The sequence below is a fragment of the Rhinoderma darwinii genome, chromosome 3 (genome assembly GCF_050947455.1).
Source record: "Rhinoderma darwinii isolate aRhiDar2 chromosome 3, aRhiDar2.hap1, whole genome shotgun sequence".
NCBI lineage: Eukaryota > Metazoa > Chordata > Amphibia > Anura > Rhinodermatidae > Rhinoderma > Rhinoderma darwinii.
In genome coordinates, this window is record NC_134689.1 from 293203868 (window position 1) to 293313439 (window position 109572).

At 43.0% G+C, this 109572-nt stretch overlaps 1 protein-coding gene across 4 annotated transcripts; it reads left to right on the forward strand.

Annotated features, from left to right (window-relative positions):
* The first annotated feature begins 31175 nt into the window (after positions 1–31175).
* On the forward strand, positions 31176–102297 carry SH3GL3 (SH3 domain containing GRB2 like 3, endophilin A3). Of its 4 annotated transcripts, none has more exons than XM_075858069.1 (9): positions 31176–31378; positions 82061–82129; positions 84398–84470; positions 84763–84906; positions 85906–86039; positions 89986–90144; positions 98102–98205; positions 100107–100228; positions 101604–102297. In XM_075858069.1, exons 1-9 carry the CDS (start codon positions 31334–31336, stop codon positions 101807–101809), a joined length of 1056 nt encoding a protein of 351 aa, XP_075714184.1. In that variant the 5' UTR covers positions 31176–31333; the 3' UTR covers positions 101810–102297. The 4 variants fall into 4 exon arrangements, with proteins under 4 accessions (XP_075714184.1, XP_075714186.1, XP_075714187.1 ...); XM_075858072.1 differs by lacking the exon at positions 31176–31378 and adding an exon at positions 32201–32262; XM_075858070.1 differs by lacking the exon at positions 31176–31378 and adding an exon at positions 53927–54025.
* The last annotated feature ends 7275 nt before the right edge of the window (positions 102298–109572 follow it).

Genomic DNA, 109572 nt, shown 5'->3' on the forward strand with positions numbered 1-109572 from the left:
AATGACCTTGTATGGCCCTATAAACCGGGGAGAAAACTTCTTGGACGGGACATTAAGGCGCAAATTTTTTGACGATAGCCACACCAGATCCCCGACCACAAACAAGGGTTTAGCAGAATGTCTTCTATCTGCCTGAGTCTTTTGTATGCTCTGGGACTCCTCTAGGTTCTTCTGAACCTGGGCCCAGACTGTGCACAGTTCCCGATGAACGACATCTACCTCGGGATTGTTGGAACTACCAGGTGAAACGGAGGAGAACCGTGGATTAAACCCAAAATTACAGAAAAAGGGGGAGACCCCTGACGAGTTACTGACCCGGTTATTAAGGGAAAATTTGGCGAGGGGAATGAATGAGACCCAATCATATTGACAGTCAGAGATAAAGCACCTTAAATATTGTTCTAGAGACTGATTAGTCCTCTCAGTTTGGCCATTAGTTTCAGGATGGAAGGCAGAGGAGAAGGACAGATCAATCTCCAACTTTTTACAGAAGGCTCTCCAAAACAATGAAACAAATTGTACCCCTCTGTCAGAAACAATATTGACAGGGACCCCATGGAGACGCAGGATGTGTTTGACAAACAAGGTAGCTAACGTCTTAGCATTGGGTAGTTTCTTGAGGGGCACAAAGTGGCACATCTTACTGAAGCAGTCTACTACAACCCACACCACCGACTTGCCTTGAGATGGAGGCAAATTGTTGATGAAATCCATGGAGATATGGGTCCAAGGTCTCTGGGGAACGGGCAATGAACATAGTAAGCCCGCTGGTCGGGACCTGGGAGTCTTGGACCTAGCACAAACTTCACAAGCGGCGACGTAGGCCTTAACGTCTTTGAGCAACCCAGGCCACCAATAGTTTCTGGCAATGAGGTGCTTGATATCCAGGATGCCTGGATGGCCAGATAGTGCAGAGTCATGATTTTCCCTAAGTACCCTTAGCCGGAATTGCAGGGGAACAAACACCTTGTTCTCAGGAAGGTTCCCGGGAGCTGAACCTTGATCAGCTGCAATTTCAGAGACTAAATCAGAATCAATAGAGGAAATGATTATACCTGGAGGCAAAACACAAGCAGGATCTTCCTCCGAAGGAGGGCTGGCCATGAAGCTACGCGACAGTGCATCAGCCTTAATATATTTAGACCCTGCCCTATAGGTGACCAAAAAGTTGAATCTGGTAAAAAATAACGCCCATCGAGCTTGTCTCGGGTTTAGCCTCCGGGCAGATTCTAGGAAAACCAGATTCTTGTGGTCAGTAAGGACCATAACCTGGTGCCTAGCCCCCTCCAGGAAGTGGCGCCACTCTTCAAATGCCCATTTAATGGCTAAGAGTTCGTGGTTGCCAATATCATAGTTGCTCTCAGTGGGCAAAAACTTCCTGGAGACGTAGGCACAGGGGCGGAGATGGGTGAGGGACCTGGTACCCTGGGACAAGACAGCCCCCACTCCCACCTCGGACGCGTCAACCTCCACGATAAATGGCTCCATTTGGTTGGCTGAACCAGCACTGGGGCCGAGATAAAGCACTTCTTAAGGATCTCAAAAGCCTGGACAGTCTCAGGAGGCCAGTGGAGGAGATCAGCACCTTTGCGAGTGAGATCCGTAAGAGGCTTAGCGATGACCGAGAAGTTAGCAATAAATCTCCTGTAATAATTAGCGAACCCCAGGAAGCACTGTAACGCCTTCAGGGAGGAAGGTTGGACCCATTCTGCCACAGCCTGGACCTTGGCGGGGTCCATGCGGAATTCATGAGGAGTGAGGATTTAACCCAAAAACGGTATCTCCTGCACCCCAAACACACATTTTTCGGTCTTAGCAAACAGTTTGTTTTCCCGAAGGGCCTGGAGCACCTTCCTGACATGCTCAATGTGGGAGGACCAGTCCTTGGAAAACACAAGTATGTCATCAAGGTACACTACAAGAAATACCCCCAGTTAGTCTCTTAAAACCTAATTTATGAAATTCTGGAAGACCGCGGGAGCATTACACAACCCAAAGGGCATGACGAGGTATTCGAAATGACCTTCGGGCGTGTTAAACGCAGTCTTCCATTCATCCCCCTCTTTGATGCGGATAAGGTTATAAGCCCCCCGTAGATCAAACTTGGAGAACCATTGGGCCCCCTGAACCTGATTGAAGAGATCAGGAATCAAAGGAAGGGGATACTGGTTCCTTACAGTGACCTTATTCAAGTTTCAGTAGTCAATGCATGGCCTAAGACCACCATCCTTCTTCCCTACGAAGAAGAAGCCAGCACCTACCGGAGAAGTAGAGGGGCGAATGTAACCCTTGGCCAGGCATTCCTGGATATACTCTCTCATGGCTTCACGTTCGGGACAAGAGAGATTAAATATCCTACCCTTAGGGAGCTTAGCTCTTGGTACCAAATCAATTGCGCAATCATATTCTCTATGAGGTGGTAACACTTCGGAGGCCTCTTTAGAGAAAACATCAGCGAAGTCCTGAACAAACTCAGGTAGCGTGTTCACCTCCTCAGGGAGAGAAATAGAATTAACAGGAAAACATGACGTCATGCATTAATTACCCCATTTGGTAAGATCCCCAGTATTCCAGTCAAAAGTGGGATTATGCAACTGCAACCAGGGAAGGCCTAAAACCAAATCGGACAATAATCCCTGCATCACCAGTACAGAGCACTGCTCCAAATGCATGGAGCCCACAAGGAGTTCAAAAACAGGGGTATGCTGAGTAAAATAACCATTAGCAAGAGGAGTGGAGTCGATACCCACTACCGGGACAGGTTTAGGCAAATCAATCAATGGCATAGCTAGAGACAAAGCAAATTCCACAGACATAATATTAGCAGAAGACACTGAATCCATGAAGGCATTGCCGGTAGCAGACCTACCACCAAAAGAGACCTGAAAGGGAAGCAAGATTTTATTACGTTTCATATTTACTGGAAATACCTGTGCGCCCAAGTGACCTTCCCGATGGTCACTTAGGCGCGGAAGTTCTTCCGGCTGCTTATTCTTACGCCTAGGACAGTTGTTCACTTGATGCTTGTCATCCCCACAGTAGAAGCAGAGACCATTCTTCCTGCGGAACTCTCTACGTTGTTGGGGGGACACGGAGGCCCCGAGTTGCATAGGTACCTCCGAGTCTTCCATGGAAGAACGAAGCAACGGAACCTCGGGAGGCATCATGGGGGAGTCAGAGGAGAAAACACAAACACGTTCAAGTCGTCGTTCCCTGAGACGTCGGTCAAGTCGTACCGCTAAAGCCATAACCTGATCTAGGGAGTCAGAAGAGGGATAGCTAACTAGCAGGTCTTTCAGGGCGTTCGACAGACCCAATCTAAACTGGCACCTTAAGGCATGGTCATTCCACCGAGAAGCTACACACCACTTCCTAAAGTCAGAACAATACTCCTCAACAGGTCTCTGATGTAAGGTCACCAGCTGACTCTCGGCAAAGGCAGTCTTGTCAGTCTCGTCATAAATGAGCCCGAGAGCAGAAAAGAAAAGATCAACGGAGGAAAGTTCAGGGGCGTCAGGAGCCAAGGAGAAGGCCCATTCTTGGGGCCCGTCCTGGAGCCGGGACATAATTATACCCACCCGCTGGCTCTTAGAACCAGAGGAGTGGGGCTTTAAGCGAAAATAGAGCCTAAAACTCTCCCGAAAGGAGAAAAAAGTGTTCCGGTCCCCTGAGAACCGGTCAGGCAACTTGAGGTGGGGTTCAAGAGGTGAGGTGAGGGGCACTACCAGGGCAGCATCAGGCTTGTTGTCCCTCTGAGCCAGGGCCTGGACCTGTAGGGAGAGGCCCTGCATTTGCTGAGCCAGGGTCTCAAGGGGGTCCATAGTAGTGTCAGCGACTAGGGTAGACTAGGTATATGGGCTTGGGATTATGTAATGTCGGGGTAGGGGAAACAGACAAGTGAGCCCTAATCTACCCGCCACTCAGTCCCTGCCTACTTGCAACGACTCGCCCTAGGCGACGGGGTACAACTGGGCGACGGTCCCTACACTCAATAGGTGCACGACAGACAAACAGACAAGGGTACAAAGAGGCCAGGGAAATGGGGAAGTTGCCCACGGGAACACCGTGAGCAACAAGCGAGGTGAACGAGCCGAGTCAAACCAGGAGATGAGCGAGGTACAAAAACGCAGAGCAGAAGAGTGGTCAGAAAAGCCAGCCAAGGTCAATCACAAGCAGAGGATCAGTAGTTCAAGAAGCTGCAGCAGGGCCAGGAAACCAACAGAGAAGAATCACAAGCAAAAGAGGAACAGGAAAGGCAGGTATAAATAGACACAGGGCGGGAGCTAGCTCCGTCTGGCCAGGCTGTGATGGGCTCTCCCACTCCTAAGCCTGCCATCCTGGGTGGTGGAAGATGGAGTCAGTCTCACAGACATAGAAGCAGGTGCAGACTGATTACCTATGGGCGTCGACACAGAAGTTGTGTCTGGCAGATCCTTTACAGGATGCAGTCTGGTTTGGGGGTCTCTGTACTGGTACCTCTTACAGGTACATGGGTACTGGTGTGACATCTCTCTTGTCTTGTACTTTACACACAATATGCTGCTGCTAGATTGTGCCCTGCTCTCACCCCTTCTTGTTTGCCCTGCAGAGTCTTAGGGAGGCCTCTCAGGTTTCTTCTAGCAGTGGCGCATGCCGCAGGACTGGAAGTGAGGCAGTTGAAGAGTGGGACGCTGGTATAAAAATTATCCAGGTAGAGGTGGTAACCCAGGTCCAACAGTGGGTGCACCAAATCCCACATAATTTTTGCATTAACTCCCAGTAAGGGGGGGGGGGCATTATGGCGGTTGACTACTGGTGTCCTTCCCTTTATATATCCTAAATTTGTAGGTATACCCTGGTGCACTCTCGCACAGCTTATACATCTTCACGCCATACCTTGCCTTCTTACCCGGCAGGTACTCGCGGAATTGAACCCTCCAATCTACCAAGGACTCATCAATAGAAATACACTTCTCGGGGGTGAATGCTTGGGAAAACCGGGAATTGAAACGGTCTAATAGGGGTCTCCGTTTATACAAACGGTCAAAACTGCGGTCATCTCGGGATGGGCACGGTTCATTATCAGTATCATTTAAGAAGCGAAGTATTGCCTAATTTATTTATTTTTTTAGGTTCTAGTTCAGTTCTGAAGTTGCTTTGAGGGGCCCTTATATTAGAAACCCCTATGAAACACCCCATTTTAGAAACTAGACCCCTCAAAGTATTCACAACAGCATTTAGAAAGTTTATGAACCCTTTAGGTGTTTCACAGGAATTTAGAGCAAAGTAGAGGTTAAATTTACATTTTTTTTTTGTCAGAAAATCCTGACTGACTCCATCTTCCACCACTCAGGATGGCAGGCTTAGGAGTGGGAGAGCCTATCACAGCCTGGCCAGACGGAGCTAGCTCCCGCCCTCTGTCTATTTATACCTGCCTTTCCTGTTCCTCCTTTGCTTGTGCTTCTTCTCTGCTGGTTTCCTGGCCCTGCTGCAGCTTCTTGAACTACTGACCCTCTGCTTGTTATTGACCTTGGCTTTACTGACCACTCTTCTGTCTGCGTTTTGTACCTCGCTCATCTCCTGGTTTGACTCGGCTCGTTCACCTCGCTTGTTGCTCACGGTGTTCCCGTGGGCAACTTCCCCATTTCCCCGGCTTCTTTGTACCCTTGTCTGTCGTGCACCTATTGAGTGTAGGGACCTTCACCCAGTTGTACCCCGTCGCCTAGGGCGGGTCGGCGCAAGTAGGCAGGGACTGAGTGGCGGGTAGATTAGGGCTTACCTGTCTGTCTCCCTACCACATCATTACAAGCACCTAGTGGATTTTGAGGCCTCCTTTTTATTATGCACCATGTCCGGTTTGAAGAGGTCTTGTGGGGCCAAAACAGTGGAAAACCCCCAAAAGTGACCCCATTTTGGAAACTAGACCCCTTGAGGAATTCATTGTAGTTTTCTTGGGGTGCATGTGACTTTTTGATCAGTTTTTATTCTATTTTTAGTTGGCGTTGTGACTAAAAAACAGCAATTCTACTATTGTTTTTTATTCTATTTTTTTTACAGCTTGCACCGTGCACTATAAATTACATATTCACTTTATTCTGCGGGCCGATACGATTACGGCGGTACCAGATGTTTATAGTTTTTTTTATGTCTTATGGCGTTTGCACAATAAAATACGTTTTGTAAAAAATCATTCACTTTTTGTGTTATCATATACTAAGAGCCATAACGTTTTTATTTTTCCATCAAGAAAGCCGTGCGAGGACTTTTTTTGCGTAACGAACTGCAGTTTTGATCAGTACCATTTTTAGGTACATGCGACTTTTTGATCTCTTTTTATTCCATTTTTTGAGAGGTGAAGTGACCAAACAATTGTGATTCTGGTACGGTTTATTATTATTTACTTTTACGGCGTTCACCGCGCGGGATAAATAATGAAATAGTTTTGTAGGTCAGGCCGTTACGGATGCGGCGATACCAATTATGTATAGTTTATTTGTTCGTTTATATATTTTTATTAATAATAAAAGGACTGATAAGGGAAAAAGGGGGATTTTTACTTTTATTACTTGTAAATCTTTTATTTTCTTATTTTTACACATCTTTTTTTAACTTTTTTTTTACTTTATTACTTTGTCCCACTAGGGGACATGAGGGCAGGAGGCCCTGATCGCTAATCTAATACACTGCACTACATGCGTAGTGCAGTGTATTAGAACTGTCAGCTACTCACTGACAGCAAGCATAGTGGGTCCTGACTTCGTCAGGACCCACTAGGCTTCCGTCGATGGCAGAGCCGGACGCCATTGTTTGGTGTCCGGTTGCCATAGTCAACATCGCCAGCCGCTATCGCGTAGCAGCCTGGCGATTGTAGCTTAACCCCTAAAAAGCCGTGATCACTATTGAACATGGCTTTTCAGGGGTTAATCAGCGGGGACACAGCGATCGGTCCCCGCTGTAGGAGCTGCGGCAGCTGCTGTACAAGACAGCAGCTGTCACAGCTCCTGTATCTGTCGGGAGGACGGCCGAAATGGCCGTTACTCCTGCGACGTACTATTCCGTCGCTGAGCGCGAACGTATTGGTTAGCGCGACGGAATAGTACGTCGCTGAGCGCGAAGGGGTTAATGTTATCTTCATTGAAAAAAACTGTGCTTTTCTTGCAAAAATAAGGAAATTTCTAAGTCACCCTAAACTTTTGAACGGTAGGGTATATATATATATATATATATATAATCCCTTTCAGGACCCAGCCTGTTTTGACCTTCAGGACCCAGCCGATTTTTTCAAATCTGACATGTGTTACTTTGTGGTAATAACGTTGGAATGCTTTTACCTATCCAAGCGATTCTGAGATTGTTTTCTCGTGACATGTTGTACTTTATGTTAGTGAAAAAATGTTGTCGATAATTTTGGTATTTATTTCTGAAAAACACCACAATTTAGAAAAAATTAGCAAAAATTAGCATTTTTCTAAATTTAAACGTATCTGCTTGTAAAACAGATAGTAATACCACACAAAATAGTTACTAGTTAACATTTCCCATATGTCTACTTTATGTTTGCATCGTTTTTTGAACGTCCTTTTATTTTTCTAGGGCGTTACAAGGCTTAGAACTTTAGCAGCAATTTCTCTTATTTTAAAGAAAATTTCAAAAGGCTATTTTTTCAGGGACCAGTTCAGTCTGAGGTGGCTTTAAGGGCCTTATATATTAGAAAATCCCCAGAAGTCACCCCATTTTGAAAACTGCACCCCTCAAGGTATTCGAATCAGCATTCACAAAGTGTTTTAACCCTTTAGGCGTTTCACAGGAATTAAAGTAGAGGTGAAATTTACAAATTTTATTTTTTTTGCAGAAATTAATTTCTAATAAAAAAAAATTTGTACCACAGAAGGTTTTACCACAGAAATGCAACTCAATATTTATTGCCCAGATTCTGCAGTTTTTAGAAATATCCCACATGTGGCCCTAGTGTGATAATGGACTGAAGCATCGGCCTCAGAAGCAAAGGAGCACCCAGTGGAGTTTGGGCCTCCTTTTTTTTAGAATATATTTTAGGCACCTTGTCAGGTTTGAAGAGGTCTTGTGGTGCCAAAACAGTGGAAACACCCCAAAAGTTACCCCATTTTTGAAACTGCACCCCTCAAGGAATTTATCTAGGTGTATAATTAGCATTTTGACCGCACAGGTTTTTCGCTAAATTTATTAGAATTAGTCTGTAAAAATGAAAATCTACTTTTTTCTGAAAAAACATAGAAATTTTTAATATTTACAAGAAATAATAAAGAAAATGCACCCCAACATATGTAAAGCAATGTCTCCCGATTACGGTAATATCCCATATGTGGTAATAAACTGCTGATTGGAGCCACAGCAGGGCTCAGAAGGGAAGGAGCGCCATTTGGATTTTGGAGCACGGATTTTGCTGGATTGGTTTTCGGTGCCATGTCGCGTTTGCAACGCCATGGAGAGACCAAAACAGGGGAAACCCCCCAAAAGTGACCCCATTTTGGAAACGACACCTCTCAAGGAATTTATCTAGGGGTATAGTTAGCATTTTGACCACACAGGTTTTTTGCAGAATTTAGTGGAATTAGGCAGTGAAAATGAAAATCAACTTTTTTTCTGAAAAAGCATAGAAATTTTACATTTTTACATGGAATAAAGGAAAAAAAGAACCACAACATTTGTAAAGCATTTTCTCCTGATTACGGCAATACCCCATATGTGGTAATAAACTGCTGATTGGACCAATGGCAGCGCTCAGAAGGGAAGTAGCGCCATTTGGATTTTGGAGCACAGATTTTGATGGATTGTTTTTCGGTGCCATGCCGCCTTTGCAACGCGCTGGAGAGACCAAAACAGTGGAAGCCCCCCAAGTTACCCCATTTTGGAAACCCCCCTCAAGGAATTTTTCTAAGGGTATAGTGAGCATTTAGACTCCACGGGTCTTTTGCAGAATTTATTAGAATTAGGCGGAGAAAATTAATATCACAATTTTTTTCCACTAAAATGTTGAATTTTCTCATTTTCACAAGGGATAAAGGAGAAATAAACAACCAATTTTTATAAAGCTATTTCTCCCGGGTACGGAAATACCCCACATGGGGTCATACATTTTTTTCATTAGAAATTAATTAACCCTTTCAGGACTGATCCATTTTTTGCTTTCTTATTTTCGTTTTTCACTACCCGCCTTCCAAGAGCCATAACTTTTTTCTTTTTCCGTCAGTAGTTGCGGGAGGAATTGTAGTTTCTATTGATACCATTTAAAGTGCCATAAAAAGTACTGGGAAACTGAAAAAAAAAAATAGGAAAATATAGTAGTATAGGAAAAAAATCTGATTCCATTTTTTGGGGTTTTAGTTTTTACAGCTTTCGCCGTGCGGTAAAAACGAAAACGACAGCGATTTTGGCGGTTTAAATTATTTACGGTGTTCACCGTGCGAGTTAAATAATGGTATATTGTAATAGTTCGGCCTTTTACGGACGTAGCGATATCAATTCTGTTTCTTTTTTTACATTACTTTTGAAGAAAAATGGGAAAAGTTTTTTTTTTTCTCTCTCACTACTAATAACTTTAATTCTTCTACACATTTTATTAGTCCCCTTAGGGGACTTGTACCAGCGATACTAATGTATTGCAGTATATTGTTATTCTTACAGGCTTCTGTAACCGTACGATCGCTGTTCCTGTCCGTTAGTCCCGGGTGTCAGCTGTAATACACAGCTGACACCCGCAGCGTATGGAGCGGGCTCAGCACGTGAGCTGGCTCCATACATCCACCCCCGCACCATAACTTGCTATTAAGTCATAGTGCTCAAAGGGGTTAATGCACAGCGGATGGTGTGAATATTGCAATTTTCCACTGATATGCCATTTTAGTGCATAATATGTTGTGCCCTGTTTGTGCCACTGAAGACAAATACCTCATAAAACGTTAAGCGGGTTCTCCCAGGTATGGCGATGCTATATATATGGGCGCAAACTGCTGTTTGGGCACGCTGCAAGGCTCAGAATGGAGGGAGCGCCATTTTGTTTTTGGAGCGCAGATTTTGCTTGGTAGTTGTTCTGTTTTGGGTTTCGCTGGTATTTCAGTTTATAATGTGGGGGTATGTGCAATCTGTGCGGAGTACATCAGGGCGTAATAAGAGGGTATAAAAGTGCGGTAAATAAATAATAATTCATAGATGTGTGGCCGGTGTCGCACTGATAAATGGTGTCAGATGTTACCCGCTTTTAGAAAACACTGCACATTTTGCATCGCCATAATCTGAGAGCCAGAACTTCTTTCTTTTTTCACCACCGGAGCGGTGTGAGGGCTTATTTGTTGCGGGACAATCTGTACTTTTCATTGATACCATTTTGGGATACATGCGATTTTTTTGATCACTTTTTATTAAAGTTTTTTGCAAGCCGGGTGACCAAAAACAAGCAATTCTGACAATGTTTTTTAGTTTATTTTTTACGGCGTTCACCGTGCACTATAAATGACCATTATATTTTATTCTGCGGGTCCATACGATTACGGCGATACCATATGTATATAGGTTTTTTTTATGTTTTGCAGCGTTTGCACAATAAAATCTCTTTTTTATAAAATAATTTATTTTCTGTCACCATATTCTGAGAGCCGTAACTTTTTTATTTTTCAGTCAAAAAAGCGTGTAAGGGCTTGTTTTTTGCGGGACGGGTTGTAGTTTTTATCGGTATTATTTTCAGGTACATGCGACTTTTTGATCACTTTTTATTCTCTATTTTGGGAGGGGTGGTGACCAAAAAATAGCGATTCTGGTGTAGTTTTTTATTGATTTTTTTGGGGTGTTCATCGTGCGGGAAAAATAACATTATAGTTTTATAGTTGGGGTCGTTACGAACGCGGTGATACCAGATATGTGTACTTTTTTTAACGTGTTAATTTTTTTCCTATAATGAAAGGCTTATTATAGGAAAAAAATGAAGTGTTTGTTTATATAACTTATAACTTTTATTTTTACACTTTTTTAAAACATTTTTATTATCTTTTTTTTACTTTGTTCACTTGTCCCACTAGGGGACTACGAGACTTGCAGCTCTGATTGCTGCTGGAATACATTACACTACACATGTAGTGTAATGTATTCCAACTGTCATTGTGACGTGACTGTCACACTGACAGGAAGCCTCGGAGGACCGGCAGGAGGCTGCTCCTCCGAGGCTTCCGTACATCGCATCCCGGAGGTCATTGTCTGACCTCCGATTGCCGTGACAAGCATCGGTAGCCCCCACAATCACTTCGTGGGGGCTGCCGATGTGCTTCAAACCACTTAAATGCGGCGACGGCAATCCGTCGCCGCATTTATGGGGTTAATTGCCGAAATCAGCGGCAATGGTCCGCTGACCGGCAAGGCTGGAGTGTCAGCTGTCAGGGACAGCTGACCTCCCGGTTCCCGGACACTGTCCGTTAGGACAGTGTGCGCCGGGAACTACTCCGGAATAGTACGTCTGGATGCGGGAACTAACCCCTCTGCAGGACGTACTATTCCGGAGCAGCGCGGGAAGAGGTTATATATATATATATATTTATTTTTTTTTCCAAAAAACAGGCAGCACTCAAAAAGTTGTAGCAAAATTAGAAAAGGTTCTTTATTCCATCAATCCAATACAGCAACGTTTCAGCTCTTCAATAGAGCCTTTTTCAAGCTAGTGAATGCACACACAAACAGCATATATATAGGGGAAATACAATCAAGAGGGAGGTACTTGCATCACATGGCAATCCACCATGAAACCAAATATGCAGTGAATAATAAATGAGCAATCATAAAAAGAGTTAACAACAACACATGCAATGTTATGACCTGCCAGTGTGCAGGTTCCGATTCATAAGTGACACAATAATATTCTGTGAATCTTCGTGATTGTACATAATCGGTTACAGAAATCACCTGTGAAAATAATACATGATAATATGAGGAAAACACTCCCCATGATGTAATCGGCCATAGTGTTTCAAATACTGCCGCACTAATCACGGCCCCCCTCGTGCGCTACTGCGCATGTCCGGGAAGTACTATTACATTGCGCATGTCCGCGCATGTGCAGTCGCACCGACTACGTCAGGATCGCCATTTTTATTTTGGGAAAAGAAGATCCTGACGTAGTCGGTGCCACTGCGCATGCGCGGACATGCGCAATGTAATAGTACACTCCTGACATACTTTACTTCCCGGACATGCGCAGTAGCGCACGAGGGGTGCCGCAATTAGCGTGGCAGCATTTGAAAGACTATGGCCGATTACATCATGGGGAGTGTTTTCCTCATATTATCATGTATTATTTTCACAGGTGATTTCTGTAACCGATTATGTACAATCACGAAGATTCACAGAATATTATTGTGTCACTTATGAATCGGAACCTGCACACTGGCAGGTCATAACCATTGCATGTGTTGTTGTTAACTCTTTTTATGATTGCTCATTTATTATTCACTGCATGTTTGGTTTCATGGTGGATTGCCATGTGATGCAAGTACCTCCCTCTTGATTGTATTTCCCCTATATATATGCTGTTTGTGTGTGCATTCATAGCTATCTTTGATAATAGACCAATGTTTGTTCACTATCCTGGATACGTCACCACTTAATTCATTGTATTTGGAGATGAATGGGATACGTTTAGGTCTAGATTGTTTTAAGGTTTTAAGGAGTCTTTCCCTCGGTATATCACAAATCTTGTTTCTATGTGTTGATATTAATGATTTGGGATATCCTCTCTCCAAAAAATTGGAAGTTATGATATCCAATGATTTAGTCAGATCATCATGATCATCAGTAATCCGTTTTACCTTAATCATCTGGCTGTAAGGTAATGATCTAATCATATTTTTAGCTCTCATAGCTCAATAACGTATTGCGATCAATATCTTTCGTGTGTCATTTAGTTTTCAGAGTATTATTGCTAATCGTCACTGTTACATCTAAAAATTGAATGGACTCTGTAGAGTGTACCATGGTAAATTGAATGTCCCCATCCAAAGAGTTAAGAAATTGGTGAAACTCTTTTAATGAGGTTTCTGTGTCAGTCCAGATATATGTAATGCCACCACTTCAGAACATGTTGGAAGTGGTGGGATACATAGATAGACATGTTCTCCATCGTGTCCATAAAAATGTTGGCATAGGTTGGTGCCATGTTGGACTCCATGGCCGTCCCTTTAAGTTGAATATAATAATTGTCGTTAAACAAAAAATAATTTGATGTCAAAATGAGTTCAACAAGTGCCATAATAAATTCACAAGATGTAACACCATATTCAGAATCTAATAGTTTACGTCTCACAGCATCCAACCCTTTGTTGTGATTAATTGAAGTATAAAGTGATGTTATATCAAAAGAAACCAAAAAGGATCCTTCCGACAGGGTGACCATCCTTAGTTTTTGTAAAAAATCTGTGGTGTCCCTCTCATAAGATTTAGTATTGATCGCAAAGTCCCTTAGAACTTTGTCAACGAAGCTGGAGATATTATTCAACAGTGACCCTCTGCCAGACACTATGGTGCGGCCTGTTGGATTTAACAAATTTTTATGTATTTTAGGTAACAGATATAAACAAGGGATGATTGGATGTTCAATTACTAGAAATTTTTGTAGAGGTTGATCTATAATACCCTCTTCTACTGCTTGGGTAATCAATAATCTGATTTTCTTTTCAATGTCATGTCTAGGGTCTCCTTTTAACAACCTATAAACATTGGTGTCAAGTAGTTGTCTATTACATTCATTGAGATACAGGGCTGTATCCATAACCACAATCGCGCGACCTTTGTTCGCAGGTTTGATCGTAAGATCGTGGTTATGGATCAGCTCGTCAAGAGCTATGATTTCAGAGGAAGTCATGTTATGATGTTTAAAACATTCTTTATGTGTCTGAGTTCTCAATGTGTTTAAGTCCTTTTGAACCAATTCCCTAAATGTCTCTATGGCATGTGACATAATAGGGGGTTGGAACAAACTTTTGTTAGAAAGTCCCACTCCACCAAGCGATAATTTTGGGGGTGTGTCATGCTCCACCACATCTTTAGACTGTAAATTAAACCAGACCTTCAATTTAATTGCTCTAATAAACCTATACAGATCTAACTCCAATTGAAACCAATCAGTATGTTGATTCGGGCAGAAAGAGAGACCTTTTGATAGAGTCTGTAATTGTATATTGGACAGATTATATGTAGAAATATTTACCACTGTTTGGATGGTGTTTTCTTGTTGCTGTTGTTCGGTAGCCTTTGTCCTCTGTGATGTAACTGTTTCTGGAAGCGGGTTCTTCCTCCCTCTGTTTCTCCTACGTCCTTCTCGTCTATTGTTTTTCCTTTTGTAGTGTCCGGTATATTCAATTCTAAAACATTCTCCTGTTCACTTCTTTGTAAGTTCGTCCGGATCGGTCCCTGTGTACGTGTATCCCTGTTGAAATTTTGATCGCGTGGTTTCTTGTCATGTCTAGAAGATGTATTATTGTAGTCAAAAGAGTTATCCCATGTATAGACGCGTCCCGTCTGATAATCCAAATGATCGCGATGCCACTTCCTCTTTTTTGTTTCCTCAATGTCGGTTCTCACTTTACTCAAGGTTGTATGTAATTTTTCCATGTGTGAATTTAAGTCATCAGTAGATATAAAGGTCCTCAGGTGTACATTCCAAATGAGTAATCTTAATCTTTAGTGCAACGAGATTTCTTTGTAAAAAATGCATATTGAGTAGTATAGTATTCAACGCGTATTTACTTGCCAATTGCTCATATTTATTACGGAACTCCTCATGTTGCATATGCATCGTAGGTTTAAGTTGGGATCTCATGCCACGAGGGACCATATTGTTCCTATAATATTGGCCAAGTGTAAGTAAGTGAAGCTCAACATTGATCAACCGTTTTGATTCAAACTCCAGGTTCCGCTTAATATCCGGTATGGAAGGAACACTTAGGAATGAAAAATCACCCTACGCCCCACTTAAAATTCTCACAATGTCCTTTTCGGAAAAAATAGCAATGTTGGCTGCACACATAGCAACAGGTAATTCAACCTGTTCCATGCAGAAAAATTACTACAAATATTCAGCGTGGTGCCAGCTAGTCAGATCCAAATATAAAACAACAGAAAGAAGCAGCACTCACTAGGTATAGATGTATAGGTGCCAGGCAAGTTGTCCCGATCCAAAGACAGAGCAATATACAAAAGTAGAAATCTTGCAGAACTCCAAGTGTGAAAAAATGGTGGTTTTATTCAGCCAACAAACAGCGACGTTTGTCCAACAATAGGACCTTTATCAATCATAGTGACACACTAAGTAATAACAGTTTATGTTAGAGAAAATATGCATTTACATAATTAATATCATTAAAATACAAATAAAGTGCATAGTGCAAAAAATACATTGTATCCATGTGTTATACGGTATCAAATACAATCCAAAAATTGATACATAAAGTGCAAGTGCATATACATATGTTGTATTGTTGTTCATTATATATGTATATGTATATGCACTTGCACTTTATGTATTCATATTTTGATTGTATTTGATACTGTATAACACATGGATACACTGTATTTTTTGCACTATGCACTTTATTTGTATTTTAATTAGATTAATTATGTAAATGCACTGTTATTACTTTGTGTGTCACTATGCTTGCTAAACGTCCTATTGTTGGACAGAAACGTCGCTGTTTGTTGGCTGAATAAAACCACCATTCTTTCACACTTGGATTGCTGCAAGATTTCTACTTTTGTGTATGTATATATATATATATATATATATATATATATATATATATATATATATATATACACACACACACACACACACACACACACACTACTGTTCAAAAGTTTGGGGTCACCCAGACAATTTTGTGTTTTTCATGAAAACTCACACTTATATTTATCTAATGAGTTGAAAAATGACTAGGAAATATAGTCAAGACATTGACAAGGTTAGAAATAATGATTTTTATTTTAAATAATAGTTTTCTTCTTCAAACTTTGCTTTCGTCAAAGAATGCTCCATTTGCAGCAATTACAGCATTGCAGACCTTTGGCATTCTAGCTGTTAATTTGCTGGGGTAATCGGGAGAAATTTCACCCCATGCTTCCAGAAGCCCCTCCCACAAGTTGGATTGGCTTGATGGGCACTTCTTGCGTACCATACGGTCAAGCTGCTCCCACAACAGCTCTATGGGGTTGAGATCTGGTGACTGCGCTGGCCACTCCATTACAGATAGAATACCAGCTGCCTGCTTCTTCCCTAAATAGTTCTTGCATAATTTGGAGGTGTGCTTTGGATCATTGTCCTGTTGTAGGATGAAATTGGCTCCAATCCAGCGCTGTCCACAGGGTTTGGCATGGTGTTGCAAAATGGAGTGATAGCCTTCCTTATTCAAATCCCTTTTACCTTGTACAAATCTCCCACTTTACCAGCACCAAAGCAACCCCAGACCATCACATTACCTCCACCATGCTTGACAGATGGCGTCAGGCACTCTTCCAGCATCTTTTCAGTTGTTCTGCGTCTCACAAATGTTTTTCTGTGTGATCCAAACACCTCAAACTTCGATTCGTCTGTCCATAACACTTTTTTCCAATCTTCCTCTGTCCAATGTCTGTGTGCTTTTGCCCATATTAATCTTTTCCTTTTATTAGCCAGTCTCAGATATGGCTTTTTCTTTGCCACTCTGCCCTGAAGGCCAGCATCCCGGAGTCGCCTCTTCACTGTAGACGTTGACACTGGCGTTTTGCGGGTACTATTTAATGAAGCTGCCAGTTGAGGACCTGTGAGGCGTCTATTTCTCAAACTAGAGACTCTAATGTACTTGTCTTGTTGCTCAGTTGTGCAGCGGGGCCACCCACTTCTCTTTCTACTCTGGTTAGAGCCTGTTTGTGCTGTCCTCTGAAGGGAGTAGTACACAGCGTTGTAGGAAATCTTCAGTTTCTTGGCAATTTCTCGCATGGAATAGCCTTCATTCCTAAGAACAAGAATAGACTGTCGAGTTTCACATGAAAGCGCTCTTTTTCTAGCTATTTTGAGAGTTTAATCGAACCCACAAATGTAATGCTCCAGATTCTCAACTAGCTCAAAGGAAGGTCAGTTTTATAGCTCCTCTAAACAGCAAAACTGTTTACAGCGGTGCTAACATAATTGCACAAGGGTTTTCAAGTGTTTTCTAATCATCCATTAGCCTTCTAACACAGTTAGCAAACACAATGTACCATTAGAACACTGGAGTGATGGTTGCTGGAAATGGGCCTCTATGCACCTATGTAGATATTGCATTAAAAACCAGACATTTGCAGCTAGAATAGTCCTTTAGCACATTAACAATGTATAGAGTGTATTTCTGATTAATTTAATGTTATCTTCATTCAAAAAAACTGTGCTTTTCTTTCAAAAATAAGGAAATTTCTAAGTGACCCTAAACTTTTGAACGGTAGTGTATATATATATATATATATATATATATACACACAAAAAAATAAGGCAAAAGCGGCACTGTACAATGGAGATAGGTAAAGGCCCTTGAACACCGATCCGTTATCCGAAATGGATATCGGAGACAGCATATCTATAGCTATGACCTCTATAGCTGGATAGGATTAGATACTTGGCTCATCAGACAGCATTTCATATGATAGGGTAAGATTAAATACATTGCCTCAGCAGACAGTATCACACATGGTAGGCTTAGGGCATGTTCAGACGTGGCGGAATTCTGCAGACACTGTCCGCATCAATGCCGCACATAATCTGCGTTGCAGATTCCGTTGCGCCTTTATCTAAAATGTGAAGTAAAAGGCTGCGGATCAGTCGTTGCAAATTCAGGTGAAGAGTACATCCTGCTCTCTTTTAAAACATTCCATCTCAGGCTGGCTATAGACCTCGAAACACATAGGTCCAGCCAGAATGATGAAATATCATGTTCGTGAACGCAATCCGCAACGCAACAGATATAACATCTGCGGATTTCATTGCGTAATTTTGCAACTCCATTGAAGTCAATGGAGAAATTACGCCACAAGTACGCATCAAGTCCGCAACAGCCAGTGTATGCTGCGGACAGCCTATGGTCCGCAGCGGAGTTGTCCGCAACGTCTGCACGAAGATAACTAAAAAGGTGTGGAAACCAATGGACAGACTGTCTGCTGCGGATTTCCAGTGCGGACTGTCCACAGCGGAATTCCACAGCAATTCCACAACGTGTGAACGTGCCCTTAGATACATTGGCCCAGCAGACAGAATCACATGTAATAGGCTTAGATACAGGGCCCAAGCAGACAGTTTCACCTGTGATATGCTTGGATATATGGCCCCCTGCAGACAGTAACACACATGATAGGCTTGCTTGTCCGCAGCAGACAGTATGACATATGATAGGCTAGTTACAGGGCCCCAGCAGTCAGTATCCATATGCTTACCCTCCTCGCTCCTTAGTCAGCTCCTCTCCTTCCTGAGCCGGGTCCTCTTCGGGCGCAGTGCTGTATCCTGATGCCTTTCAGGCCCAACGAGGACCCAACTCAGAGGGGAGAGGACACGACTCAGGAACGAGGAGGATAAGTACATGGAGATGTTACTGTAGTAACAGGGGTCTGTGTAGTTTACTACATAGGCCCCAGTTACTACAGTAACTGTGGACAAACGTGGTGCAGGGGACCATGGCTCTCCTGGCTACAGGGCCCGGTCTCATATGCGACCGCTGCGACCCCTTTAGCTGTGTCGCTGTAAATCAGTCTAGCACAGTTTTGACAATTTACAGAAGGAACATTCAACCTATAGACTTTTTCAAAAGCACACAACAGGGTTGCCCCCCTCCCAATCTCTTTTTTAACATATCTTCACTATATAGAACATCCCCTAGTTGGACAGAAATTTTTTTTTGAAATAGTTATATAAAGTTTGATTTTTTTATAAATAATTACAGTAAAAATAAAATAAAACCACTTTTTTCTCCAAAAAGTGGTTTTATTTAGTAAAAGTGTAAAAAAAGAAATAAATAAGACATACGATTGTAATGATTCAAACAATAAAGTTAACACTTTAATTAAACCGTCGGGTGAACGAAGTAAAAAAAAAAACCCGAAAAAAACTATGCCAAAATTCATTTTTTTCTCCCATTACCCCCATAAAGAATAAAATAAAAGTTAATCAATAAGTCCTATTTACCTAAAAATACTACCAATGAAATCTACAACTTGTCCCGCAAAAATCAAGCTCACATGTGGCTACATCGATGGAAAAATAAAAAAAGTTACAGCTCTTGGAATGTGGCGATGCAAAAACAAGTAATTTTCTTTTTAAGGCTGGGTTCAGACAGAGTTTTTTGACGAGTTTTTTATGCGGAAACCGAGCCCCAAAACTCGTCAAAAACGGCCCAAAAATGCCTCCCATTGATTTCAATGGGAGGCGGAGGCGTCTTTTTCCCGCGAACTGTAAAACCGTCTTGCGGGACATGCCCTATCTACGGGCGTTTACTCCTCTGACCTCCCATTGACATCAATTGGAGGCAGAGAAAGCGTATTTTGCAGTTTTATGCCCGCGGCGCTCAAAGTCTGCGGGCGAAAAACGCAGCGAAAAACGGCGTGCAGGGAGAGGAACATCTGCCTCAAACTTCCAAACGTAATTTTGAGGCAGAATTTCCGCCTGCAAAAAAAGCAGTGTGAACCCAGCCAAAAAGGGTTTTTATTTTGCAAACGAAGGAAAACATACAAAACCTTTACATATTTGGCATCCCCCTAATCGTGCCGACCCATAGAATAAAGGTAACATGTTATTTATTCCGCATAGTGAACGGCGTAAATTTATAATGCGAAAATCAATGCTGGAATAGTTGCTTATTTTCAATTATTTTCTAAAATAAAGTTGATAAAAGTTAATCAATATATTATATGCACCCAAAAATGGTGCAATTGAAAAATACAATTCCCTTATACGGCTATGTTGCAGGAATAAAAAACAGTGAAAAAATGAAAAATAAGCCTTGGTCATTAACGTGCAAAAAGGCCTGGTCATTAAGGGGTTAAAAAAAACAATAAATATATATATATATATATATATATATACCATGTGATTTTATTTTATATACTGTATTTTCCGGACTATAAGTCTTGCTAAAAAGTCCATGCGTCTTATAGTCGGCAGTCAAGGTGTCACGACTGGTTCGTGGACCCACTGGGCCGTACCGTCTTGGCGGTATGGCAGCTGGCCAACAGGACGCAAGTAAATGTTTATAGTTCGTATAGGGTACCTGTGGCAGCTCAGATAGTAGCGAGGCAGGCTAGGCAGGAACTTGGCAGCAGGTGGACGTCAGGTGTGGAGAGGCAGGTCAGGCGTAGAAATACAGTACAGCACGGCTACAGCAAGCACGACACTAGATTCAGGATACAGGAACAGGAAACAGGAAACAGGAACAGGAAAACACTGGGAGCAGGAAACACTAGGGGGCCATTTGCAAGGCAGACTAGGGATACAACAACAAGGCTCAGGCGTGGGAGGATGGGGCTGGAACCTTCTTATAGCCCAGGGTGCTCTGGAGCAATTAGCTCAAATCACCAACATGCTTCTTAAGTCTGGACTGAGCTCGTGAGCGCACCCTGGTGGTCATAGTGGAGCAGGACAGCCGTATGTGCAGACATCTCTTGAGAGAAGGGCGTCGACTGAATGGAAGGAGTCGTGGTCAGCGACCACGGACGTTACAGTATCCCCCCTCTTACGCCCCCTCCTCTTGGGGCCAGAACGAGAGAGAAACTTCTTGATGAGGGTAGGAGCGTTGAGATTCTCCTCTGGCTCCCAGGACCTCTCTTCTGGACCAAACCCCTTCCAATCTACTAAATAAAATGTTCTTCCTCTTACTTTTTTAATGTCCAAGATCTCCTTAACCTCGAAGGTGTCTGAAGGGCCGCTTGAGGCAACAGCAGGGCTTGGAGTCTTGGTAAAGCGGTTCAGAACCACTGGCTTCAAGAGAGAAACATGGAAGGAGTTGGGGATCTTGAGGGTAGGAGGCAGCCGAAGCTTGTAGGCGACAGGGTTGATCTGCTGTAGGATCTCGAAAGGACCGAGGAACCTGGGAGCAAACTTGCATGACGGTACTCTTAGTCGAATGTTCCTGGAGGACAGCCAGACCTTTGTGCCAGGAAGAAACTGAGGTGGTTCTCTTCTCCTTGTGTCCGCCCTCCGTTTCATACGATCCACCGCCAGCAGGATGGAGGATCGAGTTTGCCGCCAAATTTGTAGAAAGTCCTTGAAGGCTGCGTCAGCAGCTGGTACCTTGGATGAATCAGGAACCGGGAGAGGTATTCGTGGGTGTTGGCCAAGGACTATGAAGAAAGGAGTGTTCCTTGTGGACTCGCTGGTATGATTGTTGTAGGAGAATTCAGCCCACGGGAGCAACTGTACCCAGTCATCATGTTGCCTAGAGACGAAGTGACGCAGGTTGTTCTCCAAGATTTGATTGATCCTCTCGACCTGTCCATTGGACTGAGGATGGCAGGCCGAGGAAAAGTCCAACTTCACACCTAGAAGTCCGCAGAGGGCTCTCCAGAACCTCGAGGTGAACTGAACACCCCGATCAGACACAATATGCTGTGGCAAGCCGTGCAGGCGGAAGATGTGTTGGATAAACAGTTTGGCCAGTTGGGGAGCAGACGGAAGACCGGTCAGAGGAATGAAGTGGGCCATTTTTGAAAATCGATCCACGACCATCCAGACAGTGCTGCATCCGGCAGAGAGGGGCAGGTCCGTAATAAAGTCCATAGCTATATACTGCCAGGGAGCATCGGGCACAGGCAATGGCTGGAGCAGACCAGCGGGTCTGGAGTGAGCGACCTTGTTAGTTGCACACACAGAGCAGGAGGAAACAAAGTCCATAACATCTTTGGGCAGCGTGGGCCACCAGAAATGACGGGCAATCAAATCCCGGGTCTTACGGATCCCCGCGTGACCTGCCAGTCTAGAGGCGTGTCCCCAGCGGAGGACTCTCCTTCGGTCAGCCATGCGCACAAAAGTTCTCCCTGGAGGGATGTCCCCAACTTGCAGTGGGTTGACTGAAACAATACAGGACGGGTCGATAATGTTCTGGGGCATCTCCATAGTGTCCTCCGTCTCGAAAGACCTGGATAAGGCATCGGCCCTCACATTCTTGTCAGCCGGGCGATAATGGAGCTCAAACTGGAACCTGGCAAAGAACAGTGACCACCTGGCCTGACGAGGATTCAGCCGTTGGGCTGTCTGGAGGTAGGTGAGGTTCTTGTGGTCCGTAAAAATCAGGATGGGGTGAGCTGCGAACTCCAGCAGATGTCTCCACTCCTCCAGGGCCAATTTGATGGCCAGTAACTCTCGATCCCCAATCGAGTAGTTATGTTCTGCGGAAGAGAAGAGCTTAGAAAAATATCCACATACCCTTGACTTGCCCTTGGAACCTCTCTGGAACAGGAGTGCACCAGCACCGACAGAGGACGCGTCCACCTCCAACGAGAACTGTAGGGAAACGTCTGGATGATGGAGGATAGAGGCTGATGAGAAGGCACTCTTCAGGGTATTGAATGCGGACTCTGCCTCAGGAGTCCACACCTTGGCGTTCATGCCCTTCTTGGTGAGGTTAGAGATAGGAGATGTTAATGAAGAGAAGTTTGGAATGAACTGTCTGTAAAAATTGGCGAATCCCAGAAAGCGCTTTATGGCCCTCAAGCCTTGAGGACGTGGCCATTCCAGGACGGACTTTACCTTTTTAGGATCCATCTTGAGGCCTCTATTCGAAATGATGTAGCCCAGGAAGGGTAGAGCATCTCTCTCAAATACGCATTTCTCCAATTTGGCGTACAGTTGATTCTCCCTTAATCGCAGCAAGACTTGACGGACATGTTTCTGATGCGTCATAGGATCTGGAGAAAAAATTAAGATGTCATCAAGATAGACTACTACACAAACATAAAGGAGGTCACGGAAAATGTCATTCACAAACTCCTGGAAGACCGCGGGAACATTACACAGGCCGAAGGGCATTACTAGATATTCATAGTGTCCGTCCCGGGTGTTAAATGCAGTCTTCCATTCGTCACCCTGGCGAATCCGGATTAGGTTGTAAGCCCCCCGCAGGTCTAACTTGGAAAAGATCTTGGCACCACGTATACGGTCAATTAATTCGGAGGTCAATGGCAATGGATATTTATTTTTCACCGTGATCTGGTCGAGTCCCCGGTAGTCTATACAGGGACGAAGAGAACCATCCTTCTTTTTGACAAAGAAGAACCCGGCTCCTGCCGGGGAGGAAGACTTGCGTATGAAGCCCCGCTCCAAGTTCTCTCTAACATAGACGGACATAGACAGAGTCTCTGGCAGAGAGAGAGGATATACCCTGCCACGGGGAAGGGAAGCACCAGGAACCAGCTCAATAGGACAGTCATACGCCCAATGTGGGGGCAGTGTCTCCGCTTCTTTCTTGCTGAAGACGTCCGCAAATGAAGCAAAATGACTAGGCAATCCTGCCAGTGACTGAGGCAGAGGAGACTGAGCCAAACGAATCTGTCCCAGGCAACGATTGTGACACTCGGGGCCCCACTGGAGAACCTCTCCAGAGTTCCAGTCCAGGACTGGGGCATGTAATCGGAGCCAAGGCAGGCCCAGCAACACAGGATCAACGGCTCTGGGTAGGAAAATAGAACGACAGCAGTTCGGGGTGGAGGGCCCCTACTTGGAACCTCAGTGGTTTGGTCACAGCAACAACTGGGTTAGGCAGGGGTAGACCATCTACAGAAGCAATTGTCAACGGGCTCTCCATAGGGATGGTAGGCAACTGAAGAAGGTCCACCAGGTCTCTACAGATGAAATTAGCCGCGGATCCCGAGTCCAGATACGCAGAGACCTGATGCATTCTCTCGCCGGACACTATGGTCGCTGGTATGGACAATTTGGATGAAAGTCCCTTTTTACCCAGGGTTGTCACTCCTAGCAACCCTAGGCTTTGAGGCTTTAGGGGACACAGGCGCACAAGATGGCCACCGAGGCCGCAATAGAGACAAAGTCCCGAAGTGCGTCTGCGTTGTCTCTCCTGGGTGGATAGCTTACCCCGGTCCATCATCACAGATTCCTTAGGAGGATCAACATCTGAGGACAGCAGGGGTTTCTGCAAAGTAGGTCCCAGACTAGGAGGGTCTCCCTCCCGACGATCCTCTTGGAGGTGTTCTCGGATCCGTATGTCAATCCGGGCGGACAGAAGGATGAGGTCATCCAGGGTAGATGGCAGGTCTCGAGCGGAAAGTTTGTCCTTAATCTTAGGGGACAGTCCATTCCAGAATGCCGCCACCAGAGCCTCATTGTTCCACAACAGTTCTCCCGCCAGGGTGCGGAAGTAGATGGCGTACTCACTCACGGAGGTGTCTCCTTGGCGTAGTTTAATCAAGGCAGCCGCTGCAGATGAGGCCCGTCCAGGCTCCTCAAATACCATGCGAAAGGTCCGGAGAAAGGCTTGGAAGTCACGGGTCTCAGGTCCTTGTCTCTCCCAGATAGGGTTCGCCCATGCAAGAGCCTTTCTGGTGAGGAGAGAAATGATGAATGCGACCTTTGCGCCGTCAGATGAAAATGTACTGGAACACAGGCTGAAATGGATCTGGCACTGGTTCAAAAATCCACGACAGGAACCTGCGTCTCCATCATAGCGGTCTGGAAGTGGCAAAGAAAAACACGGGTCGACACTGCCAGGGGGTGTAGTCTGAGGATCAACATTGCCAGGAGGTATGGTAGGAGGAACAGCAGCTCTTGCTTTCTGCTGACGAACGAGAGTGTTCAAAGCTTGGAGGAGTTGGTCCTGTCGAGACTGGAGATCCAGCAAATCCGCCCGCATCTCTTGTGACGTCGTCATGGTCTTGGATTGACCAGCGGGGTCCATGGCCTGAGCCTACTGTCACGACTGGTTCGTGGACCCACTGGGCCGTACCGTCTTGGCGGTATGGCAGCTGGCCAACAGGACGCAGGTAAATGTTTATAGTTCGTATAGGGTACATGTGGCAGCTCAGATAGTAGCGAGGCAGGCTAGGCAGGAACTTGGCAGCAGGTGGACGTCAGGTGTGGAGAGGCAGGTCAGGCGTAGAATACAGTACAGCAAGCATGACACTAGATTCAGGATACAGGAACAGGAAACAGGAACAGGAAAACACTGGGAGCAGGAAACACTAGGGGGCCATTTGCAAGACAGACTAGGGATACAACAACAAGGCTCAGGCGTGGGAGCATGGGGCTGGGACCTTCTTATAGCCCAGGGTGCTCTGGAGCAATTAGCTCAAATTACCAACATGCTTCTTAAAGAGGCTCTGTCACCAGATTTTGCAACCCCTATCTGCTATTGCAGCAGATCGGCGCTGCAATGTAGATAAGAGTAACGTTTTTATTTTTTTTGGCCTAGTTTTTTTTGGCCAAGTTATGACCATTTTTGTATTTATGCAATTGAGGCTTGCTAAAGTCCAACTGGGCGTATTTAAAGTAAAAGTCCAACTGGGCGTGTATTATGTGTGTTACATCTGGGCATGTTTACTTCTTTTACTAGCTGGGCGTTCTGATGAGAAGTATCATCCACTTCTCTTCAGAACGCCCAGCTTCTGGCAGTGCAGACACAGCGTGTTCTCGAGAGATCACGCTGTGTCGTCACTCACTTCCTGCCCCAGGTCCTGCATCGTGTCGGACGAGCGAGGACACATCGGCACCAGAGGCTACAGTTGATTCTGCAGCAGCATCGGCGTTTGCAGGTAAGTCGATGTAGCTACTTACCTGCAAACGCTGATGCTGCTGCAGAATCAACTGTAGCCTCTGGTGCCAATGTGGCCGACACGATGCAGGACCTGGGGCAGGAAGTGAGTGATGTCACAGCGTGATCTCTCGAGAACACGCTGTGTGTCTGTGCACTGCCAGAAGCTGGGTGTTAACGAAGAGAAGTGGATGATGCTGATTCGTCAGCATCATACACTCCCATTCCTAACGCCCAGCTAGTAAAAGAAGTAAAAACGCCCCAATGTACACACATAATACACGCCCAGTTGTACTTTTACTGTAAACACGCCCAGTTGTACTTTTGCAAGCCTCATTTGCATAAATACCAAAATGGTCATAACTTGGCCAAAAATGCTCGTTTTTTTAAAATAAAAACGTTACTGTAATCTACATTGCAGCGCCGATCTGCTGCAATAGCAGATAGGGGTTGCAAAATCTGGTGACAGAGCCTCTTTAAGTCTGGACTGAGCTCGTGAGCGCACCCTGGTGCTCATAGTGGAGCAGGACGGCCGTATGTGCAGACATCTCTTGAGAGAAGGGCGTCGACTGAATGGAAGGAGTTCGTGGTCAGCGACCACGGACGTTACACAAGGGACTCGGCGGCGCCAGGCCCCCTGACCGCTTTATTACTAAACCCCTTCACGACCCATGATGTGTCGGCACATCATGGAGCAGGAAGGGGATGATGTTTGGAGCTGGCTCACGAGCTCAGCCAGCTCCTTACACTGCAGGTGTCAGCTGTGTTTTACAGCTGACACACTGCTCTAACTGCCAGGAACAGCGATGGCGCTGTTCCTGTCCGTTTAACTAGTTAAATACTGTGGTCAATAGCGACCGCGGCATTTATAGTGGTCTTCCCATGAAGGACAGTTATGACATATCCACAGTATATCCAAAGAAGTAGTAGGACAACAGCACACGTCTTCAAATCATCAAAGTGGTTTTATTGTCAAGACATCCACAAACGACAAGCAACGTTTCGACCCATAGTGAGTGAAGGGTCTTTGTCAAGCCTAACATCATGTCTAAAAACATCGTTATAAATGGGTGAATACAAATGATCACATGGCCCATTCCAACCAGTGAACATCATGAATCTGGTCTCCCAGGTGAAGCATACATTAGTCTTAATGACATACATCAGAAAGTTATATAATCTTCAAAAACGTGCAAAACTACAATGTGTCATACATCTTTAATACATCATCATCAATAATATATCAATCATTGTTATTACAATAGAAAAGTGAAGGAGGAAAGTTCACCACACTCCAGGTTCCAGCTAGAACCTGGAGTGTGGTGAACTTTCCTCCTTCACTTTTCTATTGTAATAACAATGATTGATATATTATTGATGATGATGTATTAAAGATGTATGACACATTGTAGTTTTGCACGTTTTTGAAGATTATATAACTTTCTGATGTATGTCATTAAGACTAATGTATGCTTCACCTGGGAGACCAGATTCATGATGTTCACTGGTTGGAATGGGCCATGTGATCATTTGTATTCACCCATTTATAACGATGTTTTTAGACATGATGTTAGGCTTGACAAAGACCCTTCACTCACTATGGGTCGAAACGTTGCTTGTCGTTTGTGGATGTCTTGACAATAAAACCACTTTGATGATTTGAAGACGTGTGCTGTTGTCCTACTACTTCTTTGGATATACATCGTGCTGGAGTTGGTTTGCCTGGCTTGACAGCGTGCACCGCACCATACTCGGGACTAGTGCTGCCTCAAAAATCTCTTTTTTTTCTGATATCCACAGTATATGTCACAAAGTTTAGATAGATTCGGGTCCCCCCTCTGGGACCCGCACCTATCTCTAGAATGGGGCCCCCTAAACCCCCCTAGCTTACTGGGCTCCGCTGTCTCCCGGCCACTTCCTGGTTAGGTGATCGGGTGTTACGGAAACAGCCGAGTGTTCGCTGAGTTACGATGTTTCCGTAACTCCCATAGAAGTGAATGGGAGTTATAGAAACAGCGCAGCACCACGAGCTGGGCTGTTTCCGGAACTCAGTAGCTACGAAAACAGCGTACATGGTCGATTTACGGAAACAGCTTACCTTGTTCAGCTCTGCCATTTCCGTAACTCTCATAGAACTGAATAGTAGTTACGGAAAAAGCATAGCATGCTACGCTGCTTCTGTAACTGCCATTCACTACTATGGGGGTTACGGAAACAGCGTAGCTCAGCGAGTTATGCTGTTTCCGTAACTCATCCACGTATTACAGTGTATTTTACCAGTGATCTAATGATCGCTGGTTGAAGTCCCCTATGGGAACTAATAAAATGTGTAAAAAAAAAAAGTTAGATACATTTTCAGGAGTGTAAATAAATATTAAAAGTTAAAAAAAAAAAAGTTTTCCCATTTTTCCCCAAGCACAATGCAAAAAATAAAAAAATCGGTATTCCTGCATCCGTAAAAGTCCGAACTACTATAATATAGCATTATTTGACTCACACAGTAAACGGCGTAAAAACAAAAAATTTAAAACCCCAGAATCGTTGTTTTTTGAGACCATAGCGCTAAAAAGAAGAAAATAAAAGTGATGGAAAATTCTATGTACCAAAAAATGGTGCTAATAAAAACTACAGCTTGTCCCGCAAAAAAATAAGCCCTCACACCGCTCAAACGATGAAAAAATATAAAAGTTATGGCTCTCAGAATGTGGGGAAACCGAACAAAGTATTTTTTTTTTCACCAATAGTTTCTTCTTTGTAAAAGTAGCAAAATATGACATTTTTTCCTATTTTCTGTTTTTACCGCGGTGATGTTCCGTCTTTACTGACGGCACTGCCACAGGTAGAGTTTGGTGGGCAAGCTTACAGGACATGTTGTCTTGACTGCATACTAGATGCAGAGAATTATCAAACTTGGTGCACAGGAAATGTGTTGCCCATGGCAGCCTATCGGGTCACTGCTTATATTTTCCAAAGATCGAGATAAATGGAGAAAAAAAGGAGGATAAAATTCTCCAGCGCTGTCCAAATGTTGTGGAATTGAAGGATTCAATCCAAGGCAACAAGTTTAAATTAGATATATGTTTAATGGATAAGAATGCTACGCGTTACGAGATCGGACCGATCTCTTCATCAGGCAAAGAAACATACATGATGCTGGAGGACCCAGCAGGGTTTAAATAGTTTAAAAAGAGCACCAAAAAGAAAGTTTCTGGGGTCAAAGGTCAAAGGCAAAAGCGTTATCACTCGATCTCCATAGCGACCTGAGACGCACATCCTGCAATCCCCGCTGTAAACGGCAGAAACATATTCTGAAACATTCCTTAACTGTTAGTATGATATACAGTATCCCAAGCCCTTGAAGTTTTAATCTTTGATCATATGGTTAGAAATGTCAATGACCGTAATACTGGCGGATTTTTTTAATGAATTTTTTCATTTTCAATTTTAACCATTTTTTAGTTCCACGAGCACAACGGCAAAAGCCCTCTCATGTTTCTCCTGCACTGAGCCACATACACTGCAGGACAGTAATAAAGTTCATGTGTACAGTCTCTATGTTTATCATCAATTTTGGGTATTTGTTCAATTGCATTTGTTATTATTATTATTTTATTTTTTTGCCTTTGACCTTTGACCCCAGAAACGTTCTATTTGGCGCTCTTTTTAAGCTATTTAAACCCTGCTGGGTCCTCCAGCATCATGTATGTTTCTTTGCCTGATGAAGAGATCGATCCGATCTCGTAACGTGTAGCATTCTTATCCATTAAACATATATCTCATTTAAACTTCTTGCCTTGGATTGAATCCTTCAATTCCACAACATTTGGACAGCGCTGGAGAATTTTATCTTCCTTTTTTTCTCCATTTATCTCGATCTACTGAGGGAGCCCGGACAGCCCCTGCACGGATTTACCAGCTGCAGTCCTTTCAGACCATACAGGCACTTCCGGGTGTTGTGCTCCTAGCACAACGCCACAAGATAAGTACAACCGCCTACCCCCGACCCTTTGTCACTTTAAACAAGAGATGATGCACGATGAACGCCGGGTGTTTTTTGTTTTTTTCTCTCCTTGTCTATATATTTTCCATATATGGGCCTCTGAAAAGTGAAATGATTGGTCGCTATGGGCAACTATTCCACTTTTGCCTTTCAATAGTTTTGATAAATCTACCCTAATGAGTGCTTTGTGAAGAGGAGGGATGCATTAGTGCGGTATCCTGTCTCTGCCCTGTGATCATGTGACTGATTAGTTGATCAACACTAGATACTCGATGTATCGTGAAAGCAGCTCCACACAAATCCAGATCAACTCCCACTGTGTCAGAAATCACAATACATAGAGGTTTTTCTATTGTAACTTGAACATATACAGAGGCAAAAAGTGGTAAAAAAATGTTTTATCTTGATGTTAAACGCTGTTTCTGTAACTCACATTCACTTTTATGGGAGTTACTGAAACAGCGCAGCTCAGCGAGCTTGGCTGTTTCTGTATTTCTGTCCACCTTGCCACTGATATCCCATCAGGAAGCGGCCAGCAGCTGCCTCACCAGGTGGGGACATGGGAACCCGTATTCTTGAAATAAGTGCGGATCCCAGAGTTGGTACCTGCATCTATCCAGTGGATATGCCATAAATGTCTAAAATGGGAATACTCCTCTGATCCAGCATTTGATAATCCCTAAAATCTGATAATCTGATTTTGTTTCCCGCACAGAGCAGACATAATGTAGAATTAGGCTGGGTTCACACATGCGTTAGTGTTTCCGTTATTCTGCTCCGTCAGAGAACAACAAAAATACTAGAAGCGTTGGTTCCGTGGTACGACGGACATCGGCACCCACGGAACCCATTAACTTTAATGGGTTCTGTCAGGTTTCCCGTCAGGGCATCTGTGGTTTTTACCGGAAACCTTAGCGCAGGATGCTGCGCTATTGCTTCCAGTATTTTCGCCTGGATCTGTGACGGTTGCCCCTTTCGGAGCCTTAACTGCAGATGTGAACAGGCCTTAACAGAAGCAGAAGTTTGAGCAGAGATAATCAAATATGAAATTTGATTTAAAAAAATAAAAATCTATAGTATTAGATGTATGAGTGGATTTCTTGTAGGGTCTCTACCCTTATAAGTGACTTCATTATAGTTTTCTATCAGGTAGTCCATTTAAGGCCGGATTACAGGTTTGTTTTCTTACTATAGATCTTCCATTGTGGCAAGTATATATGTATATATCCCTGTGCTATACATATACACTTGTACTTTAGACCAAACAAGTACCCCCGGCTACACAGGTAACGTCTGCTCAGCGACTACTGCCGCGCTCATCATGTTATTTACTAGCTACATCCATGACTACAACGCTCAGAACCGTACAGGCCACGCCCACATCATCTGCATATCCAGCCTCGTCCAATCACAGCTGTGGGGCGTCTCCTCCGTGGACGAGGCGTAGAAGACAGTAGGTGATCATCGGTCTTGTCCGTGGTGTCAGCGCTAGGATCTTATGTGTTGCTGCTGAGCGCCGCCCTGCTGCTTCTGTATACTATTGTTTATACTGACAGCTCGTGCACTTCGAGACGGACTGGCTGATGACAGGATGTCAGTGGCAGGACTGAAGAAACAGTTCCATAAAGCAAGTCAGGTAAGATAAAGGAAGAATGGATTGTACATGATCCAGGCTGTAGTCTCAGTGAATGTATACAAGGGGGTGTCCACGCTGCCACCATGGAGCACTGACTGGCATACTATACAGAACTGTACATCACATACACAGCTCTTCTGTAGTGGAAGATGGCATGCTCCTCTATACTCCATTATACTGGGTGACAGGAGACTTATGTAAGAGGGATGCACCCAGCTGACAATTGTTATGTCTGTGCTACAATACAATGCAACACAATCAGTTCTGATGGTTGAAATAGACGTTTATTAGACCAGCCGCAAGTTTTTTCTCTTGGCTGTTAGTTTTTATCTCTAATAATTGTGATTTGAGTTGGTACATATGCGCCTATGTATATTAACTACGTTTTCAGGAACGAGCAATAGGGATTGATTTTCCCCATGGACGATCACAGCCATCATGGGGACTATATGTGCATGCCAGCGCTTTCCTGAGGAGCGACATGAAAATATGTGACTTCATATCCATGTCCAGCATCAGTGTCATTGAGAATCAGAACACTTTTGTTGTACAGATCCATAGCATGGAGCCCACAACTTGCGGGGTGGGGTGCCCATAATGTACATCCGTGTGCCTCCGAGGCAAAACAAAGTGGTATGTTCCATCACATGTCTTATAATGGAGGTATTCTCCCCGATCATTGCTACTAGACTAGGACATAATACAGCGTCTGACTGACATCCGGTGGCACACCGAGTAAGACGGACCTGTTGGAACTTTTCCGCGTGCATGGACATTGTGGCCACCGGTCAGTATTTTGCATCAGTATTTGTAAACCAAAACCGGGAGTGGATACAAAACGCGGAAGGAGCACAAATCTTTCCAATTGTTCTCTCACCCTACATGTAAGTGAATTCCTTACAATTACCTGTGTGGTGACGTTGGTCACTAAGAATGGGCCGGTGTATCGCCAGCTATATTTATTTGTTCATAGATCCAGCAGCAAGCTGATCATATTCTCTATTATCCTACTAATGTTGATGATGAGGGTCACAACATGATGAATAATGCACATCCATTTAATCAGACTGTTACATGATAGATGACAGTAATTACAAGGGGATGATGGGAAAGATAAAGAACGGTAACTAACTTATTTACTGGAGCATCTTTGTGTTCTCTAATGACTTAAAGGGGTCGTCCTACGATTAAATATTAAATTTCTCTGTTCGATCATTTTTCAATTTCAATAATTTAAAGAAAATGCTCCTGTGTCTAGATATCAGTTACATGCTTGTTATGGTGCCCCCGATGATATTTTGATCCCCTCTCATAACCTCCACCTGATGTGGTCACACATGCTCAATAGCTCAGTACCATGTCCAGATCCTCTAGTACACGGACGGTGGAGTAATTCCTGCTATACTGCAGGCCAACCAATAAGAAGCTGCGCACTAGTAGAGGCTTCTCTCCAGCACTGAACACATTAGGTGGACGTTCTAAGAGGAAATCAAAAGAACACCATAAAAATTGTGTAACAGCGATTTCCTGGACATAGGATATTGTTTTTCTAAATGTTTCAATTTGAAAAATGTTTATTTGCGTGATCTAACAGAAATTTAATATTTATCTGTACGACAACCCGTTTAATAAATGTGGGCTCCGATGTGGAATGTGGTTGATGCTGTTTGGAAACCGTGTCAGAATCAGCACCAACAAATTCCCCAAATGTCCCCCCATTGATTTCAAAGGGCGGCAGAGGCATTTTTTTTTCCTGGACGGCTTATGGCCACTCGCAGAAAGAGTGATCTCCGCCACTGATCTTCCATTGAATGGGAGGCCGAAAAAACGCAGCACAAAATGCAGAAAAAATACAAACACCGCTGGCAATTCAAAATCTTCCTCAAAATTCCTGATTTATTTTTTTCTGCCAGTCAAAAAAACTCAGTGTGACCTGGGCCTTAGTATATGTGCACACAGCCTTTTTGCCAAGCAGGAAAAAATCGACCTCAAGATTCCTTTAGGAATTGTTTGATGCTTTTTTTTTCTGTGTTTTTTGTTGCAGCATTCTTGACGCTTCTTCTTATTAAAAAAAAATTAGGCTTCAAGGTTTTTTTTTTTTGTTTTTTTTTTTAATTAAGCAAATGCAAAAACTGAGTAAAAAAAATGCTTCAAACAAACGTTTATTTTTTTTTCTGTCTCCCAATGATTTCAATGGAAGTTTAGAGGTGGAAACCGCTCCAAGATAGGGCATTTTACTTCCGCTATCACTCAAAAACTACCTCTCATTCAAATCAATAGAGGTAGATTTGAGGAGGTTTCCGCGTCAAGTTCAACGGCAAAAAACGCTATGTGAACTGGGCCTTTTAGCTGTATTTGAGCTGATTTTGTCATTTGACACAACTCAAAAGTATATAAAAATGTGTTGTCAGGACTGCAGAAAAACGTACTCTGTTCTCGTAACTCGGATGTTATAATGAGGTACAAATAACACATCCCCATAGAGATAAAAGACAATTTAATGTCTGCTACAACTTGCATCCTGACCACTGTACATAATTGCTGGATGATGGTAGAGATAATTGGGAACAGGTACATACAGGAGCAATGTGGAGCTCAGCGATGAAGCATTTCTTCTAATAATAGATGATGTGTTAGGCTGGGATCACACGCGCAGTTTTTGGTGCATCTTTTGGCTGAGTTTTTTTTAGCCAAAGCCAGAAGTGGATCCAAAAGGAAGACTGATGCATCTCCTTTCTTTTTTGTCAACTTCTGTCTTTGGCTCAAAAAAATAGATCCAAAAGCCCCATCAAAAATGACATCAAAACTGTGTGTTTGATCCTGGCCTTATTGACTTTCCTAACCGTTAGAAACAACGTATATTTGTTGTGAATCAGTAGGAGGTTCAGTCTCAGGGTCCCTCATTGATGTTATTTTTAGACTAGGGCTACCACTTCTTCAACGGTCACCTATGGAAATAAGTTGCAAGCGACCTGGCGACTATCATGAAAGTGCTGACACTTTTTGCAAGTTTTACCTATAGGGAATAATTGAAATTTCATTGTGACCACAGTATTATTATACACTTATGTTCACACGCAGTAACCAAAAACGTCTGAAAATACGGAGCTGTTTTTCACAGCGTATTTTACGGCCGTTATTGGAGCTGTTTTTCAATTGAGTAAATGAATAACGCCTCCAAAAACGTCCCAAGAAGTGACATGCACTTCTTTTTCGCGAGCGTCTTTTAACAAAAATTACACATCGTGGGAACAGAACACCGTAAAACCCATTGCAAACAATGGGCAGATGTTTGTATGCGCATTAGGGACGTTTTTTCAGGCGTAATTCGAGGCGTAAAACGCCCGAATTACGTCTGAAAACACATCGTGTGATCATACCCTAAAGGGAACTTGTCAGCTCATTTTAGGACCCTCAACCGCCACCAACCTGTTATGTAGTTCGGTAATATGTTCATGAGTTCTGTCCAACGCTACATAAAATAAAAAACAGTTTAAAATCAGTGTGCACCGTATGATAATGAGTTCTTTAGATTCATCTGGGTTTTGCTGGACTCCTGCAGAGAGTCATTTAGGTCCCAAAACACGCTCTTTCATGGTTGATTAACGTGTCAGCGGCACAGGATTTGGAAACGCGCCTGACTCCCATTGTTACTAGTCTGGTCTGGGGTCTGTAAACAGAGTATCTGGTCTAGGGTCTGTTTATGAGGAAATCTGGTTTGGGGTCTGTATGCAGGGGGTTCTGGCCTGGGGTCTGTATAGTGGGCGGGGTCTGGTGACAGTATAAAGAGCTGGGCTGGGGTCTGTAAAAGGAATGGGCTGAGCTGAGGTCTATATTTCTTTGTGTACGGACTGGTGTGTGGTCCGTATTTATTTTGCGGTGTGCTGAAGGGGTTCATATATACTGTTTGTAATTCAAATACCGTAGGTTGGGGGCGTGTCCTATAGAAAGGGGGGGCATAAGGAAAAAAATTGCCTCTTTGTTCCAGTCTTTTGAATCCTCCAGATGTCCCTACTCAAAGTTGGGAAATATGCTCCAGAGACTTGGAGCAGTGGAGATAAGAGACATGATGTGTGACGTCCCCCACTACAGTGAGCGCGGGGGGTCGGGGTAACTTCAGAGTATGAGGCGTCACACAAGCAGGAGATAGACACCAGGAGTATGGTCATGTAACTGCATGTGATACTGGCTTACAGAGGCATTTCAGCTGCAGACTACACATTAGTAAGTGGCTGCAGTTACACCATCTGCACACAATTTTTAAAGACTGGAAAATCCCTTTAACCCCTTCCCAACATCCGCCGGAGATTGGGGGGAGGGGGAGTATGGAGCAGGCTCACTAGCTGAGTCCGCTCCATGAGTTGAGCGTGTCGGCTCAATGTTACAACAGACACTTCACAGCAATAAGCATGATTCTGCCAGTTTAACCCATTAGATGCTGCGGTCAATAGTGACCGCGGCATCGAAGCTGCTACGAGGAGGGGGGTGGTCCGCTCTGATGTCCCATCGTCCCTCCGAGCGATGTGATCGCGGGGTGCAAATGGTTATGGCAGCCTGAGGACCTAATGAAGGCCCCAGATCTGCTGTTTTTGTTCTCCTATTAAGCCCTGCCAGAGGGCATTAGTATTGCAGTATATTGTGCAATCGATCCAATAATCGATGGTTCAAGTCCCCTAAGGGGATAAATAAAAAAAAGTAAAATACAACAAAGGTTTTTTGCAGTCCAGTGGACTGCAACGGATCCATGGTTTCACAGACCACAAAACCAATATGGTCAAGTGCATGAGGACTTAGGGTATGTTCACACGGCTTATTTACGGACGTAATTCTGGCGTTTTACGCCTCGATTTACGTCCGAAAATGCGCCTCGATAGCGTTGGCAAACATCTGCCCATTCATTAGAATGGGTCTTACGATGTTCTGTGCACACGGTCATTTTTTTTACGCCCCGCTGTCAAAAGGCGGGGCGTAAAAAAGACGCCCGCGTCAAAGAAGTGCCTGTCAATTCTTCAGACATAAATGGAGCCGTTTTCCATTGACTCCATGGAAAAACAGCTCCATTTACGTCCGTAATGGACGCAGCGAAATAGCGCCTGCTCATGCCATTACGGCTGAAATTACGGTGCTGTTTTCTCCTGAAAACAGCCCCGTAATTTCAGCCGTTACGGACGCTGCCGTGTGAACATACCCTTAAAGTTAAAAAAAAAAACAAAACCGCCTTTTCCCATTTTTCCCCAAAAGCTATGTAATTTTTTTTAGAAAGTGCTATACAGCCCCACCTGTAGACAGTTCTATACAGCCCCCCTGTAGACAGTGCTATGCAGCCCCCCTGTGGACAGTGCTATGCAGCCCCCCTCTGTAGACAGTGCTATACAGCCTCCCCCTGTAGACAGTGCTATACAGCCTCCCTCTGTAGACAGTGCTTTACAGCCTCCCTCTGTAGACAGTGCTATACAGCCTCCCTCTGTAGACAGTGCTATACAGCCTCCCTCTGTAGACAGTGCTATACAGCCTCCCTCTGTAGACCGTGCTATACAGCCCCCCTGTAGACCGTGCTATACAGCCCCCCTGCAGACAGTGGTATACAGCCCCCCTGCAGACAGTGGTATACAGCCCCCCTGCAGACAGTGGTATACAGCCCCCCTGCAGACAGTGGTATACAGCCCCTCTGTAGACAATGGTATACAGCCCCTCTGTAGACAATGGTATACAGCCCCTCTGTAGACAATGGTATACAGCCCCTCTGTAGACAGTGCTATACAGCCCCCTGTAGACAGTGCTATACAGGCCCCCCTTGTAGACAGTGCTATACGGGCCCCGCTTGTAGGCAGTGCTATACAGCCTCCCCCTGTTGACAGGACTATACAGCCCCCCTGTAGACAGTGCTATACAGCGTCCCCTGTAGACAGTGCTATACAGCCTCCCCCTGTAGACAGTTCTATACAGCAGCTCCCTGTAGACAGTGCTATACAGCCTCCCCCTGTAGACAGGTCTATACAGCCTCCGCTGTAGAGAGTGCTATACAGCCTCCGCTGTAGAGAGTGCTATACAGCCTCCGCTGTAGACAGTGCTATTCAGCCTCCCCCTGTAGACAGTGCTATTCAGCCCCCCCTATAGACAGTGCTATACAGCCCCCCTGTAGAGAGTGCTATACAGCCCCCCTGTAGAGAGTGCTATACAGCCCCCCTGTAGAGAGTGCTATACAGCCCCCCTGTAGAGAGTGCTATACAGCCCCCCTGTAGAGAGTGCTATACAGCCTCCCCCTGTAGACAGTGCTATACAGCCTCCCCCTGTAGACAGTGCTATACAGCCTCCCCCTGTAGACAGTGCTATACAGCCTCCCCCTGTAGACAGTGCTATACAGCCTCCCCCTGTAGACAGTGCTATACAGCCTCCCCCTGTTGACAGGGCTATACAGCCCCCTTGTAGACAGTGCTATACAGCGTCCCCTGTAGACAGTGCTATACAGCCCCCCCTGTAGACAGTGCTATACAGCCTCCCCCTGTAGACAGTTCTATACAGCAGCTCCCTGTAGACAGTGCTATACAGCCTCCCCCTGTAGACAGGTCTATACAGCCTCCGCTGTAGAGAGTGCTATACAGCCTCCGCTGTAGAGAGTGCTATACAGCCTCCGCTGTAGACAGTGCCATTCAGCCTCCCCCTGTAGACAGTGCTATTCAGCCCCCCCTATAGACAGTGCTATACAGCCCCCCTGTAGAGAGTGCTATACAGCCCCCCTGTAGAGAGTGCTATACAGCCCCCCTGTAGAGAGTGCTATACAGCCCCCCTGTAGAGAGTGCTATACAGCCCCCCTGTAGAGAGTGCTATACAGCCCCCCTGTAGAGAGTGCTATACAGCCCCCCCTGTTGACAGTGCTATACAGCCCCCCCTGTAGACAGTGCTATACAGCCTCCCCCTGTAGACAGTGCTATACAGCCTCCCCCTGTAGACAGTGCTATACAGCCTCCCCCTGTAGACAGTGCTATACAGCCTCCCCCTGTAGACAGTGCTATACAGCCTCCCCCTGTAGACAGTGCTATACAGCCTCCCCCTGTAGACAGTGCTATACAGCCTCCCCCTGTAGACAGTGCTATACAGCCTCCCCCTGTAGACAGTGCTATACAGCCTCCCCCTGTAGACAGTGCTATACAGCCTCCCCCTGTAGACAGTGCTATACAGCCTCCCCCTGTAGACAGTGCTATACAGCCTCCCCCTGTAGACAGTGCTATACAGCCTCCCCCTGTTGACAGTGCTATACAGCCTCCCCCTGTAGACAGTGCTATACAGCCTCCCCCTGTAGACAGTGCTATACAGCCTCCCCCTGTAGACAGTGCTATACAACCTCCCCCTGTAGACAGTGCTATACAGCCTCCCCCTGTAGACAGTGCTATACAGCCTCCCCCTGTAGACAGTGCTATACAGCCTCCCCCTGTAGACAGTGCTATACAGCCTCCCCCTGTAGACAGTGCTATACAGCCTCCCCCTGTAGACAGTGCTATACAGCCTCCCCCTGTAGACAGTGCTATACAGCCTCCCCCTGTAGACAGTGCTATACAGCCTCCCCCTGTAGACAGTGCTATACAGCCTCCCCCTGTAGACAGTGCTATACAGCCTCCCCCTGTAGACAGTGCTATACAGCCTCCCCCTGTAGACAGTGCTATACAGCCTCCCCCTGTAGACAGTGCTATACAGCCTCCTCCTGTAGACAGTGCTATACAGCCTCCCCCTGTAGACAGTGCTATACAGCCTCCCCCTGTAGACAGTGCTATACAGCCTCCCCCTGTAGACAGTGCTATACAGCCTCCCCCTGTAGACAGTGCTATACAGCCTCCCCCTGTAGACAGTGCTATACAGCCTCCCCCTGTAGACAGTGCTATACAGCCTCCCCCTGTAGACAGTGCTATACAGCCTCCCCCTGTAGACAGTGCTATACAGCCTCCCCCTGTATACAGTGCTATACAGCCTCCCCCTGTATACAGTGCTATACAGCCTCCCCCTGTAGACAGTGCTATACAGCCTCCCCCTGTAGACAGTGCTATACAGCCTCCCCCTGTAGACAGTGCTATACAGCCTCCCCCTGTAGACAGTGCTATACAGCCTCCCCCTGTAGACAGTGCTATACAGCCCACCGGTAGACAGTGCTATACAGGCCCCCCTTGTAGACAGTGCTATACAGCCTCCCCTGTAGACAGTGCTTTACAGCCACCCTGTAGACAGTACTATACAGCCCCCCTGTAGACAGTACTATACAGCCCCCCTGTAGACAGTGCTATACAGCCCCCCTGTAGACAGTGCTATACAGGCCCCCCCTTGTAGACAGTGCTATACAGGCCCCCCTTGTAGACAGTGCTATACAGGCCCCCCTTGTAGTCAGTGCTATACAGCCTCCCCTGTAGACAGTGCTTTACAGCCACCCTGTAGACAGTGCTTTACAGCCACCCTGTAGACAGTGCTATACAGCCTCCCCCTGTAGACAGTGCTATACAGCCTCCCCCTGTAGACAGTGCTATACAGCCTCCCCCTGTAGACAGTGTTATACAGGCCCCCCCTTGTAGTCAGTGCTATACAGCCTCCCATGTAGACAGTACTATACAGCCCCCCTGTAGACAGTGCCATACATGCTCTCCCCCTTGTAGACAGTGCTATACAGGCCCCCTGTAGACAGTGCTATACAGACCCCCTTGTAGATAGTGCCATACAGCCCACTGTAAATAGCGGCATATATCGTCCCACAGACCCCGTTCTCACGACGAACGGAGCTGCTCCTCAATGCTGACAGGATCCTTGCGTAGGCCGGCGTGATCCAGTGACGTCATAACGCCGGCCTGAGCAGGGATTCCTGTACCTGATTGCCTGCAGGCCTCCCTGTTCTGCCATAGTGTTCTTTAAGGCCTCATGCACACGGGCAGCCGGACGCTTTTCCGAGCCGTGCTCCCATTATAAAGTATAGCAGCACGGCCCGTAAAATAAAAAAATAGAACATGTTCTATTTTTTTAACGGCACGGCTACCTTCCCGTGAGAAAACGGGAAGGTACCCGTGGCTAACAGAAGTCTATGGGCCCGTTATTACGACCCGCAATAACGGGTGTTTTTACGGTCGTGTGCGGGGTATTTTGCCGAGTTTTTTGACGCGGAAACCGCGTCGCAAAACTCGGCAAAAACGGCCCGAGAACGCCTTCCATTGATTTCAATGGGAGGCGTCGGCGTCTTTTTCCCGCGAGCAGTAAAACTGCCTCGCGGGAAAAAGAAGCGACATGCCCTATCTTCGGGCGCTTCCGCCTCTGACCTCACATTGACTTCAATGGGAGGCAGGAGAAAGCGTATTTCTCGCTGTTTTATGCCCGCAGCGCTCAATGGCCGCGGGCGAAAAACGGCGCGATAATCGCCGCGAAAATCGGCGTGCAGGGAGAGGAATATCTGCCTCAAAGTTCCAAACGGAATTTTGAGGCAGATATTCCTCCCCCAAAATACTCCGTGTGAACATAGCCTTAGGGTGAGTTTTTTTTTTTTTTTGCTGGTACGCATACTGTAACTGTAAGCAGTCCTGCAGCTGTATGTCCATCACATGACCAGGACTAATCTGTATCCACAGAAAGTAAACAATGACGAAAAACAGAGATCTTTAAAACTGTGAGGAATTGGTACAGAAAGTATATTGGAAAATTATTTAACTTTTCATTATACAAAGAATATCATATATCTTCTAAAATTTGAATATCTCTTTAAACTCAAAATGGCTCTTACAGTCTTCATCGGTACATGATCGGGGACCTGGACCCCGCACCGATCAGCTCTGAGCACTGTATCGTGGCCGTGCTGCTCCTGATCACTTGAATAGGAGCAGAGCTGCAGTGTCCATGCATATAAAGTTGTAAAAACACACTATTTGCTAAGTTGCTTTTTTTATTTTAGATGCATTGGAGCAATACAAAAGGGTCAAGTGTTAAAGGGGTTATCCGACTTGCTGCAAATGTGATAAAATAAAATAAAAAATCCGTACTCACCTCTACTCTCCATTGAAGATTCAGCGCTGACGCTCCGGTGGTCTTGGTTTACAAGCGGCCAACATGTGACCGCTTCAGCCAATCAAAGGGCTCAGCGGTCACGTGATTGACTGTTTTTTATAGCTCCAATACATCTAAAATAAAAAAAAGCAACTTTGCAAATAGTTTTTTCAAAACTCTCCAGCTGGTTTGTGTGTACAGCTCCAATGCAGATATATATGTCCCCATATTTATAGACTACAAATCAACCCTGCGTGGGGTTGGATACTTTAGTCATATGTCACTCTTTTACATCTCAGCCCTCTTCTTGCTTACCTACTGTCTAACTTTAGTTAGCAAATGTCAAATCTAGTATGTTTTTAATACATCTTTATTCCATATGTGCTGTTTTTACTTTTAGATTTTTTGTACACTTGTTGTAAACAAGTGCAGACTGTACTATTGCTGCTTACAGTGTGAGCTAATAAAATAAAGGGGTTGACTTACAGAAGCTTGGCAGGCCAATCAGACATTATGCAAACAGTAGGAAGAAAAAACTGGGCGATTGTAGCGCTGCTAAACATCACAAACGGACTTCCAAGTGAGGATAACGGTATTTATTGAGAAATAACGGACAACGCGTTTCAGCTTTATCAGGTCCTAGTGCCAGCCCATAGAACAGGCAGCTATATATACGCAGACAAATGTAGTTAAAATGGTGGATAAAGTAGGGTCAAAGTGTTACAGACACGCTATGGAGCGCCATCTTTTTCTCTTTTAATCCTCACTCAGACATTATGTCACAGTTTATTTGGGACCCCCACCAATAAAAACAATGGGGATGGGGTCCTGGACAACATTTCAGATAAGGAGTGTTCCACACAGGAGCATTGATAGTTTCCCATACAGGTTCCTGGATATGCTCTACTATCTCTAAACTGAAAACATGGACTAAAACACCCTCGTTCTAAAGAATACTGCGAATCCCTGCTGATGGATCCCCACCAAGTGACTTTTTTTTTACATATCTGATTATCTTTAGTTGGAAAACTTTTTTGATGTCATAGTTATCCAAACATATAGCTGACAATTCACAAATAATTAAGTCACAAAGAGTTTAAATGACAAATGTGACGCTGATACTGTGGCCCATGTACCCCAAAGGGTGTTTCCAATCACATTTATTAAAATATAGAAATAAAAAACTGAATATGGGTTAAAATAATATTCTTAAGATAAATTAAATGATTGTTGGAACCCATCACTATTTAGCCTGTGCCTTCTCGGTTTGTGTGTTGTATTTGACTCTTGTTTTTGCAGCATGTCACGAAACAGCTGTGAACCTGAAACATGAATACAAGCCTGGCAATGCTAGCTGTCAGGGGAAATATGGCCTACTTACTATTCTTACTCATCTAAAACAGGATTGGGGCCAAGGAAAGGCACCTATTATGAGAAAAGTGCTCTTTCTGGTCATTAGTAAATTAACAATTGTGTTTGAGGCCTAAACTTCATGTGCAGCATTTCTTGATTTTAAAGCCCTGCACAGCTCAGATTTACCTCAGAAAAATACAGAGATGTATAATACGTGCATTTTTAAGGACGAGGGAATTAATTTCTCCGGACCTCAGTTCTTGTGTAAAATATTATCATTTCCAATTCTTGAAAAATGTAAATAACGTAATTTTATTTAAGGGTATAACCAAATAGGCACTTCCAGCTTGTGGGAAAAAAGAGACTATGAAGCATGGAGAAATAAGGGTAGTATTAACCATATTAACCCAAGTGGAACTTTTTTTTTCCGTCACCAAGACTTAATAGAAGTCCATGGTTTTTTTTCTCCCTCCCCCTCACCAGCTTCTCCGTTTCATACGGAATTCAGTTCAGTGATGTACGACAACCCCGTGAGTGAAAATGTAGAAAAATCAAGTAGGAAACTGTTAAAAAGATATAAAAGACTGGAGATGCACTTTAACATTGTTCCACTTATGCTTCTGGTAAATGCCATTGCTGAGAGTTGAAATTAAAACAAATCAGGCTTATGTACACAGGGGGAGATACTAACAAAAATGTTACAGCAAACAAAGCCAGATCTCTGGCCTAAGACAAATACAGTTCTTTTATCCACCCAAAGCATTTAAGGAACGTGCATGTGGGAGTTTTACATCATATGTCAACTGAACGTTATCTGTTGGAATACCACGAATGTATCAGTCGATGTAGATGTACTAAAATGTGTTACTTCAGGGTTATCTGATCCGAAACCCAACTGCATACAAGACCGAAAAACGTAGGCTTTGCAGAAAACTTTACTTTCCCATATGACAGTCACAGAGGTCTGTGAAATTGAGATATTGGGACACTAGGAAGCTACTTTATCTGTTCATGAGGCTTCCTGAGACATGGTGGCATCTGAATCAGCTGTTCAGTGTAAGCGCCTCACAAAACAACACCCAAAATCTCAGCTTCCTGGACGCGATAAATATGGCAAATGGAGGGAGAATGTGAATTTGGGTTAACTGCAGTTACATCTGAAATGGAAATTCATGAGGGAAGATAGGTTTGTACAGTCGTGGCTCTTTAATGGTCTTGCTACACACGTAGATACGGTAATATATACAGTTGACTTGGACACAGAAACTACTTTAACATAAATGGATTGAGTAGGATAATAAAAATTGAGTATATTCTGTAGTTACTGATATTCAGGGAAACCCAACACTAATTGGGATTTGTGCATTTTTACTTACAGAATATTAATGAGGTTAATTTTTGATCATTAATAATAGGACAATTTTGCAGGTCTCATGGGATGACTAATAGGTGGCAAGTGAGAACTGACAGGTGAGAGTGAGACCCTTTTTGCAAGTTCCTGTAGGCCAAGGGAGAGTTGGAAAATGCGACATCGACCTCCCTCGCTACATGATATTGTCCAGGCCTTCTATATCGCTTCCAATAAGAATGGAAAATACCAGGAAATGTAAAAACTTTTAGGCTACTTTCTATGGTGTTTCGTAATTTGGTCCATTTTCGCTGGGTGACCAGCAGTTACCCCTGCTAGAGGCTGAGGATGTTCTGCAGAGTTGATAAAGTGGATGCAGTTGATCACATAGGACTTGATCAGTTTTTCTGTGTATATGAGTATATATGTTATTGTAGGTGGACAAGCGCATAGTTTTTCACTGAAATGAAGAAATAGCGCATTCAAGGGAATAATTTACTTGAGGTAAAAATCTAGATGTGTGCATTTATATTGGAATACCAGGTTTGATAGAGGCTGCGGAGAATACATTGTGTACAGTTGATTGGATTGCATTCAATTGGAGGGACATATGCATGATAAAGGACGAATTCTCAACTTCTTAGATATACAGTTTCATCAGGGCAGCTTCAGTCACATGATTACGACTCATAATAAATAACCAATGACTTATGATTATTATAATATATCTGCAAAACCATCCGATCAGTTCAGTTGCACAATAGGTCCTGTCGGCTTTCCTTCAGGGTATCTGTAATTTTACCGGAAGCAGTAGCACAGCACTCTTCGCTATTGTTTCCGGTATTCCCTGCCGAATCTGTGATGGAGGCCCCTAACGGAGCCTCTAACGCAGATGTGAACAGCTCCTTACGTGTATGACCTGCTTAAACAAGTGGCTGTGTTCGGTACTGAAAGTCAGCCCTGTTGAAGTAAATGGGACAAAGCCTCGTACAGGTGCCCATACAGACCAAACGCTGTTTGCCTGTGTAAGCAAAGAAGGAATTATGGCACTTGCTAAAGTCCTGTGGCCCCTTTATTGTGGTGATCAGCAAATGTCCCGGGTTCAGTCTTCACCAATCAAACATTGATCGCCCAGTCTAAGGATCGTCTGCCCATATGTTATACATTTGTGTAAAAAAATAAAAGGATATACCCAGAGCTTTCTAGGGGTCAAATGTATACTAGAAGAGTGTCCTTTTGGCAATTCAGATGATGCACATTTTGGGTGTAATTGAACATAAGTAGAACTAGTGAAACCAGAAAACACTTTTAAGGTTCTATCTAGAGCGAATATTAGTACTACACATTAAGGCAAACTATAGTGAACTTGTGAACTGGAAACGCTATGTGAACTATGAAAAATGTTAGGTATGCATTAGTACTGCACATGGATGTGGCTGTGTGCAGGGATTGGTTATGCTGCAGATACAAGAAGTCAATACAAGGAGGGCCGTCTATTAAACAAACCAGAACCCTTGTGTGATAGAAAAGTCTTGTGAAACCGTGTAAGCTTCTAGTGGAGAAGTAAATTCTTATGCTCTGTTTTTTTTTTTTATATCGTTGAGGTTTCTGAACATAGGTATAGCCATCTGCTTTAAAAATTGGTATGCAACCATATGCCATAGATTTGGATACATGTGTTTGGATTACCATTGTAAAATCTATACGTTTGTTTACTGTATTGTATAGTATATTAGGCTATGTTTTTCAGTGCACCAAAAAGAACCCAAATAACAGTATCCTGATGGAAACCTGTCAAACATAGGACACTCTTCTGGTATACATTTGCCCCCTAAAAAGCTCTGGTTATATCCTTTTATTTTTGTACACAAATGTATCAGACGATCCTTAGACTGGGCGATCAATGTTTGATTGGTGAAGTCTGAACCTTGGCACTTTTGCTGATCAGGACAATGAAGGGGCCACAGGACTTTAGCAAGTGCCATATTTCCTTCTTTGCTTACACAGGCACACAGCGTTTGGTCTGTATGGGCACCTGTATGAGGCTTTGTCCCATTTACTTCAACGGGGCTGACTTTCAGTACCGAACACAGCCACTTGTTTAAGCTTGTCATACACGTAAGGAGCTGTTCACATCTGCTTTGGAAGCACCGTTGCAGCCACCATCGTAGATTCGGCAGGGAATACCGGAAACAATGGCGCAGCATGCTCTGCTACTGCTTCCGGTAAAATCACAGACACGCTGAGGGAAATCTTACAGGACCCATTGTGCAACTGAACTGATCGGACATATTACACATCGGGGTCCACCAACACCTATTTAATATTTATGTGGTGCTTGAAACCACATTAATATTGTGCATATTGTCCTGATGCTACATGAATTTATACCATTGATACAGTCCTTGCTTGGGGACTTTAAGTGGATTAGCTGTTTGCAATAAAAGATGTTGATAGCAGGATACAGCCATGTACTGTGTATATATGAAGAAGAGGGGGAGTCAGGGGGGGATGTGAATTAAATAAACCTGTAATGTCAACCTTGGCGGGGCTAGAAAGTCCATTCACCCAGTTCTATAAACATATCAGAAAACATTGTGGTCTGAGTGTAGCAGACTGTAGGTTGAGTTGGAGATATGAAGGCTTGGTTACAAGAACAAAAATCAAATATTGGGTACAATGTGCTTCATTCAGAACAAAGATATAAGAACTTAGCTAAAAATTACAGACACTTGCTTCTGAATAAAAGCATAACACAGATATAACAAAAAGGAATAAAATTAATTACAAGAAATACAAAAACCTGTAGCCATATCTCCCAACCGTCCCGGATCTGGCGGGACAGTCCCGGTTTCTCACTGCTGTCCCGCCGTCCCGGGCGGTCTGCAAAATGTCCCGCCGGACGCTGCAGCTGTATCAAAGCAGCTGATCGGTGCTAACAGGCGCCCTGCATGCCAGACGACTGCAGCAGCGATCAAAAGAAGGAAGGAATCTTGCGGCTGTGTTTTCACTGGGATCGATGCCGGCACGGGAGTGGACCAGTCCAGTCACCTGACCTGTCACCTGACCTGTCATCTGACGTCACCGGTCAGGTGACTGGACTGGTCCACTCCCGGGCCGGCATCGACACCAGTGAGAACGCCGCCGCAAGACTCCAGCCTTCTTCTGACGGAGAGTGGCAGCAGTAGGGCCGGCTACCTCTTATAAGTGGGTTGTGTTGCCCTACCTACAGGGAGTTATCTACAGGTGGGCTGTGTCTGGCGCTATGTACAGGGGGGCTATGTGGAGCTATCTACAGGGGGGCTGTGTCTGGCGCTATGTACAGGGGGCTGTGTGTGGAGCTATCTACAGGGGGCTGTGTGTGGAGCTATCTACAGGGGGCTGTGTGTGGAGCTATCTACAGGGGGCTGTGTGTGGAGCTATGTACACAGTGGCTGTGTCTGGCGCTATGTACAGGGGGGCTTTGTCTGGTGCTATGTACAGGGGGGCTCTGTGTGGAGCAATCTACAGGGGGCTGTGTGTGTAGCTATCTACAGGGGGGCTGTATCTGGAGCTCTCTACAGGGGGCTGTGTCTGGCGCTATGTACAGGGGGCTGTGTGTGGAGCAATCTACAGGGGGGCTGTGTCTGGCGCTATGTACAAGGAGGCTGTGTGTGGAGCAATCTACAGGGGGGCTCTGGTGGATGATTTTTCCATTGACCGGTAGCAGAGTTACACAACTGGAACAAAAAAATCCCCATCATGAAACTCTGCTACCTGCCAATTGAAAAGTCATCAACCACAGGGTTTCCCTCTTGACTTTCATTGTTCTCAGCCTTTTGGTTTGTCCTGCAGCAGCTGCTGCCGCCGTGATGAGCAAATGTTATAGGAAAAGTAAAACAAAGACGACATAACCGGATCCATAATATCTGTGATATCCAGACAGTCTAGAGATCTGCAGTGAGAATGTGCGCTTGTTATTTGCAGAAGGATCTGGCCGTGATTTGATGTGTTGATGCGGGATATTGGGCGTGGTTAGGGGCATGGCTTAAAATGTCACTCTTTTCCGAATTCAAAAGTTGGGAGGTATGCTGTAGCTGTTAGGGCATGACCACACATGGCGGAATTCCTCCGCAACTGTCCGCATCAATGCCGCACCTAATCCGGGTTGCGGATTACGGCTGCGGATCTGCACAAAATGTGCAGAAAATTGATGCGGACTAGCTGCTGCGGACTGCGGGAAAAGTGCTTCCCTTCTCCCTATCAGTGCAGGATAGAGAGAAGGGACAGCACTTTCCCTAGTGAAAGTAAAAGAAATTCATACTTACCGCCCGTTGTCTTTATGACGCGTCCCTCCTTCGGCATCCAGCCCGACCTCCCTGGATGACGCGCCAGTCCATGTGACCGCTGCAGCCTGTGCTTGGCCTGTGATTGGCTGCAGCCGTCACTTACACTGAAACGTCATCCTGGGAGGCCGGACTGGAGACAGAAACAGGGAGTTCTCGGTAAGTACGAACTTCATTTTTTTTTACAGATACATGTATATTGGGATCGGTAGTCACTGTCCAGGGTGCAGAAACAGTTACTGCCGATCGCTTAACTCTTTCAGCACCCTGGACAGTGACTATTTACTGACGTCTCCTAGCAACGCTCCCGTCATTACGGGAGCCCCATTGACTTCCTCAGTCTGGCTGTAGACCTAGAAATACATAGGTCCAGCCAGAATGAAGAAATGTCAAGTAAAAAAAGCAAGACGCATCCGCAGCACACATGACATGTGCATGACAGCTGCGGACTTCATTGCGGAACTTTGAATCTCCATTGAAGTCAATGGAGAAATTCCGCCATGAGTCCGCCACTGCTCCGCAACAGACAGAGCATGCTGCGGACACCAAATTCCGCTCCGCAGCCTATGCTCCGCAGCGGAATTGTACGCATCGTGTAAACGAACACTGCTAAATTAAAGTGAAAGTCAATGTAGAAACGGCTCCGCTGCGGATTAACGCTGCGGAGTGTCCGCAGCGGAATTTAAGTGCAATTCCGCCATGTGTGAACCCGCCCTTAAAGTGACAGCATTTTATTAGAACGTTTACCGCACCAAATCCACGTTAAAAAATAACAACTAAATATAGTCCCAACCATTAAGTGCTCCCACTCCCATGACCAAAGCATTGCAAGGTAAGGCCTTATGCACATTAATGTAAAATAGCTGCATACAACCAGTTGTATGGAGCTGTAATAGAGCAAACATATGTTTCTGCCAGGTGCTATTGTACCTCCATATGCCTCCAATTTTATACAGAGGCATTCAGTTTTTTTCTGCAGGATTTCATACGAACATTTTTAATAGTTCCAACGGGCACCATATTACAGAGGTGTTCTCCACTAGAAGCATTGCTCTTGGACATACAATGCTGCATGGAACAACCTATCAGAAAACAAGCAGTCCCAGCGGATCCGTAGTATGGTGCCACATGGACCTCTGTGGTGCAGCCCCCTCCATATGTCTTTGGTGTATGCATGAGGCCGTAAAGTATCTATAAAAAGGATTTCTACCCAATATGAAAAACTGTAAATTTAGGGCATGTTCACAAGGGTTGGATTTGCCATGGGCAAATGGTCAAATCTGCAGGTGGCTAATCTAACATTTTCGTGTGAAGTCCAAAGGAATAAGTAGCATGCTCCTCATCCTTGCAGATTTTTTGTTCAGAGGCGCAGACAAAAATCTGCCTGGAAATTTTGGGATGCATGTAAAGAGAAAAACATTGCAACAACACTTTGCAAACGCTAAGGGTATGTTCACACGGCGGGGGTCCGTAACGGCTGAAATTACGGGGATGTTTCAGCCTGAAAACATCCCCGTAATTTCAGCCGTACCGGCATGTGCAGGCGCTTGAACGCCGCGTCATTTACGGCCGTAATTAGCGCTGCTATTCATTGGAGTCAATGAATAGCGGCTCCAATTACGGCCAAAGAAGTGACAGGTCACTTCTACGCGGGCGTCTATTTACGCGCCGTCATTTGACAGCGGCGCGTAAATATACGCCTCGTGTGAACAGACAAACGTCTGCCCATTGCTTTCAATGGGCAGATGTTTGTCAGCGCTATTGAGGCGCTATTTTCAGACGTAATTCGGGGCAAAAACGCCCGAATTACGTCCGTAAATAGGCCGTGTGAACATACCCTTAGTCTACCTAATACACAGTATATAGATAAATTTGCATTACTGGTACGTTTACTTCCAAAACGGAGTTTCTTAGCGCACATTTTGATCAAATAGTGTGAGCCCACCTGCCACGACAAGGCAACCTTTGTTTAAGTGGGTCCCTAACCTAAAAAGACAACTCTGTTCTGGGTCTAAGCCTGCAGAATATACCCAGGGTAGGTAGGAACCAGCTTTACTCTAATTAAAGGCACCCTTGAGCAGAATGGGAGGAGTGCACGACCAAAATGAATGGGATGCAGATTGTTAACGGATTTTATGCAAATTTGCACTGAAATACTATTAATATCCTGAATGGTTGAACAAGGCTTTATCTTTTTTCTGGCCAGTTGTTAAAAAAATCTATTTTTATATCTGATACTTTATATTCTATATGGGTTTCTAGTAAAGATGAGTCACTTCCACTATAGGCTTCAAAGGGATTGTCTCCTAGATTTCATAGACACTTGAATGGCAAATCTGCCTGATCATACAGTGAAATATTCTTCTTGCTTATAACTGGGCAGAATTGCATTTCAAGAGTCTGGGAAGCTGGATGGCAACTCCTATGGGATAAATGAAGAAGTACTAGTGACTTTACTTTGTTTTGGGAGGACATGTTTTTGTGTTTTTTTTAACTCGTGCAAATGACTTTTATCAGCGTTTATAAATCTGTCTTTCTGCTTATGAAAAAAAGTTTAATCAGTATTTAAGTTTTGTGCCTACATCTAATGAAGACAAGTGACATCTATTATTCTGATTTATTAGTGACACGTGAAGTTGCTGATCGTCTTTCTGAGTCAGGTAGCCATAGGGTGTATTTAAATAGATGTGCTGTCCGCTCATATAAGCAAGCTAAAATTAGATCCATCTTGTATGTACACACCTGCATTGTGTAGGCATTTACACAATACTACTGAGCATGAGCCGGGAATATGGAGTCTCTGTAGAATACACTTCATTCTACAATACATACACAATCTGCTCTGCATTATGTATATGATGAATAGTCCATAGTATGTAAATTAGGTTATTGTAAGTGTACCCATTATGTATATACATTAAATTAAAGGTGTTTTCCCAACATTCGATTCCCTTACGTCTATGCCCAGACGTGGCGGAGTTCTGCATACACTGTCCGCATCAATTCTGCACAGAATCTGCGTTCCAGATTCTGTTGTGGCTCTGCCTAAGATGGACATTAAATTGATGCGGACTAGCCGGTGGGTATTGAGGGGAAGAGGGCTTCCCTTCTCTCTATCAGTGCAGGATAGAGAGAAGGGACAGCCCTTTCCCTAGTAAAAGTAACAGAAATTCTTATTTACCCGGCTTTTGTCTTGGTGACGCGTCCCTCTCTTGACATCCAGCCCGACTTCCCTGGATGACGCGGCAGTCCATGTGACCGCTGCAGCCTGTGATTGGCCTGTGATTGGCTGCAGCCGTCACTTGGACTGAAACGTCATCCCGGGAGGCCGGACTGGAGGAAGAAGCAGGGAGTTCTCGGTAAGTAGGAACTTCTTTTTTTTTTTACAGGTTGATGTATATTGTGATCGGAAGTCACTGTCCAGGGTGCTGAAACAGTTACTGCCGATCGCTTAACTCTTTCAGCACCCTGGACAGTGACTATTTACTGACGTCGCCTAGCAAGGCTCCCGTAATTACGGGTGCACACACATAGTCACCCGTAATTACGGGAGCCCCATTGACTTCCTCAGTCTGGCTGTAGACCTAGAAATACATAGGTCCAGCCAGAATGAAGAAATGTAATGTTCGTAAAACCAATACGCTCCGCAGCACACAAAACATCTGCGGACTTCATTGCGGAATTTTGACTCTCCATTGAAGTCAATGGAGAAATTCCGCAATGAGTCCGCAACAAGTCCGCTACACGTCCGCAACAGTCAGTGTATGCTGCGGACACCAAATTCCGCACCGCAGCCTATGCTCCGCAGCGGAATTGTCCTCAACGTGTAAATGAACGCAACTAAAAAGCTGTGGAAGGCAATGGAGAAACGTGTACGCTGCGGATTTCCGCTGCGGACTGTCCGCAGCGGAATTCCAGAACAATTCCGCCACGTCTGGTCATGCCCTACAAATCTTAAATCCTTTTAGTACCTTTGATACATTGTGATGATTTTGTCCAGTTCACCTTTTTATTGGATCCATGATTCCCTGGCAGATCCTTTCTTATTTCTTAAATCCCTGCAAGTGAGTGGTAAGAGAGACGATTCCTTGAAAACTACTATTTGAAGTCAGGGAACCAAAGCAATTAGAGATGCAACACACAGACCTGACTACAGAAAGCGGTCGCCTCCATTGTCAACTTCATTCAAAGGGGAGCAAAGTGGCTGGGGTTGCGGAGGGGGGGGGGGGGGTTGTTCTCAGAAAATATATTGATTCCCTAATGAATTCCCTGTTTTATCTACATTTGCTATACATGTAAATACAATTTATTCTTCCATGTAAACATCCATTTTAGGCTGGGTAGAGGCTGACTGTAATGTTCTTCATTTGGGTTACTAAAGGTCCAGAAAATGTCTGTCCCCATGATCCATACTTCATCTTGCTTATCTCTAGTTCCGAGAACCTCCAGGAACATTTATAAACCTGTATGTGAATGATGTAAGTAGAGTAGCTCCGACCTGTGATCCAGTAGCTAGATTCCGACACTTGACTAACCCTGGAGACTGTCTGCATCCACACTTGCCTCACTATTAACACTGCTAAAATAATCATTTACACCTTCAATATCCCTTGACTATTGTGACACGTTATTAATAGGTATTCGCTAACCAAGCTTGTGCCACTTTAATCCATCTTAAATTTGGCAGCTAGGTTATTCTTTCTGTGTAATAGTTCTACTTCTGTTTATTCTCTTTGCAATTCAGTGGCTCCAGAATACATTTCCAAACTCTGGTTTATATACAGAACATTTATCGTAAAGCTTTACTGTTCTACATCCCATCTTGTTATACCATAATACATATGTGTTATATATGCCAATGTTATTACAACCTCCTTCTCGTCTCAAAGACTTTTACCTATAGTCTGGAATGATTTACGGTACCTTGGACAAGCAGACTAAATTGTTGTATTCATATCCTTCTGTCCTTGCTTCCAGCTTTATAAGTACAGTAGAAGTCCTAGCACAGGGGTCAGCAACCGTCGGCACGATGGCTGTTGTGAAACTACAACTCCCAGCATGCTTTGACAGCCAAAGGCATTATTATTCCAGCCAAATGCTGTCAGGGCATGCTGGGAATTGTAGCTTCACAACAGCTGGAGTGCCGAAGTTTGCTGACCCCTGTCTTAACATGACCTTAAGGGAATAAAGGGATACAGGGATTTGAAGGTACACATGACCTGGGGAGCATAATTGGACAACACCAACTTCATGAACCAATTTCACGCTTTCTGTTCAGGCTTTGAAGAACCAACCTTAACCACGTATCCTTCTGTCTATATATAATGTCTGTTTACTGTCTGAGAAAAATACGTTGGCTCATTTATATAAACTAGCACGGACAGTGTTTTGGAGTAGACCTGTAGAATAAATATACTATATAAATATACCCTATTTATATAGGATCTTGTTTTCTGAGTGACAATGTTCTGTTTATGGGTGTGGACGACATTAACTTTGGGTTCTACCGTGCAGTTCTGCCGTGGTTTCTGACGGGAAGAATAGTGCTGCATGCCAAATCTGATGAAATCTGCAACAAAGGCTCCAATGCAGATGTGAACAGAGTCTAACCTAAGTGTATTGGTTGTACTTATTTGATTTAGTTACAAGAAAAAGTAAGTGAACCCTTTGGAATAACATGGATTTTATGATTACTAATAAAATGTGGTCTAAATCATAATTATAGATCAACACAATCTAACGAAACTAATAACACACAAACAGTTGTCATTTTCATGTCTTTTATTGAGCACTGAGTAGTCTGATCACATTATATTAGTAATCAATGCAGAAATGCAGGTAATTCTAAAGGGTTCACTTACTTTTATTGCAATGCCCTATCACCTAAATTTTAATGATTGATTCTTGGCAAGTGAATGCCAACATGCAGCCGTGCACAAGTTTCAAGTCTATAACACATGCGCTTAATTTTAACTGATGCAGATATGATACCAAAACAATACTTTTTATAAATGTGCCTCATTGTATTGTTATAATCCGTGTGAGTGTGAGGTATATGTGTCATACATTCTATAATTTATATACAATTCCTAATGCTGATTTATGCAGTCGGTAATAAGAAAAACAGAGAATAAGCGCTTGTGCAATTCTGAACATGTAGTAATGAGGATGATTAATGTTAATACTGTTCGGAAGGAATGAGGAAAGATGCCTTGTCACTGCTGCTTGCTGAACACCTACTATGGTATGATCTTAATTTCTCCAAAACAACTACTATTCCCAGAGGAATTTTTGCATTGCAGTGCCAAATCATCATACATTACTTATCTGTCATGACACGTGTTGGGTATTTCATATATAGTAGCATTAATCACATAGTACTCACTTAATACATACTAAATGTAGGCTAATATATATATATATATATATATATATATATATATATATTTATTTGTGTGTATGTATGTATGTATGTAAGGATAATACATCAATCACCCGGGAGTTCCCTGACTAGGTAAGGACATAAAACCTCAGGCTAGAAGCTTTATATTCTTTATATACATGCTTCCTCAATGAGCAATGAGGTGATTTCATCAGAACTCTCCAATTATATGTAATGTCATCAGAACACGCTCCCTATATGTGTACAATGTTTGTAAGTAAAATACATGTTTGCTCGGCTGTTAGACATGGTAGAGCTTCTTATAAAATGTCAGTTATTAAGGACATACCTGTGTCATTTATTATATAGAGTGAACAATACTGACTTTACGCGGTGTAATCAAGGATTATGCAATACTCAATTCAGTCAAGGTTTACTTGTATGATCAGGAATGTCGCCTGTATGCCCTAACATTAGCCAATGTCGACAATCTCTAATGTTACAAGAGACTTCAGGTGAGTATTCGCAGCACCCCCTGTGGTTATTCCCAGAGGAAGAAGCTTCGGGGTTGCCCACCTCCACTTCAGTCATTTCTGGACAACTGAGCTAAAAATCAGACAAACCAAAATGTTTACGTACGTGTTACAAAATCAAGAGTTAGTGATAAACCTGAGGAACCCCCATCATCCCCATGTATAACCCCCATCATCCCTGTATATAACCAGCCATCATACCTGTATATAACCGCCATCATCCCTGTATATAACCGCCATCATCCCTGTATATAACCACCATCATCCCTGCATATACCAGTCATCATCCCTGTATATACCAGCCATCATCCCTGTATATAACCACCATCATCCCTGTATATAACCCTCTTCATCCCTGTATATAACCGTCATCATCCCTGTATATAACCCCATCATTTCTGTATATAACCCCTAACCCCCATCATCCCTGGATGATGGGAGTTATATACAGGGAGGATGGGGGTTATATACAGGAATGATGGGGGTTATATGGCTGGTATATACAGAAATCAGGTGTTATATACAGGGATGATGGAAGTTATATACAGGGATGATGGGGTTATATACAGGGACCCCCATAATCCCAGTATATTACCCCCTCAGCCCTGTATATAACCCCTATAATCTAAACTTGTGACGTCACGTGGGGTCAGGACTCACTGATCCCGGCAGCGACCCAATGATGGTCTGTCTCTGACAGAGGTCACCTAAGTCAGAGACAGTCACAGACCATCATACACTACTCCCCTGGTCCAAGTCCACTCCGGCTGCGGGCTGCCGCGGGCCCACTTCATTTATTGTTTGCACTGCGTCTGCGCATGTAATATTTGGTGCATGCGCACTGCAAATTATCAGAGGGAACAGAAGAAATTCCGGACAGTGTTTTATTCTGCCGTACGCTATGGACGGCAGAAAAAAACATCAGGATTTGCGGACTGTCAGTAAATTTACAGACGGTTGGTAACCCTGAGCAGCTTGTGAGTCCTTATATTCCACTGCATTACATACCACCTATTGACATAAATGGGTCTTCTGTGTAATGTACAAACGCAGTGAATCCTCCAAAATGATGCTCTTTGTAGTGGTTTACCATTATGGCCGAAAAGGGGGGATTCCTGCTTTATTGCTTCAATATGGGTAAGGGTTGTCTGGTGAATTGTGGGAGAGTAAATATTTTGCTATTTATTATAATTGCATAATTAGTATCTAATAAATAATAATCAATTCCATTATAAAAATATGTAAAACTGCTCCCACTTCTTAGTGTGGTCATAGCTGTTCCTGTTTATTTCATTGATTTAACCATCTGCCCTTCCTGGATGTTGACTTTCTCTTCCTGCACACATCTCTCTTCCTCCCTGGTCAGGTGCTTGGTTTCCCTTTGTTTTGACCATGACTTCCATCTCCATAACATACACAGCGTGTCAGGGTCAATGCCTTCACCCTTCCTTTACATATCTAGTTTGTATACATCCACTGCACTGTGTTCTTCTGTAACCTCAAAACGATATTTCAATATAAATATTGATTTAAAATGACAGAGAATTATGAGGATTAGAAAATAATGCTTGAATGAAAAGACATGCAGAATTCAAGGAATTCATTAAGTGGCAATTCCTATGAGTGCCATACAACGGAACCTGTAACATTTGTTTCTTTTAAACCAAAGATATGACTTTACCCCAAAGACCTCATAGCCTACAGGTACAAAGTTATATAAGGACTTAACATCCAATACATATTGATGACTATCAGTGTTCATTATGTGATAACAAGAAAAAAAAACCCTCAGAAAGCGGTTATACTCATTTATATAGATTCTAGGCAGAACAAAAATGGTGCCTATATTCTATGGATGGAATTGCAGGACGATGGAGGGAAAGTTCACTTTTCTGCAGCACTGTGAGCTTTTTATCACATCATTCCCATATATAAAATATATGGTTCTGTAATATATACATATACATTGAATGGCCACTTTATTAGAGATACCTGCCCTTTCACGATTGGAGCTTCCCTGTGTGGAAATTAGACACGTAACCCTTAAGTGTAGCATAAAATCAAGTGAACAAGTTTTCCGTTGGCCAGTTTCAGTGTGAATCCACATTAGGATTGGAAAATTGAACGATCTGAGCAACTTCGAACAAGTCATGGTCATCTGTGCTATACTAGCCAGGGCCAGTACTTAAAAAAATACCAAGCTTGTGAGATCTTCTTGTGCAATGGTGTCGAGAGTATACCGATTATGGTGGGATTAAGGAAATACATCCAGCAAAAGAGGATCCTGTGGACTTTAAGCAACTCGTCGACGAAAGGGGTCAGAGGGGAATGTTAAGAATCATTCTGACAAACAGGCGGTGCACAGTCACGCAAATTGCAGCCGAGTACAACACTATTGTGTCCGAATGCACAACTTGTCTTACCTTGCCATTCCTTAGCACAGATGGAATATAACCGCAGATGACCAGTTCAAATGCCATTGCTGTCTAAGGGAAAAAGAAAGGCAAAACTAAGGTTGGCAAAAGAGCGCAACAATTGGATCACTGAGAATTGTATAAACAGTTCCTGGACAGATGAATCCAGCAAACAGCATGAATTAAACCCTTCCTGTCCAATGTCAACAGTTCAGGCTGGTGGAGGTGGAGTGCAGGTTTGTGGAATGTTTTCTTGGCACACCCTGGGTCCTCTGATATCTGTGGATGGATGTTAGAACAGTAGGGCTTACCTAAGCATTGTGGTCGACCAAGTTCATACCTTCATGGCATCTGTTTACCCTATGGCAGAAGCAGGGACGTAGCTAAAGGCTCATGGGCCCTGGTGCAAGAATTCAGCTTGGGCCCCCCTACCACTCCCCAACAGCACCATGTGCGACCACTGCGCACACCTATGCCCAGCCGCCTTGCCCAACAGCCCCCATGGATGTCCCCACAGTATAATGCCCCCATAGCTGCCCACCCACCACAATATAATGCTCCCACAGCTGCACCCACACAGTATAATGCTCCCATAGCCCCCATCACAAAGTATAATGCCCCCCATACAGTATAATGCCTCCTACAGCTGCCCCCAAACAGTATAATGCCCCCATAACTTCCCCATACAGTATAAGTCCCCCCATAGCTGCCTTACACCGCATAATTCCCCCATATCAGCCCCCATACAGTATAATGCCCCAACCCCGCAATATCGGGCCCCCATACAGTATAATGCACCCCCAGCATATCAGCCCCCCATACAGTATAATGCCCCCATATGTGCATAATAGAAAAATAATGACTTACCAATCCCTGTTCCCACGCCGGATGGAGGCTCCTTCTCCTTTGGTCTGTACTATGAGTGACTCGGCTCAGACTGGCGCAATGACGTCACTACATCGCGCCTGTCTGCGTCGAGCCGCTCGTGGCTCAGGGCACAGTGAATGCTGGAGCAAGGAGCCGTCCGCTCCTTGTTCCAGCACTGAATGGAACCGGGACCTCGGTGAGTGACTCGTGACCCCCCGTAGATCATCACACGACCACCCAGGGGCTCGCGACCCACAGTTTGTTATGTATTGTATTGTGCAGTTTGCTGTGGAGAGAGGAGATGGGGGGCTATAATTTAACGGCCCCCCCTTTCCTCTCTCCACCGCAAACACAGACAGCACAATACAATACATTACGAGCCCCCTCTGCAGCTCACCTGGAGTCTTCCAGGATCTTCCGCACCGACTCTTCCATGCTGGCTGGAATGCCCCTCACGTGATATCACGGTCACATGGTACACTGAGTGTACCATGTGTCCGTGACGTCTAAGGAGCCTGGCCCGTAACCAGGAAGTGCCGGGGTCATGGCACAGAAAATGTATTAAATCATTAGCGCGCTCTGTGGCAACAGGGGCCCTGTGGGCTCCCAGGCTTAGGCGCCCATCGCAACTGTGACCGCTGCGACCCCTATAGCTATGCCACTGGCCAAAAGGACACTATAGCGGCAACTGCGAGAAGCTGTCCTTTCCGCATGGGCAAATATTCCTGCAGAACAATGTCAACACCTAGTGGAATCTATGCCATAATGAATTATTGCGCTTCTGAAGGCGGAAAGAGGTCCAACGTGCTACTAGATAGGTGTATATAATAAAGTGTCCACTAAGTGTGTGTGTATATGTGTATATATATATTACATACACAGTGCATTCGGAACGTTTTCAGACCCATTCACTTTTTTCACATTTTGTTATGTTGAGGCCTTGTACTAAAATAATACAAATTTTCCTTTTTTCCCCATCAATCTGTACTCCATACCCCATTTTTAGTAAGTGTCTGTCTCCTTAAGATTGCCATAACTACTAGCCTAGCTTCTGTGTGGTTCTGGTTTGAGTTACAGTGCCAATCTCATTTCTCTGTCCTCTTCCTATCAGATTCTAGGGTGGAGTATTTAAGTCTGGTCAGTTCTTTCATTGTTGCTTGTTAATTTCTTTGTGTATGCAACATTCTGATCAAGCTCCTGGCTACACCCTGTATTACCTGACTATTTGGATTATTGGAACTGGACTTCGGCTCTGTCTTTAGATGAACCCTTTTGCTCACTGATTTGGACTTTCTGCTCTTGGCTGGTTTTGACCTCTGCAACTCCTGGTATTCTTCTGCTTTCTGATTTGGACTTACAGTCTATCCTGGTTGTTTACTCTGTTTTATATTTACCCTCTGTCTGTTTGGGTTCCGTTCTGGTATTGCCTGCACTGCACCTCCTGTCCAACACTGTATTCTGTTAATTCAACCTGGGTTCTATGCAGCCAAATCCAACCTGCCTTGCGGTGGGCTCTGGTGAAGACCAAAGAGTAGCCTTAGACTCTTCTAATGGGAGTAGTGACGGACTTGAGGTAGCGAATTACCTGCACTCTTTATCCAGACAGTCTCCAGCTGCCTTTGGGGAATCGCTTACAGAGCAATTCCATAACTTGTACTCTGGGAAATTGCTCAACTAGTGATTCCATTAAACCCATAATAAAGTGAAAACACAATTTTAGACATTTTTGCAAATTTATTAAAACTGAAAAACTCACATTTTGCATGTACATACGAATTCCGATCCTTTGCTATGACACTTGAAATTTAGCTCTGGGGGCCTCCCATTTCTCTAGATCATCTTTGAAATGTTTCTACACCTTGATTGGAGTCCACCTGTGGCAAATTCATTTTATTGGGCATGATTTGGAAAGACACACCCCTGTCTATATAAAGGTCTCACAGCTGACAATGCATATCAGAGCAAAAATAAAGCATGTGGAGGAAAGAACTGCCTGCACAGCTCAGAGACAGGATCAGGTTGAGGCACAGATCTGGAGAAGGGTGCAAAAAAAATTCTGCTGCACTGAAAGTTCCCAAGAGCACAGTGGCCTCCATAATTCTTAAATGGAAGAAGTTTGTAACAACCATGGCTCTTTCTAGAGGTGGCCGCCCCACCAAACTAAGTAATCGGGGGAGAAGGGCACTGGTAAGAGAGGTGACCAAGAACCCAATGGTTACTCTGGCTGAGCTCGAAAGATCCTGTGTGCAGATGGGAGAAACTTCCAGAAGATCAACCATCACTGCAGCACTCCACCAATCTTGGCTTTATGGCAGAGTGGCCAGAAAGAAGCCTCTCCTCAGTAAAAGACACATGAAAGCCCGTCTGGAGTTTGCAAAAAAAAAAAAACACCTGAAAGACTCTCAGACTGTGAGAAACAAGATTACGTGGTCTGATAAAATCAAGATTTAACTTTTTGGCCTCAATTCTAAGCGTCATGTCTGAAGGAAACCAGGCACTGCTCATCACCTGCCCAATACTATCCCTACAGTGAAGCACGGTGGTGGCAGCATCATGCTGTGGGGGTATTTTTTTAGTGGCTGGGAGAGGGAGACTGGTCAGGGTTGAGGGAAAGATGAATAATGGAGCAAAGTACAGAGATATTCTTCATGAAAACCTGATCCAGAGTTCTCTGGACATCAGACTGGGCCTAAGGTTCATCTTCCAACAAGACGATGACCCTAAACATACAGCCAAGACAACACAGGAGTAGCTTAGGGACAACTCTGTGAATGTTCTTGAAAATGGCTGTCTACCATCGGCCCCTATTTAACCTGACAGAGCTTGAGAGAATTTGCAAAGAATGGCAGAAAATCCCCAAATCCAGGCGTGCAAACCTTGTGGCATCATATCCAAGAAGACTGGAGACTGTTATCGCTGCCAAAGGTGCTTCAACTACTGAGTAAAGGGTCTGAATACTTATGTCAATGAAATATTTTAGTTTTTCCTTTTCAATAGATTAGCAAATATTACTAACATTCTGTTTTCACTTTGTCACTATGGGGTATTAAGTGCAGAATGATGGGGAAAAACGTGATTTTTTTCAAGTAAACAAAATGCGAAAAAATTTAAAGAGTCTGAAGACTTTCCGAATGCATTGTGTGTGTGTGTGTATATATATATATATATATATATATATATATATATATATATAATATATATGTGTGGGTGTGCAGGTTCATTGACACTATTAAATGCTGTATATACACTAATCTATTAAAGAGCTTATATGATCTGCTTACCATGAAGAAATAGGGGATTTAGAGGAATCAGGATACGTGAAGATTTAGATAGAAAATGGATTAAAGGGGTTTTCCCATCAGGGACATTTATGGCATATCCACAGGATATGCCATAAATGTCAGATAGATGTGGGTTCCACCTCTGGGACCGACACCTATCTCTAGATTAGGGCCCCCTAAACCCTGTTCTTCCTTTTGGTGTTCCCGCTGCCACTTGTAACACAGAAAGGAAGAATGGGGTTTAGGGGGTCCTATTCTCGAGATAGGTGCCGGTCCCAGAAGTGGAACCCACATCTATCTGACATTGATGGCATATCCTGTGGATATGCCATAAAAGTCCCTGATTGGAAAACCCCTTTAAGGAAACCCGGATGAGATGGTTCAACTTGTGTCTCAAAACAATGTAATTGTTGGTGGTCAATTGGTACAACTTGTTTCCAACCAGTTATAATAGTTACTGTGATATTCAATATATATGGTTAAATGCAATTTGAGTAGCATGGAGAGGAAAAGCTGTAATATACATCCTCCATAAAACAGCAAAAGACATGTAAAGTAGACTTGTCTAAAATACAGACTGTTTATTAAGATAAAGGTATTAGCTTGTTTTATCCATCTAGCAGGTCTGGTCTCGCAAATGGAGTATTTGCCATGAAGACGGAGGTTGGTGCAGGGGCGGACATACCGCATGTGCAGCCGGTGCAGCTGCACAAGGGCCCCGCGTGGGAAGGGGGCCCGTTCAGTGGCGTAACTACCACAGTAGCAGCCGTAGCAGCTGCTACGGGGCCCGCGGCATGGGGGGGCCCGTGTCGCCCTGACAGGCACATTACATTTTATGTACCAGGCCTGGCGGCACGGGCCCCCTCATGCCTAGTAGCATCACAACACTAGGCATGAGGGGAGGGAGGGGGCGGGGGCCCGGTGATAGCCGCCACACTGCACTACCAATCGGGAGGGAGGGGGCGGGTGCCCGGGCCCGGTGATAGCCGCTACACTGCACTGCCAATCTGGCACAGATGAATAGGACAGGACGGCGATGCTGGTGGTAGGAGGAGCGCTCAGGCAGGGGAGAGGACAGGGGGCGGTGCGACGTAAGACTTCGGGCGGCTGGACAGTACAGTCAGGACTGCCGGAGAACTCATAGGATGAGCGGAGGACAGACACAGGACGAGTGGAGGACGTGCAGACTGCAGAGGACAGGTAGATGAAGTTAAAAAGTTCATGTCAGAAGGGAGAAGTTTTTATGTAGAAAAATCTGCCTCATAATTCCTTCCGGAATTTTGAGGCATATTTTGACCTGCCGGTAGAACACTTCCCGCGTTTTTCATTGCGTTTTTTTGTGGCGTTTTTCGGCCATCGGGCCGTGGGCAGGGAAACGCAGCAAAAAACGCATTTTCTGCCTGCCATTGTTGTCAATGGGAAGTCAGAGACAGAAACGCCCGAAGAAAGGGCATTGCGCTTCTTTTTCCCACATGCGGTTTTTACTGCTCGCAGGAAAAATTTCATGGATTTCAATGGGAGGCACTTTCTGACGTTTTTCGCGAAAAAAACCTCAGTGTGAACTCCCCCTAACACAGGGGCGTAACTACTGCTATAGCAGCCGTAGCGGCTGCTACGGGGCCGCGGCATGAGGGGGCCCGCGTCACCTGCCGGCACGGGCCCCCACCTTGGCCGGAATCTCCGCTAGCTGCCGCTATGGCTGCTACAGCGCGATGCCACGGAACACTACGGCAGAGCAGGGAGTATCTCCCCGCTCTGCCATTAAACATAAGACATGTATCCCCTATCCACAGGATAGGGGATACGTGTGTGATCGCTGGCATTGATAGGGAGAACGGGGGACCGAAAGTCCCCTGAAGTTCTCCATCACAAACCTCGGACTTCCGGGGTCTGTGTCGGCAGCTCCGTAGAAATGAATGGAGCGCCGGTCACACTTGAGCTGCGCAGACACCGGAAGTCAGAGGTGAGTGATGGAGAACTTCGGGGGACTTTCGGTCCCCCGCTCTCCCTATCAATGCCAGCGATCACACATGTATCCCCTATCCTGTGGATAGGGGATACATGTCTTTTGTCTTTTCACACTGTAGGTCGCATTTTTTTGAGTGATTGGGGGTGTATGGCGTTCCCTACAGGGGGGGGGCTGTATAGCGTTCCCTACAGGGGGGGGCTGTAAGGCGTTCCCTACAGGGGGGGCTGTATAGCGTTCCCTACAGGGGGGGCTGTATAGCGTTCCCTACAGGGGGGTCTGTATGGCGTTCCCTAAAGGGGGGTCTGTATGGCGTTCCCTACAGGGGGGGGCTGTATGACTTTCCCTACAGACCCCCCCTGTAGGGAACGCCATACAGAACCCCTGTAGATAACGCCATACAGACCCCACTGTAGATAACGCCATAAAGTCCCCCCTGTAGATAACACCATACAGCCCCCTGTAGATAACGCCATACAGCCCCCCTGTAGATAACGCCATACAGCCCCCTCTGTAGATAGCGCCATACAGTCCCCCCTGTAGATAGCGCCATACAGTCCCCCCTGTAGATAGCGCCATACAGTCCCCCCTGTAGATAGCGCCATACAGTCCCCCCTGTAGATAGCGCCATACAGTCCCCCCTGTAGATAGCGCCATACAGACCCCCCTGTAGATAGCGCCATACAGACCCCTCTGTAGATAGCGCCATACAGTCCCCCCTGTAGATAACGCCATACAGCCCCCTCTGTTGATAGCGCCATACAGTCCCCCCTGTAGATAACGCCATACAGCCCCCTCTGTAGATATCTTGAGATTCAGTCCTGCTTGATAGGTAACAGTGCAGTAAGCTAAGCATGATAAGATCATCTAAATTATTGCATCTCAGTTGCATGAGTGCTTTGTGTTATATTCAATGATTCAATTTAACCTAAGTCTCTAAATGTGGGCAAAGAAAATAAAAAAACTATACTCACCTCCTCCCTCGCCTCCGTTCACCCGCCGCAGCCCCCATCCTCCTGTCTCGGTCTGTGTTACAAGTGTACAAGGCTGCACTGGTGACGCGCTGCCGATGGCACGTGACCGCTGCTGCCAATAACTCCTCATTGGTGTGCTGCTGAGGACAGTAGTTCCACAGCAAATCGCTGTTGAGGGCATTGATTGGCTGCAGCGGTCATGTGCCATCGACCGCGCGTCACCACAGCAGCTTTGTAAACACAGAAAGGGATAGGGGCTGCGGAGGGGGAACGGAGGCGCCGGAGGAGGTGAGTATAGGTTTTTCATTTTCTTTGCCCACATTTAGGGACTTAGTTTAGATAAGAATTTAACCCGGAAAAAAATGTGTTACTTGTGTTCTAAACTGGTAATAAAATGTACAATATAAATCTTCCTTCATAATTTTTATTAGTAAGGTTTATTTTTATATGCATATATATGTTTAGGTAACTTTGTCGGTATTGGGGGGGGGGGCGGGGGGGCCCTGGCACATTATCTGCACAGGGGCCTTTTGCAGTCTGTGTCCGCCACTGGGTTGGTGAGTGTCCTTGTCTTGAGTCCCAAACTTGCAATATGCTTATGAAGATATTGGTCAGATATAGATTCTATAGACACAACAGTGAGATGATCTATGAATGATGGAGGCCTTTCTGATATTAAATCAACACAAATACTTTCTCAGCCTTGCTTTTTAGTCTCAGTTCAGCCTGATGATCAGTGCAATCCATCCAAAGTAACAATATTGACCTTTTAAACTTCATGGTGTCCATCCTTTGCTTATGAATAATAAGAGGTTTGTTCTTCGAGGCTGCCACTTATATTGTCCATTGGTTTATCGCTATATAAACATTTACCACATCATTTACCACATCTCCTTTCACAAGAGCTCTAAAAGGAGGAACTATTTAAAGAGTAGCAGACCGCAATCTATGAACAATTTTTGTATCATCTCTAAAAAGAAAGTTATATCTAAACAGATGCTGGGAGATGACCAACAGCTGCCATTACAATGCCCATAGGGGGTTGTCACCTAGATTTGCACAAACCTTGAATAACATATAATTGTTCTGCCATTCTATCTATAGCCCATACAGATCAGGATGATCATTACTGTACTATAGGTCCCTCATAGATAGCAGAGTACTGTCTTGCATGGAATTGAGAGAGGAAATACAATATATAAATATATATACACACACTATATAACCAAAAGTATGTGGGCACCCCTCCTTAATAACAATCGCACAACTGCCGAATTATATACACTATGGGAGAATGTATTAACCCCTTAGTGACCAGCCCATTTTAGGCCCTAATGACCAAGCTATTTTATTCGTTTTTCTATAGTCGCATTCAAAGGGCTATAACGTTTTTATGTTTTCGTCTACATAGCTTATGAGGACTTGTTTTTTGTGGGATTAGTTGTACTTTTTAATGGCACCATTTTTGGGTACATATAATTTTTTTATTAACTTTTTTTGGGGGGATTATAAAAAAAACCTGAAATTCTGCCATTGTTCTATGCGTTTTTAAATTGACGCCGTTCACTGTGCGACGTAAATAATATGTTACCTTTATTCTATGGGTCGGTACGATTACGGCGATACCACATATGTAAAGGTTTTTTATGTTTTACGACTTTTGCACAATAAAAACACTTTTGAACTAAAATTATTTGTTTTTGCATCGTTGCTTTCCAAGAGCCGTAACTTTTTTATTTTTCCATCAATGTAGTGATTTTTTGGGCTTGTTTTCTGCGGGACGAGACGTAGTTTTGATTGGTACTGTTTTGGGGTGCATGGGACTTATTGATTCATTTTTATTATGACTTTTTTGGGGGGCAATGGAAAAAAATAGCAATTTCGTCATTGTTTTTTGCGTTTTTTTTTTTTTACGGTGTTCACCTTGCGGTTTAAATGACATATTAACTTTATTAATGGAGTCATTACGGTCGCGGCGATACCACATATGTGTACTTTTATTTATTTTTTACTGTAACTTTTATGATTAATCTTTATTTCACATTTATTATTTATTTCATTAGTCCCACTAGGGGACTTTACTGTGCGATCTTTGCGATTATTGCCTGTCAGTGTAAATCTGATAGGCAATCTGTTAGGACGTGCCTCCGGTGCGTCCTAACAGGCATATGTCCAGGGCAGACCTGGGGGCTTTTATCAAGCCCCCGGCTGCCATGACACCCCATCGGAGACCCGCGATTGCATTCGTGGGCCGCCGATGGGTGACAAAGGGAGCTCACTCTCTTTGTAAACAAAGTTAAATGCCGCGGTCGCTATTGACGGCGGCATTTAACGGGTTAAACGACCGCGATCGAAGTAAACTTCGATCGCGGGCGTTGGAGCAGGAGCTCAGCTGTCATCAGACAGCAGAGCCCCGGCTCCAGCCTGCACGGGAGACCCGTGCTGGACTTAGACTAGGCGAACGTTAAAAATACGTCAGCCTAGCCTAAGGCCCCTTAGTGACCGACGTGAAAAGGCGTATTAGTGGTTACTAAGGGGTTAAACGACTCACGCCACTCACTACAGATTTTCAGACTGCCTCTGGAGGTGACATCAGCACAAAATCCGTATGTCAAGAGCTTCATGAAATGGGCTTCTATGGTCGAGCAGCTGCGCACAAGCCTAAGATCACCATGCAAAATGCCAAGCGTCCGCTGGATTGGTGTAAAGCACGCCGCCACTGGACTCTGGAGTAGTAGGAATATGTTCTCCGGAGTGATAAATCACGTTTCACTATCTGGCAGTCTGATAGAGGAATCTAGGTTTGGCGGATGCCTGGAGAAAATTACCTACCAGAGAGATTTTGTACTGCTGCTGATGTTTTTAGCCTTGATTAGAATACAATTGTATTCACTTCTCAGCGGAAAGCAAGGCTAGTTATTTTTTTAATTTCGTATCATATGAGGAGAGGTCACTCCTTTTCAGAAGCTTGGCACCAGCCAATTTTGGTAATTTTTCACTGTGCTGCTCCACCACTTGTTGTTTCTGTTTAACAGTAAAGGTACATCCACGCAATATTTTCCGCAAACAAATCCGGGGGGAGCTGCAGGGAAATCCGCACCAAATTGTGTGGATTTTGGTGTAAACTTGCTTGCGCATTTGCCGCTATGTTCAGCTAAGATTTAAAAAAAAATCTGTATACTCACTTTACAATCTTCTGCTGCTCACTTGGTAACACTAGACTGGTCCCCCGCTGGCCCCTGTATCCCGGCCTCCAGCAAAAAAAGTGTTGTGATATGTGATGGTTGCAGCCTGCGATTGGCTGCAGCGGTCATTTGTCTGCACGACATCTAATCTCCGAAGATTGGAAAGGTGAGTAAAGTGTTGTTTTTTTAAAAAATTTGAAACGGCTTTTCATTATTTATTTTAAATTGTCAGAATCTGTGGATTTTGCTGTGGATCCATTAGTAATCCGTAGCAAAATCCGCTATTATTGGGATTTGTTGTAAATTTTGGCCTCCCTGTTTAATTTGCTGTAGAAAATCAGCAACAAGTCTGTGCTCTTTCCGCAGCAGGAATTGACCTACTGCAGATTTAAAATCCTCACCGCAGGTCAATTTCTGCGTTGTCTCACTAGTTGTTAGTAATGTCATTCTCAATGCTACATTTTCAAAAATCCTATTTTAGGTTTGTATAGCAGGATAGCAAGTATACATAAAGGTGAGGTTCCCTGCGCCCCCATTAAACAGAATACTTATTTTTGTAGTAAATACTGTATTTTTTAAAAAAAAAATAATTTTTAAATGCCTTGTGAACAGAATATTTTTCCTGCAAAAAACGCAGATTTTTTCTATTCCATGACTTCCTTTCTTATTTGCTTAATCTGTACATCTCTCTGTCGGAAGTGTCCCGACTGTGAATTTCTGGTAAATTACACTGATAATGACCTCAACAATCAAAGTTAAACTTCGTGACACGCGCTCTCCTGTCATATTTCCTCTGAAAGCCATGTCCTGGGCTGGCTGCCATTGAACCCAATGGTTAGATTGTTGAGTGACTATAGAAAATATAGAGCAAACAATACAGCAAGTTAAGACTTGTTATTACCCGAGACAGAAAGTAAAGCTATTCATAACTTGGTATATTGGAAGTAATGCTAGGTGACATTTATTCTTTTGGAGCTGTGCAGGTAGAGTGCCGCTTGTAATGGTTGATAGCACTTTGTTTGTGCATTTGTCTCACACCATAGTTCACACTGAGTTTTTTTTGCAGGCAGAAAAATCTGCCACAAAATTACTTCAGGAAGTCGGAGGAAGATTTTGACCTGCCTGCACTTTCTTTGCCGCATTTTTTGCTGAGTTTTTTAGCCGCGGCCATCGAGCGACGCTGGCAAAAAAAACGCAGCGAAAACCACTTTCTCTGCCTCCCATTGATGTCAATGTGAGGTCAGAGACGGAAGCTCCTGAAGGGCTTAACCCTTCTTTTTGCCGCAAGTGTTTTTTTCCGCTCGCAGGAAAAAATGCCTCCGCCTCGCATTGAAATCAATGGGAGGCGTTTTCGTCCGTTTTTTGGCGCGGTTTCTGCGTCAAAAACAGTGCCAAAAAACTCTGTGTGAACATAACACTTAATTGTTTCTCAACAGTAAAGTTCAATTTTAAAATATTTTGAGAAACTGGATCACTAACTCTGAGTTCACAAGGGAATAATGGAAGCATTCACTTTAAGGCTGGGTTCACGCTACCTACTTTCAGGCGTAAACGAGGCGTATTACGCCTCGATTTACGCCTAAAAATACGGCTCCATTACGTCAGCAAACATCTGCCCATTCATTTGAATGGGTTTGCTGACGTACTGTGCCGGCAACCTGTCATTTTACGTGTCGCTGTCGAAAGACTACGCGTAAAATAACAGCCTCGGCAAAGAAGTGCAGGACACTTCTTGGGACGTAATTTGAGCTGTTTTTCATTGAATTCAATGAAGAACAGCTCTAAATTACGGCCGTAATTGACGCCTCGCAAAACACGAGTACGAGCAATTAAAGTCTGAAATTACGGAGCTGTTTTCTCCTGAAAACAGCTCCGTAATTTCAGACGTAATGGTCGTTATTGTGTGCACAACTGCACATACCCTTACAGTTCCTGTCAACTTTTCGTCGGGGTGTCCATGATTTTAAGCCAAACACAGGAGTGGACACAAAAGAAAGGAGATGCATCAGTCTTTTCTTTATACCTTTTCTTCTGGATCCACTTCTGGCTTTGGCTCAAAAAAATTCAAAAAACTGGAATTGCACATGCAGTTTTTGTGGTAGTTTTTTGAGCCAAACACAATAGTAGATCTAAAAGAATGGAGACATGTTAGTCTTTCCTTTTACAGCTTTTATTTTTATTTAACCACTCATAAAATTGCATAAAAAACTGTCAAAAACGGCTTGTATGATTCCAGGTCCCTTCAGAGAAGATAGCATGTGTTCGCATGAACTAGAGTGACTTTCAGCACTTGGCATTTATTGGCAATGTTTTGGTCATGTTGGCTACCTATATGACCAAATGGGATTTTTTCAGCTCTGCTTAGTGTTATCAAACTGCACCTGTGCTCGTAAAAAGTGCACAGCTCAGAACGGTCCAAGATAAATGAGTCCGTGATTCAATTCCCACATCAGCATGTAAATAGTAATTGCAGATCCCGAACAGCCAGAAATTACAGCCAATGAATTCAAGAGATGCACTTAATACACACACCCATTTAAAGCCCTTGCATTATTTGTACATACTTACAGAACTGGGGATTCTTCGATGCATTATTTTTGTGATGCATGTGATTTCATACACAGAAGAATACCGAATGATAGTTGAGGACGTACAGTATGTGCCAAAAACAGAGATAATGATTTAAAGGGTTTTTCCCATTTTAGACATTTATGGCTTATCCATAAGCAGGATCAGCTATTTCCATAACTTCTATAGAACAGAAAGGGGAGAGCTGCACAAATGCGTGGCCGCCTCTTCATTTATTCTTGGACCAGACGTGGGACAGGTGACCCTCCGTTCTGGTGCTAGAGCTAGATGCAGGTCCCAGAGCTGTGGACCCATGGATACCATAAATGTCTAAGATGGGGTTGGGAATAAAAACGACAGCTCGTCCCACAAAAAATAAGCCCTCATACCACTAAATCGACCGAAAAATAAAAAAGTTACGGCTCTCAGAATGTGGGGAATTTTTTTTAATTTTAACAAATAGATTTTTCTTTGTAAAAGAAAGCTGTAAAAACGTAACCTCCAAAAATATGGAATCAGATTTTCTTCCAATTTCAGGCCGCAAATAATTTTTTTTCAATTTCCCAGTACATTTTATGGTACTTTAAATGGTGTCAATAGAAACTACAACTCCTCCCGCAAGAAATAAGCCCTCACATCACTCAACTGACGGAATAAGAAAAAAGTTATGGCTCTTTGAATGAGGGGAGTGAAAAACGAAAATAAGAAAGCAAAAAATGGATCAGTCCTGAAAGGGTTAATTCATTTCTAATGAAAAAACCGTATGACCCCCATGTGGGGTATTTCCGTACTCGGGAGAAATTGCTTTATCCCTTGTGAAAATAAAAAAACATTTTAGTGGTAAAAATTGTGATATTCATTTTCGCGGCCTAATTCTAATAGATTCTGCAAAAGACCCGTGGGATCTAAATGCTCACTATACCCTTGAGGGGTGTTTCCAAAATGGGGTCACTTTTGGGGGGTTTCCACTGTTTTGGTCCCTCAAGGGCTTTGCAGATGCGACATGGCACCGAAAACCAATCCAGCAAAATCCATGCTCCAAAATCCAAATGGCGCTCCTTCCTTTCTGAGCGCTGCCATTGGTCCAATCAGCAATTTATTACCACATATGGGGTATTGCCGTAATCAGGAGAAAATACTTTACAAAGTGGTTCTTTTTTTCTTTTATTCCTTGTAAAAATTTAAAATTTCTATGTTTTTTTTTCAGAACAAAGTAGATTTTAATTTTCACGGCCTAATTCCACTAAATTCTGCAAAAAACCTATGTGGTCAAAATGCTAACTAAAGCCGTAGATAAATTCCTTGAGAGGTGTAGTTTCCAAAATGGGGAAACTTTTGCGGTGTTTCCACTGTTTTGGTCCCTCCTGGGCATTGCAAATGCGACATGGCACCGAAATCCATTCCAGAAAAATCTGTGCTCCAAAATCCAAATGGCGCTGCTTCCCTTCTGAGCCCTGCTGTGGGTCCAATCAGCAGTTTATTACCACATATCGGGTATTGCCGTAATCGGGAGACATTGCTTTACAAATGTTGGGGTACATTTTCTTCATTATTCCTTGTAAAAATTTAAAATTTCTATGTATTTTCAGACAAAAAGTAGATTTTCATTTTTACAGACTAATTCCAATATATTTTGCGAAAAACCTATGTGGTCAAAATGCTAACTATACCCCTAGATAAATTCCTTGAGAGGTGTAGTTTCCAAAATGGGGTAACTTTTGGGGTGTTTCCACTGTTTTGGTACCACAAGACCTCTTCAAACCTGACAAGGTGCCTAAAATATATTCTAAAAAAAAAGGAGGCCCAAAATCCACTAGGTGCTCCTTTGCTTCTGAAGCCGGTGTTTCAGTCCATTAGCGCACTAGGGCCACTTGTGGGATATTTCTAAAAACTTCAGAATCTTGGCAATAAAATATTGAGTTGCATTTCTCGGGTATAACCTTCTCTGTTACAAAAAAAAAATTTATTAGAAATGAATTTCGGCAAAAAAAAAATAAATTGTAAATTTCACCTCTACTTTGCTTTAATTCCTGTGAAACGCCTAAAGGGTTAAAACACTTTGTGAATGCTGATTCGAATACCTTGAGGGGTGCAGTTTTCAAAATGGGGTGATTTATGGGGATTTTCTAATATGTAAGGCCCTCAAAGCCACTTCAGAACTGAACTGGTCACTGAAAAAATGGCCTTTTGAAATTTTCTTTAAAATATGAGAAATTGCTGCTAAAGTTCTAAGCCTTGTAACATCCTAGAAAAATAAAAGGACGTTCAAAAAAACGATGCAAACGTAAAGTAGACATATCGGGGATGTTAACTAGTAACTATTTTGTGTGCTATTACTATCTGTTTTACAAGCAGATACGTTTAAATTTAGAAAAATGCAAATTTTTGCAAATTTTCGCAAAATGTTGGTGTTTTTCAGAAATAAATACCGAATTTATCTCACACATTTTTTCACTAACATAAAGTACAACATGTCACTAGAAAACAATCTCAGAATCGCTTGGATAGGTAAAAGCATTCCCAAGTTATTACCATATAAAGTAACACGTCAGATTTTAAAAAATCGGCGTGTCCTGAAGGCCAAAACAGGTTGGGTCCTGAAGGGGTTAAAATTAATGAGAAGCCCATATGTAGTATGCCGTGTTTTAATAAAATCACCACTGGTGCCCCAAAATACCACAAACTAAAACTATGTATATACAGTGAAGGAAATATGTATTTGATCCCTTGCTGATTTTGTAAGTTTGCCCACTGTGAAAGACATGAACAGTCTAGAATTTTTAGGCTAAGTTAATTTTACCAGTGAGAGATAGATTATATAAAAAAAAAAAAATGAAAATCACATTGTCAAAATTATATATATTTATTTGCATTTTGCACAGAGAAATAAGTATTTGATCCCTTTGGCAAACAAGACTTAATACTTGGTGGCAAAACCCTTGTTGGCAAGCACAGCAGTCAGACATTTTTTGTAGTTGATGATGAGGTTTGCACACATGTTAGATGGAATTTTGGCCCACTCCTCTTTGCAGATCATCTGTAAATCATTAAGATTTCGAGGCTGTCGCTTGGCAACTCGGATCTTCAGCTCCCTCGATAAGTTTTCGATGGGATTAAGGTCTGGAGACTGGCTAGGCCACTCCATGACCTTAATGTGCTTCTTTTTGAGCCACTCCTTTGTTGCCTTGGCTGTATGTTTCGGGTCATTGTCGTGCTAAAAGACCCAGCCACGAGCCATTTTTAATGTCCTGGTGGAGGGAAGGAGGTTGTCACTCAGGATTTGACGGTACATGGCTCCATCCATTCTCCCATTGATGCGGTGAAGTAGTCCTGTGCCCTTAGCAGAGAAACACCCCCAAAACATAATGTTTCCACCTCCATGCTTGACAGTGGGGACAGTGTTCTTTGGGTCATAGGCAGCATTTCTCTTCCTCCAAACACGGCGAGTTGAGTTAATGCCAAAGAGCTCAATTTTAGTCTCATCTGACCACAGCACCTTCTCCCAATCACTCTCAGAATCATCCAGATGTTCATTTGCAAACTTCAGACGGGCCTGTACATGTGCCTTCTTGAGCAGGGGGACCTTGCGGGCACTGCAGGATTTTAATCCATTACGGCGTAATGTGTTACCAATGGTTTTCTTGGTGACTGTGGTCCCAGCTGCCTTGAGATCATTAACAAGTTCCCCCCCGTGTAGTTTTCGGCTGAGCTCTCACCTTCCTCAGGATCAAGGATACCCCACGAGGTGAGATTTTGCATGGAGCCCCAGATCGATGTCGATTGACAGTCATTTTGTATGTCTTCCATTTTCTTACTATTGCATCAACAGTTGTCTCCTTCTCACCCAGCGTCTTACTTATGGTTTTGTAGCCCATTCCAGCCTTGTGCAGGTCTATGATCTTGTCCCTGACATCCTTAGAAAGCTCTTTGGTCTTGCCCATGTTGTAGAGGTTAGAGTCAGACTGATTAATTGAGTCTGTGGACAGGAGTCTTTTATACAGGTGACCATGTAAGACAGCTGTCTTTAATGCAGGCACCAAGTTGATTTGGAGCGTGTAACTGGTCTGGAGGAGGCTGAACTCTTAGGGTATGTTCACACGAGGGCGTCCGTTACGGCTGAAATTACGGGGATGTTTCAGCCTGAAAACATCCCCGTAATTTCAGCCGTACCGGCATGTGCAGGTGCTTGAACGCCGCGTCAATTACGGCCGTAATTAGCGCTGCTATTCATTGGAGTCAATGAATAACGGCTCTAATTACGGCCAAAGAAGTGACAGGTCACTTCTTTGACGCGGGCGTCTATTTACGCGCCGTCATTTGACAGCGGCGCGTAAATATACGCCTCGTGTGAACAGACAAACGTCTGCCCATTGCTTTCAATGGGCAGATGTTTGTCAGCGCTATTGAGGCGCTATTTTCAGACGTAATTCGGGGCAAAAACGCCCGAATTACGTCCGTAAATAGGCCGTGTGAACATACCCTTAATGGTTGGTAGGGGATCAAATACTTATTTCTCAGTGCACAATGCAAATAAATATATATAATTTTGACAATGTGATTTTCTTTTTTTTTTTTTATATATATAATCTATCTCTCACTGGTAAAATTAACCTAGCCTAAAAATTCTAGACTGATCATGTCTATGACAGTGGGCAAACTTACAAAATCAGCAAGGGATCAAATACTTATTTCCTTCACTGTAGATATTTTGATATTTTGCTATAGACATTTAACGAACATCTGGCCACTGTGTTTTAGGTTCAACTAAAAAAAGCCACGAAAAATGTGGCTGAATGGCTTTAGTGTATGTTTTTTTTTTCTTCTCCAAAATCGTAGCATGCTCTTGGTATTGTTTGTGGTAGTGGTATTTTTTCTTAGGCGTTTCATAATTTTGCAAAAAATACAACTGGTTCGTTTTTCACTACATTTTTGGTTTGTTTCTCCTTGATGTTTTTTTATATACCATAATGATATAATTGTGGGGGTTTGTCGATCTCTCACTATTTGCAAAATAGTTGCAATATACCATTCTGTGTAGTGATTATGGGAGGACAACCCCTCATGACTCACACATCTAGATGTCATAAATGTAAATTGTTACAAAACCTCTTCAAAGGAACACTTACTAAAACTGTGCACTGTGCTATGGCTAGTGTAGGGCATGGGTAGGGTGGCTCCTTGTGTCATGCATCACCTTCTCATTCCTTGAACTTGATATAACTTAATGTATCAGTTTTGATTTGAGTGTTGCCTGTTCACACTGAGTTTTTTGTAGGCGGAAAATTCAGCCTCAAAATTCTGTTTGAAATTTTGAGGCAGATTTTGATCTGCCTGCATGCCGTTTGCCGCGTTTTTTGCTCATACCCATTGAACGCCACGGGCAAAAACTCTGCGAAATACGCTTTCTTTGCCTCCCATTGATGTCAATGGGAGGTCAGTGACGTAAGTGACCGAAGATAGGGCATGTCGCTTCTTTTTCCCGCAAGAAATCAATTGGAGGCATTTTTGGACATTTTGTGGCACGGTTTCCGCATCAAAAAACGTGTCGATAAAACTCAGTGTGAACAGGGCCTAAGTTTATGCATTGGTTTCAGGATAAATTGACAAAGCTGTTCTGTCCATTTAGGATCCGTGTACATCTGTATAGGATGCTCCAATAGTGCAGCTATTTTGTCCAGCAAAACTACAGAGACCATGGCAAAAACCTGACAGAACCTATTAATGTCGATAGGTTCTGTCAGACGCCGTTGGTTTCTGTCATGTGACAGATCCAGCAGCTCCAGTTTTTCATTGTTCTGCTCCTATGAGAGAGGAGAACAACGGAAAACACAAAAGAAGACGTGAACAAAGCCTAACCTTAACCAACTGAAGAATAGGAGGAATGTATAATAAAAAAAAAAGAGAAACAAGTTCAAAAGAGTAAAATGCTTCACAAGACTGAAATATAGAATGAGAACAAATAGTGCTGTTTATAATTCCCAGAATGCACCCTGTCCAGGGAAGACAAGTCATTATTTTTCTCCACATATCGAATCACATTCAGGGATTTGTTGTCCATGGCTAAAGGTAGAATATTTGGTTCATGACTAAGAGCCACTATTGGTAGAAACTCATTAGCAGGGCCGTGGTCTTTACCCATTATTGTGTGCTTTGGGTTATGAATAAGGGACTGGATTTTTACTTTTGAGTTTCAAAGTTTGTAATTTGGGGTTACAATTTCTTGTTTTCCTGTTTGCATCTTTCACCAGATTTTTGGTTTCACATGCCTGTGGTATATATAAGTTACTTGTTGCCTTAGTGTTCATTGACTTAAATATGATTGTCACTTACAAGGCAGCCGTATGAAGATGTACGCGGGAACAAAGTGTTTATTGTAGTACGTGTTCTGGAATTTGGAGGGGCCTTGAGATCTTTTGTTTTTCAGAGTGGTGTCAGCAATAAAACTTATAATAGATGAAGAAAATTTGTGTGACGTGGCACTGCCTGGCGCACGCTGACTCACACAGTAGAAAATATGCCATGTGGATGCCTGGCCTCATTCATCAGCAAACAAAAGGAGTCTTTACTTCTTCACAATATCATTACAAGTGCTTGATACATTTCTATCTCAGATAAGGTGCAGGAATGTTGGTGGAAAGTGCCAAAAATACAATGATTTTAGATTGGCTCCTTCCTTGTGGCTCTTATGACACTTCAGTTCAGCATCCGGGCAAACATTCAATGGTGTTTCATTCATTGCTTGCACAAATATATTTACAAGGAATCATAGCAAGGTAATATCTGTCGAAGGGGTGGTCAAAATACAGTACCCCAAAATTTAGTGACTGCTCTTTAGGTGCCTTTTAGGATTTTTCCTAATAAGCCATCAATGTATTAAAATAAAATCCTTTAATATTCAATGAAAAATATTTAATCCAAAATCCAGATACACATATTGATGGAAAGAGTCATATGGGAGCACTGTATTAATACAATAGTATTGTAATATAAACTGGCGTGCTTAGGCTCTGACTAAACCATCTCAGATCGTAACAAGTAAATGACATAGGATGGAACTTTTTTCATGATAGACATTTGCAGATTGTATACTGTTTCTTGTTCTAGTCATAGATTAAAAAATGACAATGCGTTGTGATTCTTGGCTTCCTATCCACTTCTCATCCACCTATTACAGGACTGTCTCTTCTCCCAGTAGCCGTCAATAACCGTTTACATTGGCTGTATTTGTGTACATGACGATCGACCTGTCTGTTTAAAAGCAGGAATATTAATATAGAATTTCTCTGGTATTTTTATGTTTGTTCCATGTGTAGTGCAATGTAAAATCATTCATTATTGCCGTTGTTGTCTGTCTGGATATTTTTGTAATTACTCGGTGTCTGCTGTGTAATAAGAGAACAAAAAGTACCAAATGTTGGTTGGTGAACATTATTACGAGTATCCATCCATTCATCTCATATGTTTATTTTATGGTTTAGTTTGTTAGTTCAGCTGTCCCCAACATTTTTTGCACCAAGGACCAGTTTCATGCAAGAAAATTTTCCCGGGGTTAGTTCACACATCGCCTGAATACCGTGGATTTTCAACAACGGAATTAGTTGCGGAGAATCCGCAGCAAAATACAGTAGCAGCAAAGTGGGTGAGATAGAATAAATCTCATCCACACGCTGTGTAAATAGCGAGCGGAACAAAAACGCTAAGAAATTGACCTGCGGTGCAGAGTTTTATTCCGCTGCATGTCAATTGTGTTTGCGTAAACGCTGCTCATTTGTTGCAGGTTTTCCCCATTAAATTCAATGGGGAGGTAAAACCCACAACAAATAGCAGTTATTGCATTTACTGCGGCGGAATCGCAGCGTTTCCGCCGCAAAAACGCAACTCAGAAAAAAAGGCTGGCTAAATGCTCAGGCTTTTCCGCAGTGGACATTCCGGGCGAAAAACAGTTTGGTGCGGTTTTTCGCCTGAAATTCCCTGCGGCCACCAGGGCGGATACCAGATACCACTGCCCAATACCTAATTATCCGTGGCCTGGGATTGGTCCGTGGCCCGGTGGTTGGGGATCACTGTGTTAGAGGATCCCCAGGCTGCTCTAATGCTGGGGCTCACTTGGCACAGTATATGTGGGCCTGATAATCTTCTTCTCCCTGATAATTTATTTGCTTGTAATCAGGACTGATTTTAGACTAAGGGTATGTGCACACGATAACTGCAATTACGTCTGAAATTACGGAGCTGTTTTCAGGAGAAAACCGCTCCTGAATTTCAGACGTAATTGCATGTACTCGCGTTTTGCGGGGCGTCTTTTACGGACGTAATTTGGAGCTGTTCTTCATTGGAGTCAATGAAAAATGGCTCCAATTACGTCCCAAGAAGTGTCATGCACTTCTTTTGATGAGGCTGTAATTTTACGCGCCGTCTTTTGACAGCGACGCGTAAAATGACAGGTCGTCGGCACAGTACATCGTAAAGCCCATTGAAAGTAATGGGCAGATGTTTGCCGACGTATTGGAGCCGTTTTTTCAGACATAATTCGAGGCGTAAAACTCCTCCATTACGTCTGAAAATAGGTTGTGTGAACCCAGCCTAAGAGTGGCCCTGGGCAAAATAAAAAATTGGGACCCCAAATTGTGGTGGCTAGACAACTGGGTCAGAGCATCTCCACGGATATGCAGCAGTTAGTACAGGGGCAGATCCATGATTTAAATCTAAGGGGGTGGTGAAAAAAACAAACAGGCCACAATGTGGTAACGCCCCTCACTGCTACCTTAAATATGTAAACCCCACCATCAACACAAGAAGGGAAATAAAAGTGTAAGTGTATGTTCACACGACAGCGTCCGTAACGGCTGAAATTACGGGGATGTTTTCAGGAGAAAACATCCCCCTAATTTCAGCCGTAACGGCATGTGCAGGCGCTTGAACACCGCGTCCATTACGGACGTAATTGGCGCTGCTTTTCATTGGAGTCAATGAATAACGGCTCCAATTACGCCCCAAGAAGTGACAGGTCACTTCTTTGACTCGGGCGTCTATTTACGCGCCGTCATTTGACAGCGGCGCGTAAATAAACGCCTCGTGTGAACAGACAAACGTCAGCCCATTGCTTTCAATGGGCAGATGTTTGTCAACGCTTTCAAGCCGCATTTTTCGGACGTAATTCGGGGCAAAAACGCCCGAATTACGTCCGTAATTAGTATGTGTATGTGTGTGTGTGTGTGTGTGTGTGTGTGTGTGAACATACCCTAATATAAAAACACCTAATTACAGAAATCCGAGACGGTTGTGCAATTGTTCTTTCAGGCAGGGACAGGTGCATGCTACCTCTATACAAGCGCCAATATTACCAGTAATACCGCCATACAAGGACCATATAGTAGTCAGATACAAGTACTACATTGGCAGTCTGCAGAGTATTTTCACGCTGTAGACCATACAAGAGAATACAGTACAGATCAGATGCAGTTACAAGCAGAATACTTAAAAATTATAGAGGTTTCACATGTCTGTTTTTGTAAATACTTGTATTACCCATAAAATAAAAATTCTGGAGGATCGTTTCTTACAATTCTGCATTGTCGCGTACTTTAAAATGTATAAATAAATTGACAAATAGGTGTTACCGTTCCCCTTGTCAGGGGCTGTTTTCCTACACACTCCGACACTGTTCAATTACCGCTGACATTATCAAACTGTATAGTGATGCACTCTATTAGGAAGGGAAATAGTGGCACGTGTCGTAATTCTGGCAGGATCTTTCAGCGATGGAAGCCAAGATACCAGGAATATGGCACATGACCACTGAGTCCTCTGATTGGCTGCATCAGTCACATGATGGGCGCTTGTAAACAAAGACCAAGAGGACCGTTGAAGCGTCAGCACTGATCGCTGGGGGAAAGAAGAGATGAGTACTGATTCTTTATGTATTTTATCACATTTGCAGCTGTTTGGAAAACATTTTTACAAGTCAGATAACCACTTTAGCCCAGGATCAGACACAGAATTTTGATGCAGTTTTTGTGGCACTTTTTGGCGCACTTTTTTTTTAAACCAAAGTCAGAAGTGGATCCAAAAGGAAGAAAAGTTTTAAAGAAGAGTCTGATACATCTTTTTTTCCTATGTCCACTCCTGTGTTGGGCTAAAAAAAACTGCCACAAAAACGGCATAAAAAAATATGTGTGTGATCCTGGCCTTAATCACCACTGGGAGTGCCTTATTTCAGAAATACATTTTTTTTATATATCATATTTTTCTTTTTTTTGTTGAGGTTCTTAAAAATGGTTAAAAAAAAATGTGTTGTAATAGTGGCCTCTAGTTACAAGTATTACTATTTCATTGTTGGATTTAGCTTTCTATAGTTTCCCTATTCTTCTCCTAAGCAGTGAACTAACCCGACTCTTATTACAAGTATGCCCTGCATTGTCTCCTGTGCACACACGGTGAATAGCTTAGTAACAGGTTTCTCAATACATTATTCTAACTCTTAGAAAACCTGTTCAATGAACTCTTACATAACTTCGTAAGGTGCCAGGTCTTGTCCGAACCCACCATTATCGAACCAAATGTGCATGTTTCTCCCGTAGCAATGGGGAAGGGATGGGTAAACAAAAGAAATCTCACACACCAATTCATTTGCCCGTTTTTTCTTTTATTCCCTCTGCTAGGATACTTTCCTATTTTTCGTTGATATAAAAACGGCAGGGAAGAAAGGACTGAAATATTCTTGTATTTTAATCTGGCATGAATGGAACCGAACAGGTGCGGTATTGTCAGATTTCAGATTATAGGGTGCATAAGTAGCATCCGGTAATCAAAGGGGTTGTATGAGATTAGAAAGAATGGTCTGCTTTTGGGCTGAGCTGCAATACTAGACACAGCCCATGGACAAAAGTGGCGCTGTTTCTAAGAGTAAAGATATGCCAACACACACAGGCCAGTAAAACATTAACGTACAGTAGAATTGATAATAATTCTGACATAAAATATGCTGATTGACCAGAGAAGACAAATGATGATTATTATTATTATTTTTTTTTTGGTACAATCAATTGTTTATCAAGTATTGTTGCATTGGTCAGTATTAGAAATGTGTTGGTTGGTCAAGAGACTGCTCTACATCAATCTAACATATGGCTTCTTAAACTTTTTCTACTTGGGCCATGCCAGCCAGAACATGGTGAAGCTTGAGCCTCTCCAGAGTCCACGACAACAACTGGGGGACACCTCATCAGTGATGCCCACCTCATACTGTAGTTTGAGGAGCAGCGATGTAATGTACACATCTATATGATTGTCTATCAGTATGTGACATGATCAGTATTTTCTGTAATTCAGCCATGGTATTGAGCTGGAGCAACTGGACAAAGCCATAACTCTGCACTGTTTATATAGGCAGCTGATTTCATGGAGCAGTAACTTCTACAATAGATCTAAGATAAAATGACTGATGTGCGATAATTATTTGATTTTTATTTCTACTTTCAGCTTTTAAGTGAGAAAATTAGTGGAGCGGAAGGAACAAAGCTCGATCATGATTTTCAAGGAATGGAAAGAGTACGATTTCAATATTTATATGATTTTGTGAAAAAATTATGCTGCATATGTCACTGATAATAATTTCCTGTATTATTTATTAGCATTTAATAAAGGCCTGTTCACATCAGCGTCGGGCTTCCGTTCATCGGTTCCGTTCGACCTTTCCATCGGAGGAACCGATGAACGGAAAGAAAACGGAAAACATACCTTCCGTTTGCATCACCATTGATTTTCAATGATAATGCTTCCGTTGCAAATGGTTTCCGTTTGTTTACGTTCCCTAAGGTTTCAGTTTTTTAGCAGAAACCATAGCAATGGTGATGCAAACGGAAGGTATGGTTTCCGTTTTCTTTCCTTTCATCGGTTCCTCCGACGGAAAGGTCGAACGGAACCGATGAACGGAACCCAATGCTGATGTGAAGACAGCCTAAGAGAAGTAAATATAGGACATGCAATCTCTCTATCTAGCTGGGTGGGAATTCATTCATATTTAGGTCTTGAGTGATGTTTAACAAGAAGTACCTTGTATGGCAGCACACGGAGTCACTACAGAGACATATTACAGATCTGTTGGCACTTTGCATGCCGCTGTATGGTGCCTCTGTGTGGCATTGTAGTCTACCCTAGAAGCAATACTATCAGGGGGAGAATATTTCCATAATATGGCAACTGATGAAGCATGCCACGGAATATAGGGACTCATGCATAAAAGGGTGAGAAAAAGTGTAAGGCTCGTAACATAAGGCCGGATTCACACCAGCGTGTGCATTTTGCGCGCGCAAAAAACGAGGCGCAAAAGGTACATAACAGCTCCGTGTGTCAGCAGCGTATGATGCGTGGCTGCGTGATTTTCGCGCAGCCGCCATCATTATGACACTCTGTATGTCTGTAAACAGAAAAGCATGTGGTGCTTTTCTGTTTTCATTCATAGTTTTTACTGCTGTTGCGCAAATCACGTGCGTCCCACGGAAGTGCTTCCGTGTGCTGCGCATGATTTTCACGAACCCATTGACTTCAATGGGTGTGTGATAAGTGAGAAACGCACAAATATAGGACATGTCGTGAGTTTTACGCAGCGGACACACGCTGCGTAAAAATCACTGACGGTCTGAATGGCCCCATAGACTAACATAGGTCCGTGCGAGGCGCGTGAAAAACACGCGCGTTGCACGGACGATCACGTCCGTCTGAATAAGCCCTAAAAGTTGCAGCTATTTTTTACTTTGCAGTTCAGATCTCCATGCTACTACAAGTGTATGGCCTGGGGGTACATCCCATCTGTGGTTGCTGTGCATTTGTCACGGCACAGTGGCTTCAGCTTGTCTTAAAAAGCGTTTTGGTGCATTTTTTTCCCACTTTTTTTTTTTCTTTTAGGGCATGGATCAGACACGCCTTTTTTATGCAGTTTTTGACCAGACACAGGAGTAGACACAGGAGTGGACACAAAATAACAAATATGCATCAGTCTTTTATTTATATCTTTCCTTCCCATTGGATCCACTACTGGCTTTGACTAAAAAGGCTAATCCATTAACTGCCACAAAAACTGCATCAAAACTGCATGTGTGATCCTGGCCGTAGACTGTAAAAGTGCCCGAAATTATGTTACATACTTTATAATGGGAGCACGGCCCGTAAAAACTGGTCGTAATTACGGGCACGGTCGTGTGCATGGGGCCTTAGTGAGATCCTAAAACCCTAAGGGTATGTGCACACGGTAGCAGGCTTTTACGGCTGAAATGACAGACTGTTTTCAGGAGAAAACAGCTGCCTCGTTTCAGACGTAATTGCTCCTCCTCGCATTATGCGAGGCTTCTCTGACAGCCGTAAATTTTGAGCTGCTCCTCATTTAGTTCAATGAAGAACGGCTCAAATTACGTCTGAAAGAAGTGTCCTGCACTTCTTTGCCGAGGCTGTATTTTTACGCGTCGTCGTTTGACAGCGGTCAAACGACGACGCGTAAATGACAGGTCGTCTGCACAGTACGTCGACAAAACCATTCAAATGAATGGGCAGATGTTTGCCGACGTATTGTAGCCCTATTTTCAGACGTAAAACGAGGCATAATACGCCTCGTTTACGTCTGAAAATAGGTCGTGTGAACCCAGCCTAAGGATTTATAGCATAAAAATACCTATTCACCACATAGTTGGATTTTATTAAAGTACAACATAGTTTATGTTTCTGTTAATTCAGGTTTTTTTTTTTTAAATATTGTCATTTATAATGTATTAAGCGATTTATATTTTTACAAACATGAATAGCACAAATACATTTCTGTTTTAGAAAATTGACATCACCAACAAGGTGGTTGCTGAACTGCTATCCAAAACTACCGAATATTTACAGCCCAATCCAGGTAATATCTAACCACCTGTTCCTTGGATGTTCTTATACATTGGTATTTCAGACGTATTTTGCTACTTCGTGTGAACATACCCTATTAAGCCTTGCCTCTGGAGTTCTGTTTATGAGTTGGTAACGATAATATTAAAGTGACAAAGCACTTCTACTTGCTCAATTATTAATCTTTTTTGCGTTTTGGGGGTGGTGGGATAAAAGCCAATGCTGCATTGACCCTATTCATCACAACTGTGATTTACTTTAGTCTAGACATTATATTGTAATAATTCCAACTCTTCTTATTTCAGCTTATCGAGCCAGATTAGGAATGCTAAACACAATGTCAAAAATTAGAGGACAAGTTAAAACTACAGGTTACCCCCAGACAGAAGGATTACTAGGAGATTCCATGCTACGGTATGGGAGAGAACTGGGAGAAGAGTCAGAGTTTGGTGAGTGGTCATGTTATGGTGCTTTATGGATAGACAATATAAATCTATGGTTTAATGACACTTCTTTAATGTAATAAGGTGTCATTATTGGAAATTATTTTTAAATTCCTATGTACATTTCTACTTGGGCCACGCCAGCCAGAACACGGTGAAGCCTGGGCCTCTCCAATGGTCAAAATCCATACCAAAATAAAAATACTGCTCAAGAAGAACATTACAAAAACAAAAAATAGGTATAAAATGTGGTTAAACCAGAGATTGCTGCAGCCAGAGAAAGTACTATGTGGCATAATGTCACTTCTGTCAAGACTACCTCTCCAGCAGTGCCACACGAAGAACTGGGGGACACATCATTAGTGAGGAACACCTCATAGTTTGATAAGCACCGATGTCATGCATGCATCATATATGGTATTATTGTGTATCAGTATATGACATAAATAGCATTTTGAATGTTAAGAGGTTAAAGGGGTTGTACAAGATTAGAAAAACATTGCTGCTTTCTTCCAAAAAAGAGTGCCGCACCTGTTCACAGGTTGTGTGTGGTATTGCAGCTCAGCCCCTTTCACTTTAGTTGAGCTATGCCGCAATATCAGCAACAATCCAATGGGCAGGTGTGTCGCTGTTTCTGGAAATAAGCACTTCACTTAGTTCTTTGTCAGTTTTGAGGTGATGAAATATTCCTTGCAGCAAAGGAAGTAGTTGTGTACGTCCAATAGATGTGAACATTTCACAATTTCTTAGCTAATAGCAGATAGCTGTACTCTGTATACTTACCCATTAGGTTATTTATAAAGTGCCAACATATTTTGCAGTGTTTTATACAGAATATATTCAGTCACATTAATCCCCACATTAAGCTAACAGTCGAATTCTTCCCTATCTTAGACATTTACACACACATGCAGTACTTGCTAAAGCCATTACTCTTGATCTTACAAAGCTTCTTGGCTTCTCAGCAATCTACAGTTTGTCAATAAACTTTCCGTTTTACACCAGGCAGTGCTTTGCTGGATGTCGGAGAAAGCATGAAACAAATGGCAGAGGTGAAGGACTCTCTCGATATTAATGTCAAGCAGAACTTCATCGATCCACTGCAGTCCTTACAAGACAAAGACTTGAAAGAAATTGTGGTAAGAATTCATTATTTACCAGATGCTGGTATAATGCATACAATATAGCATTAAAGGGGAACTACACCTAAAATAGTTAAAGCGTACCTAACTTCTCAGGTGACTTTTCAGAATAAGTTGTCATAAGTGTGTACATGAGGAATAACACTATTTCTGGCCATTATATGTCTTATATATGGCATTTTTTTTTGCAGTTTTCGCCTCTGCAGGCCCTATCTCTAATTCTCAGTTGTCTCTGAGCTAGTGGCTGTAGCCTAATGGATATCATGTCTTCTATACGCTGCACACGGAGAAAAGAATCCTGCTCTCCTTTCTCTATCTATCTATCTATCTATCTATCTATCTATCTATCTATCCATCACACACACACACACATATATATATATATATATATATATATATATATATACATACATACATACATACATACATACATACATACATATATACACAAAGGTCAAAAGTAGTGCTGCTTCGTTCTCTTTTTCTTGGAGAGATATATATATATATATATATATATATACAGCTGCAGAAACATGGAAGAGATTATACAGCAGTAATGAGCAATGTACTGCATGAACTGTTGTGAGATGAAACACTTACCAGTAGCTGCAGCAGCAGCAACATCTCTGTTTGTCTTTCTCACTCTACTCCTGCTCCCCTCTCCCCTCTCCATAGACTTGTTTGCAGCGTGTCTGTGTCTGATCCACTCTCTCTCTCTGCTCCTGCCCCGTCCCCTCTCCATAGACTTGTATTGGCAGGAAGTGAAGAGACACCACCCCCACACACACTTTCTGCAGTCCGTCAATTCTGCTCTGTAACTAGGGATGGATTTTGCTTAACAGGGGGTGGACAGCAGATTACAGGAAGGGAGACACCAAGTGGCAGTAACTTCATACAGAATTTGCATGGATAAAAAAACAAAATGTTAACAGTAAGTAAATTACAAAGTTTTTTTTTATAGATCAGGTTTTATATCAGGTATGCTATTAGATCAGCATAAGTTGTTTGAAAAGTTAGTGTCCATTTAATTCACCCAATTCTTTCTGGTGAAACAATCAACATTTATTCCATTGGTTGTAATAGATTAAGGCCTTTAAAATTCATTACTCAATTCAAACAATAAGGGTATTTTCATATTTTTTTTTTTCAATAAGGCTTCTCTCTCTCTCTCTCGCCTCCTTTCTTTTCTTTCTTGTGTTCCTGAATATGAAGTTGTCACAGCTCCACCCATATTATTAGTACTGGTTGTTCTCCCTTGCTGTTCCTATAATAAAACCATTCTATCCATTGACTCCTGTTCTCTCCATTTTGCAATGCTTCTCCCCTCAAATGGCAATCCATTCGTTATACTCTATTATGTGCAACTCCTTGCTAAGCCTACTGTGACGCCGTCTAGCACAGCCGATATCACTGCAATCCTTGGTCGAGCGTGACTCACCAAATATCCATCTCCTTCAGTGATCTCTTAAATGCATATAGAACCCTTGACAAGATCCTGTCTACACTTTCTCAAACTCAATAAACATCACTGGTCCTAATGGGTTCTCTATGGATTATCGGGAACTCATTCTGGGGCCATATCTGGTACCCTTCTTTGACACAATAGATAAACTTCCACATTTTACTATACTTTTTTCCAAGATGCTTTTCCCATGTTTGATCAAATTACAGGCATCAGAACCGCTATCAGCTAAAATCGTAGTCCTCCTAGATGAACACGTAATCTGGATTCTAATGGTGAATTCACACGCTGCGGAACGGTGGCAGAGTTTTAGTGCGGACTGTGCACTGAGCATCACAGTACAATTCATGTGGCTGGGGTTTTAAAACACCATCCACATACAGCTGAAACATTTTTATAATCTGCAGCATGTCAATTCTTTTGAATTATCTCTGCAGATTTCACCCTCTGCAATACATACAGTATGGTGACACCCGCATCAAAATCTGCATTTAACACACCGGTTTTCGTTGTGCGCGCATTTGTTACGAAATCAGCTACAGACAAAGTCTGCAACATGTGGACTCTGCCTAATAGGCAAGGGCCAGGTCTGATTTGTTCCATTCCAGCAGGCTAGTGACAACATTGGGAGAATTCTTTATCCTATCCAACATATACAGTATAACCCAATACTGACGTTACTATTTTTTTCAATTTTGAAACACTAATAATTTTTCCTCCTTATCTTTTTTTGTTGGATTCAAGCCCTCCACAAGCTTTTATTTGATGTGCTAGACAGTGCAGTCCCTTAGGCAAAGCCTCTGATCTCACTATAAATTAGTCCAAATCCAAGGCTGTTAATATTTCACTTGTCGAATTGCTAAATACCTGTGGATCAAACTTACAACCTCTCTTCTCTGTCAACGACCTCTCTTCGTTCCGACACTGATCACATTCAGTATGTTCGATAGGCAAGTTGCATACACTAAGGCCTGATTCACACGAGCGCTGCGCATCTGGGACGTGAAAAACTGTAGTTTTTCACGTCCGAGGTGCATCCGTGCTCACCGCTGCGGGACGCGATGTCACGCATCCACCATAGTTGAGAGTCTATGGAGGGACGCGTGAAAAGATAGGACATGTCCTATTTTCCCACGGACCCTTCACACGGTCCGCTGAAACAATGGCTGTGTGAACGGCCACATTGAATTACATAGGTCCGTGGGACGGCCGCTGTTTCAACGTCCGGCCCACGGACGTTTAACACGTTCGTGTGAATCAGGCCTAAATACATATTTTTGTAAGTAGTAATATTTCTTGGAGTTGTTCCAATAGCAATACCTGATCATTATCTGCGTACAGCTTAGAAACAGAGTCATTTCTCGACCTGGTGTCCAGCAATGGACAGATTCTGCAGTCAGACCCTGTATTCAAAAGACTAGTACACACAGCAGAGATAGTGTAGATAATGGGGAATTGAAACACAAGGTATATTTGTAAGTTGAAGAACTTTTTATTATTACTTCTTATTATACAATGAATAAGCTTTATTTACATCAATTTGGAATCTCCCCTTTCAATTTGAGTTGTTATGACTATCTCTTGCCTATTATGCACATACATGATTGGTAACACCGTGTTCAGCAAGGTTAAAAAAAAATAAAAAAAGCATAAAGGGGTTTTCCCACGATAGGAAATGATGGCATATCACTAGAATATACCGTCACGTCCTAATCGGTGGAGGTCCGACTGCTCGATAATTGATTTTCCTGGCACAGCGATGCTCTAGGCCAATTGAAAGGATCGGTGTTGCTGTTCCCTGCACAGTAGATGACCGGGTGCGCCCCTGTGCAGGAGAACTGACTCAAAGGAACTCTGTTCCTTCATATTTGAGATCTGTGGACGTTCCAGAGGTCGGACCCCTATTGTTTAGAATTATTTCTCATCGATCCTAGTGATATACCATGACATTTTAAGATGGGAATACGCTTTTAATTTTGTTTATTAATTTCTTTTTCATCAGTATTAGGGTATGTTCACACAGCTTATTTTCAGCTGTTTTTCGGGGGGTTTACAGCCCGAAAAACGGCTAAAAATATGGAGGCTGAACGCCTCCAAACATCTGCCCGTTGATTTCAATGGGAAAAACAGCGTTCCATTCCCACTGGGCGTTTTTTTTAGAAAACGCCCCATAGAAAAGAAGTGCATGTCACTTCTTGAGCCGTTTTTGGAGCCATTTTTGATTGGGTCGATAGAAAAACAGCTCCATAAACAGCCGTAAAAAACGCATCAAAAAATGCCAGATGCAAAAAAAAGGCTGAAAATCAAAGGTTGTTTTCCCTTAAAAACCGCTCCGTATTTTACAGCCGCGTTTTGTTTGCCATGTGAACATACCCTAACATATACCTTGCTAAAAGAAGAACATATTTATTTTCCAAAGGGGTTATGAATCATGCTCAATTACACTTGAATAGCAGATTTGTCTTTGTTTCTGATCTTTAGTACCATTTGAAAAAGCTGGAAGGCCGCCGCTTAGATTATGATTATAAGAAAAAACGACAAGGAAAGGTTCCTGATGAAGAAATTCAACAAGCGGTTGAAAAATTTGAAGAATCGAAAGAACTAGCGGAACAAAGCATGTTTAATTTTCTAGAAAATGATGTAAGTATAATTTGTGCTATGGGAAATGCATATATATATATATATATATATATATATGTCCTTAAAGGAAACCTGTCACATGCTTTTTGCCCATCAAACTGCCAGCATGGCACTGTATTCCAACCATGCCCATGTTAAAAAAATCGCAGGTGGCCTTTTTATATGTTTAATAACAGCGTGCGCTGTATGCAAATAGCATACCTGGAGTCATCGGGACAGTGTAGCAGCGTTGTATAGTAACGGCATCAGCGCTATAAATACATCTGTCCCTTTGTGATTGACATTGCCCTTCCCTGTTGACTTCAGCGCTAGCGGCTCTGAAAGCCTGCGCATGCATGGGGATGGGGAATGTAATTGAAAGAGGAATAGGCATGCTTACAGAAGTTATGCCTTGCCTATACAATTCTGCTCCACCTCCCTGATGACTTCATCGGACATGGTTAAAAGTCCGACAGTGCCATGCCGGCAGTTTGAGGGACAAAAAGCAGATGACCGGTTCCCTTGAAAGCAAAATGCACCATGAATTCCCTTGTTAATTTTTTACATAGGTTTTGTAGGTTCATTTTTTTAAATGTAGGTATATGTGTGTATATATTTACACATACACACACAAGGACAGAAGTTGGTTATACAGATCATGTGAGATATAGGTGATATAGGTCTATGAGTGATTTATTCAGTCACATACTGACATCCTACATAGATCCTGCTAGGCGGAAAGGAGGAATTAAATGACAGTTATTGTGGGAGTTGAGGAAATAATTGCCTCCTTCAGTGGATGTGATCACGATCATTTACTTGTGAGTAGAGCACATTACATAATTCATCATCATGTGTAACACGGCATTACATGAATGGAATGATCATCCAAAATGTTACTCATGTCTTATTGTGTTCACTTCAATAGATATAAAGCTGCTTTACATTAGCTAGACACTACAACAGGACATATGTCAGAGAGTGACGATCACACGTTTTACATTACCACCTCACACTCATGTGTTACACTTTTATTCTGTTTTAGAATAAATTAGAAATTACATTTAAGAAATTAGTTTTTTTAGTAGATGGATCAAGAATGTTGCTTTTAAGGAGAATGTCATTCCATATTTTACTGACTTAGCGTATCCAAAATTAGACTAAAAAACATTCATGAAATTCATGAGCTTTACAGCAGCAGACTGTGGCTGGCATGTCACTATTCCCAAATTATGGACAGACTGCTAAAACTCTCAAATCAGCTTAAAGGTGCCTGTAATTTGAGATACCTTTAGGGTGGGACTAGACATAGACTTTTTTTTTGTAGTAAGCAATAAATCGCTGTTCACAGGAATGCATTAGGCTAGTGCCTAACACAGAGTATTTATCTCACTACAGAAAAATCCCTGTGATATCACTACATGCTGGGATTTCAGAGCTACTCACTTTTGAAATTTTGAATCGATTTTAAAGCTACTCAATGCATTCCTATCGCCAGCGATTTATTAGAGCGAGTTTTTGTAATGAGATAACTAGTCCTAGTCTAATGTATTCCTATGAACAATGATTAAAGCGTTCAGTAAAAAAAAAAACCATGGGGTCCATTCACATGTTGCGGTGCGATAAGAACTGCATCGAAAAAATCCATCTGAAAACTGCATGCGTTTATACCTCGGTTTGATGCAGTTTTCAATGCGGTTGTGGTAAAAATGTAACGCATCGAAAACTGCACCAAATTGCAATAAAACTGCATGTGGTTGTCGGATTCGGTTTTTCGATTCGGTTCGAACCACAAAGTGTAAATGGACTATAGGTCTAGCCCCAGCCTGGGCTAGATGGAGACTTTTTGTAGTGCAACTGATTGATTTTACCTATCGAACTACACCTGCAGTCCAAATCAACACATTAAGTTGCATGCAGTCTAGTGGACTGCAGCTGGCACTCAGTAGTTAAAATGAATCATTTGCACTACAAAAATTCTCAATATAGCCCAGGCCTTAAAGGGGTTGTCACACAATTAAATATTACTTTTCTTTTTTAGATCATACAAATATAAACATTTTCCCAATTGAATATTTTAAAGAAAATGCTCCTGTGTCTACAAGTTACATACATGTTATGGTCAGTTCACATGTAGCGTAAATACTGCGGTTTTTCCGCAACGGAATTTGTTGCGGAAAATCAGCAAATACAGTAGCAGCAAAGTGGATGAGATAGAACAAATCTCATCCACACGCTGCGTAAATACTGAGCGGAAAAAAGCTCAAAAATTGTATTCTGCAGCATGTAAATTGTATTTGTGTAAACGCTGCTTATTTGTTGCAGGATTTCCCCATTGAATTCAGCAAATTTCAGTGATCCCGCCGCAAAAAGCGCAACTCAGAAAAATGCAAAAACTCATACTTACCCAGAATTTTGTGTTCCTCCCTCCAGCGTGTCCTCCTGGGATGACCTTTCATCCCATGTGACCACTGCAGCCAATCACAGGCTGTATCAGCGGTCACATGGGATGAACATCATCCCAGGATGCCAGCCCTTTGACATCATCCATGCGTCAGAGGGCCGCTGCAGCGGTCTCCTGGGATGAAACGCCAGTGCTGCAGTTTTCCGTAGCGGACATTCCGGGTGAAAAAACTGCACCACAGTTTGGTGCGGTTTTTCACCCGGAATTCCCTGCGGCGCACAGGGCGTATACGCTGCTTGCTATTACGCAGCGTATCCACCCCTTGTGAACACAGACTAAACGCCGTAAAAACCTCAATAATACGAATCTGTTGCGGAACTTATGCTCCCCATTGAAGTCTATAGGCGAAACACCCAGCATCTTCACACAGAACCCGCAGCATAAATTGGCATGCTGCGGAATTGAAAGTCGCACCACTGAACACTTTCCGCACGACTTTTCTGCATTTTTTTTCTGCAGCATGTGCCTTAGATTTGCTAAATCTCATTCACTTGCTGCTACTGTAAATGCTGCAGATTTTCCGCACACAATTTCATAGCATTTACGGTACGTTGGAACCCAGCCTAAGAGTGCAGTCTGTCTGAGTCTCTGATAATGCATCAATACTATCATACCTCTCAACTTTTAAGTATCGCAACGTGTGACATAGCAATTTTTTCCTTTTAAGCCACGCCTCTAACCCCGCCCACACACACCCTTTCAGCCCACACAGTATCATGCTCGTGTAGTGCCTCCCCACAGTATAATGCCAAATAACTGCCCCGACACAGTATAAAGCCCCCATAGATGCACCCCATACAGTATAATGCCTGATAACTGTCCCCATACAGCATAATGCCCCCATAACTGTCCCATAAAGCATTATGCCCTCATAGCTGATTCCATACAGTATAATGCCCACACAGATGCCCCATACAGTATAATGCCCCATAGTGCCACAATGCCACTTCAGGAAGAGCCCCTGACATCACTGTCCATATATGGACAGTGACACCAGGGGCATCTCCCGGAGCAGAATCCCTGGCCAGAGCGTCGGCAACGCTCTGGCCGGGGATTCCACTCAGGGAAGAGTCACTGAGGTCACTGTCCATATGGACAGTGACGCCAGGGGCTTCTCCAGGTTTGGGAATCCACGGGCAGAGAATCGGCAAAGCTCTGGCCGAAAATTCCAATCCAGGAGGTGACCCTGACTTCCATGTCCATATTTGGACAGTGATGTTAGGGGCTTTAAGATGTATGAATCCCCGGCCAGAGCGTCGGCAACGCTCTGGCCGGGGATTCTGCTCCTGGGGGAGCCACTGCCATCACTGTCCATATATGGACTGTGACATCAAGGGCTTTCTCAAGAGAGGAGTCCCCGGCCAGAGAGCTTGCAACTCCATAGTTGAATGCTGGAGTAGGGAGCTGACGTTCCCTATCTCAGCATTGGATTCAGCTGTATCTGCATCCTGAGGACGCAGATACAGTTGAAACTGGGACATACCACCGGCCGCCCAGGATAGCGGGACACTGCCCGGATTCCGGGACTGTCCCGCTGAATCTGGGAAGTTTGGGAGGTATGAATGACCTACATCCATAAAAATGAGCTAAAATGAATCTTATACATTAAGGCCTCATGCACACGACCGTGTTCGGTCCGTGATATACGGTCCGCATGTCGGCCGCTTGTCCCGGACCGTACAAAGTACAGGGAGCCGGGCTCCTAGCATCATACTTATCTATGACGCTAGGTGTCACTGCCTATCCACGTAACTACTGTCACACACTAAAACATGATTACAGTACGGGACAGTAGTTCCGCGGACAGGCAGTGACCCCTATCGTCATAGATAAGTGTGATGCTAGGAGCCCGACTCCCTGCACTGTGTTCGGTCCGGGACATGCAGCCGACATGCGGACCGTATATCACGGACCGAACACGGTCGTGTGCATGGGGCCTAACTCTGAGAGTATGTTCTCACGGCCTATTTTCGGCCCGTAAACGCCCGAAAAATGGCCGAAAAATTGGAAGCAGAACGCCTCCAAACATCAGCCCTTCAATGGGATTTCAATGGGAAAATGGCGTTCTGTTCCGACGGAGCATTTTTTGCGTTTTTTTTTTACGCGTAAAAAAACGGCCGCGAAAAAGAAGTGCAGGACACTTCTTGGGACGTTTCTGGAGCCGTTTTCCATAGACTATTGAAAAAAGCTCCAAAAACGCTGCGAAAAACACTGCGAATTTCGCGAGTGGGACAAAAAAAGTCTGAAAATCAGGAGCTGTTTTCTCTTGAAAACAGCTCCGTATTTTGAGACGTTTTTGACTCTGCGTGTGAACATACCCTTATTCAGCAGGAAGCTGAGACTTAAATTATATCAGATCTGACCACAACCTGCACAAAATGTATGAGCTTTACAGGATTAGCTACGATCTAACAAATTTCCAGGCGCAGATGTTATGTGAGGATATGTGTGGCCAACATGATTGTTTCTGAAAAGCTTGCTGTGTTGTAAACTGAATTATGTCCAGTATGATCCATTTCATCAATATGCATAACTCAGTATTTTCAGTGTTTCACTACAATTAATATTAAAAGCATCCTTAGAATTAGCAGACACATTAATATTCATAAAAAAAAAAAGCCCAAGGGATATAAATAGAAGCCTGGACACCTCTTAACATGCAGAGCACAAGATATTTTTGTTGTATTCTTCGTCAGTATTGCAAATCGGACAATTTTTCAGGGTAAAATGTCTAAAATCTGGGACACAGCCATATTACAACTCCGTGGAGGAGCCATATATTTAGGGCTAAGCACGGGATTGGATTATTTTCAGTTAGATAAGGAAAAAACATTTCCAAGGCCTCCAAAAGAAATGGCCCATGCACGGTGCTATAAGGCCTCGTTCACACAGTGCAGATTTTGCTTTTTTTTAAAGCCAAAACCAGAAACGGAACTTAAACAGAAGAAATATATAAAGGAAAGCCTAAGGCTTTGTTCACACGGGCAAATTGCAGGCATATTTTAGGGTGTAAAATGTAGCGAAATACACTTGCAATACGCCTAGAAACAGCTCCCATTGAATTCAATGGGAAATACGCTGTGTAGTTCATCTGCTCATTGAAATCAATGAGAAAAACAGCATTTAGTTCATACGGGGCGTCTTTTTATGCCGCTGTTTTAAAAAACGGAGCATAAAAAGACGCTCCGTAAAAAGAAATAGCATGTCACTTCTTGTGGCGTTTTTTTGGAGCTGATTTTCCATTGAACACTATGAAAAACGCCTCAAAAAACGCCGTATTTTCAGAAGTTTTTTAGTAAGCGTGTGAACATGCCCTTAGGCTATGTTCACACAGAGTTTTTTGCAGGCGGAATTTCTGCCTCAAAATTCCGTTTCGAAGTTTGAGGCAGATTTTCCTCTCCCTGCACACCGATTTTCGCGGCGGCATAAAACGCAGCGAAATACGCTTTCTCTGCCTCCCATTGAAGTCAATGGGAGGTCAGAGGCGGAAACGCCCAAAGATAGGGCATGTCGTTTCTTTCTCCCGGGAGCCGGTTTTACCGCTCGCGGGAGAAAACCGCCTCCCGCCTCCCATTGAAATCGACGGGAGGCATTTTCAGGCCGGTTTTGACTAGCTTTTTGGCGCGGTTTCCGCATCAAAAAACTCTGGGTGAACTTAGCCTAAGATGCGCTTTAAAATATGCTTCAAAAGCGTTTTTTCATAGAAGCATTTGTTGGAAGAGAGAGCACTTAATCAGGACCCCCTTTTCCGTGATGCATTGATAAATCTACCCCAGAAGCTTATCACTCACATCGGTCTCTGTTATCAGCGGGGTTCACTATCTTCCATATCTCTTAGGGCGGATTCAGACGAACGTGTTTTGCGTCCGTGCCGGCCGCGTGGTTTTCACGCGGTTCGCGCGGACCTAGAGAAGTCTATGGGGCAGTGCAGACAGTCCGTGAGTTTTGCGCAGCATTAGTTCGCTGCATAAAACTAGTGACATGTTCTATGTGTCGCCATTTTTCGCGCATCACGCACCCATTGAAGCCAGTGGGTGCGTGAAAATCACGCATGCCCCACGGAAGCACTTCCGTGGGACAAGCGTTATTCGTGCAATAACAGTAAAATAATGAATGTAAACAGAAAAGCACCACGTGCTTTTCTGTTTACAAACATCCAAACGGAGTGTCATAAAGATGGCGGCTGCGCGAATAGCACGCAGCCACGCATCCATATGAACAGGGCTCACGGAGCTGTCAAGTGCCTTTTGCGCACGCAAAACGCCACGTTCGTCTGAATCATCCCTTATACACATACCTGCTGGACTTGAATTCAAACCAGCGTCCCTAGTACTGCAAATCTGAATTACTAAATACTAGGGCCCTATTCAGACGACAGGGATAATTGGCCGTTCTTTTTAACAGACCGTGTGAACGGCCCAGGAAAGAATAGGACTTGTCCTTTTTTTCACCGTTTTCCCGGATCCCTAAATAGACTCAAGTCTATGAGGAATCTGTGGAAACGGGTACCACCCTAGTGCAAATATGCCATGAAAAACGGTTTGGTTTTTTTATGGCATATTTGACACCTGGTCGTGTGAATAAAGCCTAAACCCCATGTGTATTTCTTATTATATTAATGCATAAACAACATGGGGCATTTTTAGTAGCTCAGTAATACTACTTTCAAAGGGGAATAACTACCAAAAACCTGACATGACCGAGATATGTGCCTGAAGATTACATTAGTGCAATCTGCAAGTTCAGACAATGATTTCAAAAATCCCTTTGGATCTTCTTGGAGATTTCGGTTATAAGGTTGTGTCGAAGATTTCTGAATCGGTTTAGACACTCAAAACTTTTAGAAACCGGTGGATGTGCAGGCTCACAGACTCTACGAATGATCTGTGATATCTCAGAAGGTCATTTTTGGGTAGATTCCCCCTTTACATTCTCTGCATTTAGCCACCTACTTTGTATCATTTTACTATGAGCATACTAACCTTCATACATAGTTATCGACCTGCTGTTTTGCTAGAGATCACTGGGATTGGCTTAGTGCTCCAGTGTTAAACGTGACATTTTATGTTTGCCGATAACCAGACATAATCCGATCCTTTTAAAGGAGCCTACACCTTCAATAATCATGGTCTGTTCAGTAAGGCCCCATGCACACGGCCGTAATTTTGATCCGCAATTACGGACTGTAATTGCGGATCAAAGTACGGACCAATTAATTTCTATTGCCCATGGACACCTTCCAGTATATTTACTGGAAGGAGTCTGGGCCGTAGAAATGATGCGCAAAAAATAGGATGTGTCCTATTTTTGATTTTACGGACCGTGCTCACGTACTTTATAATGGGAACACGGCCCACAAATGCTGGTGACTGTCCGTTGCCAGCCGTGCCTGTAATCACGGGCCATGACTTCGGGCACTGCCGTGTGCAGGGGGCCTCAGTGTATAGTGTAAAAAAACTGGTGATAGAAATCTATGTTCATTTATATTAATCACTGCTCTGATTCTTATTACAGGTAGAACAAGTGAGCCAACTGGCTGTATTCATAGAGGCTGCATTAGACTATCACAGACAATGTACACAGATCCTGGAAGATCTCCACAGTAGATTACACAACAGGTGAGCTGATCTAATACTTCATATTGTGGGTAGCGTGCTATTTACATACAAATTTTTATTTTTTTCTGGCTCCAAAACCAGAGTATATATAGTGATCCTACCTTTCGTAATTTGCTGTATAATAGATCTATTATTTATACGTCACACATCCATTGAGGCAGCTCTATGGAGGGAATATATTGCTCTCACATGGCAGTATTTCACACGCCAGAACCAGGAGTGGAACTTGCACAGAAAAAATATAATGGAAACCTTTTTTTTGTCTTCCATGTTTTGGTGCCCACTCCTGGTTTTGACTTTCAAATACTGATGCAAAATACTGGCAGGTAAGAGTGGCCCTGGGTTGTATCCCATAAGGGCTCCGGCACACGTTGCATGTTAGCTGTGGATTTTCCGTGCGAATTTACCAATGGCAAATCTGTTGTGGGATACAGCACCAGTCATGTAGATGAGATTTGAACAAATTTCATCTACATGCTGCAGAATTTTAAAACCTACAGCAGGTCAATTTCTACTGCAGATTTCAAATCTCATCCACACGCTTCAGTAAATCTCCATGCAGAAATAGACCTGTGGTCCAGCATAAATTGATACATGGTTGCGCATTTGTTGCAGATTTTGCCCACTGAGTTCAATAAGGAAGTAAAACTCTGCAACAAACGGCAAAGGTTGCATTTTTTTTCTTCAGAGTAGTTGCATCTCCTTTTTCAAATCTACACCAGCTCGTATCTGGCATAGATTTCCCTTTCTGGCACACATAAGGCCAGAGTTGCATCTAATTTATTAAGAGGCGTATAAACTGATAAATTAGGTGCATCTTACTCCAGCGCTCTTTATATTAGGACTGGCGTATAAATCACTACACTTAATAAATTCTCCTCTAAGACTGGATGATGGAAAGGCAAATAATGATGTACTTTTCCTTTGGGCCTCATGCACACAGTAATGCTGTGTGCACAGACCTGTGTGAGCCCATTGCTCCATATAGTACTACGTACTGCATGCCGCCACTTGAGTCAACGTATTGTATTCTTCTTGGGGAGTAAAGGAAAAGAATTTGTGTAAAATCAGAGGCACAGGGCAAGTGACATAGATCCCAAATACCGCCATCTGTATGAGGCCTAAGGCTGGGTTCACACGACCTATTTTCAGGCGTAAACGAGGCGTATTATGCCTCGATTTACGCCTGAAAATATGGCTCCAATACGTCGGCAAACATCTGCCCATTCATTTGAATGGGTTTGCCGACGACCTGTAATTTACGCGTCGTCGTTTGACAGCTGTCAAACGACGACGCGTAAAATGACTGCATCGTCAAAGAAGTGCAAGACACTTCTTTGGACGTTTTTGGAGCCGTTTTCTCATAGACTCCAATGAAAACAGCTCCAAAAATGGCAGTAAAAAACGCAGTGAAAAATGCGAGTTGCTCCAAAAACGTCTGAAAATCAGGGTCTGTTTTCCCTTGAAAACAGCTCCGTATTTTCAGACGTAATTGCAGTTATCGTGCTCTTATACACATGTACACCTGTATTAATCTCTCCAAACCTCTGACAAAATACAGAACTAAGGAAAGGCAGTAAATCATGTGCAGATTTTAGGACAAATATACAGAAACTGACGTTCATAAAAGTAGTACCAGCACTTAAATGTTTATTGTAGGAAAACCCTTTTATCACCAAACAATACAATAGGTAATAAATGTTCGATCGCTGGAGTCCTAGCAATCACTAGTAAGGGGGTCCTGAGTCCACCGTTTCTCCTCACAAGGAGGGGAGGGGTTTGTATAGGTCAGCGGTTGGGCATGTACACTGCCTCTCCATACAACACTATGAGAGTCACGGAAACTGCCAATTGAGAGTGTTTTAAGAATGTTATTTGGAAAATGTGTTGTCTGTTTTTAGAATGAATTCCGCGTCCAGTCGTCCTAAACGGGAGCACCATTCAAGATCAATAATGTCAGTACTTGACTCAGATGAAAGGCTACAATATAATGGGATCTCCACTTCATCCATCAAGTTATCAGGTACAGGTGACATTTTATTCTCTTCTCATCCTTCCTAGCTATACCCTCTCACAAATGTTTTATATGTGTAGGGGCACATTCACACAGTCAAACTATCCATATATTTCTGGCAAAATGGAAGAAGATCCTATGAGTGAAAAATCAGTTTTTTCTGATAGATAAAAAAAAAAACTAGGCCAGAACCTGAAAACCAGCTGTCAGAATGCATCCTTAAAAAGTTTATTCCTTTTTAGTATTACAGGAAAAATAATTATATATATATATATATATATATATATATTCCATATCACTTTAGCCATGATTTACACTGTTTGAACCTATGATAGTTCATTAAGCATCATCTATTGTAATATTAAATATCATATAGTCCTATGTATATATGAGAGTTATAGAAATTTTACATACCTGCGTGTTACTTCTGCTATTAGTCGGGGGGGGGGGGGGGGGAGGGCAGCATGAAGTATCTTGTGTAAATGCTATTTCATGCAACCTCCATAGACTAATATCAGCAGGCAGTGATACTGCTAAAGCAACAGGTAACTAGACTGCAAAATGTCAGGGGGAACAACTAAAAGAGAACTCTGAATGTACTGCTGAACCCGGGTTCTGATATGATTAAGGGGACTTTCCACAATAGGATCGGAGACGCGTAGGGAAAGACTTCCCCATGTGGGCCACTTTCTTTTTGTTAGTAGCAACAGAGTATACATTGCAATTTAAAGTGCACATGTTCTGTGTAGCTTAAGTGTGGCCCCAAGAATCATTTCCTCTGGTTGGTCCAAGGTATCGCAGTCTTACACTGATAACAGAAATATAGTATTGTAAAAGGCACTTGTAATTTATTTGTATTGATAATTATATCTGCATATATTTAAACTTTTTAAACAGTTAATATATTTTTTTTTTACCGGGCTCCATGTTGCCATTTTGGGTCCCACAGTTGGGCCCTGGGATTTGAGCCTGTAATATACTGTGCTCTTCCAAAACCGGCCTGAGACGTTATTTTTTACAAGAAATATATGCATGAATGCATGAAGCGCTGGAACTTAAGAGACTCCATTTTAAGTCAAGTTGGGCAGTTGTATGACCGGGCCAGCAGAGCATTGTGGCTTACGATATGAACGGGAGCCAGAACGCAGGTGTGAACATAGCCTAAGCTCCAAATTGTGTCTCTTCATCTGTTCTCTCCCATCCTGCAGTCACAAATAAGGCTGGGCTCACACCACATTTGATGTGACCTTTCAGCATCTATTTTGCCAGTGTATATTGGGATACTATTGCCTCAACTTAATTGAACTGAATTGCCCATTCAATAAACACAACCTAATGCAATAACAGTTTAGTTAGTTAATTGTCTATTGTATACATTTCCCAGGTTCTACGATGCATTTGGATCAGCCTTGTTGCAGAGCATTGTACGAATTTGACCCAGAAAATGAAGGTGAACTTGGCTTTAAAGAAGGAGACATCATCACATTAACCAACCAAATTGATGAGAACTGGTTTGAAGGCATGGTCAACGGGGAATCTGGTTTCTTTCCCATTAATTATGTTGAAGTCGTGGTTCCCCTTCCACAGTGAACATCACATCAACAATTCCACAATCTTACAAATAGACTCTTAAAACTTCTGAATGTGGCATTCTGTGAACGCCTTGCTACTTGAGTGACTTAAATTTTATTGTGTCATCTTTTATATGTATTTATTTTGTATCGATTTTTATTTTTATGAAAACATTGACACTTACAAGGACGTGCAAAAAAAGATTCTATTTTATCATTGTATGGAGATAGTTTCATTAGGTTTCATATGTGACAGCTGTTGCATGTATGTTGACTATTTTTAATATTCTTTTTCCCCTTAAATCTTTTTAAAGTATTTTAAACACATGAGCAAGTCTGGAGGGGGTTTGACTTCTTTTCCTTATGAAAATTAGAAAACGCCAGTTCTTAACGGAATATTCTGATACATGTTGCACAATTCAGCATTATAAATCTGTGTCAAACTTGTGTTATGTTGTCTTAATATAAACTGATATATCTATATGACCAAATATAATAAATATATTACAAAACCATATTCTACCATCCTTTTACTTAAAAGATTGGCAGTTAGAAGAAGTTAGAATGGCTTCGTATTGTTACAGGATCTATGATCGGATCCTTTATGATCCGATTTTCCCCTGTCCACAGGATAGGGGATAAGCGTTTGATCCCTGGGAGTCGCACCGTCTAAGAGAAAGGGGATCCCGAGTCCCCTGAACAAACGGACCAGCATTCGCACATGTACGCTGCCACTCCATTCATTCTTTATGAGATAGCCTGGCACTGTACCCCAGAAATCATTAACACTTATCCCCTATCCACAAGATAGGTGATAAGTTGTTGTGGCGGAATAACCCTTTGAGGGCATGTTCACACGGCTTATTTTTGGCAGTCTTTCGGGCCGTAAAATCGGAAGCAGAATGCCTCCAAGCATCTGCCCATTGATTTAAATGGGAAAAATAGCACTCTGCTTTGACGTGGCGTTTTTTTCCACGGCCGTTTTGAAAAATGGCCGCGTAAAAAATGCTTGCGAAAAAGAAGTGCATGTCACTTTTTGAGCAGTTTTTGGTGCAGTTTTTCATTGACTATAGAAAAACACTTTAAAGGATGGCCACAAAAACGGCTGAAAATCAAGAGCGGTTTTCCCTTGAAAACAGCTTCGTATTTTCAGCCTTTTTTTGAGAAGCGTGTGAATATAGGGAATATAGGGAACGAGTCACTAGATTTTAGGGTACCAAACCACCAGCATGTCATTATATCGCTGGGGTTTCGCATCCTATGCACGCTCGTCTTAAAACGGTCCGTGTTAGCATTTTGTCACAAAAATACGCTGCGGAAAACTGCACAATGGGAAAAATATAACCCTACTCAGATTTACAGTACATCCCTCAGGCCAGCACCAGGAGCGATACCAAATTATAATGCTCAAGGCAGGACTACGGATTGGAGGACTTTCCGTCCAAAATTTAAATCCTTATCCGACAGAACATCTAGCCTATAATGTTTGCAAAATGTATGAAGGCTTGACCAGGTGGCAACTCTGCAGATTTGGTCCATAGAGGGTTCTCTTCTTTCTGCCCAGGATGCTGAAACTGCCCTTGTTGAATGAGCTTTAATGCCTTGTGGGGCACAGAGTCCCTGGGACTTGTATGGTAGTTTTTACCCATCTCGCTAGAGAGCCTTTTGAGGCTTTCTTTCCTCTATTCTTCCCCCCATACAGGACAAATAGATTTTTATCTGGTCTCCAAAAGGAGGTTCTATCCAGATACTGAAGAATTGTTCGACTGACATCCAGGCAATGGAACTTTTCTTCTTCTTGATCTTTAGGATCTGGACAAAAGGAAGGTAGAATTATTTCTTGGTCTCTACGGAAGGCAGTAGACACTGTCGGAATAAAGGAAGGATCTAGTTTTAGAATGATCTTGTTTTCTTGAATTTTTAGGTAGGGTTCTATTACCGAAGAGATTGGATTTCTCCGATCCTTCTTGCTGATGGAATAGCGACTAGAAATGCAGCTTTTAGCGTAAAAAAAATGCATATTAATGAAGTCGAGAGGCTCAAAGGGAGGATCGCAAAGAACCGTCAACACTACATTTAAATCCCAGGTAGGAACTGACTTCATTAGGGAAGGCTTCAGTTTATAAACTGCTTGAGTGAATCTTCTGAACCACCTATGTTCAGCTAAAGGAGTTGTAAAGGGAAGTGTCCCCTTTCAATGGAAACGGGGGGGGGGGGGGGGGTGTGTGTGTGTGTGTGTGTGTGTGTGTGTATTTATATTGATTGGAGGGGATTGCGGTTTTTTTAGCAACCCTAGTTACTGGGACATCAACTTTCGGGATCTCATCCCAAAGTTGTGTGTCTTCTGGATCAAAGAGAAGTCTTTTTTTTAATTCTCTTGAAATGAAGAGTCTTTTTTCATAAACCTCCCATTCCATTGTTACCATTTTTGGGAGATTTTCATTTACCAGAAAAATCTTTGTTTTCCTCTCCATCAAACCCCCAAACATTTCATCCTGGATGGCATGGGGTTGGTCTACTTCTGGAATATCCATGGTCTCCCATATTGACTGAATTAAAGTATCGGACATCTCAGAAGAGAAAATAACTTGTTTCTCCTGTGTAGATGAGGTTGAAGGTAAGAGTTCCTCTCCTTTGAATTCACCCTCCGATAAATAATAACACTCCTGCTCAGAGTCAGACCCCTGAGATGGTGGGCACCATTTTTGTTCCACTTCAGTCAGTGGCCCTTTTGGCCTGGGAGTGTGGCGGAATTTCTTGAGGGGTGAGGGAGGCTACTGACTGACTGACTGACTCACTTCCTCACAAATAATTGCCCTAAGTCCAGGCATAAACGTAGGCTGTTCCTCTTTTAGTAGTTTTGTGATAGTCTTGGCACAACTGTTTCTTACATGATTCTAGCAGCTTTTTCGCACAAGTCGCACATTTTTTAACTTTCTTTTTAGGGTCAGTTTGTCTCAGAGGAATCCTTACCCTAGAGAAAACAAAGGCATGTAAAGTAAGGTTTACTTACATACGGAGTCCTAACCCTTACCCCAAGGGTGAGACTCACATGACCCTGGGACATATCTGGAATTCCGTCAGAACGAGGTAGTTCCATCACCGCAACAGGCAAATGTAATATCCAAATAACCAAGATATATGATGTGTGTGTGTGTGTGTGTGTGTATATATATATATATATATATATATATATATATATATATATGTATATATGTATGTATGTATATGAGAGACATAGAACACGGGGACGGCACCTGGACTTCAAGGTAGGTGAAAGCAAAGTGGATTTATTCACCTCAAAACAGCAGCAACGTTTCGGTTCAACAGGAACCTTTCTCAAGCCATGACAAACTAACAATAGTGCCAAGTTTATATAGGAAAGACATACATCAATTGGCAATAAAAAAATTGATTGTACCATTCTCATTAAATACATCCAAATAAGATTATCACAGTGTGTTACAAACATTGTTTATAAAGTGCAAAAATTGGTATTCAAAAATACATCCAAAAGGTAATAATATATATAAGAGGATGATGAACATACATCATAAATAGTGAGCAATAGGGGCAATTAGATTGATAAGGACAGCAGAGGCAGTTTATTAATTAAATCAATAAACTTAAATTTCACGATCTCCCCATACAGTCAGCACATAGTGTCTGCGCATACTCCAAAATGGTGTCAAAACCGGATATTCAATCCGGTGGAACGTATCGTGCAACGCAATCGCCACTGCGCATGCGCAGAGACGGAACTTGCTTTCCAGTCCCATTGCGCAGGCGCCAGTATCGATATGGATAGGAAATATAAAGTATACTGAATCTGCAGCATTTGACTTTGTATAAAATCTGCAGGATCAATTAGATGCTGCACTGCATCATCCAAAAGGTCCAATGGATTTTGCAGTGCAGCACTAAAAATAAAAAAATCGGAGCATTTAGGAGTTGCGAGTGGAAATGGTCATGAAGACCAAGGGGTTTACAAACTAATTCACGTCTTATTGAAGCATAATGTGACTGTAGTCACCAATAAGATCGTTAAGGCAGCCATAATAGAGAATTAATATCATCCCAAACATATATGTCCAATTTATCAGACATCTCATACTGGGGAAAAAAATGTCATATTCCACATATATATAGAAATATGTTTATTATTAAAAGATAACAAATACACAATATGATAAAGACCATACTCCAGATTAATACAATTATACATAAATTTGCACACATTGGATATACTACATTGCTGAAATCTGTACTGGATATCGACATGATCCCAATGAATAGGCCTCTGCTGCTTTCCGAAATCCCTCATAATGCTTGACAGAACCGTGTGTGTCTAAAAAAAAAAAGTGTAAAAAAAAATATTACCATATAGCATTTATATAGACAAACAAAATATAATTAAAAAATGTATACATAAAAGAGAAGTCAAAATAGGACTTCAAACTAGGCATACAAGACACAAGCTACACCAATCGGGTACGTAGACCCATCATATCCCCCAGAATTAAAGGCAAATTACCCCCCACTCTATCAGATATGTGGACAATAGGGATATTCTATATTCAACCCCATTGGGAGACATAGTTTCCAACTTATAGATCCACTCTAGCTCTTTTCTTTTAAGAGCCAAGCCTCTATCACCACTGCGTCTCATTTGAGGTACCGAATCAATGATTCTGAATCTCAACTGTGACCAGCTATGATTTTTTTTTCACAAAAGTGTCTTGATACTGGTAAATCTCGTCTCTTTGTTTTGATGTTAGATTTATGATTTCTCATCCTGAGACGTATTTCTGTTGTGGTCTCACCCACATAATGTAGACCACAAGGGCAGCTCAGTAGGTTACATAGTTACATAGTTAGTACGGCTGAAAAAAGACACATGTCCATCAAGTCCAACCAAGGGAAGGGAAAAGGGAAGGAAAAATTTCTACACATAGGAGCTAATATTTTTTTGTTCTAGGAAATTATCTAACCCTTTTTTAAAGCCATCTACTGTCCCTTCTGTGACCAGCTCCTGCGGTAGGCTATTCCATAAATTCACCGTTCTTACTGTAAAGAAGCCTTGTCGCCTCTGCAGCTTGAACCTTTTTTTCTCCAGACGGAGGGAGTGCCCCCTTGTTTTTTGAGGGGGTTTTACAAGGAACAGGATATCACCATATTTTTTGTATGTGCCATTAATATATTTATATAAGTTAATCATGTCCCCCCTTAGTCGTCTTTTTTCAAGGCTAAATAGGTTTAATTCTTTCAATCTTTCCTCATAACTTAAATTCTCCATGCCCCTTATTAGCTTCGTTGCTCTTCTTTGTATTTTTTCCAACTCCAGGGCATCCTTTCTATGAACTGGAGCCCAGAACTGAACTGCATATTCTAGATGGGGCCTCACTAATGCTTTGTAAAGTGGCAATATTACATCTCTGTCCCGCGAGTCCATGCCTCTTTTAATACACGACAATATCTTGCTGGCCTTTGAAGCAGCTGATTGACACTGCATGCTGTTATTGAGTTTATGATTTACAAGAACACCCAGATCCTTCTCAACAAGTGACTCCCCCAGTGTAGCTCCCCCTAGGACATATGATGCATGCAGGTTGTTGGTACCCAGATGCATAACTTTACATTTATCTACATTAAACTTCATTTGCCAAGTGGACGCCCAAACACTTAGTTTGTTTAAATCTGCCTGCAATTCACAAACATCTTCCATAGTCTGAACTATATTACATAGCTTGGTGTCATCTGCAAAAATAGAAATAGTGCTATTAATCCCATCCTCTATATCATTAATAAATAAGTTGAATAATAGTGGTCCCAGCACTGAACCCTGGGGTACACCACTTATAACCGGTGACCATTCAGAGAAGGAATCATTGACCACAACTCTCTGGATACGGTCCTTGAGCCAATTCTCAATCCAATTACAAACTATATTTTCTAAACCTATAGTCCGTAATTTACCCATTAGGCGTCTATGGGGGACAGTGTCAAATGCCTTTGCAAAGTCCAAAAACACTAAATCCACAGCGGCCCCTCTGTCTAGACTTCTGCTCACCTCTTCATAAAAACAGATTAGGTTAGTTTGACAACTTCTGTCCTTAGTAAAACCATGCTGGCTGTCACTTATAATGCTATTTATTGTCACATAATCCTGTATATAGTCCCTCAATAGCCCCTCAAACATTTTCCCCACGATGGATGTTAAGCTTACTGGTCTATAATTACCCGGGGAAGACCTAGAGCCCTTTTTGAAAATAGGCACCACATTTGCCCTGCGCCAGTCCCTTGGCACTATACCAGTCACTAGAGATTCTCTGAATATTATGAAAAGGGGGACAGAAATAACTGAACTAAGCTCTTTAAGAATTCTAGGGTGTAACCCATCTGGTCCCGGAGCCTTGTGCACATTTATTTTATTTAATTTAGCTTGGACCATCTCTACATTCATCCAATTCAGTATATCAGCCGATATATTAACAGCACTGGCACCGGCTACATCAGCTGCTCTTTCTTCAGTTGTATATACAGAGCTAAAGAACCCATTTAGTAACTCTGCCTTCTCTTGATCCCCTGTGATCAACTCCCCATTACCATTATCTAGGGGTCCTACATGTTCAGACCTTGGCTTTTTTGCATTTATATGCTTGAAGAATTTTTTAGGATTTGTTTTACTATCCTTGGCCACCTGCCTTTCATTTTGTATTTTTGCTAATTTTATTACATTTTTACAGATTTTATTAAGCTCTTTATATTTTACAAAGGCTACAGCTGTACCCTCAGATTTGTATTTTTTAAATGCCCTTTTTTTGTCATGTATTGCCCCTTTCACAGAAGGTGTAAGCCATGTGGGGTTTAATTTGAGTCGTTTATACTTATTACCTGTAGGAATAAATTTTGCACTATAATAACTCAAAGTAGATTTGAAAATCTCCCATTTATCATTTGTTCCATTATTTGACATCAGTTCTTCCCAGTCCATATCCTGAATTGCAGCCCTCATCCTGGGGAAATTGGCTTTCTTAAAATTAAATGTTTTTGCCCTCCCAGCCTGCGTTTGTTTTTTACAGTATAGGTAAAATGTAACTATATTGTGATCACTGTTACCGAGGTTTTCACGAACATTGACATTCCCAACAAGATCTGCATTATTAGAAATGACCAGATCCAACAGAGCTTCACCTCTAGTCGGGTCTTCCACAAACTGGCCCATAAAATGAGGTAAATGACAAAAGATGATTGGCATGTGAAAAAGCCCTTAATGTTAATTACTCTACCAGTTTGTGGATGGTTAAAAGAACCACCCTTAATCATGTTATCGCAGATATTACATCCCAAGCATGGGTAACAACCTAACATAGGGGGTGCCAGAAACCTTTGACCCTTCCGGTTAGACCCAATATCGGCTCAAACAAGACTATTCTTAATCGTTTTGTCTCTTCTGTAGGCCATCATAGGTCTCTCCTGAAATTCGATTATCTTCGGAAAGGCTCTACTCAAAACCTTCCAGTGTCTCCTCAGAATCTCACCAATTTGTGGGCTTAGTGAGGAGAAAGTGGAAACAAAGGGCAGACGAACTTTCTTTTCTTCACTTAACTTTCCGCCTAAGGGTATGTTCACACGGCCTATTTACGGACGTAAATCGGGCGTTTTTGCCCCGAATTACGCCCGAAAATAGCGCCTCAATAGCGCTGACAAACATCTGCCCATTGAAAGCAATGGGCAGACGTTTGTCTGTTCACACGAGGCGTATATTTACGCGCCGCTGTC

Coding starts and splice junctions, on each gene's coding strand:
- SH3GL3 (XM_075858069.1), top strand. CDS start 31,334: ATGTCAGTGGCAGGACTGAAGAAACAGTTCCATAAAGCAAGTCAG. Junction 86,040..89,985: donor AAGACTTGAAAGAAATTGTG/GTAAGAATTCAT, acceptor TCTGATCTTTAG/TACCATTTGAAAAAGCTGGA. Junction 100,229..101,603: donor TTCATCCATCAAGTTATCAG/GTACAGGTGACA, acceptor TACATTTCCCAG/GTTCTACGATGCATTTGGAT.